The 116,488-nt window shown below is 42.5% G+C and overlaps 3 protein-coding genes across 3 annotated transcripts; all 3 read left to right on the forward strand.

Annotated features, from left to right (window-relative positions):
* The first annotated feature begins 5,671 nt into the window (after positions 1-5,671).
* Positions 5,672-7,857, forward strand: LOC118679622 (butyrophilin subfamily 1 member A1-like). Its single transcript, XM_036356579.1, has 4 exons — positions 5,672-5,824; positions 6,304-6,330; positions 6,891-6,917; positions 7,094-7,857. The coding sequence occupies exons 2-4, from the start codon at positions 6,309-6,311 to the stop codon at positions 7,609-7,611; spliced, it is 567 nt and encodes a 188-aa protein (XP_036212472.1). The 5' UTR covers positions 5,672-5,824; positions 6,304-6,308; the 3' UTR covers positions 7,612-7,857.
* A 15,148-nt stretch (positions 7,858-23,005) lies between these two features.
* On the forward strand, positions 23,006-23,401 carry LOC118679592 (nucleoredoxin-like protein 2). The gene has a single exon (XM_036356517.1). The coding sequence runs from the start codon at positions 23,096-23,098 to the stop codon at positions 23,399-23,401; it is 306 nt and encodes a 101-aa protein (XP_036212410.1). The 5' UTR covers positions 23,006-23,095.
* Positions 23,402-31,229: 7,828 nt separating this feature from the next.
* On the forward strand, positions 31,230-105,268 carry LOC118679478 (butyrophilin subfamily 1 member A1-like). The gene is made up of 14 exons (XM_036356258.1): positions 31,230-31,386; positions 39,192-39,382; positions 65,465-65,569; positions 78,466-78,579; positions 83,145-83,162; positions 87,708-87,728; positions 90,866-90,886; positions 93,690-93,710; positions 94,420-94,440; positions 101,401-101,421; positions 102,718-102,744; positions 103,224-103,250; positions 103,807-103,833; positions 104,010-105,268. The coding sequence occupies exons 2-14, from the start codon at positions 39,280-39,282 to the stop codon at positions 104,531-104,533; spliced, it is 1,050 nt and encodes a 349-aa protein (XP_036212151.1). The 5' UTR covers positions 31,230-31,386; positions 39,192-39,279; the 3' UTR covers positions 104,534-105,268.
* The last annotated feature ends 11,220 nt before the right edge of the window (positions 105,269-116,488 follow it).

Consider the following 116,488-nt stretch of genomic DNA (forward strand, 5'->3'; position numbering starts at 1 on the left):
TGTTTCCATTTGTGTCGTGCTTACTCTTATTCATATTCACTGCACCAGTTCACTTTGCAGTGGCAATTTTCAACAGTTCTTAATTTTCTGTGGTCATTTCCCTTATATTTACAAAAGTTTTCCATTTTCTTTTTCAGAAGAACTTCAGCAACAACTTGGTAACTTTCCACTTTCCTCAGACTGGCATTCCATTAGAGATATATTTCTCTGAAAAGATTCTTTTCTTGTCCATATCTTAGTCTCTAAATCATTACCCACCACCATCTTTGCTCTTTTTTTAAATTTGCTTCCCCCCACCCCCACCCCGCCCACCCCCGCCCATGAATGTTAAATTATCCTATTCATTTGTTTTTTGGTTGTGTTTTTTTTTTTTTTGCTTCCTGGGATTCTCCCACCCCCTGCCTCTATCCTTTCCATTTTCTTTCCTTCACTTGCTCTCTGCCTTGCAGATGCTTCCTATAACTGCATGTCAAGGGGGATGAGCTGAAGATCAGGTTAGGGAGCTTGTGCTTGCTTCCACGCCAGGTATCTTCTGGAAAACTACCTTTTACTTGGGTTCTCCAGCAGGGCCTCTGGATGGGTGTGCCCATTGCTGTGCACACAATACTATGCTAATTCTTAAGGGAAGGAATCAAGCATAAAAGTTTCTGATGTATGATTTCTCTTCTATTGGACTTTTACACACTCTGAACATACAGACTGGTGGCAAGTTGACCTTGAGAATTGCTATTCTACTTCCCTTGACCATATTCTCACATGATCCAAGATGTATAACTACTTTTACCTGATTGTGCCTGGTTATTTGCTCTTTCCAACCATAGTTATTACTGCACTTTCATTTTTATTCAATTGTTTACTAATTCACCAAGTTGCTCTTCCTTTGGGATCTTTATACATATGTTTTTCACTCAAGAAAATTGTCTAAAATCTAAGGTTGGTTTCTAAGATATTCCCACATCACTCTTTAGTACCCTACTCAGGAGTTATTTCAATCTTTCTGCCCCTCGTATGAGATGACATTTTTATGCAATTGTACCAATGATTTCGGTAGAATGGACTTTCCTGAGTTGTTCTCCATTTACAGAAGGGACGTGACTGGCCATGTTGTAGAAATAGTCGTGAGCAGATGTGGGACTTTAGTTTCATCTCTGCACAATGTTTATAAAGCCTCTCTCCTAGAAGGGCGTTTAGATGTCAACTTTTCAGTTAGGATACAGGCACAGTAAAGGTCCAGTGAGAGGCAGAATCCCTGTCAGAGAATCCCAGTCCTTTCTCTCCCCTGCATTCAGCACCCATGTGAATTGATTAAGAAAAGCTCGTTCAGGAATGACCTAACACAGAAGCTCTGGTGCAGTTCCACTGGAAATTAATCCATGGACTAAAGCTTTGTGAACACGGGCACCAGCACCCTGACCTGTATTGTCTAGCACAGCTTTGTCTCAGTGTCCCCTTCCCCAGGGTCTGTGGCCACTTTGTACAGTGTTGCTGCCACAGTGATGAAAGTGACCCATAAATTTCAAGGTAGCCAATGACTAAAGTTAACAAACTGACTAGCAGGAACATAAACTTACAAAAATCAAGAGAGTCTTAACAATTAACTACCAAAGGAATATTTTAAAACTTTGTTATTTCACTAAATTAACTCCACTTTCCCCCTGTTTATTTACTGGACAGTAGTGAGCTCTGAGCCACTATGTGTGAAGGGAGTGTGATGTGTGTGCGTGTGGGTGGTGGGGCATTGTGTATATGTATGTGTTCATGCATGTGTGTGGCCTTGTGTTTGCATATTTTTTACATATGTGTGCGTTCATCTGAAACGTGGTAAAGTTATTATTAAATATGAATTTATTTGTAAATTTTAATTCCCTTTGTGATCCTTTCCCACTCACCTGACATTGGTCTTTCCTTTTCTTTCAGAGGAGGCTCAGAACAAACTAGGTAAGACTTCTGATATCCCTTTACTCTTGGTCTCCATCACTACATCTGCTTTCTTTCCCACTCTGACATTTCCTGCCTTTTTACCTGTGCCTTCCATTGGCCTTTCCTTCTCCTGATGTCTGCTCTCCCCCCGAACCCCCCGCCACCTCCGGATTTTGGGGACTGGACTGCTCCTATTTTGAATTCTGGCCCTTTGGTTTTCCCTACCTTCCATCCCTTCCTGTTCCTCCTTTTTTCATTTTATACAAAATTATTTCCCTGTAAACATTGGCTGCTGTCTTGCCGAGAATTGACAGTTTCATTAAGAAGTTGGTGAGATGAAGGGTGGTAAGCTCATAGACACATGGCTCCTTTTATATTTATTTCTGGAAAATATCCAAACTTAGTACCTCTGTCAGGTATTCCAAGTTAGAGGTCCCTTTTTAATGCAGCTGATAATTCTCCAAATCCTTAAGAGGCCACAGAAGATTCCAAACTTCAAGTTTCTCTGTCCATTGTTTTTCCAAAGTCTCTGATATAATGAAAATGTTATTCATCGGTCAACTGTGAGTTGCCCTTGCATATATAACCCAGGTGTTCTAAGGACATAGAATTAATATAAAAGTACTTTTTGTAATTTTTCAGGATATAAAAAATACTCAACCGTGCCATTTTTTTATTCTTTTGCATTTACATTGACTCAGTTATCAAATGACAAACTGCACTTTTTAAAAACCATTTGTAGCCCTACCTTTGTAGCTCAGTAGCTAGAGTGCTATCCTGATGCACACAGGTTGCAGGTTTGATTCCCGTGGGTTTGATTTCTCTTTGATAATGAAAATTCCAATCATATTTTTGTTTCCTCGGGAATGGTCTCTAAGAATATGTTTCTTATACCACAGCTCTTTCTATCCACTCATCTGCTGATGGGCAGAGGGACTGTTTCCAGAACGTGACTATTGTAAATAATGCTGCTATGAACATAAGGCTGCATATATTCTTACTGATTGGTGTATTGGGATTCTTAGGATATATTCCCAGGAGTGGGGTTACACAATGGAATATTATGGGGCTGAAAAAGAAGGAAATTTTACCTTTTTTGACAGCATGGAGGGACCTGGAGAGTATATGTTAACTGAAATAAGCCAGTCTGAGAAAGACAAATACCAAATGATCTCACTAATATGTGGAGTCTAATGAACAAAATAAACTTCTGAACAAAATGGAACCAGAAGCATGGTGGCCAGTGTCTGAGAGTGTGGGGTGGAGATGACAGAATAAAGAAGGTGAAAGGATTGGCTAAAGAGCATATGTGCCTACCCCGTGGACACAACAATAGTGTGGTGAAGGCCAAGGGAGTGGGAGGTGGCGGTAGGTTGAGGTGGGCAAAGAGGAGGGATGGGGACATCTGCAATAGTGTCAACATTACAAATTATTAATTTAAAAAGAATATATTTATTTAATGTACTGTGCAAGTTCCATATGATCAGTGCAACAGGTACAGTTTTGAACAGATGGGTGTCTTTCCTATACGCGTCCTTGTACCTGTCTCATGTAGGAATTCATGTTTGCATTTCAATCTGAAACAGGTGATAGTCCACAGACAGAGGAATGATTGGTACTGTGCCTCCCAGAAGGTCTGTCCCAGCTCCCTCATGAGTTTATTTCCTCATTTAGTTCCTTTTGCACAAGGCATGGAGGAGGGAACATGTTGCCTCTGATGGATGAGCTGTCGTTTGGTAACTTTTGCTTGCAATTTTCAGAAGCACGCAATTTTTAACTACAGAGTGAGCCATGAAGAGGGTACCAATTTTATTCTCCTTCCTTCCCCATGTTGTGTTTTTATTTGACATGAGTTGTTTATTTTTCCCTTTTACTTTTCAGCAGACAGTGATAAGAGAAAAGGCAGGTACCAATATCACTCAACTCTCTGAACTCCTGAGTTAAAAAGGCAAAGTGTTGACAAAAGTTAATTTTAAAACTGCTTTCTTTTGACAATTAAGTTATTTTGCAATTTTGTTAAACTCAAAGATTTAAAACCTTTCAACTTGCAAAAAGATTTGTGTCCACATATTATAGTCATGCACTTTCTCAATGATTATAACAACTACTAAAAAGACTTCTAGGATTCACAGATTATCTTTTAATTGTACAAAATAGAGCTCACTGAAAGATGCCTTGCTTAATTTAATATACATGGAAAAAAATGGCCAAATTAAAATACCATTTTATATATACTACCGCTAGGAAAATATTTGGAACAAAACTATTTTATTTCATTAAATAAGTGATGTGGTCCAAACCCTGAATGTTCCCAATACCTCAAGCCACCCATAAAGATATATGTACGGGATACAAGTCTAGGTGTGCTCTCTCTAACATTCTAGCAACATTTTCCTTTTATTTAGTCATTTCAGAAAATTCACTTACTTTTTCTTTCCTAAGGAAAAAGCACTGCTAATTTTTCTGTTTCCATTTGTGTCGTGCTTACTCTTTATTCATATTCACTGCACCAGTTCACTTTGCAGTGGCAATTTTCAACAGTTCTTAATTTTCTGTGGTCATTTCCCTTATATTTACAAAAGTTTTCCATTTTCTTTTTCAGAAGAACTTCACCAACAACTTGGTAACTTTTTCAGTCTGGAATTCCCTTGGAGATGTATTTCTCTGAAAAGATTCTTTTCTTATCCATATCTTAGTCTCTAAATCATTAGGGTGATATACTATTATAATTTAGTAATGGAGTTATTCCATTACATAGAAAGCTTCCTTTAACTTGGGTTCCTCCCCCTGCCGCTCACCTCCATGTGCTCTGAGATGGAGAGCTATTGTTTTATGTTGATGTCCCAATTCTTAATGGAAGGTTTCAAACTCCAAAACTACTGAGTGAGATAGTACCTTCTATGCTGGCCTTCTTCACATTTGTCGAGACCAGTGGTTCTCAACATTCTGGCCCTTTAAATACAGTTCCTCATGCCCTAGCCGGTTTGGCTCACTGGATAAAGCGTAGGCCTGGCAACTGAAGGGTCCCAGGTGTGATTCTGGTCAAGAGCATATACCTTCGTCGCGAGCACATCTGCCGTAGAGGCTGTGCAGGAAGCAGCTGATTGATGCTGCTCTCTCATCGATGTTTCTAACTCTCTATTCCTCTCCCTTCCTCTCTGTAAAAAATTAATAAAATATATTTTAAAAATTAAAATTAAAAAAAATACTGTTTCTCATATTGTGACCCAACCATAAAATTATTTTCCTTGCTATTTCATAACTGTAATGTTGCTACTGTTATGAATCATAATGTAAATATCTGATATGCAGGATGGTCTTAGGCGACCCCTGTGAAAGGGTCCTTCTATCGCCAAAGGGGTCACGACCAACAGGTTGAGAACCGCTGGTCTAAACTCATGTCAAATATAATCTTGAGACTTGCTTCTCTTGACCATATTCTCAAGTTACCCATGGTACATAAATATTTTTGCATGATTTTGCCTGGTTATTTTTCTTAGTTATTACTCCTCTTAATTTTTATTTTTATTCACTTAATTATTAATTCAACAAATTATGTTTCCTTCAGAGTTTTTTATACATGTGTTTTTCACTCAATTTAACATAATTGACAATTTATCTCTAAAGTCTAAAGCCATTTTCTAAGATATTCCTATCCCCTTACAAGAATTCTTTAAATCCTCATGTATTTTTAATTTGTAGGAACGTTTTTTTAGATGGAACAAACATTAGAGATTTCTCTCATTATTTTTGAAATGGGCATTACCTGGCCAATATGCAGACACAAACATTGTTGAATGTATGGCTTTAACTGCATCTTCTTAATGAAGTTGAGGAAACCTGTCTCATATTTGTGTGTTTGTATCTTTTATCTCAGCTGAGAGGAAGGCTCAATTTAAGTCGGGTGAGTAACGCTTCTTCTCAGAAAGCTCCATTTGTTTGTCACTCGGGTCCTGCCCTGATAGCAGTAGGAAAGGAGGCAGAAGTACAACCAAGTGTCTATAGTTGGCAGAGGAGCATTTGAAACATCTTCTTTTTAAATGTCAATAAATTCTCTCTGAACTGCAAACCACACATGATTCTGCATGACCTTTCTCCTCTCCTCTTTCTTCCTTCCTGTCTTCATGTTATGCTCCCTCCTTCCACTCCTCCCTGTGGCTCCCACCTTTTGTTGCTTCTATGTTTCCATCTGTCCTACACCTGAATATTATTATCATGCTTGAAAAAAAGGATATGAATGATAATAGAAGACAGAAGGTGGAAGTTCAAAGGATTCAGAAGAAATGGGACAAAGACAGGGAGAAATGGAAAGACAGTGAGAGAAAACAGGGAAGGAACAAAGCCAAGGCTCCCTGTTTTGGTTTTGGTTTTTTTCTTTTGTAGTTTGGATGAAGGCGCCATTGTATGCTGGTGAGTGACATGGACTGTGATGAAAGAAATCTTATTATCAAAGATTTTTTAGATGAATACTGTCTGTTCAATTCTGAAAATCAAAGAACCCCAAAGTATACATTCCATGAAATCAATATATTATTCAATATTTTAACAGATAAGAATGTATTTAAAACATTACATTTTAGCAGATTTTATTTATTAATTTTATCTCACATTGTCTTAATCATAGGTAGAGTGTTCATCATCTGCTAAAAATTTAGGAAACTAAAGCAAAAAAATAAGTTATTTGGTCAGACTCACCATATGCCCTATTTACTGTCAAACATCCTAAATAGATTATAGATATTTATCTTGTAGGAATGTTGTGTTAGGAGCACAAAAGAATGGGTCAGATCTTCAAGTCAGACATAATTAAGGAGATGGTACAAGAGCCTGTAGTATATTACAGAGTATTATCTTTGGTTGTTTTATCTTTAATTAACCCCAGGGAATTTATACTAATAGAATTCTGGACAGAGAGACAGCGTATCTTTCAAATGGTGGGTCCTGATGTTCATTTGTTCTGTTCCTTTCAGATTGGAGAAAAGAGGAGTTCGAAGCTGGTGGGTCTGTGATGGTCCCGGAGGGACCCTGATCCTTGTGGGGTGACCTTGGGGAAAGATGGGTGGAGGTGAGCTGGGTCTATCCAGGGCCAGAGCAGATCTCACAGAATGGGGACCCTCTGGCCCAGGTAACTGAGACCTTCCTTGAAGACATGGCGGTCCACTTGTCTTTGCAGTAAATGTGACTCTGGATGCAGGCACTGCCCATCCTGCCCTCCTGTGTGAAGATGGGGAACGAGTAACCTGGCGAGAGCCTTGTCAAGATCTACCCCACTCCACACAGAGATTCGACTCCCTTCCCTGTGTGCTGGGTCAGCTGGACCTCACGACAGGGAGATCCTTCTGGGAGGTGGAGGTTGGGAACGCACGTTCCTGGGACCTAGGAATTTGTAGGGTTAATGTCACAAGGAAAGGGAAGGTTACTATGTCTCCACAGAATGGTTTCTGGGCCATCAGGCTCTATGAGGGAGCATACTGGGCCCTCACTTCCCCAGAAACCCCTCTTAGTCTAAAACAAAGACTCCTTAAATTGGGGATATTCCTGGATTATGAGGCTGGAGATGTATCTTTCTATAACATGACAGATGGGTCCCACATATTCAGTTTTCCCAAGAACACGTTCTCTGGTGCCCTAAAACCTCTTTTCAGGCTTTGGTCATCTGACTCAGGCTCCCTAACCATCTGCCCAGGTTAAAGAATAAGAAGAACGTCTGATGATTTACAATTGATATTCCTAATTAACTCTCATAAGAAAGTATTACTTTGGGCCCCAATTATGATATAAACTGATTTTGTCCTTCTTCGTACTGGTTCATGTTCAAAATGAAGCTCTGAGACACTGATGATTTCCCTCATATCAATTCCTCCTTCTTCCTTAGTTAGACTCCTCTCATTATTGCCTTGTCCTAGGACAGCCTAAGACAGTGATGGCGAACCTATTACACGCATGTCAAAGGTGACACGTGAACTCATTTTTTTGGTTGATTTTTCTTTGTTAAATGGAATTTTAATATATAAACTAAATATCAAAAATATAAGTCTTTGTTTTACAATGGTCGCAAATATCAAAAAATTTCTATATGTGACACGGCACCAGAGTTAAGTTAGGGTTTTTCGAAATGCTGACACGCCGAGCTCAAAAGGTTCGCTGTCACTGGCCTAATACAAATGTTAGATTTCCTAAACTCCCCTGCTGCATGTGACTGAATAATGGCCCCTGTATTGTAAGGTGAATTATCCTATATGACTCCTGAAATGTGTCCTTAAGGGAAATTGTGGCCTTTTTTCCTTTATTTTTTGTTGGCTATAATGTTTCATCATGGATGGAACTGAAAACACATCTATAACCATGTACAATGACATGGATGACAGAAAAGACAGAATGAGCTTGGGTATTTGACAACATCATTGAAATACTCTATTGCCCAATTCCAGAATTATTTTCTGTGAGAAATAAACTTGTATATCTTTAAGAAGTTTATATGTTGAATAATTGTCTCTAGTGATTGAATCTGACTGACTGATGAATTCTCCCTTGAAGGATGGTAGCAGATGACATCCACAGTTGAATATTCAAGTAAACCCCGAGGTGTAAAGTCCTGCTCCCGCAGTGTGTCAGTCTCACTGGGGCCTCTCACTTTCTCCTGATCCATCAATCACTCCTGACTTCTCTTACTCCCCTTTTCTCTATTGGTGTCATGGTTCATACTGTCAAGTATTCTATTGCTAATAAATGGAAATCTGGAAGTTGTTGTTCTTCTGTCACATCAGCTTGGAAAAACAATATCAATTAATCTAGTTATCTATTTCTCAGGAAGGCAGCTTACCATGCTACAAAGATCTAAACATACAAGATAGTACAGTCACTATCACAGCATGGACACCAGCACTCTGGTACTCCTCACGTGTATCTCCAACCATTTGCAGTTCCTTAGTTTTGTGGTCAATTTTATTAAAAATTTCACTTTCTTTTAAATTCCACCTCTACTGCCCCCTTTTCTCAATATTGCTGTATGTCCACTGTGAATAATAATAATTAAGGAGGAGGAGATGTCCAAAGGAAATTGTCTCAACTTTGTCAGAGGACATTGTCTCAACTTTGTAATAACTAATATAACAAACCTATTTGAGTCAGCATCTCTCCACTACTCCTCCCTGGCCATTACCTTAAGGGAAGCATCCCTCTTCCTTTAGAGGGATCACCATTCCTTCTTCTCTCCATCCATCCTGTACTATCCTCTCTGGTACTAGAATCCATCAGTTACTCCTCTCAGCCTTTATCATAGCTTTCTTTTCCATTGATATTAAAATTTTTTAAATATTTCTCATCTTAAATTCAAAACTATACAATTTTTCATCAGCTCTGTATTCTCTGAGATATGCTCCTAATTCTCTTTTCATAATCAAACTTTTCAAAATAGTTACCTAGTATACACATAGTCTATTTATATTTCCCTGTTTCCCATTCCCTCCTCAGCATACACTATGATACAGGTTGAATTGTACTCCCCCACTGCAAAATTCAAATTCATGGGTTGAAGTCCTACCTCCAGTGTTCAGAATGTGACATTATTTGGAAGTAGGGTCATCACAGATGTAAGTAATTAATGAGAGGTCATACTGGAGTAGGGTGGATCTGTAATCCAATATGACTGGGTCCTTTTAAAAGTGGGAAATCTGGACACTGACATGCACACAGGGAAACATCATGCCAAGATTGGAGTTTCGCTGCTACAAGTCAGGGAATGTCCCTGGTTGCTGACAAACCATCAGCAGTGAGGAGAGGTATGGGACAGAGCCCTTCCTTCTCCATTCAGAGGTGCTGTGGCCCTGCCAGTACCTTGATCTCAAACTTCTAGTCTCCACAACTGTGAGACAATAGACTTCTGTTGTTTAGGCCTCTCTGTTTGGGGGTGTTTGTTACGGCAGCCCTAGCAAACTAATGGACTATTTTTATCCCAATAATTCCACTGAACTTTTCATCCTAATGCCACCATTCTCACGGGGCCTCAGTGGGTGCAATAGCAGAGATGTGGCCCACATGTGTTTGCTGTATATGCCCAGGTGCCCCTGAAGAGACGGCTTGGAGCTCTGGTATGTTGTGGGACCAACTGAGTGCAGCCCTCAGGCACTGACTGTCAGGCATCAGGCAGTCAAGCTACACACCCACAAAGTGCCATCAATTCTTCTAAAACAGTTTTCTATAGTTCAATCAAAATGTTCCCCAAACAAGATTTGAACCCAACATACTATCCAAGCCTCACCTTCCCGTTTTATGGTTAATCTCCCATGGCTTTTATACGCTTAAGAGACAGAATCTGGGGGGTAAGAGATCAACCAAAGGACTTGTAAGCATGCATATAAGCATAACCAATGGACACAAGACACTGGGGGGTAGGGGAGGCCGGGGGAAGGTCAAGGGGAAAAAATAAAGGAGACATATGTGCTACTCTTTGTAATATTTTAAACATTAAAACAAAATAAAAATAAAAAAGAGACAGAATCTAAGGAGAGGAAGTCTCCTTATAAGTCAGCAGGCTTAAAGCAAAAGCCTACATCCTCCAAAGATAATTTCTTTGGAACTCCTATCAAAACCACTCATCCTTCAAGGCTGGCTTTTTGGGTGAACAGGATTCTAACAAGGAGAAATAAATTTCCACCTCCAGAGCAGTACTGCTCCTTCTCTGTTTTGTCATACAAAACCCCTAATTCATGCTCTATCACAAATGCTGTTCACAGTTGTACAGTAATCTCTTGGGATAGAGAGACCTGGACTATATGCTAATGAGAAAGTAACTGTGTGTTCATACTGAACACCAAACCGTATGCAATGCATCCTGGGACTGCAATGCATCACGGGCCCGTTGACACAGCCTCATTGTTTGCACGTCAGAGAGCCACAGGCCCACTTTAGTGCAGTGTCAGCCTGACCCACATTTCCCAAATGACTTGAGAGTCCGATTTACTATAAATATCACCTCATCGCTTGCTTTGGTACAAGAGACCTGGGTTCAGATCCCAGGACACTTTAAAAGACTCAGCCTTGCCCTGGCCAGTGTGGCTCAGTTGATTGAAGCATTGTCCCAGGCACCCAAAGGTGGCAGGTTCAGTTCATGTCAGGGCACATACCCGGGTTTTGGGTTCGATCCCTAGTTGGGGTCAAGGCATATGGAGTTAGAGCAGCCAATCGATGTTTCTCACTCACATGGATATCTTCACTCTTTTTCCCTCTAAAAAAAAAGAGAAAGAGAGAGAGAAAGAAAGTAAGAAAGAGAGAGAGATCATTAAGTCTAGAGGAATGATTGACTATGAAGCAATGAGGGGAGAGGGGGAATTAAAAAATTATATAAGTTGCCTTTGGCCCTCCCCCTGCCATTTATGATTTTATTTTTATTGTATGTTATTTATTTACTAGAGGCCCGGTGCATGAAATTTGTGCAGGGTTGGGAGGGGGGGGATCCCTCAGCCCCTCCTGCACCCTCTGCAATTTGGGACCCCTACACCTTTTTCTTATGTAGCTGACCTCTTCACAATCTGTATCAAGTATTTTCATAGATATCATTTTTTTTTTCTTTTGCAGCAACTTAGAGTGGATGCAATGTGCTTCTCATTCTTGCATCTGAATTTTTTCTTCTTGCTTTGTAATAGCAATGCTTATCCAATTTACATTTGCCCTTCAAGGGCTTATATTTGGTTCAGTTTTTAGTTGGCTCCCTGCTTTTTTTTAAGCAATAAATTTGGGTTGTGATAGTAAACCTCACTTGTAATCAAGCCTGTAGGTCTCCCTATCTGAATATTTCTATAATACCTATCACTTTAGCATACCACAGATTGTGTTCATTTATAGAAAATAACAATGTGTCACCTGATCATTTGATCTTCTAGTAATATTTTATAGCAAGATGTATTATTCTAGTAATTTAACTATTACAAAACTGAGGCACACAGAAATATGCCACATTGAACAATAAAGAATGACTCAAATATCAGAGCATAGTACACTTAAGTCCTCCCTTGTCCTGTGCCTCGGATATCATAGCATATTACCCAGTTCACATGAAACTCAGCTTCCTTTAAATAGGAAGGGGTGCCATACCCATGAAGCAACTACTTCCACACATTTTTTTATTCAATTCACAGCACATACTCTTTGTACTAATTGTTGGAAAATCATCCTAGTAATTGCCTCTGTTCCTCTCTGTATTGTTGCCTTATGTTCTGATGTTATTACTGCACTTTTATCATCCACTCGCTTTAATAAGATTGTGAATTTTTTAAGGGCAGAGATCATGACTTGAGCTTGTGCGTCTCAGTCATGGTGCCTAGATCAGTGATGGCGAACCTATGACACGCATGTCAGAGGTGACATGCAAACTCATTTTTTTTGTTGATTTTTTTTGTTAAATGGCATTTAAATATATAAAATAAATATCAAAATATAAGTCTTTGTTTTACTATGGTTGCAAATATCAAAAAATTTCTATATGTGACATGGCACCAGAGTTAAGTTAAGGTTTTTCAAAATGCTGACACGCTGAGCTCAAAAGGTTCACCATCACTGGCCTAGATAACTACTTAAATGCCATCCAGTCCCAATGACTGTGATGAGAGAGGCCCACCATTGCTGGAGACCTCTGATTTTTATTTTTATTCACTTGTTCTGTGCCTTTACAAAGGGGTTATAGATTTTGCTAAGCCGGTGCCCGGGACCTGGGGCGACTTCACCGCAGGCACTCAGGCTGGCTTTGTCAGAAGAAAAAAAGATAAGAAAGCATGAGAAAAAGCAAAGAGAAGGAAGAAAAAAAAGTTGACTTGTGGAAAAAATAAAAAAAGGAAAACTGGAGTAGGAAAAGAAAAGAGGAAAATTAGATATATGAACAACAGAGACTAGAATCAATAAAGCAGATAGATAAGGGTTTAAAAAAACTGAAAAAATAAAAGAGAAGAGAAAAGAAAATAGAGAAACGTAACAAAAAGGAGACAACAGTGAAGTGGCCTTCATTTCAGCCGAGTGTAATGCCCCGTGGGAGCTCACTTTGGAACCCACTCTTCTGTTGCTTGCCAATTCTGGGCTTCCTGTTAGGAACTTCGGTGCTAACCACTGGTCACACACTGACTTTTGGATTTCAGCAACCTGCTTGAAGCTCCAAGAGATTCCACTGATCTACTGCTTGTGTCTGTCTCCACAGGCCTTGGCTGCAAACAGGAGGGGCCAATTTGCCCTCTAAAGTATATATCCTATCACAATGGGGTCCACAGCTGGGTAGGCAAACTTCCCCTGGTTCCTGGGCTCCGCCTCTGCCAGCCTTTGCCTGCTAGCCAGCTGTGGATCTTAATCACTCAAGTCTGTTTCTGAAAGGGCTTTAGGTAGGAAAGGTGCTGTTTAGCTTTGAGGAATATGGTAGGTGTTTTTCCCTTTCCCAGAGCTATGTCTCAGCAAGTGGCCCAAAATATTACTCTGCCCTGAGCTGGACAGGAATCCTTGGATGGGATCTGCTGGAAACCCAGAGTTTTTCTCGGTTCTCCCACATGGGGAAAATATCAGCCTGGCTCCCAGGATAGTGGGCCAATGGCCTCTCCCCCAATCCAGGCTCTGAGGGCTCCTTGAAACTGTTTGCCTCTGAAAACCTCAACATGCAGGGTGTGCAGGCAGGGCTCCTGAGGGTGAGCTGTATCACCTGGGGCGGGGTATTTTCTCTTCACCTGCCCTCTGGCTGTTGGGAGTAGAAAGCTCTTCTCAGGAAAAATGGCCTTTTCAGCTTGGGGGCCAAGGACCAAATGCTCCTGGCTGCTCCCCGCAATGCTTCCCACCTCAGCCTCTCCCTGAGCACCTGGAGTGCACATCTCCCTCTCTCCCGCACCAAATGAGTAGTTGCAAATGAAATTCCTGGACTCTGTGTTTAGAGAAAAAAACAAGCATAAAATTGTGGCTTTCTCTCCAACTGACTCTGGTCTGTGGCCTCCAGACTTCCTTGCAGCTAGCAGCCCTGCCACCTTTCACGCCTAGGTGTTACAGGGGCTGCCTGTCTTGGCTCTGGTGTTTGGTGCTGTGAAGCCCAGCCAGGGTTCCAGGCCTCTATCTTATGAGGGGACAGACTAATGTAGCCAGCAGTTCCCGCCTCCCTCTCTGCCTGCTGGCCTGTCACCCCTGGTAGCTGGGTCAGCTCCTCTAACCACCTCGCCCTTCCTACCGGTCTCCAGGTGTTTTCTGTCATTCTTTGATATAAGTCTCCTCCTCAGCTGGACATCAGAAATGCCAGGTGAATGTTCTCCAATTTAGTTGTATTTCTACTCTGGCCCTAGGACAGTGGTTCTCAACCTTGGCTGCCCATTAGAATCACCTGGGAATCTTTTTAAAATGCTGATTTCTGGGCCTCATCCTCTGGAAATTCTGTTTCTTTGTTATGGGGTGGGGCAACAACATTAGTAAAAAAGAAACAGAATTTCCGGAGGATGAGGCCCAGAAATCAGCATTTTAAAAAGATTCCCAGGTGATTCTAATGTGCAGCCAACGTTGAGAACCATTGCCCGAGGTGCATGACATGTCTGCCTATTTGGCCATCACTTTGTTTTTTTTGTCAAAGTGTTTTTATTTTAAATATGCGAAAGGAAAAAACTATAATAGAATCATGTCGTTTCATGAAGAGGGCAAACCATGGTAATTTACTATAATTTGGGGCTAATTATTTGTGGATGACACGGAATAGCAGTAATTACCTTAGATTCAAATCACAGTGTCTTCAAGCTGTAGGCAGGGAAAATATAACCTGCACTCCAGTGTATTTCTTTAAAGAGATTTTTAATGGCTGCTCTAGCTATTACATTTATATAAATACTATTTCCTCTAAAATCTGGAACAAGACAAGAATGCCCAGTCCACCACACTCATTCAACATAGTGCTGGAAGTCCTAGTCAGAGCAATATGGCAAGAGAAAGAAATAAAAGGCATCCAAATTGGGAAGAAAGGTGTAAAAGTGTCACTTTTTCCAGATGACATGGTTCTATATATAGAAAACCCCAAAGACTCCACACACACAAAATTAATAAAACAATAAACAAGTACAGTAAAACTGCAGGATACAAAATCTATGCACAAAAATCTATGGCTTTCTTATATACTAACAACAAAACTTCAGAAAAAGAAATGAAAATATTCCTATTGCAATTGCATTTAAAAAAATAAAATACCAAAGGGGAAAAAACATAACAAAGGATGTGAAAGACCTATATACTGAAAACTACAAAGCATTATTAAAAGAGATTTTTAAAGAAACAAGGAAATGGAAAGCTATTCCATGTTCATGGATTGGAATAATCAACATAGTTACAATGATCATATTACCCAAAGCAATACAGACTTAATGCAATCCCTATCAAGATTCCAATGACAGTTTTTAAAGAAAGAGGACAAAAAAATCAACAGATTTATATAGAACCACAAAATACCCTAATAAGCCAAAGCGACTCTGAGAAAAAAAAAAAATGAATGAAGCTGCAGGTATCACACTACCTGACTTTACATTATACTACAGAGCTATGGTAGTTAAAGCAGTATAGTATTGGCAGAAAAACAGACACACAGGTCAATGGAACAGAATTGAGAGCCCACATTAAAAGAAAACACCACGTCAATATGGGCAGTGAATTTTTGGCAAAGAAGCCAAAAACACAAGATAAAAATAATATTCTTCAATAAATGGTGCTAAGAAATTTAGAAAACCACATGCAAAAATATAAAACTGGATTATAGTTTGTCCCCATGTACAAAAAATTATTCAAAGTGGATCAAAGATCTAAATATAAGGTCTGAAACATTAAAATACATAGAAGAAAGCATAGGTTCTAAACTTACAAACTTTGGTCATATAGGACATTTTATGAACTTGATCCCTTTACTTTGGAAGTAAAGGCCAAAATAAATGAATAGATCTATATCAAACTACAAAGCTTCTTCACAGCAAAAGAAACTGACAACTAAACAGAGATAGCTAACAGAATGGGAAATGATATTTGCAAACAATAGCTCCAACAAAGGTTTAATATCCAAAAGATATAAAGAACTCATAAAACTCCACACCAAACAAACAGTCCAATTAAAAAAATGGTCAGAGGGGAGGAAGAAAATGGCGGAGGTATAGATGGATGTGTCCCATGCCTTGTCCTGGAGCAGATAGGGTGAGCAGCTGAAACAGGTAACATACAGCCTGAATAAGCAGAAGGTATTCAGCTGGGAGACAGTTTGCAGCTGGGAAAGGCAAAGGACTCTCGGAGAAAGAAGACGGTTGGAGACTGCGGCTGAAATCTCTACCGGAGCGCCGGCTCAGCAACGGAGACCGCGCCATCTGGAGTGGCTGTTATTGGAAGCCTATACATCCAAAGACCCGGCATCCACGGCATCCAGAGATTGGCTACTAACCCGGAAACACCGGATCTCAAACAGCACGACTATGTGGACTCAGAGGATCCCACTTCTTCTCACGGAAAGGTCAGATTTCGCCTAGATAAAGGTGTGGTTTGCACTTCAGGTTGGAGAGAGGAATGTGTGTGGGAAATCTGCAACCCACAAAGTCTGCGGCCATTGGGGCCAGCGTGATCCTTGAGTGTGGAAGGGGTCCTGGCAGAAGGGAACGCTAAAAATAAGCCCAAAGCTGAACTGGATGCAAAAAGGCAGCAAGGCTGCTGGCAGAAGGGAACACTAAAAATAAGCCCATTAGCTGGACTGGATGCAAAAAGACAGCCTCGGATTTTGCCAGTGTGCTGGCTGCTTAGTGCCAGGGGAGAGAGGATGCGCAGAAGAGACTGCGCACAGAGTTGGAAGGTGGAGGGTTGCAAATTTGCGCAACTTCTCGGGATCTTGTTTTTTCTCTCCCTCTTAAATCTTTGTGTTTGATGATTAAACCCAATACATAGGATTGCCCAATTGGGGTCACTCACAGAGTCTGCAGGGAAAAGTTGTTATTGTGGAACCTGGGAAACACAGCAGGGAGTAATGATTAAAGAACCAGCTCAGGGCAGTTGACTCTCCCAAACCAGTTTTAAATGCAATAGGGAAAATAAACACTAACTACTGGATAGAGAGGACTTATAGCCTTGGAGGTCAATCCAGAAACACTGCCACCCAGGGGCTGAACCATGAACTGACTCTTCTGTAAATACAAATTAAGGCAGTCTGGGAAACAAATACAGCCTGCTTTAAAATCAGGACTGTAGTTTAAAAGACGGAGGAACAGTGTATCACAGGGAAATTCAACACTCTCCTGAATACCTGGCAGGACTAAGGCAAGCCAGACTGACGAGTAGAGTATCTGAAGGACCTTTACTGCTGCACATTTTTATTTTTCTTAATTCTTTTTTCACCTCTTAATTAATAAACTATTTTTTTTCTTTTTTCATCACCTGATTTTACCTTTTTAATAACTACATTTTTATTTTTAACCAGTATTATTACTATTACAATTTTACCATTTTTTAAAGTGTCATTTTATTTTCTCTTTATTTTATTTTGTGATTAGTGTTCTACATTCTATTTTCATCATTCCTTTAGCATCATTTTTCTCTACCTCAACTTTACCTTGAGGCCAAAACTCTTCTTCTCACTTTTCCCCTTTTGTTGTCCTGCTTCTGTTACCCTATTTCTGCTTTAGATTTTTCCTATTCCTTCTTTTTACCCCCTGTCAAAACTTCACCTTACTTATATATCTAATTTCCAATCCCCTACTCTAAATCCATATACACCTCTCTCTTATCTTTCTTCACTATCCAATTTTATTTCTTCTCTGTCATTCTGTTGTTGTTTTCTTGATTGTTGAGTATATTGGGTTTTTTTATGCTTGTTTGTGAGATTGTCTTGCTTTTACTTTTTATTTTTCTGTTGTTGTTTTTTTCTGGTTATTTTTGGGCTTCTGTTTTCTCTTGCCTCGCTTAATATTAGTGGTTGTTTGTAGTTTTCATTCATCTCCGGGGATCTCTTGCTGAAATTTGTTGGGATTAGTGGCTGTTCTATTGGAGTTTTCTCCCCATATAAATAGTCTCTTCCCCTCTTCTATTTCATTCTCTCTCTTTTCTCTCTTACTTTTTTTTCCCCTTTTTCCAATTTCATTTTTGCACTCCTTTTTTTTATTTTTGTCTTTTATCTTTTTTCTTCCTTATCCCCTAAATCTCTTTGCTCAGGTGGTCACCTTTATTTGGGGTTATTAATATCGTGAATACATTTGTGTTCAGTGCCTTGTATGTTGTGCCTTGTTGTGTTGTATTTTATGCCTTTAAATCAATGTAGCAGAGAGAACTACATAACCAACACCTGGAGAAGAGAGATCATGGGTAAACAAAGAACCAGCCTGCATATGAAAGAAAAACAGATATCACCAGAAAAGGAAGTAAATGAAATGGAGGCAAGCAACCTGTCAGAGAAAGATTTCAGAGAAATGGTCATTAGGTGGATGAAAAAAATGGAAGACAAATTCAACAATATGTGTAAGAACCAAGAGGAAATGAAGAAAAACCAAGAAGAAATGGAAAAATGACATCACTGCTATAAAGAACTCAATAGAAAGCATCAACAGTAGACTAGAAGAAGCAGAGGGCCACATCAGTGAGCTAGAAGACAAGGTAAGAAAAAATACGCAAGCAGAGCAGCTTCTGGAAAAAAAGGATTAAAAAGCAGGAGAGCCTAAGAGAACTCTGGGACAATACAAAACAAAACAACATCCACATAATAGGGGTGCCAAAAGGAGAGGAAACTGAGCAAGGAATAGGAAACCTGTTTGAAAAAATAATGAGAGAAAACTTCCCTGATATAGGGAAGAAAAAACTCACACAAATCCAAGAAGCTCACAGAGTCCCAAACAAAATGAACCCCAAAAGACCAACGCCAAGGCACATTATACTTAAATTGGCAAACACCAATGACAAAGCAAGAATCTTAAAAGCGACCAGAGAGAGACAGAAAGTTACCTACAAAGGATCCCCCATCAGACTAGCGACTGATTTCCCAAGAGAAACACATCAGGCAAGAAGGGAATGGAATGAAATATACAAAGTCATGCAAAGGAAGGGTCTGAATCCAAGAATACTGTACCCAGCAAGGCTATCAATCAAAATTGAGGGTCAAATAAGGAGCTTCACAGACATAAAAGGACTATGGGAGTTTATTACCACCAAACCAGCAATGCAAGAAATGCTAAAGGGTCTGCTGTAAAAATAAAAATAGGAAACAAAGAAGGAACACAGGGGTAAAAAATAAAAATGGCGACAAACAAGTATCTATCAATAATAACTTTAAATGTAAATGGATTAAATGCCCCAATCAAAAGACATAGGGTAACTGAGTGGATAAGAAAACATGACCTATAAATATATCTGCTGTCTACAGGAAACCCACCTCAGAAAAAAAGATGCACACAGACTGATGGTAAAGGGATGGAAAAAGGTTTTTCAGTCGAATGGAAACAGAAAAAAAGCCGGGGTAGCAATACTTATATCTGACAAATTAGATCTCAAAGTGAAGGACATAAAAAGAGATAAGGAAGGCCCTTCATAATACTAAAGGGAACAATCAAACAAGAAGAAATAACTCTGGTAAACATATACACAACCAATATAAAAGCACCCAAATACATAAGAAATCTTCTGGAGGATATCAAGGGACAGAGTGACAACAATACAATCATAGTAGGGGACTTTAACACCCCATTATCACCATTGGACAAATCCTCTAAACAAAAACTCAGCAAAGAAACATCAATCCTAAATGACTCACTAGATCAGATGGAATTAATTGCCCTCTTCAGAACATTTCACCCCAAAACCACAGAATATACATTCTTCTCCAGTGCACAAGGGTCATTTTCAAAGATCTACCATATATTGGGTCACAGGCAAAGTCTCTTCAAATTCAAGAAGATTGAAATCATATCAAGCATCTTCTCAGATCACAATGGCATAAAACTGGAAATCAACTACAATAAAAACAATAAAATCAAACAAATGGAGAGTAAATAGCACTCTATTAAACAATGACTGGGTTACCAGAGAAATCAAAGAAGAAATAAAAAACATCATGGCAACAAACAACAGTGAAAACAGAACAATCCAAAACCTATGGGACACAGCAAAAGCAATCTTGAGAGGGAAGTTCATAGCTCTACAAGCCTACTGCAAGAAACAAGAATCAATGACAATAAATCACCTAAACCTACAACTCAAAGAGTTAGAAAGAGAGCAACAAGAAAAGCCCAGTGTAAGCAGAAGGAAGGAAATAATAAATATCAGAGCAGAGATAAATGACATAGAGATAAAAAAAAAAAAAACAATTCAAAAGATCAACAATACCAAGAGCTGTTTCTTTGAAAGGATAAACAAGATTGATGAACTTCTAGCCAGGTTCACCAAGAAACAAAGAGAGAGGACGCAAATAAACAAAATCAGAAATGAAGGAGGAGAAATAACAACGGACCCCACAGAAATACAAAGGATTGTTAGAAAATGCTATGAACAACTCTACTCCAACAAACTAGACAACCTGGAGGAAATGGACATATTCCTAGAAAAATACAACCTTGCAAAACTCAATCAGGAAGAATCTAAAAATCTCAATAGGCCAATAACTATGGAAGAAATAGAAGCAGTCATCAAAAAGCTTCCAGCAAACAAACGCCCAGGCCCAGATGGCTTCACAGGGGAGTTTTACCAAACATTCAAGGAAGAACTAAAACCTATCCTCCTCAGACTATTCCAAAACATTCAAGAGGAAGGAAAACTTCCAAGCTCGTTCTATGAAGCCAGCATCACCCTAATACCAAAACCAGGGAAACACAACACAATAAAAGAGAATTACAGGCCAATATCCATCATGAACATAGATGCCAAAATCCTCAACAAAATCCTAGCAAATCGGATCCAGCAGTACATCAGAAAGATCATACACCATGACCAAGTAGGATATATCCTGGGATGCAAGGATGGTAAATATACACAAATCAATAAACGTGATACATCACATAAACAAATTGAGAGATAAAAACCACATAGTCACATCAATTGATGCAGAAAACGCATTTGACAAAATCCAACACCCATTTTTGATAAAAACTCTCAGCAGGGTAGGAATAGAAGGATCATATCTCAACATGATAAAAGCCATATACAACAAACCCACAGCCAAGATCATAATCAATGGGCAAAAACTAAAACCATTTCCCCTAAGAACAGGAACAAGATAGGGATGCCCCCTCTCACCACTCCTGTTCAACATAGTACTGGAAGTACTAGCCATTGTGATCAGACAGGAAGAAGAAATAAAAGGCATCCAAATTGGAAAAGAAGAAGTAAAACTGTCCTTATTTACAGATGACATGATATTGTACATAGAGAACCCTAAAGACTCCATCAAAAAATTATTAGACTTAATAAATGAATTTGGCAATGTAGCAGGATACAAAATTAATGCTAAGAAATCCATGGCATTTCTTTACACCAATAGTGAACTTACAGAAAGTGAAACTACAGAAGCAATCCCATTTACCATTGCACCAAAAAAATTAAAATACCTAGGAATAAACTTAACTAAGGAGGTAAAAGACTTATATGCCAAAAACTACAGGACACTGAAAAAAGAGATAGAGGAAGACATAAATAGATGGAAGAACATACCGTGTTCATGGATTGGTAGAATCAGCATCATCAAAATGTCCATACTACCCAAAGCAATCTATAGATTCAATGCAATCCCCATTAAATTACGAACAGCATATTTCACAAATCTAGAACGAACATTCCAAAAATTCATCGGGAATAAAAAAAGACCTCGAATAGCTGCAGCAATCCTGAGAAAGAAGAACAAAGTAGGTGGGATCTCAATACCAGATATCAAGCTGTATTACAAAGCCACTGTTCTTAAAACAGCTTGGTACTGACACAAGAACAGACATATAGGTCAATGGAATAGAATAAAGAACCCAGAAATCGATCCAAACCACTAGCCCAATTAATATTCGACAAAGGGAGCAAGAGCATACAATGGAGTCAAGACAGTCTCTTCAACAAATGGTGTTGAGAAAATTGGACAGATACATGCAAGAAGATGAAACTAGACCACCAACTCACAACATACACAAAAATAAACTCAAAATGAATAAAAGACTTAAACATAAGACAGGAAACCATAAAAATACTAGAGGAATCCACAGGCAGCAAAACCGCAAACATATGCTGAAGGAATTTCTTCTCTGATAATGCTCCTAGGGCAATGGAAACTAAAGAGAAAATAAACAAATGGGACTACATCAAAATAAAAAGCTTTTGTGCAGCAAAGGAAACCATCAACAAAACAACAAGAAGACCCACTGCATGGGAAAACATATTTGCCAATGATTCCACCGTTAAGGGTTTAATCTCCAACATTTACAGGGAACTCATGAAACTTAACAATAGGAAGATAAACAATCCAATCAAAAAATGGGCAAGGGACCTAGATAGACACTTTTTGAAAGAGGACATACAGAAGGTCGAAAGACATATGGGAACATGCTCAAAATCACACATTATACGAGAGATGCAAATCAAAACAACAATGTGGTATCATCTCACACCTGTCAGAATGGCTATCATCAACATATCAACAAACAACAAGTGTTGGAGAGGATGTGGAGAAAAAGGAACCCTTCTGCACTGCTGGTGGGAATGCAGCCTGGTGAAGCCACTGTAGAGAACAGTATGGAGCTTTCTCAAAAAACTAAAAATGGAACTCCCATTTGACCCAGTGATCTCACTTCTAAGAATATATCCCAAGAAGCCAGAAACAACAATCAGAAAGGATATATGCACCCCTATGTTCATAGCAGCACAATTCACCATAGCTAAGATTTGGAAACAGCCTAAGTGCCCATCAGCAGATGAGTGGATTAGAAAAATGTGGTACATCGGCTAGGGCTTAGCGGGCCGCTCGCTGCCGGCGGCGCGGCTCGGAGCTGCTGCGGTGGCCGCGGGAGCCGCAGGCGTCTGCATTTCCCCGCCTCCTCCCCCGTGCGGAAGCTGCTGCCCAGTCGCCGGCCGAGGCCGGTGTTGATGCCCGGGAGGGTCTTGCGCCGTCACCGCACGGAGCGGGGAGAAAAGAGGCGACCACCCGCCGCAAGCGACCGTCCCCCTGCGCGCCGCGCCGCCCGCGCCCTCCGCGCCAGCCATGGTGGACGTGCTGGGCGGGCGGCGCCTGCTGGCCCCCGGCGGCGCCTGGGTGGAGGCCGAGGCGGCGCTGCAGAACAAGGTGGTGGCGCTGTACTTCGCGTCGGGCCGCTGCGCGCCCAGCCGCGACTTCACGCCGCTGCTCTGCGACTTCTACGCGGAGCTGGTGGAGCAGGCGCGCCCGCCCGCGCCCCTGGCCGTGGTCCTCGTGTCCACCGACGGCAGCGCCCCGGAGATGGAAGGGTTCCTGCGGCAGCTGCCCGGCGCCTGGCTGGCGCTCCCCTTCCACGACCCCTACCGGCAGTGAGTGTGCCGGGCGGGGTTCGCCGGCGCCCCGCGCCCCCCGCGTCCCCCGCGTCCCCTGCACGCCCCCCGCTCCCCCCGCGCCCCGCCCTCCTGTCCCTGCAGCCAGGAGCCCCGGCCTGGGTCCAAGTCGTTTGGCGCAGGTTCCCAGGGAGGCTGGAGCGGTTCGGGGACCGGGCGGTCGCTCCCGGAGTCCGGACGCTCCGGCTGCAGAGCCTGCCTTTCTCCGAGCTGCGGGGCGCTGCGGGGCGCGGAGCCCCTCCGCACGGGGAGACTGAGTGTGAAGGGAGGGGACTCGGGAAGGCGCTCTGTCCGAACCGGAGCCGACGGGTGGCTGCCCAGGCCAGCGGTGCGGGGCCGGGCTCGGAGCCCGGGAGGGGAGAGCCCGGGTTCATTTTCGCTGCGCGTGGCTGACATGTCCTCGCCGCCAGCGCGGCCCTGCACCAGCTGTGGGACCGGGTGCCGGCACCGCGGAGGCGGCGGTCAGGGTGACACAAACGCCTGCCCTGAAGCATCTCGCGTACTTGTTTAGAGACGTGACGGCGCGGACGCTCAGCTTTGCTGGGTTTCAGAGTTTGTGAATCAACTAGAAATTGGCCGTAGTTCTCCCCTGGCTGCGCACGGGCTCCGCAGAGGGGGTGGGGTCGGGGTGGGGGCTTGCGGGAAGAGGGAGGAGGGGGAGGGAGGACTTGAGGGTGGGTTGGCAGAGGGAACGTGGCTCGGGCCCTCGCGTGGGCATCTTGGCGGTCCCTGTGGTGTAAGCTCCAGGCCTGGGTTAAATCGGCTTCACGGAGGGCATTACCCGGGCCCTCGGCGGACGCACGGGAGGTTTCTGGGCTTTGTTTACAGAGCACCTGTGCATTTCTCTGGGGATTATGGTTTCCCTGCGGCATGAACCCTCCCAAATTAATTGTCCTCAAAGGACATTCCTTCTGGGCAATTAAAAATGGAAGCTACCTTTGCAAGTCCCCTGGAAGTGTGATTCTTTCTCCAACAAAAAAACAAAAAAAAAAGAAAAATGTGGTACATCTACACAATGGAATACTACACTGTGGTAAATAAAGAAGGAACTCTTGCCTTTTGCAACAGCATGGATGGAACTGGAGAACATTATGCTAACTGAAATAAGCCAGTCAGAGAAAGATAAATACCACATGATCTCACTCATTTGTGGAATATAGAGAACAACATAGACTGATGAACAGGGACAGATCCAAAGACAGAGAAACAGCGATCAGATTATTAATCCTCAGAGGGAAAGTAGGGGAGGGTGGGGGTCAGGGGAAGAGATCAACCAACGGACTTGTATGCATGCATATAAACCAAAACAAGGGACATGGACAACAGGGGGATGAGAACATGAGTGGGGGGGAGGATAGGGGTTAATGGGGGGATGAGGACACATTTGTAATACCTTAACTAATAAAGAATTTAAAGATAAAAAAAAAATGGTCAGAGGACCTGAACAGATACCTCTCCCAAGAAGACATGCAAATGACCAATAGCTATATGAAAAGATGTTCAACCTCACTAGTCATTAGGGAAATGCAAATCAGACCTACAATGAGATACCACTTGACACCTGTTAGAATGGCTACTATTAACAAGACAAGTCATAACTAGTTTTGGAATGTTTGTGAAAATAAGGGAACCCACCTTCACTGCTTGTGGGAATATAGACTGGTACAACCACTCTGGAAAACAGTCTGGCAGATCCTCAAAAATTCAACAATAGGCTTACCATATGATATAGCAATCCCCATCCTGGGTATCTGCACAGAAATCTTGGAAACATGTTTTAGCAAAGAAATATGCACCCCATGTTCATTGCAACATTATTCACAGTGGCTAATACATGGAGACAACCAAAGTGTCCTTTGATAGAGGGTTGGATGAAGAAAATGTGGTACACATACACAATGGAATACTACTCAGCCATAGGAAAAGATGAAACATGGGTGGACAACATGGGTGGGCCTTGAGAATATCGTGCTAGTGAAATAAGTCAGGCAGAAAAAGCTAAGCATCATATTATCTCACTAATACCTATACGAATAAAAGAGTAATATGCTAATTAGACCAGGAGACCTTCTGGGAGACCTTCCAGATGTCCTTCTGGACAAAGCCATGGTGGCGGGGCCAAGGCAGAGGTGGTCAGGGGCGATCAGGCCAGGAGGAGAGGGCAGTTGAGGGTCATCAGGTGGCAGGGGAGGACAGTAGGGGCAAACAGACTGGTAGTGGGCACAGTCGTGGGTACACTTGGGGGTGATCAGGGTGGTCGGGGGGCAATTGGGGGTGAGCAGGCTGGCGGGGGCGCAGTTGCGGGCAAGTAGGCCAGCAGGTAGAGTGGTTAGGGGAGCTCAGGGAGGCAGTCAGGGGAGCGGTTAGGAGCCAGTAGTCCCGGACTGTAAGAGGGATGTCCGATTGCTAGTTTAGACCTGATCAGGCCTAATCCAGCAGTGGGACATCCCCTGAGGGGTCCCAGATTGGAGAGTGTGCTGGCTGGACTGAGGGACACTCCCCCCCTGCACGATTTCATGCACTGGGCCACTAGTTGAGATATAAAACTGCAACTCATAGTCACACATAGCAGTGTGGGTTGCCAGAGGGAAGGAGTTGATGGGAGATGATTTGACTTTGTGTTGTGGACACACCATGCAATATACAGATCTTGTATCATAGAAATGTAGACTTGAAACATATGTAATCCTATTAACCAATGTTACCTCAATATATTTCATAATAAAAAGATAGGAAACAAGGAAGAAAAAACCATTCTTCATAATTAACTTGTATTTTAAAGTTGAACGTGTTGGCTAACAGCAGGATAGTACTCATGATCCAACAACTTAAAAAATAACTGAATTGAAAAAGAATCATATATTTAAAGAAGTAAAAAATCTAAGGAAGAAATATTGACTTGATGAACTAGATGAGCTGATTCATTAGCACGATCACACCCCCACCCCCTCTGACTAGGGCAAGGGGCAGGGCCCCAGCGGAGGGATGACCGTGGGAACAGTACAACCACAGAGCAGTGGACAGCTGAATGTGGAACAATGAGTTAGAAACTAGAGGCTCCCAAACTCAAGGTTATATTTTCCCAAGGGGCATTTACTAGCTAACTGTAGGGCAGTGAAGGAGGCTAGCAAGCAAGGGCAGGGAGAAGAGGGGGACAGAGTAAACTTTCTAAAGTTTTCAGGTGCTTGGGGAAAAAATATTCCTGGAAAGAAAGGGCCATCAACAATACATATTTGCCAGCTTTGAAACATGTTTTCCAACATAGCAGTATTTTAAACATGTAAGAAAATGAGTATTTGCACTTTTATGACTGTGGCAATATCAGATTGAGTAGATAGGATTAAAATAACAAACAAAGCTACTCATATTCCCAGCAACAACACTCTGAAATTACAATAAAAATGTTAGTCTATTGTAATTTTTAAAAGTAAAAATAAAATTTTCCTGTTATTAAAATGCTTCCTTGACATAATCATGATCAGTAAGAATGGAAAGTGTGAAATAGCATATGAGTGGAAGACTTGACATTCTCTGAGAACGGGATGACAGCCACAGGAGAACTTGGAGGAGAGACCATGCTTTGCATGTGCCGAATTTGAGCTACAAGTAAGATGACCATGAGGAGACCTGCTGGAGGAAGTTAATATAGCTCTCAAAACCTCAGCAGCAAAGCCTAATACATTCACATAGGTGATCACTGCAGTCAGGAGACTGGATAATATTAACAGTGTAAATCACATGGTGAGAGAAGTAAAGAGCAAGCTTGCAGGCCCAGGTCAAGGGACGTGAGGTGTGGGGAGGAGAGTAAGGACTGGGCTGAAGAGAAAGACCCTGTGATTGGCCCATGGAGACCCACAGAGGCTGAAAAGTGCACTCTTTCTGGGAAATCTAACAAGACAAGAGTGGCATAAACTTAATGACCGTGTATGTCAATCCTGTGGAAGTTCAAGGCTAAAAAATGTGGGAGTGGAACATGAAGGAATTGGCTGAGGCACTTTCAGCAGACGTGGGGGTGGGAGTGAGAATGGATATTAGGTAGGTGAAGAGGCTGGGGGCACCACACTTCCAAAGACACACTGGCTTAAAGGGACGAAAGTTAGGGCAGAATCTAGTAGAGAATAAAGGAAGAAATTTAGTTTGTGCCTCTTCTCAATTATTTGTTAATTGTGCTCTGTTTAAAAATGGGAGCTAACAACACATATGCTTATGTAGAAAGGAGAGCAGAGAGTGAGAGACAGAAGGTACGGGAAAGGTGGCACCTGCAGCGCTTGTGGCTGGGGAAGAACAGAGGTGACATCTGAGCCCAGGATTGAAGCCAGCACAGAGCACGCTTGGTGGAGAAGGCCTGCGAGGCAGAACACCATCACACCTGGGGTTAGCATGCTCACTCGGGCTGCAGTTATGATGACTAATCTGCACACAGAATGTTATATACTGATTATGTCCCAATTTATATAGGTTGTTACCTCTGGAGAGTGATTGCCTCTGGAGACCAAATCCCTAAAACCTGGGAGCGACATCCTGAGAGCAGCGGGTCTGGAGAAGAGGGACATCTCTGAGTGTCTGGGATGATGAAAGAGTGTGAGGAACCGTGGAAATTTTTGTGCAGGTAGACTGTAGAAATTGTTCCAGTTGCGATTTAGCCTCTCATTATGGTCTGGGTTTGTCACCATTTGGCTTTTTTGAGAGGGGAGCTCACATACTGCCATATCCCATGACGTTTGTGTCTAATTGTCACAACCCCAGACTGAGCCCAGAGTCGCCCATTTTCTGTTCAGTTATTAACAAAGGCCAATGTTATACACATCAATGCCAAAATCATCTCCCAACTTTGTGTCGGCTCTCCCCAAATATATGCTCTTCTGTCTTTCTGAAAGTCCCTCAGACCTGCTTATTCATTTGTTAGATTCTTTTCAAGTCTCCTTTTCTCTAATTTTACTTGTGTGCCATTTTCATCTCTGAAATGTACTAATATTTCATCTATATTTTTATAAACCTTAAAAGATTTTCTCAATTTTCAACACTAAAACACGTAAAAAGTGTCTGCAACAAATTGCTCAGCCAATATTTAAAACAATATCTCTGACTACTCAACCCATGGACTAAATATCAAAGGTTAACCAATTTATAACCATATATCTTTACTAAGTTATTGGTTGTGGAAAATTTATTGCTATGATAATTCTTTTCAAGATAATAAAAACATTCACATGAACTTTTTTCACATTATTTAAAGCAATATGTTCAAGAGCAACAATATATCAGGAAGGGAGGGAAAAGTGAGAGAACAGGAGACAGGCTCCTTATTATCCTCAGCAGAGAATTCACGGAGAGCAAATGGAGATGAAAAATTAGCAAACTTTGGGAAATGAAGATGCATGGATTATTATGAATTACTTTGAAAATATAGGTGACAATAGAATGATATAAACAATAAGTATAAGGGGACAAGCAATTCATGTGTTCAACTCCTCATTTGTTCAAAATGCATTTACCAGGTTTTCCCCCTGTCTCACACTGTGTGAACAGTATAAACTCACACATTTCAAACAAGCTTGCCATCAAGGCAGTGCTCTCTGAGAATTACAAGAGACAATTCATGGCTTCCTGATTGGATGTGGATTTAATTCTACTGTTGGAAATAGGTTTTATAAGAAACAGATGTACCCGGAGATCTCAGGGTACATCTCCTGCCCCACTGAGAGGTGTGAGGACTCAACTGCAGGTCTGGCACCAACAGATGGGACCACGGAGTCCACACTGAAGGCAACACAAATGCAAACTCATTGTCTCAAAAGAAAATATAACTCAGCAGGTGCCAACAACTGCAATTCAAGGAAAGCTGCCCAGAGAATTGATGCATCTGAGTGAGGCTCAGGCTCAAATTCGGGAATCTGACGCCATTGTCTTTTCCAGGCAAGGTCAGGATGTACAGTGAAGGAACTCCAGAAATGCCTTTCTCATTACTGACCCTGTTTCAGCCTCCATAAAGGTTCATGGCAGGGAATCCAACCCCCACTCCTTCAGTTAGGAATGGCCAAGGCTCCCACCTGAGCAGCTTCAATTACAGCCGGTTTACTTGGTAGAAATGCCTCGTCCTTTTAATGGTTGTTACTTTTTGGCTTATTTTATTTATTATTTATATTTTTTATATTAGTCATGGAGCTGGCAATTTGGCCGGTAGTAAGACTTATTAGCAATTTTTAGGCTCATGGGCTCAGAGTAGTGGAAAACAGCACCTGGGCATCCTGCTGTCTGTGCAGCTGAAGGCCGTAATTTCCTTCAAGTCCCTGAAATTCCCCACAGCAGTAAAGAAGTTTGGGGAGCAACTTCCCCTTCTGATTTCCTTTTGCATGCAAGATCTTTCAATTCTGTTCTTAATCTTGCCCATTAATGCAAAATAAAAGCCTCCAAACATACAGTTCTGCATTTTTCACCTGCAGAGTATCTGTACCCGTGCTTTCTTTTTTAAAAAAAGATATTTTATTGATTTTTTACAGAGAGGAAGGGAGAGGGATAGAGAGTTAGAAACATCGATGAGAGAAACATTGATCAGCTGCCTCCTGCACACCTCCCGCTGGGGTTGTGCCTGCAACCAAGGTACATGCCCTTGACCAGAATCAAACCTGAGGCCCTTCAGTCTGCAGGCTGACACTCTATCCACTGAGCCAAACCAGTTAGGGTCCCATGTTTTCTTAAATCTGGTGGATGGGAAGAGGGGGTGGGTTTGTAACTTTTCTCCCTAAGTCATCCAAATTTCCAACCTGAGAATGAGGCTCCTGTCAGGTATTCTCAAACATGAAACAAACTTCTTTAAGACCAAAGAAGTGCATGATGCTGGCATCTGTGTAGGGGACCAAGAGAAATGACGGCCAGTTGCGGCCTCAATCAGACACCAAATCCATGGCATCAGGAGATCGATCAGGAGAGCTCTGGTAAACCCAGGTTATTTCCCTAGGATTTAGTTCATCTCCTGTGTCGGAGATAAAACTGAGTGCAAATGACCTCACAGCACATCAGTGTGGGTGTCCCCTGTGCTCTCACCTAGAGCCACCATTAAAGTTCCCGTTCGGCTCTGTGGGCACTCCGTGCACAGCGTGTCCAGGAGAAAGCCCGCTCTCCAAGACTGTGAGTGTCTGCGTTAGGTTTTGCACGGACAGACTGCAAACGTGGGGCTGGAGATGTAAAAGCAAACCTCAGCTCCCCTCAGTACTCTGGCTATATTTTCCATAAACTATAGGACCAATCAGTCTGGATGATAAAACACTGTGGAGTAGCCTGTACACATCCCAAACTCTGAACAAGATAAATACATAAATCTGGGAAGTTGGTATGAGAATGTTTCACTTAAATCTCTACTATATACTGTCATCTTGAAAATGAAAGGAAAAGAAATAGAAGCAGGCAGAAGGGCAGCCATTCTTCAGAGATGTGTGTTTTCATATCAGCAGATAAATAATATGCAGATTGAACACCTGGCTTTACAGTCATGAGAGGTCTTTATTGTTAGGTCGGAGAGGGCCCAGGATGGATACATGCAGACATGACAAGATAATGGACTTCCCTGGAATTTCTCACAGATCAAGGTGCCAGACACAGATACAGGCTTCTTCTCCCTTAATCCACATACCCTCCCCCCACCCCACCCCCCCCCCGGCCCATCCCCTGCAGCAGAATAAACCTTTTCCTTTCCTTTCTTTTCTGATTCACTGGACTCTATTTCTTGCGCCGCCTCCTGAGCCACCTAACCTAACATTTATCACCATCACATGAACGAAGAGGAACAAAGTGCAGTCTAGAGTCCCCTTTCCTGTGCTTCTCTCCACGCTGCTGGTCACGGCACAGGGAGGAAGACAACCAGGTCTGACTGAAGCCTCCACTCCCGGTGCCAAGCTTCAGTGTCCCAGAGAAGAAATATGTCAGATTTAGCCTGAGAAACTGATATTTTTCTATTAATGGTTCATCCAGGTAAGTTTAAGATGAAATTTTTATCATGGGATAAAGAGCAGTGCTGGGGGGTCTGTCTCTGTGTGTGTGTGTGTGTGTGTGTGTGTGTGTGTGTGTGTGTGTGTGTGTTTATGAAGACTCTGGGAAGGGTCAGTAGAAATAACAAAGAATCTAGGAAAATGTCTTAAATTTAGCATCTTTTATGCTCGTGATTTGCCTTTTTTTGCTCTAATTTATTTATCTCCCTAGAAAACCTTAAGAATTCTTTTGAAAAGCTGTAATCCTCTTGTTAGGTCACCAAAGGAGGAAAGCAGGAGGCCAGAATGGTGAGGGATTACAAATTAATTCGATCATCCACACATCAGGTGGCTGAGCCTGGATGGCTCCAGCAGCCAGTGACAGGAGTCAGCAGATTTTAAAGGGTTCTTGGTGGGTGTTTTCTGGGAGGAGACTTCTTTATGCAGACCCAGAGGGGAGGTAATGGAATGTGGTCACAAGTGAAATGTGATGAATGGAAAATGACCTGAAAAGCCAGTTCCTGGGGGAGGGGTATCAATTCAACTGCTCAATCAAAGCCAACATTCCAGCCTTTTTGTTTTATGACTAGGGACCAAGGTCATATCTTCTGTACCTACTTCCTGCTGAGCCAGGACAGCAAGATCACAGGGGATGGACTTTGACAGTGGTGGGCTGGTCGAGGGGGGCAGCAGCATGATTTCCCAAGAGACTGGTTGGTGCCTTCTCAAAGGCACTTCTGCTGAGTGAGTTGGGAGGTAAACGCTGGTCCTGAGGCTGCCACAGAGTCACTGGTCGAGTTTGGCTGCTTTTCTGAGTCTGGAGCTGAAATACAACTGACACCTAGATGTTACCTTAGGAGGGAGATTAGGGGTCTCAGTTGCCTCACTAGTGATATGAAAGGGGAGAATAGGTTACTCTGGGGGTGAGGTTCTTGTTTGCCCAGTTTTGCCCCTTGCTGGGCACCCACAGGGTTTTGCAGGTCCTGAAACAGGATTTGACAATAGGTAGAGCAGTGGCTAAGCTACCAATGGCAGACCCACCCCTGCTGTGATGCCCAGGGTCATTAGGAGAGGGATTATCTGGAGGTTACCCTGGGGATGAGGTCCTTGTTTTCCCAGTTTTGCCCCTTGCTGTTTTTACTTTTAAACCTTAAATTGTTATATTAAAGACTTTTACTTTCTTTCAAACTGAGCAATCATCTTGGTTGCTGCCCAGAAAAACAGGTAGGAGAGAGACATGCTTGTCAATATTGCAATGCATACACCTCAAGTAAAAGTAACTTTCTTTTTACTTACAGTGTCTCATTAGTGGTGAGATTTAATGCTTGAATAATAACTTTTAGTTTATTCTGTAAACAGTAGCGGAAGAGATTTTTAAATTCCTTCTTTTTAAGCTTAAATTTACTTCTAAACAGCATTCTTTTTGGCTACTGCTCATTTGCATATGTATGCAAACTTTACTTTGGACTTTACTAGAATCATTTGCTCATAAAATATTGGCTTCTGCCCTAACCGGTTTGGCTCAGTGGATAGAGCTACGGCCTGTGGACTCGAGGGTCCCAGGTTGAATTCCGGTCAAAGGCATGTACCTTGGTTGTGGGCACATCCCCAGTAGGGAGTGTGCAGGAGGCAGCTGATGGATGTTGCTCTCTCATCAATGTTTCTAACTCTCTATCCCTCTCCCTTCCTCTCTGTAAAAAATAAAAAATATATATATATATTCTAAAAAAAATATTGGCTTCCCATATGAATGAGTTTATATGAGATCTTGATTATATTGTGAAAAGCTAACTTACCAAGTAACTAAAGTATGCTCCTTTATTTAAAAGCAAAGTAAGCAAACCTATACATGTGACCCATGAAGTACAGATGCCACCCCCTCCCCACAAGCCAATCTGAAGAGCAGGCTGGGAGTGGGTCTGAGGCACTATGTGTGCTCCTGTCTTAAAATTCTGCTGCTGCATATTCTGCTTTAGCTTAAGAACTACTCAGCAACCTTGTCCTGCCGAGCTTAGGGGCTGAAGCCTCAGGCTTTCTTGCTCAGAGTAAAATGGCCCTTTTACAATTCTTGTAAATAGTTAACTTTAGAACTAATTTTTTCCTTTCAACATTTCTCTTTTCCTTTTCATTACATACTCAACCTTCACAAATTTCACACTTTCAAATTAGCCTTCAAACCTTCTTTCTATGTCCTTCAAAATTGCATAACCATGCTTCAGACCTTCCATTAAGTACCTTCAGCAATTTGTACAGACCTGCTCTTTCTTTTTTCTTTTCTTTTTTTTAAATTAAATCTTTATTGTTCAGATTATTACATTTGTTTCTCTTTTTCCTCCTATAACTCCCCTCCTCCCAGTTCCCACCCCACCCTCCGCCCTCAATCCCAACCCACTGTCTTCATCCATAGGTGCACGATTTTTGTCCAGTCTCTTCCCGCATCCCCCACACCCCTTTCCCTCCCAAGAATAGTCAGTCCATTCCCTTTCTATGTCCCTGATTCTATTATAATCACCAGTTCATTTTGTTCATCAGATTATTTATTCACTTGATTCTTAGATTCACTTGTTGATAGATGCATATTTGTTGTTCATAATTAGTATCTTTACCTTCTTCTTCCTCTTCTTAAAGGATACCTTTCAGCATTTCATATAATACTGGTTTGGTGGTGATGAACTCCTTTAGTTTTTCCTTATCTGTGAAGCTCGTTATCTGACCTTCAATTCTGAATGATAGCTTTGCTGGATAAAGTAATCTTGGTAGTAGGTTCTTGGTATTCATCACTTTGAATATTTCTTGCCACTCCCTTCTGGCCTGCAAAGTTTCTGTTGAGAAATCAGTTGATAGTCATATGGGTATTCCCTAAAGATTCTGTCTTTGTCTTTTGCTCTTGGCATTTTAATTATGATGTGTCTTGGTGTGGTCCTCTTTGGATTCGTTTTGTTTGGGGTTCTCTGCACTTCCTAGACTTGTAAGTCTATTTCTTTCACCAGGTAGGGGAAGTTTTCTGTCATTATTTCTTCAAATAGGTTTTCAATATCTTGCTCTCTCTCATCTTTTGGCACCCCTATAATTCTGATGTTGGTACGCTTGAAGCTGACCCAGAGGCTCCTTACACTATCTTCGTATTTTTGGATTCTTTTTTCATTTTGCTTTTCCGGTTGGGTGTTTTTTGCTTCTTCGCATTTCAAATCTTTGACTTGATTCTTGCGCTCCTCTGGTCTGCTGTTGGGAGTCTGTATAATATTCGTTATTTCAGTCAGTGTATGCGTAATTTCTAGTTGGTTCTTTATCACAACATCGAGGGTCTCATTAGATTTCTTGGAGATCTCATTAAGTTTATTGGCAGTTTCTAGAAAATTATTGAAAGACCTTAAAAGTGTGGTTTTGAGTTCTATATCCTCCATTTCTGATATTTGTGTCCTGTTTCTTTGTTTCCGCATTTTTTATGCTTTCTTGGTGCACCCCCTAGTGGTCTTTGTGCGCAGTCTTGTTGTAGTTAAGCCTTGATTATCATAGGTAATACTGGGGGGGATTTGACCTCCAGGCCAACTGGCTGTGAGAATCAGCTGTGTCTGCAGTGGGAGAACTTCTGTTCTCAAGGGAGGTGCTAATCTAGCCTTTGCCTGAGGCTATCCGGCAAATGCCTCTGTGCAGGGCTTGGGCGGGGCAGGTCTCAGGGGATCTACAGGGCCAGTGGAGCGAGCAGTTATGGCTGCTCTCAGTCCCTTCCCCAGGGGTTCTGCCTCTCAGAGTCCCAGCAACTGCTGCAAACCTCGGAGAGAAAGCTGCCCTCGAGTTCCGACCGATGCCAGACAGTCCCGCTTCTCCCGTTTGAGTCTGGGTCCTCAGAGACTCGCCCAGATCTGGAGCTCAGAGTCTGAGACTCCCTCCGGATTGAAACAGACAACCACACCCTCAGCTGCCAGTCTGCTCTGCGCACACCTCCGCACCTTAGTATTTGACTTCCGCACTGCGCCTCCTCTGAGTCTCGGTATGCTTTTCTCTTTCCTTCTAGTTGTAGAATTTCCCCTCAGCCAGCCTTCCTGTGGTTCTGGGTGATGTCCGTTCCGTCTTTTAGTTGTATTTTTGAAGTGGTTGTGCGAGGCAGCAAACTCCGGTGTTTAGCCATGCCGCCATCTTGGTTCCTCCTCCCTCTTTCTTTTTTCTTTAAAATGTATTAGAATTCTTCACTCTTAGAAACCTTAATTTTTCAATGATCACCAAAAAGTAAACAGCCAACATTTCTTAGATTGACATTTATCAACACACTTTAAGCACACTCTTACTTTCAAGAAAATATACATTCAATCTACACTAATAAAAGAGAAACATGGTAATTGGCGTACTACCGCTACCCTTTTCATTGGCTAATCAGCGAGATATGCAAATTAACTGTCAGCCAAGATGGTGGCCGGCAGCCAGGCAGATTGAAACTAACATGAGGCTTGCTTGCCTCAGTGACGGAGGAAACCAACGTTCCCCGCCTGCAGTTGCAGGCCTCTGAGCCTGCAGTTTAAGAAACTGTAACAAAACCACTGGACTTCAGCCAGCAGATTTGCAACATTGTAAGCAAAGGCCAGAAACCTACTTTTAGCCTCGGAGGCCTAAGAGCTGGAGCCAAGCCTCAAAGCTAAAGCTGGCCCAGAATAAAAAGAAAAAAAGGAGCAGTTGGGAGCTTCAGTCACCCCCAGCCTGAAAACAGCCCTCAGCCCCTCACCCAGACTGGCCAGGCACCCCAGTGGGGACCCCTACCCTGAAGGGTGTGTGACCAGCTGCAAACAGCCATCATCCCCTCACCCAGGCTGGCCAGGCACCCCAGTGGGGACCCCCACCCTGATCCAGGACACCCTTCAGAGCAAACCAGCTGGCCCCACCCATGCACCAGGCCTCTATCCTATATAGTAAAAGGGTAATATGCTGCCCAGCACCGGGATCAGCGGAGCCATGAGGCCTCCCAGCACCGGGATCAGCGTGACAGGGGACAGTGCCCAAACCCCCTGATCGCCCTGCGGCTCTGTGTGTGGCAGGGGCCGGGGCCACACCTCCCTATCCACCCTGCTCTGTTCGTGACAGGGGAAAGCGCCCCAACCCCCTGATCAGTCCTGCTCTGTGCCTGATACAGGGGAGCTCCCCAACCCCCCCCCCCCCACACACACACACACACACAGGCCCTGCTCTGTGTGTGACTGAGTAGAGCCATAACCTCCCCATCGGCCCTGCCCTGAGTGTGAGAGTGGTGGTGCCCCAACCCCCTGATCGGCCCTGCTCTGTGCGTGACAGGGTACAGAGCCCCAATCCCCCTGATGGGCCCTGCTCTGTGAGTGACAGGGGGTGGCGCCGCAAGCTCCCCATCGACCCTGCCTTGAGTGTGACAGGGGGTGGTGCCCCAACCCCCCAATCGGCCCAACCGTGAGTGTGACTGAGGGTGGCATCACAACCTCCCAATCTCCCTGCTCTGTGCATGACAGGGGGCAGTGCCCCAACTCCCCAATCAGCCCTGCTCTGAGCCAGACCAGGGTCTGCACCTAGGGATTGGGCCTGCCCTCTGCCACCCGGGAGCAGGCCTAAGCCAGCAGGTCGTTATCTCCCGAGGGGTCCCAGACTGCGAGAGGGCACAGACCCGGTGCAAATTTTTGTGCACCGGGCCTCTAGTAAAGTATAAGAGACCTTCTGTAATAAAAACTAAGAGCGGGCGAATTAAAACGTGTCTAGTAATCAATGTTTCAGTGTGCTATTTTAAAATATTTAAATGCTTATCATTTAACCCAGCAATGCCTCAATGACTTTAAGTATTTAGACTTTAAGTGCAGTGGCTAATGGCTGTGAGACTAATCCATCAACTCCCATAATGGAGACTGATGAGTGGACAAGGGTCCCAATAATCTAAGTTGCTCAGTGTGGTGAGAAGTGGACAAGATTTCCAATAAAGACTTTGGAACATTATGAATAGCTCTATGAGGCTGGAGGAAGGCAGGGGGAGGAGGGAGCAGGCCCTGCAGCCTGTTCCCAGGCCTCTAGCCGCTTGGATTCAAAACGGCCGGATTTTTTCCTTAGAGATAGCATGCTAAGGTTTGGGAGATAATAAGCTCAGCTTCTGATAACAGCTAGATGTTAAGAAAGCATGTGCAGTAAAGAAAGTTGTCCTGTGGGAAGGGTGGAATAGGGGAGCTGCAGGGGGGAGGTGAGAAGGTGCTGAAGTCAGAGCAGTTTTCAGAGCATTAAAGAGGAGAGAATGTTGGTTTTGGGATGTAAAGGCTCAGTGAGGGGGTCCCTTCGCCATGTCATGTCATAGAGGAGCTTTGCAAGAAGACTAAAATTGTGAACCTGGAGGCAAGAGAACCCAGTGAGCCTGAGGAAGGAGAAAATTTCTTGTTCATAGAAGGGGACAGTCATGGAGGAGATATGGCATTTACAGTCCAATGAATGGCTCTGACTTGTGGGGTGAGAGAGTGAAACTGAGGTAGGTGACTGTGGTTTGGAACAACTGGGTTTTATGAGGGAATGCATAGTAGCCCTGGCCGGGCACCGAGGTAGAATGAGAAAAGTGTGAATGGGGGTATTGAGTAAGGTGTAGTGTAGAGGTGCGGTGGCTAGTGGCTGTGAGACTAATCCAGAGGAGTGGACAAGGGTCCCAAAGAATTTGGAGAGGGCAGGATAAGTGGGCCCAGTGTCAATTAAAAAGGAGCCACCACAGTCGTTACCTGAGTCTCTGTCCTGGTGATGTAAGTCTGTGGGGGCCCTGTCAGGGCCTAGGCAGCTTCTTCGGTGGCCAGTCCCAGGAGGTCTGGGAGCTCTAAACTGGATCCAGAGGGCAGCCTTGCTGGCCTGGCTGAGGTCTGACCCGGAGAGACCAGACTGCAGTCTGATTTCCAGTGGCCTTCCCTTCCACACCTCTGTCTGGACCCAGGCTGGGGTCCCTATCTTCCTGGAACCCTCCCAGGTTTCCAGCACCAAATGTGTGTTCGCTGAAGGAGGAACACAGGAGACCAGAATGGTGGGGGATTACGAATCTATTCAATCATCCCCACACCAGGTGGCTGAGCCTGGATGGCTCCAGCACCCAGTGACGGGAGTCAGTGGCTTTTAAAGGACTTTTGGCGGGCTTTTTCTGGGTGGAGACTTCTTTATGCATACCCGGTGGGGAGATAATGGAATGTGGTCACCTCAAGTGAAATGTGGTCTCAGCAAAGGGAATGTCCACAGTGAAATGACCTGAAAAGCCAGTTCCCATGGGAGGGGTATCAATTCAATGGCTTGATCAAACCTAACACCTCTCCAATCTGAAATATGAGGCTGTAATCTTAGTCTGATCCTGACAACTTGCCTGGCTCAATTACTATTGGTTCTGGATCCCTTCTTTGTCCTTCTATCATCCCTACATTCCTCAGTTCTCCTTCCATGAGGGACATTTATTTCCTGTTAGATGAGAACACCCTGCACCCCATTCTTGATTTCAATCACTCACTCAAAACCCATGGAAGAATTCATTCAGACAAACCTTCTAAAGATCTGAAATCTTCCCTATTATTTCCAGATTCTTATACCTCCTTCAGGAAGAAAGATGAGGATGAGAGCAGGCCTGGGATCAGACAGGGCTTCTCTCACTGCCATGGGCTGGTGCTGCCAGGTGAGGTCACCTTGCCCAAAGCCCACACCTGAGCCAGGAGAGCAGCTCCTCCTGCCCCAATGCAGTTCTCAATTCCCCATTGCAGACCAAGCCCTGGCAGCATCTTCCCGTGTCCCAGACAGAGGTGGGCATCACTTCTGAGGAAAACTGATCTGGGTGTTTACTCTCCTGTTTTCTTACAGGAAAGAAGAGAAGAAAAACACTATTTTCTTCAAAGTGGGAGTCAGCAAAAAACTTCTCAAGATTCTGTTTTCCACATTTTACATCATAATGACTAAGTTACGCAAGAAAAAGTTAGCTACCCTTCTAATCATGGTGGTCATGCTGACAACTTTGTTTTATCAAGTAACTTCTGAGAATCCCAAAGAAAGAGGTAAGTTTAAAAATGAGTGAAGTGAGTATTGGCCAGGTGACTCAGTTGGTGGGAAATTTCTCTTGGTACACCAAGCTTTTAGGTTTGATCCCTGATCAGGGCACACACAAAATCTACCAATGAATGCATACATGTGTGGAAAGTAAATGGATCTCTCTCTCTCTCTCTCTCTCTCTCTCTCTCTCTCTCTCTCTCTCTCTCTCTTCTCTCTCTCGTAAAATGCTTATTTAAAAAATTGAGTGAAGTGTTAGAGTTGGATATTTTGGGCACTGAACTTGTGAATAGAGCCAAGAACAATTTTAGACCATGTTTTAGTGTGTCTGTAAAGATAGTAATTTCCACAGAAATGATCTTATAATCTCTTTCTTATACCCAGCAATTCACTGCGCACAGCAAATCTGTATTAACTCTGGGAATCAACATTTGTAAGGTATAATCTCCAGAATCTGCAGGATGCCCAAACTCTAATTCAGGAAAAATGATTAAATATATGGAAGATGTTTAGGTTATGGGAAGGAAACCTTTGCAAGATGTAGTGGCTGTTTTGCTTTCAAATACATAATGGACTATCAATTTTTATGAGATGTCTGAATGGATTAATTAGGCAGAGTTAGAACTAATCTGTATGAGCTTTAAACAGTTCAGCTGCGAAAGATCCTTCTTATGATTGTGATGATGAAGAATGATTGTGCCTAAAGTGCATGCACCCACAGGGGGGAATGTTGTCTCACTCACTGGGGCATCCTGCACAGGAAAGATCACATGTGCAAGAAGGTACTGAGGAGAAGCTGTTTTGTCTCTCCCTTAAAGTCCATGAAGAGTTTCTTTTTTATATTTGGTTGCTCCTGTATTGGGTACATATATGTTTACAAGGGTTATATTTTCTTATTGAATCATTCCATTTTCTATTATATAGTGGCCTTTTTTGTCTCTTGTGATGGCCTTCATTTTGAAGTCTATTTTGACTCCTATGAGTATTGTTACACCAGCATTTTTTTTTTCTTTCCATTTACGTGGAATAATTTTTTCCCATTCTTTCACTTTAAGTCTATGTGTATCTTTTGTTCTGAGTTGGGTCTCTTGTAGACAGCATATATATGGGTTATGTTTTCTTATCCATTCAGTCACCCTATGTCTTTTGCCTGGGGCACTTCATCCATTTACATTTAAGGTTATTATTGAAGGGTATTTATTTATTGCCAATTTTATTTTCTTTATGCCTATGATTCTCTCTCTCTTTCTTTCTCTCTCTCTCTCTCTCTCTCTCTCTCTCTCTCTCTCTCTCCTTTTCTTCTCCTTAAAGCAGTCCATTAACATTTCTTGCATTACTGGTTTAGGGATAATGTATTACTTTAACTTCTTTTTCCTAGAAAGTTTTTTTTTATTTCACCTTCAATTTTAAATGATAATTTTACTGGATACAGTAGTCTTGAATTTATTCTCTTCCTTTTCATTACTTTGAGTACTTTATGCCACTCCCTTCTGAAGTGTTTCTATTGAGGAGTCAGCTGACATTCTAATGAAATCTCATTTGTAGGTAATTTTCTTTCTCTCTTGCTGTTTTTAAGACTCTTTCTTTGTCTTTAATATTCTCCATTTAAGTCTGATGTGTCTAGGTGTGGGTCTCTTTGGGTTTACCTTGATTGAGACTCTCTGTGTCTCCAGAACTTGTGTGACATTTTCTGTCACCAGGTTGGGGAAGTTTTCTGTCATTATATCTTCAAACAGGTTCTCTGCTCATTGCTTGCATTCTTTTCCTTCTGGTATTCCTATGACCTGTATGTTGTTACTTTTTATGTTGTCCCAGAGCTCCCTTAGGCTATCTTCCTGCTTTTTTATTATTTTTTCTATTTGCTGCTTTAATTTTGTATTTATTTCTACCTTGTCTTCCAAATTTGATTTGATCTTCTATTTCAGCCAACAAGGACCTGATTCTGCTTATGCCTTTAGATCATCAGTGAGCTTGACATTTTTCTTTATAATATTAAGACTTTTACTCTACTTGTGATGATGTGTTAATCCACATAAAGCAAGTCTCATTTATCAGAGCACATGTCCCTCCTACTTCTGCTATTAGTATGTTTAGGACCTGTTGATTCTGAAGGACCACAGATGCTAAGGGGCTTAATGATTCCTATTGGGCTTCAATTGCCCCTACCACAGCCTTCCAAAACTGGTAGTTTAAGGAGAAACCAAGATGGTGGCATAGGTAAACACCGGAGTTAGCTGCCTCGAAAAACCACTTCAAAATACAACTAAAAGACGGAACGGACATCGCCCAGAACCACAGGAAGACTGGCTGAGGGGAAATTCTTCAACTAGAAGGAAAGAGAACAGCATACGAGACTCAGAGGAGGCACAGTGCGGAAAATATAAAGGTGCGGAGGTACGCCGGAGTGGGCTGGTAGCTGAGGGTGTAGTTGTCGTTTTCAATCGGGAGGGAGTCTCAGATTCTGAGCTCCAGTTCTGGGAGAGTCTCTAGGGACCCAGACTCAAACGGGAGAAGCAGGACTGTCTGGCATTGGTCGGAACACGAGGGCAGCTTTCTCTCCGAGGTTTGCAGCAGTTGCTGGGACTCTGAGAGGCAGAGCCTCTGGGGATGGGACTGAGAGCAGCAATAACTGCTCCCTCCACCCGTTCTGTGGATCCCGTGCAACCCACCTGCCCCGCCCAAGCCCTGCACAGAGCCATTTGCCAGATAGCCTCATGCAAAGGCTAGATTAGCACCTCCCTAGAGGACAGAAGTTTTCCCACTGCAGACACAGCTGATTCTCACAGCCAGTTGGCCTGGAGGTCAAATCCCCCTAGTATTAAATACAACAATCAAGGCTTAACTACAACAAGACTGTGCACAAAGACCACTAGGGGGTGCACCAAGAAAGCATAAAAAATGCGGAGACAAAGAAATAGGACTAAACTGTCAATGGAGGATATTGAGTTCAGAACCACACTTTTAAGGTCTCTCAAGAACTGTCTAGAAGCCGCCAATAAAGTTATTGAGATCCTCAACAAATCTAATGAGACCCTCGATGTTATGATAAAGAACCAACTAGAAATTAAGCATACACTGACTGAAATAACGAATATTATACAGACTCCCAACAGCAGACCAGAGGAGCACAGGAATCAAGGCAAAGATCTGAAATGCGAAGAAGCAAAAAACACCCAACTGGAAAAGCAAAATGAAAAAAGAATCCGAAAATACGAAGATAGTGTAAGGAGCCTCTGGGACAGCTTCAAGAGTACCAACATCAGAATTATAGGGGTGCCAGAAGATGAGAGAGAGCAAGATATTGAAAACCTATTTGAAGAAATAATGACAGAAAACTTCCCCTACCTGGTCAAAGAAATAGACTTACAAGTCCAGGAAGCGCAGAGAACCCCAAACAAAAGGAATCCAAAGAGGACCACACCAAGACACATCATAATTAAAATACCAAGAGCAAAAGACAAAAAGAGAATCTTAAATGCAGCAAGAGAAAGAAACTCAGTTACCTACAAGGGAATAGCCATACGCTTGTCAGCTGATTTCTCAACAGAAACTTTGCAGGCCAGAAGGGAGTGGCAAGAAATATTCAAAGTGATGAATACCAAGAACCTACAACCAAGATTACTTTATCCAGCAAAGCTATCATTCAGAATTGAAGGCCAGATAAAGAGCTTCACAGATAAGGAAAAGCTAAAGGAGTTCATCACCACCAAACCAGTATTATATGAAATGCTGAAAGGTATCCTTTAAGAAGAGGAAGAAGAAAAAGGTAAAGATACTAATTATGAACAACAAATATGCATCTATCAACAAGTGAATCTAAGAATCAAGTGAATAAATAATCTGATGAACAGAATGAACTGGTGATTATAATAGAATCAGGGACATAGAAAGGGAATGGACTCACTATTCTTGGGGGGAAAAGGGGTGTGGGGGATGCGGGAAGAGACTGGACAAAAATCGTGCACCAATGGATGAAGACAGTAGGTTGGGATTGAGGGCGGAGGGTGGGGTGGGAACTGGGAGGAGGGGAGTTATAGGGGGAAAAAAGAGAAACAAATGTAATAATCTGAACAATAAAGATTTCATAAAATTAAAAAAAATAAAAAATAAAAATAAAAAAATAAATAAAAAAAACTGGTAGTTTAAGAGGGTAAGGTTAAGGACAGACCTTTCAAGCAGGGGAATCGCAGCAAACCAAAGTAAACCTGGCATAATGGAATGACCAAGGGCTGGTCTCTGGAGAAGGGGGTTGTCATGGGTGTGTTTGACCCAACCCCAATCTTCAAATCCTGAAGTGAGGCCAGGGGTGTGGGGAGGACACTATCTCTCTCTTTTTCCTTGAAAAAGTTGTTAATGACTGTTCAAGTAAGGATCCCAAATTAGAAAAGCTGCTTGATGATATCATTTCTGTGGTTTTAAGAAATGTCACCCTAACCAGCTTGGCTCAGTGGATAGAGCATCCACCTGTGGACTGAAGGGTCCCAGGTTCAATTCCGGTCAAGGGCATGTACCTACTGGGGGATGTACAGGAGGCAGCTGACCATGTTTCTCTCTCATAGATATTTCTAACTCTCTGTCCCTCTCCCTTCCTCTCTGTAAAAAATTAATAAAATATTTTTTTTTTTAAAAAAAGAAAGAAATGTCACCAATGGGACTGCTGCTACAATGGTACATAAGCCCCACCAATTCCTGGGAAATGTAAGATATAGCCATTCACCAAACAGGAAATAAAATCCAGTTCCTATGAGAGAGGGCTCCCCAAATAGGTCAAAAGGAAAAAAAGTGGAGTAGTTAAACCAGAGGACATGAGGTGGGAGTCGTTAGGGAAAAGGTAATAAACTCCCAGCTAGCTTGGATCATAAGCTGTATTTCCAATAAACTGGGTAGTCTCACAGGCTAGATGTTTGGGAGAGAGACTACATATGGTGCTTCTAAGTATTTTTTATAAAATATTGCTAGGATGGGTTAACAATTGTGATTGATTGCAAAAGTTGGGTATCATCACAGGCCCTGTGATCCCACAAAGTAATGAAGAATAACCTGCTGGACTAGTCAGTTTGTTTCAGATCCTTGACCCACTTATTTGGGTATTCCCATGAGACATTGTGTCTCTCATAGAAATGAATACCTCCCTGAGGCTACCAGAAAAAGCTTCCCCAAACGGTGGCATTTGGCATATCAGATGAGCTAGAGATAATTCAAAGAAAAAAAAATTGTAAAGACTATGGTGTGATTGCAATTCTCCCAGGAAACCCATCCCCATAAGCGTCCTCTTGAATCACATGACTTAAAGCAAATAGAAGTATTGCCCATTATTGCAGATATTGCCCCTACCCTATGTGTGAGTGTGTATTCTTGCTCACTGGTGGACAGCGGGTGACTCTGACATACTGGATGCCTCTTCCCTTCTCTTGGAGTGTGGGAGGCACTTCTCCATTTCAAGCCCTGCCAGGATCCATGTTTGAGCTGTATGTTCCAGGGACAAGGGAAGAGCCACCAATGGGAATTGGTCAGGGTGTGTTTGATTGTACTCTTTGGGACAAACCCAGCAATTAAAATAATTTCCCACCTTGGCCATAAATAATGGAGCTGGGGCCATAGGGTGGAAATATCCATGAGCACTATAGGTTGTGAGGAAAAGAAAAAGCAAAATATTTAAGTGCAATGGAACCATTGTTAGAAGAATTTTAAAGTTGGATCATGGAGTAGTGTGATTCCCCTGCTCCAGGTGTACAAATTAAAAGTACACAATCCCCCAAAATCTATAAGTGTGTAAGTCAGACCAAATCCTGTCTGGAGTGTTAGGGACGTTAATCACCCAGAACAGTGTTTCCTTCTAAAGGCTGTGTTCAATCATTACTTATCTGAAGTCTATGGGGTACGCTGGGGCTCTCCAGAGAGGAGTTTCAGGTCCTCCAGGGGCTCACGGGAATACTGGTGACTGATCTGGTGTCATTGGATGTTCTTCCTGGTCTTCCCCCTCCTCAGCCGTATCTGGTGTCCAAGCTTTCACTCTCGAGTGGTGAATCCAGGAGTCAATCCCACTGACCTTGACTGCAGTGAGTGTAGACAGGATTACTGTATATGGCCCTTCCCAAAGTGGGCTGAGGGTGAATGGAAGAGAAGGGAGAGGCTTTAACAGTACTAAATCTCCAAGGGAAAAGAGAGATTTGCCAATTTCCTTGGTGCAGGCTTCAGCAAGCTGTTGAAAACTCTGCTGAAACCTGGCCAGGACAGGAATATCTAAGGGGGTTTCTCTCAGGTCCTCTTTAGCTGCATAAATCTGAAGTATAATCTTCACAGTCATGACTAATGCCTTCACCGTCTTCTGGGAGGAAAGTGGCTGGATTAAGAATGGGTCAAGTTTTTAACTGGACAGCTGGTCCCTCTGACAAGAGTGCCTGATATTTGAGAAGGCAGCTGTGTGAAAGCCAAAGTCCTCCCTTAAAGGCTAACAGAGTGGCTACATTATGAGGGATATAGACAATTAAATCTCTCCCCAAGGTTAACTTAGTGGCTGCTGGTTCCCAGCAGGGCTACTGCCACTACAGCTTAGATGCAGGATGGCCAGCCCTTAGCTATGATATCTAATTCTTTCTCAGGTATCCCACTGATGGGGCCTGAGTCAAGACCACCAGGGCGATGTCTCCCCTTTCCGTTACATATCGATAGAAATACGGGCTGGTGGGAAGGCTCAGGGCTGAAGCCTGAAGGAGGCCCTGCTTGAGTTGCTTAAAAGCCAATTCAGCTGCTGGCTCCCACTCCAGCAAAGTTAAGTTCCCTTTATGAGCTTCTTTAATCATCCTATATAATAAAAGGACAGGGACCATAAGCGTAACAACCAGAATGACCACTCGACCAGTCACCATGAGGTGCATTGACCATCTCTCGGTACCTCCACTCCCCGGCCCACGAGAGGTGGTGGGCGGGGTGGTGAGTGGTGGTGGGGCAGGACTGGGGACTGGCAAGTGGGCTGAATGACTGACCTCTTGGTCTCTCCCCCTGACCTGCAGGCTCCAATGGATCAGTGATGGTGAACGGGCGACCTGGGGTAGGTGGCAGGACGACCGGGCTGGCTGTCAGGCTGGTCGGACCCACAGGTCATCCCTGGCTGCTCAGGGGCTCAGGCTGGTGGGAAAGTGGGTGCTGGCAGTGTTCAGCCTGGGGACTGGTGAACAGGCAGAAGATGGCCCTGATCACAGGCTTGGCCTAGGGACCCTACCCGCACGATTTTGTGTGCTGGGCCTCTAGTGTGATATAAGGGACTAGTAATCTCCCCATACCCTGGAATCCATAATCTACAAAATCCTGTTATGTATTAAGGTACAGGGAAAGGGGAAGGAATAGGCTTGACCATATCTTCCCCGATGGCCCTACTTCCTTTTGTTAAAACCAAACCCGTATTTGTTAGATGACTGGCTAAGTTGTGCCTTAGGCCTCAGGACTTTATTATTTAATTTTTTAAATCTTTATTGTTGAAAGCACTGAATATGTCACTTTTCCCCCCAATTGACACCCTCAACCTACCCCCACCACCCACCCCAGGCCTTCACCACCCCATTGTCTGTGTGCATGGATTATGCCTATATTCATACAAGGTCTTTGGTTAATTACCTTCCACCCACCCTCCCTCTGAGAGTCCACACTCTGTTCCATGCTTCCATGTCTCTAAATCCACTCCGCTCATCAATTTATTTTATTACTTAGTTCCACATATGAGTGAGATCATGTGATACTTGTCTTTGACTGACTGACTCATTTCACTTAGCATGATACTCTCCAGGTCCCTCCATGCTGTCTCAAAGAGTAAGAGATCCTTCTTTTTTACCACTGTATAGTATTCCATGTTATAAATGTACCACAGCTTTTTTTTTATCCACTAGTCTACTGATGGGCATTTGGGCTGTTTCCAGAATTAGCTAACGTAAATTGTGCTGCTATGAACATAGAAGTGCATACATTCTTTCTGATTGCGGTTTCAGGTTTTTTAGGATATATTCCTAGAAGTGGGGTCACTGGGTCAAATGGCAGTTCCATATTTAGTTTTTTGAGGAAACTCCATACTGTTTTCCATATGGCTGCACCAGTCTGCATTCCCACCAGCAGTGCTCTAGGGTTCCCTTTCTCCACATCCTCATCAGCACTTATCATTTGTTGATTTGTTGATGGTAGCCATTCTGACAGGTATGAGGTGATATCTCATTGTCATTTTAATTTGCATCTCCCTGATGTTTAGTGACTTGGGCCATTTTTTCACATGTCTCTGGACCATTGACATGTCCACTCTGGAGAAGTGTCTATTCAGGTCCTTTGCCCATTTTTTAATTGGATTGCTTCTTTTCCTTTTGTTAATTTGAATTAGTTTCTTATATGTTTTGGATATTAATGCTTTATCAGATCTGTCATTGCCAAGTATGTCCTCCCATGCAGTGGGCTCCCTTTCATTTTATTGATGGTTTCTTTTGTTGTACAAAAGCTTTTTATTTTTGTATGCTCCCGTATGTTTATTTTCTCAGTTTCCTTAGCCCTGGGAGATGTATCTGTGAACATATTGCTGTGAGAGATGTCTGAGATTTTTCTGCCTATGGTTTCTTCTAGGATTTTTATGGTTTCCCAACTTACATTTAAATATTTTATCCATTTTGAGTTTATTCTTGTGTATGGTGTAAGTTGGTGGTCTAGTTTCATTTTTTTCTTTTTGCATGTATGCGTCCAATATTCACAGCACCATTTATTGAAGAAATTGTCTTGACTCCATTGTATGTTCTTGCCACCTTTGTGAAATATTAATTTAGCCTAATGGCTTGGATCAATATCTGGGTTCTCTGTTCTGTTCCATTACTATATATGTCTGCCCTTGTGTTTTGAGTACAGTGGCTTTGCAATATAAGTTGATTCCTCCAACTTTGTTCTTACTCAAGATTGCAGCAGCCCCTCAGAGTCTTATTTGGTTCCATATAAATTTTTGGAGTATTTGTTATAGATGTGAGAAATATGCTGTTGGTATTTAAATAAGGATTGCATTGAATTTGTAGATTTATTTGGTTAGTATGTACATTTTAATGATACTGATTCTACCAATCAATAAACACAGTATATTCTTTATTTTTCCTTTTTAAAATTCTTTATAGTTACAGTATTAAATATGTCTCCTTTTCCCCATCCCCATTGACCTATCCACAGCTGTTCCTACTCTCCACCACATGCCCTCACCCCCCTATTGTCTATGCCCATGGGTTATGCTTATATACATGCATGCAAGTCCTTTGGTTAATCTCATACTGCCTCCTTTCCCCTGCTTTCCCTCTGAAGTTGGATGATCTGTTTGATGTTTCTATGTCTCTGGATCTATTTTGCTCATCAGTTTATGTTGTTCATTATATTCTTCAAATGAATGAGATCATGTGATATTTATCTTTCTCCAACTGGCTTATTTTGCTTAGCATAATGTTCTCCTGGTCCATCTCTGCTGTTGCAAATGGTAAGAGCTCCTCCTTCTTTACAAGAGTGTGATATTCCATTGTGTAGATGTAGCACAGTTTTCTAATACACTCATCACCTGATGGGCACTTAGGCTGTTTCCAAATCTTAGCTATTGTAAACTGAACTACTATGAACATAGGGGTGTATGTATACTTTCTGATTGGTGCTTCTGTTTTCTTGGGATATATTCCTAGAGGTGGGATCACTGGGTCAAATGGAAGTTCCATTTTTAACTTGTTGAGGAAACTCCATACTGTTCTCCACAGTGGCTGCACCAGTGTGCATTCCCACCAGCAGTGCACGAGGGTTCCTTTTTCTCCACATCCTCACCAGCACTTGTTGTTTGTCAATTTGTTGATGATAGTCATTCATTTCAATTTGCATCTCTCAGATGATTAGTGACTTTGAGCATGTTTTCATATGTCTCTTGGCTTTCTGAATGTCCTCTTTCAAAACATGTCTATTTAGGTCCTTTGCCCATTCTTTGATTCAACTGTTTATCTTCCTTTTGTTAAATTGTATGAGTTCCCTGTGAATTTTGGAGATTAAACCCTTATCAGAGATAATATTGGCAAATATTTTCTCCCATGCAGTAGGCTTTCTTGTCGTTTTGTTGATGGTTTCTTTTGCTGTGCGTAAGCTTTTTATTTTGATGCAGTCCCACTTGTGTATTTTCTCCTAAGTTTCCATTGCCCTAGGATTTATGGTATATTGTTAAAGATATAGCTACGACATATGTCTGATATTTTGCTGCCTATGCACTCTTCTAAGATTTTTATGGTTTCCCATCTTACATTTAAGTCCTTTATCCACTTTGAGTTTATTTTTGTGTGTGGTGTAAGTTGTTTCATTTTTTTGCATGTATCTGTCCAATTTTACAACACCATATGTTTAACAGATTGTTTTGACTCCATTGTATGGTCTTGCCTCCTTTGTCAAATATTAATTGAGCATAATGACTTAGGCCAGTCTCTGAGTTCTCTGTTCTGTTCCATTTGTCAATATGTCTGTTCATGTGCAAGTACCAGGCAGTTTTGAGAACAGTGGCTTTGTAATTTGGCTGGATATCTGGTATTGTGATCCCTGCAACTTTGTTCTTCTTTCTCAGAATTGCTGCAGCTATTCGGGGTCTTTGTTTATTTCATATGAATGTTTGGAAAGTTTGTTTTAATTCTGTGAAATATGCCATTGGTATTTTAATAGGGACTGCATTGAATCTATAGATTGCTTTGGGTAGTATGGGCATTTTAATGGTATTGATTTTACCAAGCCATAAACATGGTATATTCTCCTGTTTGGTTATGTCTTCCTCTATCTCTTTTTTCAACATCCTATAGGTTTTGGAGTACAGGACTTTTACTTCCTTAGTGAAGTTTATTCCTAGGTATTTTAATTTTTTTGGTGCAATGGTAAATGGGATTGTTTTTCAGTTATTCTTTCTGTGAGTTCATTATCTATACTAATAAAAGGGTAATATGCTAACTAGACCAGATGTCTCTAGACATCCTTCCAGACGTCCTTCTGGACAAAGCCATGGTGGTTAAGGCCGAGGCAGAGGCAGTTAGGGACAATCATTCTAGCAGGGGAGAGCAGTTAGGGATGATCACGCAGTCAGGGGAGCAGTTAGGGGCATCAGGCAGGCAAGCAGAGTGATTAGGGTCAATCAGACAGGCAGGCAGGTGAGTGGTTAGGAGCCAGTGATACCAGATTGAGAGAGGGATGTCCGACTGTTGGATGTCCCTGTGGGATCGGGCCTAACCTGGCAGTCGGACACCCCCTGAGGGGTCCCGGATTGGAGAGGGTGCAGGCCAGGCTGAGGGACACCCCCCTCTGCACAAATTTCGTGCACCAGGCCTATAGTTGGTGTATAAAAAGGCCATAGATTTCTGGCTGTTAATCTCATATCCTGTTACATTGCTGAACACATTTATTAAGTCTGAAAGTTTTTTGGTAGAGTCTTTAGGGTTTTCTATGTACACTAGCATATCATCTGCAAATAATGACAGTTTATTTCTTTTTCAATATGGATGCCTTTTATTTCTTCCTTTTGTCTGATCGCTATGGCTAGCACTTCCAGTACTCTGCTCAACAGGAGCAGTGAAATGGGTCTTCCTGTCTTGTTCTTGTTCTTGTTCTTAGGGGAAATGGTTTTAGTTTTGCCCATTGAGTATGATGTTGGCTGTAGGCTTTTATTATGTTGAGGTATGATCTCTCTATTCCTACTTTGCTGAGAGTTTTTATAAAAAAAATGGTGTTAGATTTTGTCAAATGCTTTTCTACATCAATTGAAATGATTATGTGATTTTTGTCTCTCAATTTGTTTATGTGATGTATAATGTTTATTGATTTGCAGATATTTTACCAGCCTTGAATCCCCAGAATAAATCCCAGTTGGTCATGAAGTATGATCTGTCTAATGCAGCCATGGGCAAACTACCGCCCGCGGGCCGGATCCGGCCCGTTTGAAATGAATAAAACTAAAAAAAAAAAAAAAAAAGACTGTACCCTTTTATGTAATGATGTTTACTTTGAATTTATATTAGTTCACACAAACACTCCATCCATGCTTTTGTTCCGGCCCTCTGGTCCAGTTTAAGAACCCATTGTGGCCCTCAAGTCAAAAAGTTTGCCCAACCCTGGTCTAATGCAATACTAAATCTAATTTGCTAGAATTTTGTTGGGGATTTTAGCATCTATGTTCATCAGGGATATTGGCCTGTAATTCTCTTTGTTTGTAGCAACTCTATCTGGTTTTGTGATTAGTGTACTACTGGCTTCATAGAAAGAGCTTGGAAGTGTGCCTTCCTCTTGAATTTTATAGACTAGTATGAGAAGGGTATTTTTTAGTTCTTCTTTAAATGTTTAGTAAACCTCCCCTGTGAAACCATCCCCACCAGGGCTTTAGTTTGCTGGAAGTTTTTTGATTTCTGCTCCATTTCATCAGTAGTTACCAGCCTATTCAGGTTTCCTATTCTTCCTGATTGAGTTTTGGAAAATTATATACTTCTAGGAATATGTCCATTTCCTCTAGGTTGTCCAGTTTGTTAGAATAGAGTTGTTCATAGTATTTTTTACAATCCTTTTTATGTCTGTGGAGTCAGTTGTTAGTTAACCTCTTTCATCACTGATTTTGTTTATTTGGGTCCTCTCTCTTTGTTTACTGGTGAGACTGGCTGGAGGTTCATCAATCTTCTTTATCCCTTCAAAGAAGCAGCTCTTGGTTTTATTGATCCTTTTATTATTTCTTTTGTCTCTATGTCATTTATTTCCACTCTGATCTTTATTATTTCCTTCTGCTTTCTCTGGGCTTCTCTTCTTGCTCTCTTTCTTATTCTTCAAGTTGTAGGGTTACATAATTATTACCATTTTTTTCTTGTTTTTTGAAGTAGGCCTATAGATCTATGAACTTCCCTCTCAGAACTGCTTTCACAGTATTCTATAGATTTTGGATTCTTGAGTTTTCATTGTCATTTGTTTCTAGGATACTTTTTATTTCTTCTTTGATCTCTTTGATAACCCAGTCTTTGTTTAATAGCATACTATTTAGCCTCTAAGTGTTTGATTTTTTCATTGTTTTTATTGTAGTTGATCTCTAATTTTATGGCATTGTGATCTGAGATGTTTGAGATGATGTCAATCTTCTTGAATTTGAAGAGACTTTGTCTGTGTCCCAATATGTGGTCTATATTTGAAAATGTCTCATATGCACCTGAGAAGAATATATATTGTGTAGCTTGGGGGTGTTCTGAAGCTGTCAATTAATTCCATGTGATCTAGTGAGTCATTTGGGATTGGTGTGTTTTTGTTGTTGTTGTTGTTGATTTTTTGTTTAGAGGATTTATTCAGTGGTGTAATGGGGTATTAGAGACCCCTACTATGACGTTATTGCTGTCAATCTCTCTCTTGATATTTTCCTGAAGTTTTTTATTTTTTAATGTATTTGGGTGCTCCTGCATTGGGTGCATATATGTTTACCAGAGTAATATTCTCCTGTTGTATCAATTTCCTTAGTATTATGAAGTGGCCTTCCTTATCTCTTGTTATGACCTTCAATTTGAGGTCTATTTTGTAATATATAAGTATTGCTGCCCCAGCTTTTTTTTTTCATTTTCATTTGCCTGAAAAATATTTTTTCCATCCCTTCACTTCAGTCTCTGTGAGTCCCATGTTCTGAGGTGAGTCTCTTCTAGACAGAATATATATAGGTCATGTTTTCTTATCCATTCAGCCACCCAATGTCTTTTGATTGGAGCATTTAATCCATTTACATTTAAGGTTATTATTGATAGGTACTTGTTTGTAGCCATTTTTATTCTTTATGCCTGTGTTCCTTCTTCCCTTTCTATTTCTTCTTTTTACAACAGTCCCTTTAGCATTTCTGACATTGCTGGCTTGGTGGTAATAAACTCCCTTAGCACTTTTTTGTCTGTGAGGCTCCTAATTTCACCTTCAATTTTGATTGATAGCCTTGCTGGAGAGAGTATTCTTGGATTCAGTCTCTTGCTTTGCATCACTTTGTATACTTCGTTCCCTTCCCTTCTGGCCTGATGTGTTTCTGTTGAGAAATCAGTTGATTGTCTAATGGGAGATCTCTTGCAAGTAGCTTTCTGCCTCTCTCTCTGGCAGCCTTTAAGATTCTTACTTTGTCATTGACATTTGCCCATTTAATCATGATGTGTGTTGGTGTCAGTCTTCTTGGGTTCATCTTATTTGAGACTCTCTGTACCTTTTGGACTTGTGTGACTTTTTTCTTCCCAAAGTCAAAGAAGTTTTCTGTCATTGTTTCTTCAAACAGATTTTTTTTCTTTGGTCAGCTTCCTCTACTTCTAGCACCCCTCTTATGCAGATGTTGTTTTGTTTTGTGTTGTACCAAAGCTCCCTTAGGCTCTCCTCCTCCTTTTTAAATTTTTTCCAGTTGCTGATCTACTTGGGTGTTTTTCACTACCTTGTCTTCTAACTCACTGATGCAGTCAGCTTCTTCTAGTCTACTGTTGAAACTTCCCATTGTGTTCTTTATTGCTGCTGTGTCATTCTTCATTTCTTCTTGATTCTTCTTCATTACTTCTTGGTTATTACACAGATTGTTGATTTTGCCTTTCATCATTTTTAGCATTTTTCTAACAATTTTTCTCAATTCTTTCTCTGACAAATTGCTTGCCTCTGTTTTGTTTATTTCCTTTTCTGGTGATTCCTCCTTTTCTTTTGAATCGGGGTTGTTTTTTTGTCTCCCCATTTTTGCTGTTCCTTTGTGATTGTTTCTTTGTATTAGATCAAACTGCTATATCACCCTGATTTTTTGAGTTTGTCTTATATACTAGATGTGTTATGGGACCCAGTGGTGCAATCTCTCAAGTCTTCTGTTCTGGGTATTCTAGGCATGACCTACTTGGGATATTTGGGTTATCTTGGTGTAGTTGGGTCTTGAGTGGTATTACATGGAGTGTCCTCTCAGGGTATCTGGTTATGTGGCTCGCGCTCTACCATGTTTACTGAACAGCACAAAATACAACTTGACAAGGCACGACACAAAGGGAACAAAACACAAATGTACCCATGACATTAATAACACTAATAAAAGTGACCACCAGAGAAAAGAGAATTAGGAGAGAGAAAAGAAATAAAAGATAAGAGAGAAAAGAAAAAAAAGAAATATATATGAGGAGAAAACACCACAAAATAAACAAATAATCCAATAAATGCAAACAATAAACATCCAGAAAAATGGGGGGACAGAATCTGTAGAGGCAGAGCTTATATACAGAAATTAATTTTAAGGAATTAAATGAATTGGGGAATGACCATGGTTCAGTATGAGGAGGTGAAAAGAGAGTGAGTGCATAAGAAAAGGAAAATAAATAAATCAATCAAAAAATTTTTTAATTTATCTATTTATTTATTCATTCATTTTTGGAAAAGGAAAAGAAAGGAGAGAGCAGATAGGCTTGAGTTTAGTGAGTGAAACTAAACAATTAGGAGAAGAAGAGAGCAAGAGAGGACAGGGAAAACAAACACGTAAAAAATTGACTAGCAAAGAAAGAGAAAAGTGAAGAGTGTATGGACTTGGAACAGGGAAGAGGAAATTAGGTATACAAGTAAGTCAACAATGACTACAATAATAATAAAATGTCACTAAAGCAGATAAAGAAGATAAATTTTAAGAAGAGAAAAACTAAAGCATGGACAGGAGAAGAGAAAACAGGATGAGGAAGAAAAGTGTGAGGGAAAAAGAAAAAATAAGATAAAATAAAATAACTACATAAAAATAGAATAAAGAAAAATTGTACATAGAATAAAAGATTTAACAAATACAGGAAAATAATTTTATATAAACATTGATGTGTTGTTCGCTTCAGCTGAGTTTTGATGCACTAAGGCAGTGGCCAGCAAACTCATTGCACAACAGAGCCAAATATCAGCAGTACAACGATTGAAATTTCTTTTGAGAGCCAAATTTTTTAAACTTAAACTATATAGGTAGGTACATTGTTATTAACTTAATTAGGGTAATCCTAAACTGGCCTTTTGCTAAAAACATCCTCAATCTGATTGAGGTATGTTCGCTGAGGTCGACTCCTTCCAACTCTCCCATCCACACTCATCTGGACTGGCTCACTCAACTGATGCATCTCATGCATGAATTGCAAGCGCCTCCCCGCCCCCCCCCCCCCTTCCCCGCTGCCTATCCCGCAGCCTGCCTGTGCTGCCTCTCCCGTCACCAGACCAACCAACAACCCCCACTTCCGAAGGACTTCTTCGGAGGACTTCTTCAAAATAGACTCGCCCAGGCTGAAAACTGACTTCTGCACATGAGCCACGAAGTTTCAATCACACTGTACGTGCGCACCTGCACGTGGTATTTTGTGGAAGAGCCACACTCAAGGAACCGCATTGTGGCTCTCAAGCCACGGTTTGCCGACCACTGCCCTAAGGTGATTGGTTTAAGGCACCACTCTTCTGTTCTGTCTTCTACTTCTTAGTTTCCTGTTAAATAGTCAGCACTGTGTTGAAGTTCCAAGGGATCCACTGCTCCTCTGTTTGTGTCTATCTCCACAGCTTTGCCTGCAAGCAGTCAGGGTCAATCTGCTAGCTTTGCCTGTCTGCCTACTGTCAATCTTAATCACTCAAACTTCTGTTTCTGACAGGGCTTTAGATGGAGGTGGTATTGTACTGCTTCCCAGGACTGAAAGGCCCCCTTCACCCCAGTCCCTGTGGGCTCTTTGTGGCTTTTCAGAGTCTTTGTTTCCTTTGTAAAGCTCCCCTGTAGGCTGGTGTGGCTATATTAGCTGCCTGGAGGCTGCTGGGAGGGGCTGGCCCTTCAGGAGAATAATGGCTGCTTAAGTTTGGAGGGTCAGGAAGGTCTCAGTGTCGGATTCCTGGTCACCTCTCCCTGTCCTGCTGTCCTCCAACGCCTCTCCCTAGACTCCCCAAATCTGCACCTCTACAGGGACTACAGCCTCGGATGAGTGTTTATAATTGAAAGGTCCTATGAACTGAGTTTAGCGAATTAAAGCAAAGACAAAACAGAGGCAAAACAACCACATAACTGCAAGTTACTCTGCCCCTGGCACCGGCACCGCATCAGACTGCCTTTGAGGGCACAGCCCCTTGCAGCTATGAACTTAGATCTCGATTCCCCAGCCATGAGCAGCCCTGTGGAATTCCTGTCCACAGTCAGATGTTATGTCTGTTCCCAAGAGTTGCAGACTTGGTACAGTGCAGCTTCCTTCTGACCCTCTCAGCCTAGTAGTCGCACTTCTCTTTCCAGCACAGATCCTATCCTACTGATCTCCAGGCATCCTCTGCCCTTCCAGATGTGAATTGTCTCGACAGCTGTGTCTAATTTGCCAATTCCAGGTGGATGTTATTCAATTCTATCTCCTACAGGCCAAAGCACAGGCAGGGCACATTCGGCAGCCATTTTTTCTGTCATCAAGATTCCATTAAACATTCAAGCACAGTATATTCTTCCACTTGTTTATGCCTCCCTCCTTCTCTTTTTTTTCAAAGTCCTGTAGTTTTCCATGTAGAGTTCTTTTATCTCCTTGGTTAATCTTATTCCTGAGTATCTTATTTTTTGTTGGTATGTCAACAGTAAATGGGATTGTTTATTAGTTTCTTTTCTGAGACTTCATTATGGTTGTATAAAAATGCCATAGATTTCTGGGTGTTAATTTTGTATCCTGCTACATTTTTGAATTCATTTATTAAATCTAGTAGTTTTTTTTCCATGGTGTCTTTAGGGTTTTCTATGCACAATATCATGTCATCTGTGAATAATTTGAGTTTTACTTTCTCATTTGCAATTTGGATACCTTTTGTTTTCTTCTTCTCTATGGCTAGTACTTCCAGACTTATCTATACTAATAAAAGAGTAATATGCTTATTAGACTGGACATCTTCCAAAGATCCTTCCAGGCAAAACCACGGTGGCAGGTGCCAAGCAGAGGCAGTTAGGGGCGATCAGGACAGCAGGGGGGAGCACTTAGTGGGCGATCAGGCCAGCAGGGGGGAGCAATTAGGGGCGATCAGGCCGGCAGGGGGGAGCAGTTAGGGGCGATCAGGCCAGTAGGGGAGCAGTTAGTGAGCAATCAGGCTGTCAGACAGAGGCAGTTAGGGGCAATCAGGTCAGCAGGCAGAAGTGGTTAGGGGCAATCAGGCCAGCAGGAGAGAAGTTAGGAACATCAGGCCAGAAGGCAGAAGTGGTTAGGGGCGATAAAGCAGGCAGGCAAGTGAGTGATTGGGAGCCAGCTTCCCTGGATTGCGAGAGGGATGTCTGACTGCCAGTTTAGGCTCAATCCTGCCGGGGTCCCGGATTAGGGTGAAGGCTGGCATGAAGTACCCTCCCATGAACAAATTTTGTGCACCAGACTTCTAGTCCTATATAATAAAAGCATAGCATGCACATTGTCCCCTCCACCAGATTTCTTCTAGTTCTTCCTGGGGGAGGGAGGGAGTCCCTATTGCTGGCAGGTGGCTGGGGGAAGGCAGGGAGTGCCTGGCCAGCAGCCAGAAGCTGCTAGGGACCCTACCAGTGCACACACTGGGCCTCTAGTATTAAATAAGAGTGGTGATATTCCTGTCTGCTTCCTGTTCTTAGGTGAAATTGTTTTGTTTTGCTCCATTGAGTATGTTCACTGTAGATTTGTCATATATGGCTTTTATTAATTTGAGGTAAGATTCCTCTAGCCCCAGTGTGCCAAGTGTTTTTATCAAAAATGGGTGTTGAATTTTGTCAAATGCTTTTTCTGCATCTATTGATATGATTATGTTATTTTTATCTCTCAATTAGTTTAGGTGATGTGTCATGTTTATTGATTTGCAAATATGATACCAGCCTTGAATCGCCAGAATAAATCCTACTTGGTCATGCTAAATCATCTTTTAAATATACTGCTGGATCCAATTTGCTAGAATTTTATTGAGGATTTTATAATCTACTAGGGGCCCGGTGCACGAAATTCGTGCACTGGGTGGGGGGCGGGGAGTGTCCCTCAGCCCAGCCTGCCCCCTCTCACATACTGGGAGCCCTCAGGCGTTGACCCCCATCACCCTCCAATTGCAGGATCGGCCCCTTGCCCAGGCCTGACGCCTATGACAGAGGCGTCAGGCCTGGGCAGGGGACCCTCATTTCCCCCCATCACTGGTTCTGCCCCCAGCCCAGTCCTGATGCCTCTGGCCCAGGCATCAGGCCTGGGCAGGGACCCCCAGACCCCTCCGATTGCTGACTCTGCCCCTTGCCCAGGCCTGATGCCTCAGCCAGAGGCGTAGACCCCCATCATCCTCCGATCGCCTGATCGGCCCCTTGCCCAGGCCTGACGCCTCCGCCAGAGGTGTCAGGCTTAGACAGGGGACCCCCATCTCCCCCTGATCACTGGCTCTGACCCCCGCCCAGGCCAGAGGCCTCTGGCCCAGGAATCATGCCTGGGCAGGGGACCCCCATCTCCCTCTGATCGCTTGCTCCAACCCTGCCCAAGCCTGACGCCTCTGACCCAGGCTTCAGCCCTGGGCAAGGGGACCATCATATCCCCCCAATCCCCGGCTCCGCCCCCCGCCCAGGCTGATGCCTCTGCCAGAGGAGTTGATCCTCATCACCCTCCGATCACCAATCACCGTATCGGCCCCTTGACCAGGCCTGAGGCCTCCGGCAGAGGTGTCAGGCCTGGGCAGGGGACCCCCAGCTCCCCGCGGTTTCAGGCTCCGCCCCTGCCCAGGCCTAACGCCTCTGGCCTAGGCGTCCTGCCCGGGCAGCGGGGACCTGCAGTGGCAGCGGCCCCGCGATCGTGGGCTTCGCTTTAGGCCCAGGCAAGGGACCCCTAGCTCCTGGGACTGCCAGCTTCGACCGTGCCCAGCTCCCATCGCTGGCTCCACCCCTACTTCCTGCTATCACTGGCCAGGGCGGAAAAGGCGCCTGATTCTCCGATCATGGCTGGGGGGCAGGGCAAAGGCGGCCCCAGAGCCACCTTTGCCCTGCCCCCTAGCTCTTAGCTCCCCCCTGGGTTTCCGATCACTGTCAGTGGCAGGGGGCTTCTTCCTGCTTTCCCTTTCGCCTCCCTGCATTGTGCCTACATATGCAAATTAACCGCCATCTTGTTGGCAGTTAACTGCCAATCTTAGTTGGCAGTTAACTGCCAATCTTAATTGGCAGTTAATTTGCATATAGCCCTGATTAGCCAATGAAAAGGGTAGCGCCGTACGCCAATTACCATTTTTCTCTTTTATTAGTGTAGATGTCCATCAGCATACTGGCCTGCAATGCTCTTTCTTTGTAGTGTCTTTATCTGGTTTTGGGATTAGGGTCATTTTGGTTTCATAGAAAGAGCTTAGAAGTGTTCCTTTCTCTTGCATTTTTTGGAATAGTGTGAGGAGGGTAGGTTTTAGTTCTTCTTTGAATGTTTGGTAAAACTCCCCTGTGAAGCTGTCCAGACCAGAGGTTTGTTTGCTAGAAGTTTTGTGATTACTTCTTCAATTTCCTTCATAGTTATCAGCCTTTTCAGATATTTTAATTCTTCCTGATTGAGTTTTGGAAGACTGCATTTTTTTAGGAATATGTACATTCTTACTAGGTTTTCCAGTTTATTCGAATAGAGTTGTTCATAGTATTTTTTTACAAGTATTTTGTATGTCTGGAGGTCTGTTGTTACTTTGCCTCTTTGTTTTCTGATTTTGTTAATTTGGTTCCTCCCTCTTTGCTTCTTGATGAGTTTGGCTAAAGGTTCATCAATCTTGTTTATCCTTTCAAAGAACCATCTCTTGGTTCTATCATTCTTTTCTATTATATTTTTGGTCTCCACGTCATTTATTTCTGCTCTGATCTTTATTATTTCCTTTATTCTTTTTGCTCTGGGCTTTTTTGTTGCTCTCTTTCTAATACTTTTAGTTGTAGATTTTGATAATTTACTAGCAGTTTTGCATGCTTTTTGAGATAGGCCTGTAATGCTATGAGCTTACCTCTCAGAACTACTTTCACAGTTTCCCATAGATTTTGGATTGTTGTGTTTTCATTGTCATTTGTTTCCAGGATGTTTTGTATTTCTTCTTTGATCTCTTTGGTAACCCAATCATGGTTTAATTACATGGTATTTAATCTGCAAGTGCTTGATATTTTTTTATTATAGTTGATTTCTAATATTATGCCATTGTGATCTGAGAATATCTTGATATGAGTTCAATCTTCTTGAATTTGAAGAGACTTTGCCAGTGTCCCAATATGTGGTCTCTCTTTGAAAATGTCCCATGTGCACTTTAGAAGAATGTATATTTCGTACTTGTGGGGTGAAATGTTCTGAAGATATCAATTAATTCCATGTGATCTAGTGAATCATTTAGGATTGCTGGAGGTTTTTTTGTTGATTTTATCTATAGGGGATTTATCAAGTGATATCAATGTGGTATCCAAGTCTCCTACTATGATTTTATTGCTGTTGATATCTCCTTTGATATCTTCCAGAATTTATTTATGTACTTGGGTGCTCCTGTAAAAGTTCATATATGTTTACCAGAGTTATATCCTTTTATTGTATCCATTTTTTTAGTATTATGAAGTGGCCTTCCTTATCTCTTGTTATGGCCTTCAATTTGAGATCTATTTTGTAATATATAAGTATTGCTACCCCAGTTTTTTTTCATTTCCATTTCCCTAAAAATATTTTTTTCATCCCTTCACTTTCAGTCTGTGTGAGTCCCTTGTTCTGAGGTAAGTCTCTTGTAGACAGCATACATATGGGTCATGTTTTTTTATCCATTCAGCCACCCAATGTCTTTTGATTGGCACATTTAATCCATTTACATTTAAGCTTATTATTGATAGATACTTGTTTGTAGCCATTTTTATTCTTTATGCCTGTGTTCCTTCTTCCCTTTCTATTTCTTCTTTTTACAACAGTCCCTTTAGCATTTCTGGCATTGCTGGCTTGGTAGTGATAAACTCTCTTCGCCTTTTTTGTCTATGAAGCTCCTGATTTTCCCTTCAATATTGAATGGTAGCCTTGCTGGATAGAGTATTCTTTTTTTTAATATATTTTATTGATTTTTTACAGAGAGGAAGGGAGAGGGATAGAGAGTTAGAAATATCAATGAGAAAAACACTGATCAGCTGCCTCCTGCACCACTCCCCACTGGGGATGTGCCCACAACCAAGGTACATGCTGTTGACCGGAATCAAACCTGGGACCCTTGAGTCTGCAGGCCAACCAACACTCTTTCCACTGAGCTAAACTGGTTAGGGCAAGTATCCTTGTATTCAGACCTTTGTTTTGTATCACCTTGTATACTTCATTATCTTCCCTTCTGGCCTGATCTTTTTCTGTTGAGAAATCATTTGATAATCTAATGAGAGATCCCTTGTAGGTAACTCTCTGTCTCTCTCTTGCAGTTTTTAAGATTCTCTCTTTGTCATTAACATTTAACATTGTATTTATGAAGTGACTTAGTGTGGGCCTTTTTGGGTTCATCATGTTTGGGACTCTCTCTGCTTGTGTGAGATTTTTGTTCCCCAAATCAGGGAAATTTTCTGTCATTATTTCTTCAAGTAGGTTTTCTAATTCTTGTTTCTCTTCTTGTCTTTCTGGCATCCCTATTATACATATGTTACTTCATTTCTTCTTGTCCCAAAGCTCCCTTAAGCTCTCCTCCTGCTTTTTAATTTTTTCTCCAATTTCTGTTTAGATTTGGTGTTTTTCTGCCCTGTCTTCTAACTAACTACTAATTGGTTCCGTGACGGAGCTCGTAACTCAAATTACTAGTATGTCAAATCACTGTGACGGTCACTGCGCCAACTAGCGGTGGGGTATCTGAAGCTGGCTCGTACATAACCCGAATTTTAGCCCACAACTCAAAACAAAAAAATCGGCCGAGAGATGGATCGTATCTCGAAAAAACTCATTAGTCGGACACTCGTAAGTCAAGGCCCCACTATATTTCGTTCCTTTGCTTCCTCTAGTCTACTGTTGAAAACTTCCATTATTTTTTTTTTATTGTCACTATGTCATTCTTCATTTCCTCTTTATTCTTACACTAGAAGCCATATGAATGAAATTCGTGCAGGAGTCTCGGCGTACGCAGCCTCTGCGGCTTGCCTCGCCCCTCACAGCCCCGGCTTTGTCCAGAAGGTCATCCAGAAGGATGTCCAGAAGGTCATTCAGCTGTCTCGTCTATTTAGCATATTACACTTTTATTCTTATAGATAAGTTATTGACTTTCTCATCCACCCAGTTGGGAACTGTATGACCCTTACTCTGAATTATTTTTCTGACATATTGCATGCCTCTGTTTTATTTCCTTCCTCTTCTGTTGATTCTTCCTTCTCTTTCCTTGGGGTTTTGTTTCTTTGTCTCCCTATTTTTGCTGCCTCTTTCTGGCCCTGGGCACTCTGCTTGTGGTTTGAGAGGTTGAAGACCCTATCAAGGCAATGGTTCAGAAATCATGATCCCAGAGGCTTGGCCTACCTTGAGTTTCACACCTTTATTTTCTTTGCTTTGAGTTGTATCCCCTTCTCCCTCAGCTGCCTGGTCCCTCAGTTGTCTGCTTCAGATCCTCGGGGTGGTGGGAAAGCATGCACAGTTCCTTTAATGTGTGACTCCCTGTGAGGACCCAGAGCCCTCTGGCATGCAATGTTCTGTGAAGCCCCAGAACCCATGGCCAGGTGGCACCCTAGGTTCCTCTGCCAGTGCACTTGCTGCACAGACCTTGGGCCCCTGACTCGGCACACTGGCTTTCTCCGGGCTGCCCCTGCAGCACTTTCTTGTTGCCCGGAGTGGGTCGCATGCTGGGTTGCTCTAGGTAGCCACTCAGGACCATCTCAGAGACCAGGGTAAGGGGGTGCGGGTTGCTCTGGCTTGCAGCATCAGAGCTCTACTGTGGCTGGGGATGGGCCACACGCTGGGTTACTGCAGGTTGCCCCAGCAGCCAGTCCCTTGGCTCAGGTGGAGTGGTCACAGGTTGCTCTGAGTCTCAGAGTCCTGGTTTTCTTGTAGCCCAGATTGAGGCACATGCTGGGTTGCTCCAGTTTGCCCTTCCCAGTGTGGACCGAGGGCAAGTTTCTCTGGGTCACACAGTCTGTGCTTTCCTGTAGTCCAGAGTGAGGTGCTCACTGGGTTGCTTTGTGTTGAACAGTCTGTGCTGGCCTGTGGCCCAGAGTGGGTCATGCACTGGGTTGTTCTGGGTCATACCAACAGGGCTGTTTCAGGGGCTAGGGTGGAGCAGGTGCCAGTTGCTCTGGGTTGCAGAGTCTGTGCTCTCCTGTAGCCCATTGTAGAACATACTCTGGGTTGCTCCGGGTCTCCCGGGCATCAGGTCCTGGGGTTTAGGGTGGAGCATATACGGGGTGGCTCCAGGTCAGGGTAGCAGTATGGTTCCTGGGCCCAGGGCAGGGGTGGGGCACAGGGTTCCCCCTGGCTTGCACTCACTGAGGGATACTGGAGACAGATTCTAGGATGCTGGGTCCCGGCAGGCTGATGAGGAGGCCTGGTGCAGGAGATTTCTCTGGCCAGCACTCCCTGCAGACATCTGGGAGCCTGCTGAGAGGCACTGTGCCACTCAATGCCAGGGCATGGTGGTGGTTCCATGTGGGTTATGTCTGGCAAGCGGCATTCTCCAGGTGTCCTCGGCCCTTCCTTATTGAAAATTGTCTCCTTAGCTGTGTCTAATTTGTTAATTCGGGGTGAATGTTCTCCAATTTTGTCTATGTTTTCTTTAGACCTACAATTTCTGGATTGACATTTGGGTCTACAAATGTAATTAAATTTGTATACAGTTCAAGGTATAGATCACAGCTTTTATTTTTATATGGATATCCATATTTATCTATCTACTGTCTTTTTACCTTTGATGACAGTCAATTGTTTATATGTGCTTAGGTAAGTTTAACTGCCACACTGTCTTTACTACTGTATCTTTATAATAAATCTTTAGTTGCAATAGTAATGCTCTCTCCTTTGTTCTTCGTTCTCCTTTTTGTTTTGGTTATTCAAAGTCTTGAATTTTCATGTGAATTTTAGAGTAATGTCAATTTCAACAACATAAAAGTATGCTGGGAATTCAATTGATATGTTGAATCTGTAGATCAATTTGGAGAGATTTGATGTTCTAACAAATTGAGTATTCTAATCTATAAATATCCATTTATTTAGGTATAATCATCAAGGTATTTGTCTTTTTTTATTATTTTCAGCTAGTTTTCATGCTGAGGTAGTTTTTTCACATGCATGTGCTATTCAACACTTGCTAGAGGAGTCAGGGTGGTCCCTTTGCAGAGCTTTGGAGTCATTTCTTTGTGCAGCTCTCTTCTCTTCTATCAATGCCTTGGTCAACTAGGCCCTCAATTCTTTCCCCTCAATTCAGGGAGTCACCAAGTCTCTGCCTATGTTCATCCCTTTGTCTCTCCCACTCATTCTATTGGGTTTATCATAATTTATTTCATATTGCTTTTTACATCTTACCTTTTTTCCAGACTATACTTATGCAGTTTGGATGGAAATATTATTCAGAGAATAATCAGTGTCGATTTTAGATTTTATCTCAATATTTTCTTATCTCTAGTGATAAGACATATAGATGAAGTAAATATAGTTAGCGTTATTAGATCTTCACTGGAATCAGAAATCTTGAACCAATTTTAAAACCGTTTCCACCAACCAATGTTTTAAATAACATTTTAAGGCATATTTTGTGGAGTTGTGGCACTATTACTGTACATATACAGTACTTTCTTTTAAAAATAAAGGAGTTCTAAGTGTGATTTTAGAAAATAAATTCAAACTGTGAACAAATTTTATGTTATGTTAATGTGAACAGTTCTTTCCAACTACATTGGCAAGGTCCCTTATATGTGTAAAAGAATCCAAGAGTGACAAGCAGCTTTGAAGTGTGTCATCAATGAGTTTTCTCAAATAAAGTGCTAAGAAGGAAATGTTGAAATAATCTTGGAAACTGATATTTAAAAATCAATATTTATGCCAACTAAACATGACTATTAAATGTTTTGACTGGCTGGATTGCCAAAGGAAGTAGACCTGTTAGTACAGTCTGTCACTAAATGTTCTGAGAGTAGCTTTCAAAGTATATAGGAGCGTGATCTTTCTTCTTTTTTTTTTTTTTTTGCCCTTGACCAGAATCGAACCAGGGACCCTTCAGTCCTGAGGACAATGCCCTATCCACTAAGGCAAACCAGTCAGGGCATGATCTGTCTTGTGAGGCTAGAGGAAAAGAGGCCTTGGGTAAGTAAGTAACATCCAGTGACAAGGTATAGATAGGTAAGTAGTGTTTGCTTAAAGGAAATCCTAATATCATTTAGTGTAAATGGAAACCCTTGGAAAAAGAGTTTGATGGTATTTATTAACTTTCTGTAAAATAAAGAGCCAGAAAAGAGAATGGCAAAAATAGGTTAATTCAGAAAACAATATATGAATTGAATGAAAATGAGCTCAAAGGTTGAACCTCACATGGGACATGTGAGGCTTTTCCTCCCCTCCTTCCTTATTGCTTTCCTATTCCCTTTGGGCTTCTTCTCCTTCTGATAGGCGGAATTTTTGGATGGGACCCCTGATTCTGTGTCTGCAGGATTGAAGAATGAATCCACGGACAGAAGGTGGTATAGCAAAGGTGGAGATTTATTGAAGAACAAGTAGACTACTGTTATGCCCAGATTTCAAGATCCCCAAAAGACCATCAGGGAGCCAGCCGAGTCCAATGCAAAAGCAGAGCGTCTTTATTCAAACTAGTTTGTGCCCCCCTCCCTCGCCCCCCCCCCCTCGTGTCAGCTTCGCTGAAGCAGGGGCAAGCAAATGGCCAAGAGAGCGCCCGAACCCCAGGGGAAGAGGGGGTTTAATAGGGGGGTTGGAGCAAGGGGGTAAGGGGAGGAGAGATGGCTGTGGGCCCTGCGGATTGGCTGGGCGTAAGTCAGTGTCTCCGGAGTAAGATGGAGGGCTTAGCCCTCGTTCTTTCAACCCCCACGTGGGGAGGGGGAAAGAGTCCCACTGAGTTCCTTTTCCCTGCAACCTTATAAAGGCTACAGATCCCAGTGAGCTCAAAGGTTGAACCTCACATGGGACATGTGAGGCTTTTCCTCCCCTCCTTCCTTATTGCTTTCCTATTCCCTTTGGGCTTTCTTCTCCTTCTGAATGAAGGGCTTCCTTCCCTTTATTTTGTAAATATAGACCTTTTGCTATTCCCAGCTCCCCCATTTTTATCTCCATTTTTTCTTATCTCTGGTGAAAAGAGATAGAGATAAAGTAAATATAGTTTGTGTTATTTCATCTTCACTGGAATCAGAAATCTTGAACCAATTTTAAAACCGTTTCAACCAACCAATGTTTTAAATAACATTTTAAGGCATATTTTGTGGAGTTGTAGCATTATTGCTGTACATATACAGAACTTTCTTTTAAAAACAAAGGAGTTCTAAGTGTGATTTTAGAAAATAAATTCAAACTGTGAACAAATTTTATGTTATGTTAATGTGAACAGTTCTTCCCAACTACATTGGAAAGGTCAGTTATATGTTTAAAAGAATCCAAGAGTGACAAGCAGCTTTGAAGTGTGTCATCAATGAGTTTTCTCAAATAAAGTGTTAAGAAGGAAATGTTGAAATAATCTGGGAAACTGATATTTAAAAATCAATATTCCAACTAAACATGAAAATTAAATGTTTTGACTGGCTGGATTGCCAAAGGAAGTAGATCTGTTAGTACAGTCTGTCACTAAATTTTCTGGGAGTAGCTTTCAAGGTATATAGCAGCGTGATCTCTCTCTCTCTCTCTCTCTCTCTCTCTCTCTCTCTCTCTCTCTCTCTCTCTCTTTTTTTTTTTTTTTTTTGCCCTTGACCAGAATCGAACCAGGGACCCTTCAGTCCTGAGGACAATGCCCTATCCACTAAGGCAAACCAGTCAGGGCATGATCTGTCTTCTGAGGCTAGAGGAAAAGAGGCCTTGGGTAAGTAAGTAACATCCAGTGACAAGGTATAGATAGGTAAGTAGTGTTTGCTTAAAGGAAATCCTAATATCATTTGGTGTAAATGGAAACCTTGGAAAAAGAGTTTGATGGTATTTATTAACTTTCTGTAAAATAAAGAGCCAGAAAAGAGAATGGCAAAAATAGGTTAATTCAGAAAAAAATATATGAATTGAATGAAAATGAGCTCAAAGGTTGAACCTCACATGGGACATGTGAGGCTTTTCCTCCCCTCCTTCCTTACTGCTTTCCTATTCCCTTTGGGCTTTCTTCTTCTCTTTCTGAATGAAGGGCTACCTTCCCTTTATTTTGTAAATATAGACCTTTTGCTGTTCCCAGAGAAATGGAGGTTTACATCTTAGTGAACTGGAATTTTTGGATGGGACCCCTGATTCTGTGTCTGCAGGAATTGAAGAATGAATCCACGGACAGAAGTGCTATAGCAAAGGTGGAGATTTATTGAAGAACAAGTAGACTCCCACATGAGGAAGGGGAAAAAGTCCCACTGAGTTCCTTTTCCCTGCAACCTTATAATGGACGCAGATCCCGGTGCCTTTATACCCCTCTGCTTGGTCACTATTTCCTATCTGCCTCTGTTTGCTAGGACTGACTGACTGGAATTTTTGGATGGGACCCCTGATTCTTTGTCTGCAGGAGTTGTAGAATCAGTCCACGGATAGAAGGTGGTGTAGTGTTATGCCCAGAGTTCGGGGTCCCCAATAATCAACCACCAGTGAGCCTTCTCCGCTGCAAAAGCAAAGAATCTTTATTCAAACCCGTGTTTGGCTCCCAGCCTCTTTCTGACTCAGCAGTGAGGAGAGAGAGAGAGAGAGAGAGAGAGAGAGAGAGAGAGCACCCCGGGAGAACAAAGGTTATATAGGGCTAGTCATTTGGGTGGACTTAGGTAAGTGATGGGAGTTACAGAGTTTGGTCACTCTGGTCAGTGTTTTTCAGCAGGGTCTTATAGCACAAAAGTCAGGAAGTGACCAGCACATTCTGAGGCTTGAGCCTTCCCCCACTATAGCCTATTAGGACCTTAACTGCATTCCTCGAGCTTCATTGTTCCACTCAGGTGCTGGTTGGGGGAGTTAGGACAGTACTGGTATTCTTGTGGTCACTCTCAGAAAAGGAAGGGGGCTTAGGCTGAGGGCCCAGCCCTACAAGACAAGATGGAGGAGAGTTCTTTGTCCTTTCATTCCCCCCTTGTCTTGGAACTCACAGCTCAATCATGAGACGGACCACATTTCTACCTCATTTTCCAATGCTAGAGGCTAGTATTGGGCTTGTAAGACCATTAATTGAACTACTCCTATGCGTTCCTTGACAAATTGGACTAGTTTGTTAATAATACAAGGGCCGAAAGTTAGCAACATTCGGAGGATCACAAGCGGTCCGACGAGGGCGGAAATAAGAGTAGTTAACCATGGGGACCAGTTAAACAATGATTCATACCAAGACTGAGATTGCTCTCTCTCTAGCTTTCACTTCGGTAGTCCTTCCCTAATGAGGGCCATGGATTCTTTAACAACTCCTGAATGGTCAACATAAAAGCAACATTCCTCCCCTAAGGCTGCACATAAACCCCCCTACTGCAAGAATAGTAAGTCCAATCCCCTTCTGTTTTGGAGCACCACTTCAGACAAGGAAGTGAGGGATTCTTGCAGATGGGTGATGGATTTTTCAATTCTTTCTATGTCTAAGTCAATGGCTGCTTTTAGGGCTCCATAGTTTTTGTCTTGTATGACAAGCGAGGATATTCCTGTTCCTGCTCCTGCTAGTCTTAGCCCCAAGAGGGCTGCCATAGTTAAGGTAGTAGCAGGCTCCCTTTTACTTTGGGGGTTAATGGTGTCTAATTTGTTAAGTACTTCTCCTTCTGAGTGGTATATTAACTTGGGGATTAACTGCACAAGCATGCAGAAGCCCTCCTTTTGGGATTTAAGGACTGAGGAGTGGATGCAAGGAGCGAGGCCACTGGAACAGGCCCACCATGCATTCTCAGGGGATAAGAGGTATGCTGCCACCCCAGGGGTAGCCAGAGTTTTACCGTGATGTGACTGTTCAGAGGGTACGTTGCCTATGTAAGTTCCTTGCCCTATTACCACCTGGAGGGTTAGCCTTGCAGCAGTTTGCTGCCACCTGCAGGAACTGGCAGTCGAGGCTGTTGTATAATTGCCTTTCATCGCGATGCCCTCATAATACGGTGGCCTGACATCTAAACAGAGCCAACAAGTCTTGGTTAGTTCAGGCCTCGAGGTGTTCAACACATAATATGCTCCAATGACCATGTTCCAAAGGGGGTCTACCTCAGATGGTAAGGTATGTCCTAGGGCCTGGTTCCCGTCGTAGGTGTAAGTGGGGTGAGGGGCTGTGATGCTGGGTCCAGGTTCCTTCGGGCGTGGGCACTCGGGGCGTGGTAGGCTGAGGTCGGGGAGCCAGTATTTGGTTGGGCCCTACTCCCAAAGGGGTGTGATGGTGGAGGGGAGTGTTTTGGACCCGGAGGGTGAATAACATTGCAGGGTAATCAGTAGCGTACACCATTCCAAATTCTCTGCACTGATAGATTCGGAGTCCCCAAGTCTTCCTGGTGTCCCATCCGGTAGCCTTTCTCCCCTCTTCCGTGAAGGAAATGCACACGGGGTTGCAGTAGACCCGGCCAAAACAAGGACAAGGTGGAGCAGCTGGTCATCCAACGGTGATCAGGTCACCCTTCTTTGGGGCCTCTCACCAAATGTGTCCAGTTGAGACGCATGACCAGGAAGCACAGAAATAGCCTCCAGTGCCTCCGCAAGGGCCAGGGCTGAGTTCGCGAGGGCTCAGGGCAAACGTAGAAATTGAGTGTCCTTTATGATTTTGAGTCAGTAGGTAGGTTGCCTATCTTAGCAGATTTACAGGCTACATAGGTTGTTAGTTTGGGAAGGAGAGTCAGGAGGTCAACCCACAACTCGGGGAACCAAGTATCTTTGGGATGGATTTGAGAAGCCTGACTGAGAACCACCCCTGATTTGGTGTCTATAATTTGCCAGGTAACATTATAGGGAGTGTGTGGGCTCCCGGTGGCAGGAGTGATCATGAGCAAGGTTACCAGCATCAGGGAGGTCGAGCGCGCCTAGCTTGAGCTTGAGCGGGTTGCGCTGATTGTGCTCGATGTTCCATTGTGCCACGAAGTCCTCCAGGATTGCAGAGGGGTCGGCTGGGTGAGAGTGGGTGTGGTGGATCCAAGTCGCAACACCATCTACCTTGAGAGTGGTGGGTGTAGTCAGCACAATGACGTAGGGGCCCTTCCAACATGGCTCAAGGGTCTCCCGGCAGTGTCTCTTGAACACCCAGTCTCCTGGCTTGTACTGATGAGGCGTAGGGGTTGGGCCAGCCTCGTAGACAGTGCGGAGGCATGGCCAAATGTCCTCATGCGCCCTCTGCAGTCCTCTTAAGAGAAAGGATATCTCCTGATTTTCAAACTAAGCAAGAAGCTCAGCTTTGAGGTTAGGAATGATGGGGGGGGGGGGGGGGGGGATCTGCCAAACATGATCTCGTAAGGGGTAAGACCCAGGGTGTAAGGAGAGTTCCTCACCCGGTAAAGGGCATATGGAAGGAGAGCCACCCAGTCCCCGCCAGTCTCCATGGTTAATTTGGTAAGGGTCTCTTTTAGAGTTCTATTCATTCTTTCTACTTGCCCTGAACTCTGGGGCCTATAAGCACAATGTAATTTCCAATCTGCCCCTATGACCTTGGCTATTGCCTGTGTTACCTGTGAGATAAAGGCTGGTCCGTTGTCGGATCCTATCATAGCAGGAAAACCATACCTGGGTAAGATGTCTTCCAGTAGTTTCTTGGCCACCGTCTGGGCTGTTTCATGCTTGGTTGGGTACGCCTCTACCCAGCCAGAGAAGGTGTCTATGAACACTAAAAGATATTTATAACCATACTTCCCTGGTTTGACTTCAGTGAAGTCGACCTCCCATTGTGCTCCTGGTTTGATGCCTCTGAGACTGGTTCCTCGTTCGCCTGACCCGGCTCTCGCGTTTGTGAGTTGGCAGGTCTTGCAGGAGGTCACAATTTGATTTATTTTGGAGTCTTGTTGGTGAATCTTAATTCTAGCATGCTAAATTAAGTCCTTTAATTCCCAGGCTCCCAAGTGGGAGGACCGGTGCATGCGTTCTAACACTGTGACCCCAAGCCAGTCCGGTAGTATGAGTTCCCTGTTCGGTGTGTACCACCATCCTTTTATCTCCTGCACACGGGAAGCTTCCTGATCTGCTGCAGCTCTTTCTGAGAGTACCCAGGCTGTCTGGTAAAACTGGGTCCCCAGAGTCTGGTAGTTATAAGGCCATGGTGGGGACTGAGGTGAAGGCCGCTGCCTTGGCTGCCTGATCAGCCTTTTGGTTACCTCTTGCCACTGGGTCATCTGCCTTCTGGTGCCCTTGGCAGTGGATAATGGCTAGCTTAGCGGGGAGCCACAAGGCCGCAAGCAGGTCGAGAATTTCCTGCTTATTCTTTATTGTCTGTCCCTCTACTGTCAACAGCCCTCTCTCCTGATAGATCACCCCGTGAACATGAGCTGTAGCAAATGTATAATGGCTGTCTGTGTAAACGTTAAGCCGTTTCCCAGCTCCCATGTCAGTGCCTTAGTGAGTGCAATGAGTTCTGCTCACTGAGCTGATGTCCCAGGGGGCAGAGACTCCGCCCACACGGTGTCCGTGTCGGTGACCACTGCTGCACCCACGTACCTGCATCCATCCCACACGAAGCTGCTTCCATCTGTGAACCAGGTGGCCTCTGCATCAGGGAGGGGCCGATCGGTCAAGTCCTTCCGAAGTCCATGTACCTGCTCTAGGATTCCCGCACAGTCATGTAGTGGGGCATCTAGGTCGGGGTCAGGCAGCAGGGTAGCGGGGTTGAGGGCCACACTGGGATGGAACCCTACTCTAGGAGGGTTGAGTAGCAAGCTTTGATAGTGGGTCATACGTGCATTGCTCATCCATCTATCAGGAGGCTGTTTTAGGACCCCCTCAATGGTATGCGGGGTCATAATCCAGATTCCCTGTCCCAGGGTCAATTTGTCGGCATCCTTGACTAAGAGTGCGGTTGCCGCAATAATTCTTAGGCACGGCAGCCAGCCGGTGGCTACTGGATCTAGCTTTTTAGATAAGTACGCTACTGGGCGGCTCCAGGGGCCGAAATCCTGAGTTAAGACCCCTTTTGCTATTCCCTTGCATTCGTATACAAAGAGGTGAAAGGGCTTTGTAATGTCTGGCAGCCCCAGGGCTGGAGCAGCTGAAAGGGCTTTCTTAATCTGATTAAAGGCAGTTTCTTCTGTTTCAGTCCATTCAAATGCTTTCCCCTCCTGAGTAGCTTCATATAGGGGCCTGGCGATCTCAGCAAAACTTGGTATCCAGAGGCAGCAGTAGCCAGCCAATCCTAAGAATTCCCTTACTTCCTTCTGGGAGGTGGGGGTAGGGATTTTCAGGACTGTCTCCTTTCTAGTGTCAGACAACCGCTGCTGTCTGCCCTCCAGGATATATCCCAGGTAACTCACCCTCTCTCTGCATATTTGAGCTTTCTTCGCAGAGGCCCGGTACCCTAAAGTCCCCAAGGTGGCCAACAGATCTCTGGTTCCCTGCTCACAGTCCTCGGCAGTGTCGGCAGCAATCAGGATGACATCTACATACTGGAGGAGGGTGAGACTGGGGTGCTCTCTCCTGTACTCACTGAGGTCCTCGTGTAGTGCCTCGTCGAAGATGGTAGGCGAATTCTTGAACCCTTGGAGCAATCACGTCCAGGTTAATTGTCCACTGTAGCCTTCCTCTGTGTTGTGCCATTTGAAGGCAAACAGGGGTTGGCTTTGAGCACTAGCGGCAGGCTGAAAAAGGCATCCTTCAAGTCTAATACAGTATACCAGACTCTAGAGGGTGCCAAAGAGCTTAGGAGAGTATATGGGTTAGGAACGGTTGGGTGTATATCCATGACTCTTTTATTTTACTTCCCGGAGGTCCTGGACCGGTCAATAGTCATTTATGTGGGGCTTTCTGACTGGCAGGAGTGGGGTGTTCCAGGCAGATTGTCATGGAAACAGTACCCCTAGGCTTCGCAGTCTCCGGATGTGAGGCTGGATTCCCTTCCAGGCCTCCTGGGACATAGGGTACTGTTTGACTCTTATCGGGCCTTCTCCTGGTTTTAGCTCTACCAGGGTTGGGGCCCTGTGAGCAGCCAGTACTACTCCCCCCGTCTCTGCCCAGGCTGTGGGGAATTCTTGTAGTCATCTGTGCATATTGTTCTCTACTGGGGGCGCCCCCTTGTGGTGGTGATATTCATCCTCCAGTCTCAGAGTCAGAACCTGGATGGGGTGCCCTTTACCATCGGTGACCTGGGGCCCCACTTGTCTGAAAGTTATTTGGGCTCCAATCTTGGTTAGCAAGTCCCATCCTAATAGGGGGTAGGGGCATTCTGGTATTACCATGAAGGAATGGGATACCCAGCCCGTTCCTAGATCTACTGTTCTTCGGGTAGTCCATGAATACTGGCTCATGCCGGTTGCCCCTTGCACCCAGGACTTTTTGCTGGCTAGCTTCCCTTGAGGTGTGTGGAGGACTGAATGTTGTGCTCCAGTGTCAACAAGGAAGTCAACAGGGGTCCCCTCCACTCTAAGAGTTACCCTGGGCTCAGGGAGGGGGTCCGAACCCCGACTCCCCTAATCACTCAGTCCTTCCAGCTCCAAGACCTCCACCTGGTCCATCTTGTTTTCCTTTTTACCAGCCTTCTTTGGGCATTCTCGGACCCAGTGTCCTGTCTCTTTGCAGTAAGCACACTGGTTCCGTTGCAGCTTCTTTTTCCGGCCCCGGGCGGCCCCCTTACCTCCTTCTTGATCATCGGCAAGTTGGCGAAAGCGGTGGGTCTGCTCCTCAGGGGACTCTGTGGTGGTGGCTAGCAGAATCTTGGCCAGGTTTCAGATCTGCTTGTCACTGGCAGCCACCATGGCGCCGGCCTGCCTATCCTCAGGGGACTCCCGGTTATTATACACATTCTCGGCTACTTCCAGCAAGTCCCGAAGACTCTTTTCCCCTAATCTATCTATTTTCTGCAGTTTCTTTCTGATGTCTGCAGCTGACTGGTTTATAAAACTCATGACTACAGCCGCCTTATTCTCAGGGGCTTCTGGATCCATGGGGGTATAAGTGCAGTATGCCTCCATGATCCGTTCTAAAAAGGCAGCTGGAGACTTGTCCCTTTCCTGCTGTACGTTCCCTACCTTGAGGCTTTCTAGCAGTCATGCGGAGACCCCCCCATTAGAGTCTGGCAGTAGACTCGAAGCCTCTCCTTACCTTCTGCCGTGTTGAAGTCCCAGACAGGCCTAGTTAAGGGAAAAGAGACATCTATCTGGGACTGGTTGGTGGTTGGGTTCCCGTCCATGCCGGGAACCACCTTCCGGGCCTCATTGAGGATTCTTTCTCTCTCCTCCGTTGTGAACAGGACCTGCAAGAGCTGCTGGCAATCGTCCCATGTGGGCTGGTGGGTGAAAAGAACAGAGTCTAACAAGTCAATAAGCCCCGCTGGCTTCTCGGAGAACTTAGGGTTCTGTGCCTTCCAGTTGTAAAGGTCACTAGTGGTGAAAGGCCAGTAGTGATGGGGCTGATTGCCATCCGCATCCGGGGGGCCAGCAGCTCGTAAGGGCAAGGTCTTGATAGTGGAGTCAGGGGCTGTGACAGACAGCTCCCACTGAGCTTTTTGCCTGGTGAGAGGCTGGCCTCCTACCGGAACCGTGGCTGCTCCCGGAACTCCATCCCCAGCCGCTCCCAGAACTGCATCAGCTTCCCATGGCGGGGCAGGATTGAATCACTCTGGCATCCTGGGGAGTTGATATGTGAGAGGAAAAATTAACTCTTCTCTAGTTCCCTCCTGCAAAACCGGGTAGAGGGGAGCCAGAGCTGACGGCGGGGTGGCTTCCTTCTCCTCCTTCTTTTCTGCTTCCTACAAGGTAAGAATGGGCTCCGTCTCCAGAGGGCGAGGAGCCAGGAAAGGCTTGAGCCAGGAGGGAGGGTCCTCCATGAGGTCCTGCCAAGTAATAATGTAAGGGAGTTGATCAGTATGGCCCCCCTTTGGCTGAGAAATGATTTCTCTGCCCCGGCAAATGGTGGGGAGGTCGAGAGTCCCCTCCGGCAGCCACCTGGCATTGAGAGCCGGCCACTCGCTGGAGCAGAAAGTTTGCCATCGGCCCTTCCTCACTTCTACACTAAGGTTGTTAGCCCTTTCCTTAACCTCTTTAAAATGATCAACCATAATGCTTAAAGGAGTAGTCTGAGTCTGTCCCATAACGTCCGTCCAGTGAGTCCACAAAAGTAGACAGAAAGACACAGAAATCAAACAAACAAAGACACCCAAGAACAGCCTTCCGACCCCGCGGAAGCAAAACTGAAAACTGGACGATGGCTGTGCGCCAACCAGCGGGAGCGACCCGCCTCGTCCCAGAGGTTTGAGGGGAACCCACTCCCCTCGTCAGGGGTTTTTACTCCCCTCCAGATGGAGGATAAGAGCGTCCTCCGACTCCCCCTGCCCGAGGTCTTCCAGTGCGTCCACCTAGACCGTTTAGGGCACTTCAGATTTCAGAAGCGAGTTCGCACAGAACAGAACAGACAACACAGACACTTACCGCAGTCAGACTCTCTCCAGATCGAGGTCCGTCGTGGGTTTTGGGGATCCCGGGTGAGCCCCCAAATGTTATGCCCAGAGTTCAGGGTCCCCAATAATCAACCACCAGGGAGCCTTTTCCGATGCAAAAGCAAAGAGTCTTTATTCAAACCTGGGTTTGGCTCCCAGCCTCTTTCCGACGCAGCGGTGAGACGAGAGAGAGAGCCCCGGGAGAACAAAGGTTATATAGGGCTAGTCATTTGGGTGGGGTTAGGTAAGTGATGTGAGTTACAGAGATTGGTCACTCCGGTCAGTGTTTTTCAGCAGGGTCTTATAGCACAAAGGTCAGAAAGTGACCAGCACATTCTGAGGCTTGAGCCGTCCTCCACTATAGCCTTATTAGGACCTTAACTGCATTCCTGGAGCTTCATTGGTCCACTCAGGTGGTAGTTGGGGGAGTTAGGACAGTACTGGTATTCTTGTGGTCACTCTCAGAAAAGGGAGGGGGCTTAGGCTGAGGGCCCAGCCCCACAAGACAAGATGGAGGAGAGTTCTTTGTCCTTTCAATAGCAAAGGTGGAGATTTATTGAAGAACAAGTAGACTCCCACGTGGGGAGGGGGAAAGAGTCCCACTGAGTTCCTTTTCCCTGCAACCTTTTAAAGGCTGCAGATCCCAGTGCCTTGATACCCCTCTGCTTGGTCACTATTTCCTATCTGCCTCTGTTTGTTTGAACTGACTGACTGTGGGGCTCCTAGGCAGTTTATCTGCCTCTGTTTTGGGACTTCCCAGAGAGGAAGTAAAACTCAGACTGCAATAAGAGTCCAAGTTTAGGGGCAGAAGAGCTCAGTAACTTCTGAGCTCAAAGGTTGAACCTCACATGGGACATGTGAGGCTTTTCCTCCCCTCCTTTCTTATTGCTTTCCTATTCCCTTTGGGTCATCTTCTCCTTCGGAATGAAGGGCTTCCTTCCCTTTATTTTGTAAATATAGACCTTCTGCTGTTCCCAGCTCCCTCATTCTATGCAAATGTACCTGTTGCAACTTTTCAGCCCCCCTATGCTAAGGAAATCTGCCTTCTGTGCTCTGCAGCCAGTGTTACTTCCCTGGTCCTCTTAATTTCTAAAATTTCCTAAAACCTGTCTTTTTCACCCCCCAAAATTCCTGTTTCATTAATTTGCAATTATGCAGTACATAGATAAGTGAGATAAGTGTCCCAGGAAGAAGGGGCATTTGTCCAAGGAATCCCTTGAGATAAACTTTAACTGTGCAGTTATCTGGACATTAAAGTAGTTGCCAGCAAAAAGACTCCTTTGAGCTGGCAGGGCCAAGAGTTGGCCTTTTCCTCTAACCTTATATTAGTATAATTATGGCTACTGGAGGCATTATGTCACACAAATAATTACAGTTGCAATTCACAGGCAATTTATTCTCCTTTTAACATTGCAGTGGGCACAAAGCTTATCAGCACACAGCACACTGTTATTCACAAAATTCCTGGCGCTGTGGGTACAAGCTTAGGGGGACCCCAAAATGTGGCTTTCCTCTCATGGCAATTTCTGCTGCATATTACTACAACAGTAGGAAATTAAGAAGTAGAAAATGTAAGAAGTTAAAATGTAGAATGAGAGGTAATTCGAATTCTAATGGGAATACTGATGTAGAATGACACAGTTTTCCATTCCACATTTAGCATAGCCTTGACTCTGTCCCATTAAAGATCTCTGCAAGTTCCCTTTCCTAGTTCAGTTCTCTATGGTTAAACTAAATTAATCAAGCATTTACTGGCCATTATTGTGTGGCTGCACCTGACCTTTTAAGGAAGAAAATTTCTGGAGACTCAACCGTATCTTCTAACTTTGAGTGAAACTTTCTGAGCACAGAAAGTGCATCGATATTTATAAATGGCTAAGTGAACAGATGACCAGATGACCGGCTGACTGGATTGTAGCTATGACACGCACTGACCATCAGGGGGCAGACGCTCAATGCAGGAGCTGCCCAGAGAAAGCAACTTTGCAGAGTGCCCTCTTGCACTCTGGGACCTCTCGGGGGATGTTGGATGGACTGTCAGTTTCGGCCCGATCCGCACAGGCCAGGCCGTGGGACCCCACTGGTGTACGAATCCGTGCACTGGGCCTCTAGTGTTTTGATAAGTTCCCCATAGCAATTAGTGTAATGTTGTGAAAGAAGTTGATGTTCAAACACATGATTCTGCTGGTTTGAGAAGGAAAACAGGGGGGCAACTTTGGGTGCTTACAGCCTAGTTCAGTATCTAGTTAAAGAGTAATTTTACTTCCCCATTTTGACTGACTTTGGATCAAAGTCCCTGAACTAGCAGTGCTGGGTAATAAAGGACCTTTCCTGATCACTCTGCTGACGGTTGTAGTTCTCTTGGGCCATTTGCCACAACAGTCTGACCAAAGACACAATTCTCAATCCGACGCATATGGGAGCAGAAAACAACAAGGGGCTCTTCTGGGGTGAAAGAAGACTGAGGATGAAAACTGAGTCTAACTGCATGTATACATTTCTTTTTGTTTTTCAGAAACTTGCACAAAGAACAATCAAATTATCATTATTGTCCTTGTAATCATCTTGATTGTCCTTGTCATCATCGTAATAATTTTATTATGTATATATTCACGTCCCAATAAAAAAGGTAAGATGTGAAAAATGGAAGGCAATAAATTATGCCAAAGCCAATAGAATGAGTGGGACAGTGACAATGGGATGTTAGGTGTTTAGGAAAAATAATGAAGATCAAAATAATAATAGAAGGTTTTTCTTCTGTAGCATATTCCAACTGAATACACACTAAGTCTATACATGACCATCTTTTGAAGTTAAAAGAATATTTTTGTTGTAAAATGGTTACTACTAAAAAATAGAAACCAGGAAGCTGCAAGAATTTTATGCAAATTTTATCTTAAAGTCAAATTTCCACCTGGTCCTCAATGATCTCAGCCTCTACAGCTGAATAACTGGATTCTTATCTGAAGTTTGAAGGGATGTCACTTAAATTACAAAAGACTTTGATGTCTGTCTTACTAGCAGAATCCCTCCCTTACTATCCTTGACAAAGCAAGTTGCCATTTTGAGGAAAACCCCATGGCAAGGATCCCATGGCAGCCTCAGTCCAACAGCCAGCTGGGAATTGAGGCCCTCAATCAAATGGCCATCCTGTTCACATTCTGCCTGTGGCCATATCAATGAGCTTGGAAACAGATCCTTCCCTAACCAAATCCCCGTGGTGGGCAGCACCTGATTGCAGCCTCCTGAAAAACCCTGAGGTACAGGACACAGTAAAGTGATACCATATTCCTCACCCACAGAAGCCATTGGATAATAAAGGTGTGTTCTTTTAGGCTGCTGAATTTGTGTCACTTGTTATTTAGAAATAGAACTAATACAAGCTTTATTAATAATTATCCTTGGAAAACAGGCATAATTATGGAATAGATCAAGCAGAATAAGACATAGAAACATCCTAAATAAAATTATGCAGTGAAACTAATGATGTTTTTTAAATGAAAATATTTGTCTGTTAAGTTTAATTCACCTACTCTTTTAAAATATGTTTTATTGGTCTTTTTAAGTTTTAAAGTTTGCAGTTGACTCTCAAAATAACGACAGTATTATTCAGTCTGCAACAAAGTTAAACAGACAAATTATTTATTTTCTTAATTTCATTTTTCAATTACAGTTTGTATTCAACATTGTTTTGTGTTAATTTCAGGTGTACCATATAGTAGTTAGAAAATCGTCTACTTTGCAAAGTGTTCCCCACGATATTTCAAGTTCCCACCTGGATCCGCAGTTATTACAGTACTGTCCACTATGTGTTTAACATCCCAGGGACTGTTTTGGAGCTACCAATTTGTACTTCTAAAGCCCATCACTTTCATCACCTAACCCCAAACTCCTAACCCCTCTGGCATCCATTAATCAGTTCTCTGTATCTATAAATCTGTTTGTATTTTGTTTGTTCATTTTGTTCTTTAGATTCCACATATAAGTGAAATCATAGGGTATTTGTCTTTCTCTGACTTATTCCACTTAGCATAACACCCGCTAAATCCATCCACGCTCTTGCAAAATGTAAAATGTTATTCTATTTTATGACCAAGTAATATTCTATTATATATATGTATCACAGTTTCAGAGAGGAAGAGAGAGGGAGAGAGAGAGAGAAAGAAACATCAGTAATGAGAGAGAATCATTGATTGGCTGCCTCCTGCATGCCCCACACTGTAGATCAAGCTCACAACCCAGGAATGTGCCCTGATCATAAATCAAACCGTGGCCTCTTGGTTCATAGGTCGACGCTCAACCATTGAGCCACTTGGGCCATGCTCTACCACAGCTTTTTTATCCACTCATCTATTGAGGGGCACTTGGGCTGCCTCAATATATTGGCAATTGTAAATAATGCAATGAACGTAGGGGTGCATACATTCTTTCAAATTAGTGTTTTGGGTTTCTTCAGATATATACCCAGGAGAGGAATCTCGGGTTTTAGGTAGTTCCATTTTTAATTTTTGAGGACTCTCCATACTGTTGATTATAATTCCTGCACTAATCTGCATTCCCACCAACAGTGTTCAAGGTTCCTTTTTCTCCATACCCTTGCAAACACTTGTTGTTTGTTGATTTATTGATGATAACCTGACAGGTGTGAGGTGGTATCTCATTATGTTTTTAATTTGCATTTCTCTGAGATTAGTGACATTGAGCACCTTTTCATATGTTTATTGGCCAGCTGTATGTCCTCTTTGGAGAAGTGACTATTCAGGCCTTATGCCCACCTTTTAATTGGGCCATTTGATTTTTCTGGTGTTGAGTTATATGAATACTTTATAAACTTTGAATATTAATCCCTTATGGATGTATCATTGGTGAATATCTTCCACCATTCAGTAAGTTGTCTTTTCATTTTGTTGATGGTTTCTATTGCTGTACAAAACCTTTTTAGTTTGATGTAGTCCCATTTGATTATTATTTCTTTTGGTACCACATGGCCCAGCAATCCCACATCTGGTCATTTGTCTGAAAAAGAAAAACAAACACTATATTCACTGCAGCACTATTTATAAAAGTAGCCAAAACCGGTTTGGCTCAGTGAATAGAGCACTGGTCTGCGGACTGAAGGGTCCCAGGTTCAGTTCCAGTCAAGGGCATGTACCTTGGTTGTGGGCACATCCCTAGTAGGGGGTGTGCAGGAGGCAGCTGATCAATGTTTGTAGCTCTCTATCTCTTGTTAGGGTCCAGCCCCAGCAGGTCCAGGGGTTCCCAAAGGTGTGGACAGAGTCGGCGAGGAAGGAATGACATGAGACAGCATTCAGGTGATCATCATGGCCAGGTTCCTCCTAGCCAGGTTCCTCTCTTTACTGTCCTCTTACATCTGTATTTATCCTATTTGATCTTAATCCCATCCATTCCATTCCAAAGGCTAGGGCGTTTCTTATCTCCATTCCAAGGTTACTCTGGTGTTCTATTAAGCTACAAGGAAGTAACTGAAGGAGGTTATTCTAAGTAAAGATTATGTAGTTTAAGCGTGATTGTTCATAGTTAAAGTGATTAACTACCCCTCTGGCACTTAGTTAAGGGGTTTACTGATAAAAAATCCTCACCTGGGGAGACAACCTTTCTTGGAGAGGTGACCTTGGTTAAAACACATAGCACTTAAGAAGGGGAGCAAACATATTAAGAACAGTATGCCATATACGCCAGGGCCCTTGAAACATCCCTGCAGCAACTGCGTCAAGCAGCCAGGGTGGATTGGCTTCCATCAATCTCTCTCCCTTCCTCTCTGTAAAAAATCAATAATATATATATATATATATATATATATATATATATATATATATACATATATATATATATATATATTTAAAAGTAGCCAAAACAGGGAAGCAACCTAAATGTTCATCAACAGATAATTGGATAAAGATGTGATATCTATACTAATAATAGCCTAGGTGGTCATCAAGCCCTCAGTTGTCACAAGATGGCCATAACAAGATGGCTGCATGCGCGGTGGAGGCAGGGCCCAGCAGCCGCTCTGCCCAGTGAGGCCTGGGGGTCCCGCAGCTCCTGGTGGTGTGGAGGAGGCTGGTCCCTGAGTCTCTGCCACCTCGCACAGAGGAAGTGGACCCTGGCGGAGGAGGCGGGTCGTGGTAGGGGAGGGCAGTTGTGGGTGATCAGGCCAGCAGGGGAGCAGCTAGGGGGCAATCAGGCTGGCAGGGAGAAGCAGTTAGGGGCAATCAGGCAGGTGGGCAGGAGGGCAGTTATGAGCCAGCGGTCCTGGATTGTGAGAGTTATGTCCGACTGCCGGCCTGGTTCCCAGATTGGAGAGGGTACAGGCCCAGCTGAGGGACACGCCCCCCCCCCAATTTCGTGCACTGGGCCTCTAATATATAATATATACATATATATATAATTACTTAGCTATAAAATAAATAAATCTTACCATTTGCAATACCATAGATGGATCTAGAATGTATTATGCTAAATGAAGTAAGTCAGAGAAAGACAAAAATCATGGATTTTACTTCTATATGGACTCTAAAAACAAAATATCCAAAAAAACCAAAACAGACACAAACTCATATAGAGAACAAATTGATGATTGCCAGATAGGAAGAGCATTGGAGAGCTGGGTGAAAAAATGGAGGGATTACAAAGCACAATTTGGGAGTTACAAAATATTCATGGAGAATACTGTGGTTATTATGCATGCTGTCAGGTGGGCACTAGACTGATCAAGGAGTAAGTTAGTTAGATGTCTAGTCACCATGCTGTACAGCGGAAACTAATAGAATATTGTATGTCGATTATATTTGAAATATTTTAATTAAATAAATAAACAAATATAGCCAATGACCATACTAAAGCTAACCAACTGAACAATGAGAACATAAATACTGTCAAAAGGGTTTTATAAATTAACCAACAAAACTAATATTCCCAAATGTTACAATATCTCAACAAATTAACTCCATGTCCCCCTTTTAATTTATTGTAGAATATGTCAGCACAATAATGAGCTATGAGCCAGTATCTGCATGTTTGTGTATGGGGGCAGGGGGGCAGGGGCGTCTGTGAATAAGTGTGTTCATCTGAAACCTGGTGAAATTATGATTAAATATGAATTCATTAGTAAATTTGAATTCTCTTTGTGATTCTTTCCCATGCACCTGACACTGATCTCTTTTTTTATTTCAGAGGCTTGGAGCAAATTAGGTAAAATTTTTGATATTCCTTTACTCTTTTTTTTTTAATGATGGCATTTTTTTTTCTTTATTGATTAAGGTATTACATATGTGTCCTTATCCCCCCATTGCGACTCCACCTCCCCACTCATGCCCTCACCACCCTGGTGTCTGTGTCCATTGGTTAGGCTTAAATGCATGCATATAAGTCCTTTGGTTGATCTCTCCCCTTACTCCCACCCTCCGCTACCTTCCCTCTGAAGTATAATGGTCTGATTGATGCTTCTCTGTCTCTGGATCTACTTTTGTTTATCAGTTTATGTTGTTCATTATATTTCGCAAATGAGTGAGATCATTTGACCCAGTGACCCCACTTCTAGGAATATATTCTAAGAAACTACAAACACCAATCAGAAAGGATATATGCACCCCCATTTTCATAGCAGCAAAAATTTACCATAGATAAGATTTGGAAACAGCCTAAGTACCCAGCGGCAGATGAGTGGATTAAAGAGCTGGGGTAAAAAAAGGAAAACCTCTACTCTTGGTCTCCTTCACAACATCTGCTTTCTCTCCCCCTCTGACATTTCCTGCCTTTTAACTCTGTGCCTTCCATTGGCCTTTCCTTCTCCTGATGTCTGCTCTTCCCATCCTGATTTTGGGACTGAACTTCTCCTATTTTGAATTCTGGCCCTTTCAGTTTCCCTACCTTCCATCCCTTCCTGTTCCTCCTTTTTTCATTTTACACAAATTATTTCCCTGTAAACATTGGCTGCTTCTGTCTTGCCGAGAATTGCCAGTTTCATTAAGAAGTTGGTCAGATGAAGGGTGGTAACCTCATAGACACATGGCTCCTGCTATATTTATTTCTGGAAAATATCCAAACTTAGTACCTCTGTCAGGTATTCCAAGTTAGAGGGCCCATTATTATGCAGCTGATACTTCTCCAAATCCTTAAGAGACCACAGAAGATTCCAAACTTGCAGAGTCAAGTTTCTCAGCCTATTGTCTTTTCAAAGCCTCTGTTGTAATTAAAACTAAAGACAAAGTGCATGAATTCATGCATCAGTGGGGTCCCTTGGCCTGGCCTGTGGGATCATGCTGAAACTGGCTCTCTGAAGGGTCCCAGATTGCAAGAGGGAGCAAGCCCAGCTGAGGGACCCCACCAGTGCATGATTGTGGCCCAGGAGGGACTCGGTAGGTTGGCTAGCTGGGGACAGACTGCAGGAGGGCACCAGGGTGGGTCTGGCCCATTTCGCTCAGTCCTGATAGGCCAGACCCCAGCAGCATGCTAACCTACCAGTTGGAGCATCTACCCCCTGGTGGTCAGTGCATGTCATAGTGACTGGTTGACCGGTTGACTGTATGCCCCTGGTGGTTGGTGCACGTCATAGCAAGCAGTTGAGCAGCCTTAGCATATCATTAGTATATTATGCTTTGATTGGTTTAATGGCCGATGGGACCACATGACACAGCATATTAGACTTGTATTATATAGGATGTTATTCATCAGACAAATGTGAATTGCCCTTGAATATATAAACCAGGTGTTCCAAGGTTCTCTATTCATATATAAATATTTTACAGAGATTTTCCTGACATTCAAAAATATTCAACCATGCCATTTTTTTATTCTTTTGCATTTACATTGATTCAGTTATCAAATGACAAACTGCACTTTTTAAAAACCATTTGCAGCCCTAGCTGGGTAGCTCAGTAGCTACAGTGCCTTCCTCATGCGCCCAGGTTGCCGGTTTGATTCCTGGTCAGGGCACATATTAAGCATCAGCTAAAGCTTAATATCCCTCTTTTATAATGAAAATTTCAATCATATTTTTGCTTCCTTGGGAATGGTCTCTAAGAATATATTTTTTTTACCACAACTTCTCTATCCACTCATCTGCTGATGGGCAGATAAGCTGTTTCCAGAAATTGGCTCTTATAAATAACTAGAGGCCCAGTGCACAAAAATTTGTGCACTCAGGGGGGAGAGGGGGTCCCTCAGCCCGGCCTGTGCCCTCTAGCAGTCTGGGACCCCTCTGGAGATAACGCCCTGCTGGCTTAGGCCTGCTCCCGGGTGGCGGAGGGCAGGCCCAATCCCTAGGTGCAGATCCTGGTCGGGCTCAGAGCAGGGCTGATTGGGGAGTTGGGGTGCCGCCCCCTGTCACACTCAAGGCAGGGTCGATGGAGAGTTTGTGGCGCCACCCCCTGTCACGCACAGAGCAGGGCCAATCAGGGGGTTGGAGAGCTCCCCCTGTCACGCACAGAGTAGGTCCCATCAGGGGGTTGGAGAGCTCCCCCCATCACGCACAGAGCAGGGCCCATCAGCTGGTTGAGGAGCTCCCCCCGTCACTCACAGAGTAGGGCCGATAGGGGAGTTGGGTCACCGCTCCCTGTCACCCACAGAGCAGGGCCGATCAGGGGGTTGGGGTGCTGCCACTGTCACACTCAGGGCAGGGCTGATGGGGAGGTTATGGCTCTACCCCATCACACACAGAGCAGGGCCCGTGGGGTGGGGGTTGGAGCACCGCCCTCTATCACCCACAGAGCAGGGCCGATCAGGGGGTTGGGGCATCGCCACTCTCACACTCAGGGCAGGGCCGATGGGGAGGTTATGGCTCTACCCTGTCACACACAGAGCAGGGCCGATCAGGGGTTGGGGCACTGCATCCTGTCACACACAGAGCCACAGGGCGATCATGGGGTTGGGGAGCTCCCCCTATCAGGCACAAAGCAGGGCTGATCAGGGGGTTGGGGCGCCTTCCCCTGTCACAAACAGAGCAGGGCGGATAGGGAGGTTGTGGCCCCACCCCCTGTCACACACAGAGCCGCAGGGCAATCAGGGGGTTTGGGCGCTGCCCCCTGTCACACTGATCCCGGTGCCGGGAGGCCTCTTGGCTCCGCTGATCCTGGTGCTGGGAGGCATATTACCCTTTTACTATATAGGATAGAGGCCTGGTGCATGGGTGGGTGCCGGCTGGTTTGCCCTGAAGGGTGTCCTGGATCAGGGTGGGAGTCCCCACTGGGGTGCCTGGCCAGCCTGGGTGAGGGGATGATGGCTGTTTGCAGCTGGTCACACACCCTTCAGGGTGGGGGTCCCCACTGGGGTGCCTGGCCAGTCTGGGTGAGGGGCTGAGGGCTGTTTTCAGGCTGGCGGGTGACTGAGCTCCCAACCGCTCCTTTTTTTCTTTTTCTTTTTATTCTGGGCCAGCTTTAGCTTTGAGGCTTGGCTCCAGCTCTTAGGCCTCCACTACTGAAAGCAGGTTTCTGGCCTTTGTTTACCTTCTGTATTTGAAACAATGTTGTGATCCTGCTGGTTGAAGCCCGACAGACTAAAGCAGTTTTCTGGGGTTTTGTTTAGCTTCTATATTTGTAACATAGTTGCTTAGAGTTGCAGCTCAGAGGCCTGCAGTGGCAGGCGGGGAACGTTGGAGTCCTCCATCACTGAAGCAAGCAAGCCTCATGTTCACTTTAAGCTGCCTGGCTGCCGGCCACCATCTTGGCTGGCAGTTAATTTGCATATTTCCCTGATTAGCCAATGGGAAAGGTAGCGGTCGTATGCTAATTACCATGTTTCTCTTTTATTAGATAGGGTGCTGCTATGAACATAAGGGGACATGTATTCTTTCTGATTGGTGCTTCTGGATTCTTAGGATATATGCCTAGGAGTGGAATTACACAATAGAATACTATGGGGCTGTAAAAAGAACGAACTCTTACCCTTTGTGACAGCATGGAGGGACCTGGAGAGTATAATGCTAATAGAAATAAGCCAATAACAGAAAAACAAATACCATATGATCTCATTAATATGTGGAGTCTAATGAACAAAATAAACTGATGAACAAAATGGAACCAGAAGCATGGATTCATAGCACAGTTAGGCCAGTGCCTGAGGGGGGTTGGGTATGACAGGATAAAGAATGTGAAAGGATTAGCTAAAGAGCTTATATTCATACCCCATGGACACAAACCGTGGTTTGGTACAGGCCAAGAGGGTTAAGTGGGGGAAGGTTGAGGTGGGCAAAGAGGGGGAATGGAGACATCTGCAATAGTGTTAATATTAAATTTTTTAATTTAAAATGAATATATTTATTTAATGTACAGTGTAAGTTTCATATGACTATTCACCAGTGCAAAAGGTTCAGTTCTGGGAAAATGGGTGCCTTTCCTGTATGCTTCCTTGTACCTGTCTCATGTAGAAATTCATGTTTGCATTTCATTCTGAAACAGGTGATAGTCCACATACAGAGGAACAATTGGTACCGTGCCTCCCAGAAGGCTACCGTCCTAGCTCCCTCATGGGTTTATTTCCTCATTTAGTTCCTTTTGCGCAAGGCATGAAGGAGGGAACATGTTGCCTCTGATAGGTGAGATGTCCTTTGGAAACTTAAGGTTGCAATTTTCACAAGCATGCAATTTTTAATTTGAATTCCAGAGTGAATTGCTTAAGGGGTACCAATTTTGTTCAACTCAGGAGTGAACTGTGAAGAGGGTACCAATTCTATTCTCCTCCCTTCCCCATGTTGTGTTTTCATTTGACATGAGTTGTTTATTTCTCCCTTTTTCTTTTCAGCGGAGAATGAGCTCAGAAAAGGCAAGTACCATTATCACTCAATTCTTTGAACTCCTGAGTTAAATGCTAAAAACTGCAAAGTGTTTACAAAAGCTAATATTAAAATTTCTATTGACATTTAAGCTATGTTATAATTTTGTGAAACTCAAAGTTTTAAAACCATTAGACTTGCAAAAAGATTTGTGTCCACACATTATAGTCATGCACTTTCTCAATTATAACAAAAATTACTAAAAAGACTTTTCTAAGATTTATAGATTATCTTTTATTTTTTTTAAATATATTTTATTGATTTTTCACAGAGAGGAAGGGAGAAGGATAGAGAGTTAGGAACATCGATGAGAGAGGAACTTCGATCAGTTGCCTCCTGCACATCTACTGGGGATGTGCCCACAACCAAGGTACATGCCCTTGGCTGGAATCAAACCTGGGATCCTTCAGTCCACAGGCCAACACTCTATCCACTGAGCCAAACCGGTCAGGGCTATAGATTATCTTTTAATTGTACGAAATAAACTTCACTGAAAGATACCTTGCTTAATTTAATATACTGGAAAAATTGGAAAAATTAAAATACCAATTTATATATACTCCTGCTAAGAAAACATTTGGAACAAAATTATTTTATTTCATTAAGTAAGTGATGTGGTCCAAACCTTGAATGTCCCAAGTGCCTCAAGCCACTCATAAAGAAATATGTGTGGGGTACAATTCTAGGAGTGCTCTCTACCACTTCAGCAACATTTTCCATTTAGTCATTTGAGAAAATTCACTTGTTTATCTCTCTTTTCTAAGGACAAATAAGTGATAATTTTTCTGTTTCCATTTGTTCCCTGCTTACCCTTTATTCATATTCACTGTACCAGTTCACTTTGCAGTGGCAGTTTTTAACGGATCTTAATTTTCTGGGTTCATTTCCCTTATATTTACAAAAGTTTTCCATTTTCTTTTTCTGAAGAACTTCAGCAACAACTTGGTAACTTTCCTCAGACTGGCATTCCATTAGAGATGTGTTTCTCTGACAAGATTCTTTTCTTGTCTATATCTTAGTCTCTAAATCATTACCCACCACCATCTTTGCTCTTTTATTTTAGTTTTTCATGAATGTTAAATTATCCTATCCATTTCCTTTTCGCTTCTTGGGATTCTCCCATACTCTGCCTCTACCCTTTCCATCCCTTTTCTTCACTCGCTACCTCTACCTTGCAGATGCTTCCTATAACTGCATGTCAAGGCGGGTGAGCTGAAGATCAGGTTAGGGAGCACGTGCTAGCTGCCATTTGGGATCTCTTCTGTAAACTGCCTTTTACTTGGGTTCTCCAGCAGGGCCTCTGGATGGCATGCCTATTGCTGTGCACACAATGATATGCTAATTGTTAAGGGTCGAAATCAGACTTCAAAGTTTCTGATGTTTGTTTCTTCTTTTATTGGACTTTTAAACACTCTGAACATACATACTGCTGGCAAGTTTACCTTGAGACTTGCTATTGTATTTTTCTTGGCCATATTCTCACATGATCCATCATCTGTATATATAAAAGGCTAAGTGACCGACTGCCTGACCGACCAACCGGCTGGTACATATAACCTTCACTGGCAATTTAAAAATAAATGTTGGTTTGCACACTTCTATTATAGAGAAAGAGCAAATAATGATATCAAAATATTTTGTATTTTAATTTTATAATACTATATTATATATACTACCAGCGGCCTGGAAGATACCGTGAAAATTCATTCAAGTGTAGGCCATCCTTCCCCCAGCTGTCAGCACCAGTTTCCCCCTGGCAACCCGGGACCCGGCCTTTCCTCCAGCTGCTGGAAGATACCAGGGACCCAGGCAATTCCGCTCTGGCCCCGGCTTTGTTCAGAAGGACATCTGATCTAATTAACATACTACCCTTTTATTATTATAGATTTTGACATCTAATTTTTTGCAGTAATGTAATTACCACACAAATCTTTCTTATACTTAATTTTGTTTCAATTTGCATGAGTCCGTGTACCTGGCCACTAGTATATAAATATTTTTACATGGTTGTGCCTGGTTATTTGCTCTTTCCAACCACAGTTATTACTCCACTTTCATTTTCATTCAATTGTTTATTAATTCACCAAATTCCTCTTCCTTTGGGATCTTTATACATATGTTTTTCACTCAAGTAAAATCTCTAAGATCTAAGGTTAGTTTCTAAGATATTCCCACACCACTCTTTAGTATCCCACTCAGGAGTTATTTCAATCTTTCTGCCTCTACATATCACGTAACGTTTTTATACAATTGTACTGATGATTTCAGCAGAATGGACTTTCCCGAGTTGTTCTCTATTTACAGAAGGGACATGACTGGCCATGTTGTAGAAAGTCATTAGCAGATGTGAGTCTTTAGTTGCCTCTCTTCACAATGTTTATAAAACCTCTCTCCTACAAGTGTGTTCACATGTCGTTTCTCAGTTAGGAGACAGGCACAGTTAAGGTCCAGTGAGAGACAGAATCCCTGTCAAAGAATCCCAGTACTTTCTCTCTCTGGCATTCAGCTCCCATGTGAATTGATTAAGATAAGCTCATCCATGAAGGTCCTAGAACAAAAGCTCAAGTGCAATACCATTGGAAATTAATGGTTGGCCTAAAACATTATGAACTAGGGCACCAGCACACTGACCCTGTATTGCCTAGTGCACCTTTGTCTCAGTGTCCCCATCTCCAGTGTTTGTGGGCACTTTCTACAGTGTAGCTGCCACAGTGATGAAATTGACCCATATATTTAAAGGTAGCCAATGACTAAAGTTAACAAACTGACTAGCAGGAACATAAACTTTCAAAAATCATGAGTATCTTAACAATTAACTACCAATACGAATATTTAAAAAAAAATTATTTCACGAAATTAACTCCATTTTCCTCCTGTTTATTTACTGTAAAATATCTCTGGACACTAGTGAGCCCTGAGCCACTGTGTGTGAAGGGAGCGTGATGTGTGTGCATGGGTATGTGTTCATGCATGTGCGTGGCCTTGTTTATGCATATTTTTTCACATATGTGTGTGTTCATCTGAAACCTGGTAAAGTTATTATTAAATAAGAATTTATTTGTAAATGTTAATTCCCTTTGTGATCCTTTCCCACTCACCTGACTTTGGTCTTTCCTTTTTCTTTCAGACAAGGCTCAGAACAAACTAGGTAAGACTTCCGATATCCCTTTACTCTTGTTCTCCTTCACAACATCTCTCCCTCTCTGGCATTTCCTGCCTTTTAACTCTGTGCCTTCCATTGGCCTTTCCTTCTCCTGATTTCTGCTCTTCCCACCCTGATTTTGGAGACTGAACTTCTCCTATTTTGAATTCTGGCCCTTTCAGTTTCCCTACCCTTCATTCCTTCCTATTCCTCCTTTTTTCATTTTATACAAAATTATTTCCCTGTAAACATTGGCTGCTCTGTCTTGCCGAGAATTGCCAGTTTCATTAAGAAGTTGGTGAGATGACGAAACCGGTTTGGCTCAGTGGATAGAGTGTCGGCCTGCGGACTGAAGGGTCCCAGGTTCGATTCCGGTCAAGGGCATGTACCTGGGTTGCGGGCATATCCCCAGTAGGAGATGTGCAGGAGGCAGCTGATCGATGTTTCTCTCTCATCGATGTTTCTAACTCTCTATCTCTCTCCCTTCCTCTCTGTAAAAAATCAATAAAATATATTAAAAAAAAAAAAAAAAGAAGTTCGTGAGATGAAGGGTGGTAACCTCATAGACACATGGTGCCGGAAGCCAGTCCATCCTTGCTGCTTGACACAGTCGCTGCAGGATAGAAACATCTGCACAGCATATGTTTCAAGGGACCTGGCGTATATAGCATACTGTTCTTAATATGTTTGCTCCCCTTAGTGCTGTGTGTTTTAACCAAGGTCACCTCTCCGAGAAAGCTTGTTTCCCCAGGTAGGGATTTTTCCCTGAAGTCAGGGAGGGGATGAAACTCCTTAACTAAGTGCCAGGCGGGTAGTTAATCACTTTAACTACAAACAATAAGGGTAGGTGGTAACCTCATAGACACATGGCTCCTTTTATATTTATTTCTGGAAAATATCCAAACTTAGTACCTCTGTCAGAAATTCCAAGTTAGAGGGCCCATTATTATGCAGCTGATACTTCTCCAAATCCTTAAGAGACCACAGAAGATTCCAAACTTCAAGTTTCTCCGTCCATTGTCTTTCCAAAGTCTCTGATATAATGAAAATGTTATTCACCGGTCAAGTGTGAGTTGCCCTTGAATATATAACCCAGGTGTTCTAAGGACATAAGTTAAAATAGAGGTATTTTTTGTAATTTTTCTGGATACAAAAAATATCCAACCATGCCATTTTTTTATTCTTTTGCATTTACATTGACTCAGTTATCAAATGACAAACTTCACTTTTTAAAAACCATTTGCAGCCCTACCTTTGTAGCTCAGTAGCTAGAGTGCTATCCTGATGCGCCCAGGTTTCGGGTTTGATTCCTGCGGGTTTGATTTCTCTTTGATAATGAAAATTCCAATCATATTTTTGTTTCCTTGGGAATGGTCTCTAAGAATATGTTTCTTATACCACAGCTCTTTCTATCCACTCATCTGCTGATGGGCAGAGGGACTGTTTCCAGAACGTGGCTATTGTAAATAATGCTGCAATGAACATAGGGGTGCATATATTCTTTATGATTGGTGCTTCGGGATTCTTAGGCTATATTCCCACAAGTGGGGTTACATAATGGAATATTACGGGGCTGAAAAAGAAGGAATTTTTACCTTTTGTGACAGCATGGAGGGATCTGGAGAGTATATGTTAACTGAAATAAGCCAGTCAGAGAAAGACAAATACCAAATGATCTCACTAATATGTGAAGTCTAATGAACAAAATAAACTTATGAACAAAATGGAACCAGAAGCATGGTGGCCAGTGTCTGAGGGTGGGGGGTGGAAGTGATGGAATAAAGAAGGTGAAAGGAATGGCTAAAGAGCATATGTGCCTACCCCGTGGACACAATAGTGTGGTGAAGGCCAAGGGAGTGGGAGGTGGCAGTATGTTGAGGTGGGCAAAGAGGGGGGGATGGGGACGTCTGCAATAGTGTCAACATTACAAATTTTTAATTTAAAAAGAATATGTTTATTTAATGTACAGTGCAACTTCCATATGACCAGTGCAACAGGTACAGTTTTGAAGAGATGGGTGTCTTTCCTGTACGAGTCCTCGTACCTGTCTCATGTAGAAATTCAAGTTTGCATTTCAGTCTGAAACAGGTGATAGTCCACAGACAGAGGAACAATGGGTACTGTGCCTCCAAGAAGGTCTGTCCCAGCTCCCTCGTGGGTATATTTCCTCGTTTAGTTCCTTTTGCACAAGGCATGGAGGAGGGAACATGTTGCCTCTGATGGGTGAGCTGTCCTTTGGAAACTTTTGTGTGGGAAACTGATATAGGGTTAAGCCTCGGACTGACCTACTGGCAAAGTCACAAACAAGTCCTAGCTTAGAGGGCACAATCCTCTTAGCTTAATTAGGCTTGACCTTATAACACTCCTTAGATCTTATCTGGGAAGCTAAGGGGCTGAGGAAGTGCAGGAAGTATAACCATGGTGTAAACAAGTGAAACTCACAAGAAAAGTGTAACTTTGGTAACCACTGCCTTGTTTACTGCTCACTATAAAAAGCTTGGTGAGGCCTGAGCACAGTGGAAGTCCTTCCCCTTGAGTTGGACTTGCTGCCTGGTCCCCCAATATTCCCAAATTATCTAGTGTCTTTTCTTTTTCATTTGTTGTGCGGCTCCTCTTCCAGACCCGAACCCTGAACCACGCAGGACGTGGAGGGAAACACTAACGACACTTTTGGTTGCAATTTTCACAAGCATGCAATTTTTAACTACAGAGTGAACTGTGAAGAGGGTACCAATGTTATTCTCCTCCCTTCCCCATGTTGTGTTTTTCATTTGACATGAGTCACTTATTTCTCCCTTTTACTTTTCAGCAGGCAGTGACAAGAAAATAGGCAAGTACCAATATCACTCAGTTCTTTGAACTCCTGAGGTAAATGCTAAAAATGGCAAAGTGTTTACAAAAGCTAATTTTAAAATTTCTATCTTTTGACAATTAAGTTGTTGCAATTTCGTGAAACTCAAAGATTTAAAACCGGTAGACTTGCAAAAAGATTTCTGTCCACACATTATAGTCATGCACTTTCTCAATGATTATAACAACTACTAAAAAGACTTTTCTAGGATTTATAGATTATCTTTCAATTGTACAAAATAGATTTCACTGAAAGATGCCTTGCTTAATTTAATATAATAGAAAATTTGGCAAAATTAAAATACCAGTTTATATATACTATTGCTATGAAAATATTTAGAAAAAAATTATTTTATTTCATTAAATAAGTGATGTGGTCCAATCCTTGAATGTCCCAAGTGCCTCAAGCCATCCATAAAGATAAATGTATGGGATAAAATTATAGGTGTGCTCTCTCTACCACTTCAGCAACACTTTCCTTTTATTTATTCTTTTGAGAAAATTCACTTATTTTTCTCCCTTTCCTAAGGACAAATAAGTGATAATTTTTCTCTTTCCATTTGTTCCCTGCTTACGCTTTATTCATATTCACTGTACCAGTTCACTTTGCAGTGGCAATTTTTAACGGATCTTAATTTTCTGTGTTCATTTCCCTTATATTTACAAAAGTTTTCCATTTTCTTTTTCAGAAGAACTTCAGCAACAACTTGGTAACTTTCCTCTGACTGGCATTCCATTAGAGATATATTTCTCTGAAAAGAATCTTTTCTTGTCCATATCTTAGTGTCTAAATCATTACCCACCACCATCTTTGCTCTTTTTTTTTAATTTTTTCATGACTTATAAATTATCCTATCCATTTCTTTTATTTAGTTAAATCTTTATTGTTCAGATTATTACAGTTGTTTCTCTTTTTTTCCCCCATAGCTCCCCTCCACCCGGTTCCCACCCCACCCTCTGCCCTTACCCCTCCCTCCCCCACTGTTTTCATCCATAGGTGTATGATTTTTGTCCAGTCTCTTCCCGCACCACCCATACCCCTTTCCCTCCTGAGAATTGTCAGTCCACTCCCTTTCTATGCCCCTGATTCTATTATATTCACCAATTTATTCTGTTCATCAGATTATTTATTCACTTGAATTTTAGTTTCACTTGTTGATAGATGTGTATTTGTTGTTCATAATTTGTATCTTTACCTTTTTCTTCTTCATCCTCTTCTTAAAGGATACCTTTCAGCATTTCATATAATACTGGTTTGGTGGTGATGAACTTCTTTAGCTTTTCCTTATCTGTGAAGCTCTTTATCTGACCTTCAATTCTGAATGATAGCTTTGCTGGGTAAAGTAATCTTGGTTGTAAGTTCTTGCTATTCATCACTTTGAATATTTCTTGCCACTCCCTTCTGGCCTGCATAGTTTCTGTTTTGAAATCAGCTGACAGTTGTATGGGTACTCCCTTGTAGCTTTTTCTCACTGACTTTTTTCTTTTGCTGCTTTTAAGATTCTCTCTTTGTCTTTTGCTCTTGGCATTTTAATTATGATGTGTCTTGGTGTGGTCCTCTTTGGATTTCTTTTGTTTGGGGTTCTCTGTGCTTCCTGGACTATTTCTTTCATGAGGTAGGGGAAGTTTTCTGTCATTATTTCTTCAAATAGGTTTTCAATATCTTGCTCTCTCTCATCTTCTGGCACCCCCATAATTCGGATGTTGGTACGCTTGAAGTTGTCCCAGAGGCTCCTTACACAATCTTCATATTTTTGGATTCGTTTTTCTTTTTGTTTTTCCGGTTGGGTGTTTTTTGCTTCTTCATATTTCAAATCTTTGACTTGATTCTTGCGATCCTTTAGTCTGTTGTTGGAACTCTGTATAATATTCTTTATTTCAGTCAGTGTATGCTTAATTTCTAGTTGGTCTTTTTTCATAACCTTGAGGGTCTCACTAAGTTTATCGGTGGTTTCTAGAGAATTCTTGAAAAACCTTAAAAGTGTGGTTATGAACTCTATATCCAGTACTTTGCTTTCATTCATTTCTGTCATTTGTGACCTGTTTCTTTGTCTCCTCATTTTTTATGCTTCCCTGTGTTGATAGAGTGGCTTTTTGTGCTGGGTATCCTATAGGGCCCAGTGGCTCAGCCTCCCCAATTACCTGAGGTGGACACTCTTGGGACACCCCTTTGTGGGCTTTGTGCACAGTCTTGTTTTAGTTAAGCCTTGATTGTTGTAGGTAACACTGGGAGGGATTGACCTCCAGGCCAATTGGCTGTGAGAATCAGCTGTGTCTACCGTGGGAGAACTTCTGTGCTGGAGACACCCTTCTGGGGCAGGACTTGCTTCAGTGGGGCTTTGGTGCTAACTGAGTCTGCCCCCTGAGTGTGTCCCTTATGGATCTGAGGAGTTGTAATCTAGATGGTCCCACTCTGACCACTGGGTACACTGGCTCTTGGATCTCTAAGGAGGTGCTAATTTAGCCTTTGCCTGAGGCTACTCAGCAGGAGCTATGGAGAGATCTGCAGATTCCTCTTCTTTGTTTTGGGTTTGGAGTTGCCCAGATGAGGCCCAGCTGTGAAGAAACGCAAGCTGCTGTGGGGCCTTGGCCTTCTTTTGGAAGTTCTGGATTTCTCTGACCCAGCTGCAGTTTGTTAGGTAATTTTCAGATTGCAAAGGGCCAGGCCTTTCATATGCAAAAGCCTCTGCGCATAGCTTGGATGGTTCTGGGTCTCTGGGAATCAACAGGGCTGGGAAAACAGCTATGGCTGCTCCTCAGTCCTACCCTAAGAGGCCCGCGTCTCAGTGTCCCAGTAATTGATAATCGCTGCAACCACCTCTAAGAGAAAGCCGCCCTCGAGTTCTGCCCGCTGCCAGACAGCCCAGTTTCTTCCCGTATGAGTCTGGAACCCCAGAGACTTGCCAGGAACTGGAGTTCAGAGCAGTTGGGAGCTTGAGACTCCCTCCCAATTGAAAAAGACAACCGTGTCCTCAGTTGCCAGCCCTTTCCACATGTGCCTCCATACCTCTGCACTTTACTTCCACATCTCCTCTGAGTCTTGGTGTGCTTTTCTCTTTCCTTCTAGTTGTAGAATTTCCATTCTGCCAGCCTTCCTGTTCTGGATGGTGTCCATTTTGTCTTTTAGTGGTATTTTTGAAGTGGTTGTGCGAGGCAGCAATTTTTGGTGTTTACCTATGCCGCCATCTTGGTTTTTCCCTCCTCCATTTCGTTTTTTTCCTTCCTGGGATTCTCCCATCCTCTGCCTCTACCCTTTCCATTCCCTTTCCTTCACTTGCTATCTCTACCTTGCAGATGCTTCCTATAACTGCATTTCAAGGCTGGTGAGCTGAAGATCAGGTGAAGGAGCATGTGCTTGCTTCCATTCGAGATATCTTCCAGAAAACTGCCATTTACTTAGGTTTTCCAGCAGGGCCTCTGGATAGGCATGCCCATTGCTGTGACCACAATAATATGCTAATTGTTAAGGGAAGGAATAGGGCTTCAAAGTTTCTGATGTATGTTTTTCCTTCTATTGGACTTTTAAACACTCTGAACACACTGCTGGCAAGTTTACCTTGAGACTTGCTATTCTACTTCCCTTGACCATATTCTCATATGGTCCCCTCATATGTAAATATTTTTACCTAATTGTGCCTGTTATTTGCTCTTTCCAACCATAGTTGTTACTCCACTTTCATTTTTATTCAATTGTTTATTAATTCACCAAATTCCTCTTCCTTTGGGATCTTCATACATATGTTTTTCACTCAAGTAAAATCTCTAAAATCTAAGGTTGGTTTATAAGATAGTCCCACACCACTCTTTAGTACCCCACTCAGGAGTTATTTAAATCTTTCTGTCCCTGTATATCAGATGACATTTTTATACAATTGATTTTGGTAGAATGGACTTTCCTGAGTTGTTCTCTATTTACAGAAGGGACGTGACTGGCCATGTTGTAGAAACAGGCATTAACAGATGTGGGGCTTTAGTTGCCTCTCTTCGTAATGTTTATAAAACCTCTCTCCTACAAATGTGTTTAAATGTCGACTTCTTAGTTAGGTGACAGCACAGTTAAGGTCCAGTGAGAGGCAGAATCCCTGTCATAGAATCCCAGTCCTTTCTCTCTCCTGTATTCAGCTCCCATGTGAATTGATTAAGAAATGCTTCAGTCAGGAATGACCTAACAGAGAAACACAAGTGCAGTACCATTGGAAATTAATCGATTGACTAAAGCTTTGTGAACACGGGCACCAGCACCCTGACCCTGTATTGTCTAGTGCAGCTTTGTCTCAGTGTCCCCTTCCCAAGGGTTTGTGGCCACTTTGCACAGTGTTGCTGCCACAGTGATGAAAGTGACCCATATATTTAAAGGTAGCCAATGACTAAAGTTAACAAACTGAGTAGCAGGAACATAAACTTTCAAAAATCAAGAGTATCTTAAAAATTAACTACCAATTCGAATATTTTAAAATTTTGTTATTTCATGAAATTAACTCCATTTTCCTCCTGTTTATTTACTGGAGAATATCTCTCGACAGTAGTGAGCTCTGAGCCACTGTGTGTGTGTGTGTGTGTGTGGGTTGGTGGTGGCACAGTGTGTATATTTGTGTATACATGCATGTGTGTGGCCTTCTGTGTGCTTATTTCTTTACATATGTGTGTGTTCATCTGAAACCTGGTAAAATTATTATTAAATATGAATTTATTAGTAAATTTGAATTCCCTTTGTGATCCTTTCCCTTGCCCCTGACATTGGTCTTTCCTCTTTCTTTCTGAGGAGGCTCAGAACAAACTAGGTAAAACTTCTGATATCCCTTTACTCTTGATCTCCTTCTAAACATCTGTTTTCTCTCCCTGTCTGACATTTCCTGCCTTTAAATTCTGTGCCTTCCATTGGCCTTCCTTCTCCTGATGTCCGCTCTTCCCTCCCTGATTTAGGGGTCTGAACTTCTCCTGTTTTGAATTCTGGCCCTTTCAGTTTCCCTACCTTCCATCCCTTCCTGTTCCTCCTTTTCTCATTTTATACAAAACTAGAGGCCCGGTGCATGAAAATCGTGCACTCAGGGAAGTAAGGGTTCCTCACCCCGGCCTTCGCCCTAATCACAGTCGAGGACCACTCGGTGGATGTCCACCTGCCAGCTTAGGCCTGTTTTTCTAAGGGTGTAGGCCTAAACCAGTAGTGTGCCATCCCTCTCACAGTTCAGGGCTCTCACATTTGGGGCTCTCACAGTCTGGAACCCCTCGCTAATTACCACTCCCCTGCAATGGAGGCAGGAGAGTGTCCCGCCACCACCACTGTGCTCACCAGCTGTGAGCTCTACTTTTGGCTGAGCAGCGCTCCCTTGTGGTAGCACACTGACCACCAGGGGGCAGCTCCTGCATTGAGCGTCTGCCTCCTGGTGGTCAATGTGTGTCATAGCCACTGGTTATTCTGCCATTTGGTCAATTTGCATATTAGGGTTTTATTATATAGGATTATTTCCCTGTAAACATTGGCTGTTTCTCTCTTGCCAAGTATTACCAGTTTCATTAAGAGGTTGGTGAGATGAAGGGTGTTAAGCTCATGGACACATGGCTCCTACTGTATTTATTTCTGGAAAGCATCCAAATTTAGTACCTCTGTCAGGTATTCCAATTTGGAGGGCCCATTATTATAAAGCTGGTACTTCTCCAAATCCTTAAGAGACCACAGAAGATTCCAAACTTGCAGAGTTGAGGTTCTCTACCCATTGACTTTTCAAAGCCTCTGTTTTAATTAACTAGAGGCCAGTGCATGATTAAATCATGAGCGTGTAGGGTCCCCTAAGCCTAGCCTGCCATCAGGGCCATGTCCGCTGCCACGCAATGCCTTACATGCTCCATGGACAGTGCTGGTGCCCCGCTATGCTCTGCTGATGCTTCTGGTGCCTGGTGAGTGGGTGGGGGGAGGGCTTGAGAGGTGCTCCATGCACCCCATGGTGACCGGTTGTTTGGTCGTTTTGGTCATGACACCTCTTGGCCTTTTATTATTATATTTCATATCATTTATTAATCAAGTGTGAACTGGAGCATCACTCTTATATACTCCCCTTGAAAATGTGATCGTGGCCCAGGTATTCCAAGGTATCTAAATATTTTGCAAAATTTTTTGGCTTTAAATTTATCCAACCATGTCAATTTTGTTCTTTTGCATTTTTATTGACACAGTTATCAAATTACAGACTGCATTTTAAGAATAATTACATACCTTAAGACATGTTAAAAAGCAATATAACTCTCATTGAGATTTTTTATGTTAAGGGCACAAGACACAATGACCTTGGATTTTTAAAAAAAAACATAACAATCATTAATTGTTTAATATCCTCCTTTTCCAATGACAATTTCAATTGTAATTTTTTATTTCCTTAATAATAGTCTTTCATATATATCTCTTTAATGTACATAGGAGATTTTATACGATTAGTGCATCAGAAACAGTGTTGCCTTTACTCATCATCACTGTTTAAGCACCTGTCTCATATATGAATACATGTTTGCTTTTTAATTTAAAAAAATATGAAGGCCCAATGAAAGAGAAATGATTGATGGTGTTCACCTCAGAACAGGTTCTGTCCACCTCCTCTCAAATTTTAATTTCTTAATTTAAAGAAATAAATTAAGGGGTGTATTTTCACAAGGGGTATATCTGTATAAATAAAAGGCTAATATGCAACTTGTCCCTTTCGGAGTTCGACTGATCAGGAGTTCGACTGCTCGCTATGATGTGCGCTGACCACCAGGGAGCAGCGTGGAACAAAGGAAAGCCCTCGTCGGCAGCCAGCAGCCAGCACCCAGGGGAAGGAAGGCCCTGGCTGGCAGCCAGAAGGCCCTGATTGGCCCTGATCACTAGCCAGGCCTAGGGACCCTACCTGTGCATGAATTTTGTGCACCAGGCCTCTAGTTTGTTTATCAGAAAAATTATGTGTTGGGAAATTTTCTACTTATATGTAAGTTAATGGGCCAAATGTTTATACCTTCTGCAGTAGATAATAAAATCAGAGAGTACACGTTTTTAAAGCTAATTTTGAAAGTCCGATCAACTGAAAACTAAATTAAATTTGATTGCAATTCAGTTAAATATAAAGAATTAGAAATCATCAGACTTACAAAATGATTTTACCGAAAATGATTTGTATTAACTTTCTCAATGGTGGTTATATCGTCTAAAAATATTTTTTCAGGACTTCTATATATAATTTAATTACCATTAATTATACCAGCAATGTTTTCAATAAAGACATCTTGTTTAACACGACATAGAAAGATTTGCACAATTAAAACTCAATTTCAATACACTATTATGAAAATAACAGTTGTTACATTATTTTGTTAAATCCATATTTTGGTTTAAACCTTGAATTACTTATATCCTTAAAAATTTCCATAAAGAAAATACTTATGTAATAAAATCCTATTTATCTGTCTGTCACATTTTTACCATCTTTCTTTTATTCAGTCAATTATGAAAATTCATTCTCCTTTCATTTTTCTAAGATAAATATGTGCTTTTTTTATTACCTAGTTTTTGTTTTTGCTTGTTTGTTTTTTCTGATTACATTCATCCTGCTAAATTTCTGTACACCAAAAAATGTTAACTCATTTTTGTTTTCTGTATTGGTTTTCTCAACATTTACATGAGTGTTTTTTTCCATTTTACTTTTCAGAAAAACTTCAGAAGGAACTTGGTAACTTTTTTCTGACATTCTTTTTATTGATGTATTCCTTAGAAATATCATTCTCTTTTCCCCCTTTCCTTCCCTTTGATATATTCTTGGGCTTCTACCTTCTGAATATACACCATAATGTTATTATAAGATTGGTGATATGCTATTATAATTTGGTAATGCAGTTATTCCATTACATAGAAAGCTTCCTTTAACTTGGGTTCCCCCACTCCCCCATGTGCTCTGAGATGGAGAGCTATTGTTTTATGTGTGATGTTCTCCTAGTTCTTAATGGAAGGGTTCAAACTCCAAAACTACTGAGTGAGAGAGTTCCTTCTATGCTGGCATTCTTCACATTTGTCTAGACTAGTGGTTCTCAACCTTCTGGCCCTTTAAATATCGTTCCTCATGCACTAGCTGTTTTGGCTAACTGGATAGAGTGTCAGCCTGGGGACTGAAGGGTCCCAGGTTTGATTCTGGTCAAGGGCATATACCTTGGTTGCGGGCACATCCCCAGTAGAGGCTGTGCAGGAAGCAGCTGATCTATGCTTCTCTCTCGTTGATGTTTCTAACTCTCTATGCCTCTCCTTTCCTCTCTGTAAAAAATCAATAAAATATATTTAAAAAATAAAAACTAAAAAACAATAAATACAGTTTCTCATGTTGTGACCCAACCATAAAATTATTGTCCTTGCTACTTCATAGCTGTAATGTTGCTACTGTTATGAATCGTAATGTAAATATCTGATATGCAGGATGGTCTTAGGTGACCCCTGTGAAAGGGTCGTTCTACGACAAAGGGGTCATGACCCACAGGTTGAGAACCGCTGGTCTAGACTCATGTCAAATATAATGTTAAGACTTGCTTCTCTTGACCATATTCTCAAGTTACCTATGGTACATAAATAGTTTTGCATGATTTTGCCTGGTTATTTTTCTTGGTTATTACTCCTCTTAATTTTTATTTTTATTCACTTAATTATTAATTCAACAAATTACGTTTCCTTCAGGGTTTTTTATACATGTGTTTTTCACTCAATTTAACTTAATTGACAATTTATCTCTAAAGTGTAAAGCCAGTTTCTAAGATATTCCTATCCCCTTATAAGAATTATTTAAGTCCTCATGTATTCTTAATTTGTAGAGACGTTTTCAGATGGAACAAACGTTAGAGATTTCTTTCATTATTTTTGTAATGGGCATTACCTGGCCAATATGTAGACACAAACATTGTTGAATGTATGGCTTTAACTGCATCTTCTTAATGAAGTTGAGGAAACCTGTCTCATATTTGTGTGTTTGTATCTTTTATCTCAGCTGAGAGGAAGGCTCAATTTAAGTCGGGTGAGTAACGCTTCTTCTCAGAAAGCTCCATTCGTTTGTCACTCGGGTCCTGCCCTGATAGCAGTAGGAGAGTAGGCAGAAGTACAACCAAGTGTCTATAGTTGACAGAGCAGCATTTGAAACATCTTCTTTTTAAATGTAAATGAATTCTCTCTGAACAGCAAACCGCATGTGATCCTGCATGACCTTTCTCCTCTCCTCTTTCTTCCTTCCTGTCTTCATGTTATGCTCCCTCCTTCCACTCCTCCCTGTGGCTCCCACCTTTTGTTGCTTCTGTGTTTCCATCTTTCCTATACCTGAACACTATTATCATGCTTGAAAAAAATAGATTTGGATGTAATAGAAGACAGAAGGACCAAGTTCAAAGGATTCAGAAGAAATGGGACAAAGACGGGGAGAAATGGAAAGATAAAGAGAGAAAACAGGAAAGGAACAAAGCTAAGGCTTCCTGTTTTGTTTTTGTTTTTTTTCTTTTGCAGTTTGGATGAAGGCGCCATTATATGCTGGTGAGTGACATGGACTGTGATGAAAAAATCTTATCAAAGATTTTTTAGATGAATTTTGTGTGTGCAATTCTGAAAATCAAAGAGCCCCAAAGTATACATTCCATGAATTCAATAGATTATTCAATATTTTAACAGATAAGAATGTGTTTAAAACATTACATTTTAGTAGATTTTATTTATTAATTTCATCTCATATTGTCTTAAGTACAGGTACAGTGTTCATCATCTGCTAAAAATTTAGGAAACTAAAGCAAAAAATAAGTTATTTGGTCAGACTCACCATATCCCCTATTTACTCTCAAACATCCTAAATAGATTATAGATATTCATCCTGTAGGAATGTTGGGTGAGGAGCGCATAAGAATGGGTCAGATCTTCAAGTCAGACATAATTTAGCAGATGGTACAAGAGCCTCTAGTATATTACAGAGTATTATCTTTGGCTTCTATTATCTTGAATTAATCCCAGGGAATTTATACTCATAGAATTCTGGACAGACAGGCAGCTTATCTTTCAAATGTTGGGTCCTGGTGTTCATTTGTTCTGTTCCTTTCAGATTGGAGAAAAGAAGAGTTTGAAGCTGGTGGGTCTGTGATGGTCCCGGAGGGACCCTGATCCTTGTGGGGTGACCTTGGGGAAAGATGGGTGGAGGTGAGCTGGGGCTACCCAGGGCCAGAGCAGATCTCACAGAATGGGGACCCTCTGGCCCAGGTAACTGAGACCTTCCTTGAAAACATGGTGGTCCACTTGTCTTTGCAGTACATGTGACTCTGGATGCAGGCACTGCCCATCCTGCCCTCCTGTGTGAAGATGGGAAACGAGTAACCTGGCGAGAGCCTTGTCAAGATCTACCCCACTCCACACAGAGATTCGACTCCCTTCCCTGCGTGCTGGGTCAGCTGGACCTCAGGATAGGGAGATCCTTCTGGGAGGTGGAGGTTGGGAATGCACATTCCTGGGACCTGGGAATTTGTAGGGATAATGTCACGAGGAAAGGGAGGGTTACTATGTCTCCACAGAATGGTTTCTGGGCCATCAGGCTCTATGAGGGGGCGTACTGGGCCCTCACTTCCCCAGAAACCCCTCTTAGTCTAAAACAAAGACTCTGTAAATTGGGGATATTCCTGGATTATGAGGCTGGAGATGTATCTTTCTATAACATGACAGATGGGTCCCACATATTCAGCTTTCCCAAGAACACATTCTATGGTGCCCTAAAACCTCTTTTCAGGCTTTGGTCGTCTGACTCAGGCTCCCTAACCATCTGCCGGGTTAAAGAATAAGAAGAACGTCTGATGTTTTAATTGATATTCCTAATTAACTCTCGTAAGAAAGTATTACTTTGGGCCCCAATGATGACACAAACTGATTTTGTCCTTCTTCTTACTGGTTCATGTTCAAAATGAAGCTCTGAGACACTGATGATTTCCCTCATATCAATTCCTCCTTCTCCCTTAGTTAGACTCCTCTCATTATTGCCTTGTCCTAGGATAGCCTAATACAAATGTTAGATTTCCTAACCTCCCCTGCTGCATGTGACCACATGATGGCCCCGGATTGTAAGGTGAATTATCCTATATGACTCCTGAAATGTGTCCTTAAGGGAAATTGTGTCCTTCTGTCCTTTATTTTTTGCTGGCTATAATGTTTCATCATGGATGGAACTCAAAACACATCTATGACCATGTAAAATGACATGGATGATAGAAAAGACAGAATGAGCTTGGGTATTTGACAACATCATTGAAATACTCTATTGCCCAATTCCAGAATTATTTTCTGTGAGAAATAAACTTGTATATCTTTAAGATGTTTATATGTTGAATATTTGTCTCTAGTGATTGAATCTGACTGACTGATGAATTCTCCCTTGAAGGATTGTAGCAGATGACATCCACAGTTGAATATTCAGGTGAACCCTGAGGTGTAAAGTCCTGCTCCCCCAGTGTGTCAGTCTCATTGGGGCCTCTCACTTTCTCCTGACCCGTCAGCACTCCTGACTTCACTCACTACCCTTTTCTCTATCGGTGTCATGGTTCATACTGTCAAGTATTCTATTGCTAATAAATGGAAATCTGGGTGTTGTTGTTCTTCTGTCACATCAGCTTGGCAAAACTTAATATAGATTAACCTAGTTATCTATTTCTCAGACAGGCAGCTTACCACGCTACAAAGATCTACACATACAAGAAGATTGCACAGTCACTATCACAGCATGGACACCAGCACTCTGGTACTCCTCACATGCATCTCCAGCCATTTTCATTTCCTTAGTTTTGTGGTCAATTTTATTAAAAACTTCACTTCCTTTTAAATTCCACCTCTACTGCCCCCTTTTCTAAGTATTGCTGTATGTCCATGGTGAATAATAATAATTAAGGAGGAGGAGGAGGAGATGTCAAGAGGCAATTGTCTCAACTTTGTAATAACTAATTTAACAAACCTATTTGAGTCAGCATCTCTCAACTACTCCTCCCTCAGCATTACCTTAAGGCAGTCGTCAGCAAATGCGGCTCATGAGCCACACGCGGCTCTTTGGCCCCTTGAGTGTGGCTCCTCCACAAAATACCACATGCGGGCGCACATGTACAGTGCAATTGAAACTTCGTGACTCATGCACAGAAGTCAGTATTTTGTGGAAGAGCCACACTCTAGGGACCAAAGAGCCGCATGTGGCTAGCAAGCCGCAGTTTGTCAACCACTGCCTTAAGGGAAGTATCCCTCTTCCTTTACAGGGATCACCACTCCTTCTTCTCTCCATCCATCCTGTACTATCCTCTCTGGTACTAAAATCCATCAGTTATTCCTCTCAGCTTTTATCATAGCTTTCTTTCCCATTAGTATTAAAATTTTTTAAATATTTCTCATCTTAGTTTAAAAACTATACAATTTTTCTTCAACTCTGTATTCTCCTAAATATGCTCCTAATTCTCTTTTATAATCAAACTTTTCCAAAATCTACACTAATAAAAGAGAAACGTACAAATTGGTGTCACTCTGCTACGCCCACCAGACAATCGGATGAGTATGCAAATTAACCCAGCAAAGATGGCAGTTAATTTGCATAGGCAGGCGAGGAGCTAAGACTGAAGGCTGAAGAGGCTTGGTTTCTCCACTGCAGCTGGAGTGAAGGCCTGGGTCCCGGGTACTGTAGGAAAACCGGTGCCTGCAGCCAGGGGAAGGGAAGGCCTATTGCACGAATCTCTTTGTGCAACGGGCCTCTAGTAGTTATATAAACAGTCTATATCTTTTCTGTTTCCCATTTCCTCCTCAGCATACACTATGATATAGGTTGAATTGCACTCCCCCACTCCAAAATTCAAAATTCATGGGTTGAATTCCTTACCTCCAGTGTTAAGAATGTGACGTTATATTTGAAAGTAGGGTCATCACAGATATAATTCATTAAGGAGAGGTCATACTGGATTAGGGTGGATCCATAATCCAATATGACTGAGCCCTTTTAAAAGGGGGAACTCTGGACACTGACACGCACACAGGGAGAACATCACGCCAAGATTGGAGTTTCGCTGCCACAAGTCAAGTAATGTCCCTGGTTGCTGACAAACCATCAGCAGTGAGGAGAGAGGTATGGGACAGAGCCCTTCCTAGTCCATTCAGAGGTGCTGTGGCCCTGCCGGTGCCTTGATCTCAAACTTCTATTCTCCACAACTGTGAGACAATAGACTTCTGTTGTTTAGGCTGCTCTGTTTGGGGTTGTTTGTTAGGCAGCCCTAGCAAACTAATGGACTATTTTTATCCCAATAATTCCACTGAACTTTTCATACTAATGCCGCCATTCTCACAGGGCCTTAGTGGGTGCAATAGCAGAGAGGTGACCCATATGTGTCTGCTGTATATGCCCACGTGCCCCTGAAGAGACGGCTTGGAGCTCTGGTATGTTGTGGGACCAACCGAGTGCAGCCCTCAGGCACTGAGTGCCAGGTATCAGGCAGTCTAGCTACACACCCACAAAGTGCCATCAATTCTTCTAAAACAGTTTTCTGCAGTTCAATCAAAACGTTGCAAAAACAAGATTTGAACCCAACATACTATCCAAGCCTCATCTTCCCATTTTATGGTTAATCTCTCATAGATTTTATATGCTTAAGAGACAGAATCTAAAGAGAGGAAGTCCCCTTATAAATCAGCAGGCTTAAAGCAAAAGCCTACACCCTCCAAAGATAATTTCGTTGAACTTCTATCAAAACCACTCTCATCCTTCAAGGCTGCCTTTTTGGGCGAACAGGATTCTAACAAGGAGAAATAAAGTTCCACCTCCAGAGCAGTACTGCTCCTTCTCTGTTTTGTCAAACAAAACCCCTAATTAATGTTTTATCACAAATGCTGTTCACAGTTCTACAGTAATCTCTTGCGATAGAGAGACCTGGACTATATGCTAATGACAAAGTAACTGTGTGTTCATACTGAACACCAAACCATATGCAATGCATCCTGGGACTGGCATCACGGGCACTGTGACACAGCCTCATTGTTTGCACGTCAGAGAGCCACAGGTCCACTTTAGTGCAGTGTCAGCCTGACCCACATTTCCCAAATGACATAAGATTCTGATTTACTATAAATATCACCTCATTGCTTACTTTGGTAGAAGGGACCTGGGTTGAGATCACAGCCTTGCCCTGGCCAGTGTGGATCAGTTGATTGAAACATCGTCCCATGCACCCAAAGGTGGTAGGTTCAATGCATGTCAGGGAACATACCCAGGTTGTGGGTTCAATCCCTAGTTGTGGTCGAGGCATATGGGGTCAGGCAACAGCCAATCGATGTTTTCACTCACGTGGATATCTTCACTCTTTCTTCCTCTAAAAAAAAGAAACAGAGGGAGAGAGAGAGATCATTAAGTCTAGAGAAATGATTGACTATGAAGCAATAAGGGGAAAGGGGGAATTAAAAAATTATATAAGTTGCCTTTGGCCCTCCCCCTTCCATTGATGATTTTGTTTTTTATTGTATTTTATTTATTTATTCTTTTATTTATTTAAATTCTTTATTATTTAAAGTATTACATATGTCTCCTTTTTCCCCCATTAACCTCTCCCAACCTGCCTCCACCCCTGAGTACAAGCCCTCACTCCCCTAATGTCTGTGTTCATTGGTTATGCTTATATGCATGCATACAAGTCCTTTGGTTAAACTCATACCACCATCCCCTGCCTTCCTCTGAGGTTTGATGGTCTATTCCAGTGGTCCTCAACCTTCCTAATGCCACGACCCTTTAATACAGTTCCTCATGTTGTGTAGACCCCCAACCATAAAATTATTTTCGTTGCTACTTCATAACTGTAATCTTGCTACTGTTATGAATCGTAATATAAATATCTGATATGCAGGATATATTTTCATTGTTACAAGTTGAACATAATAAAAGTATAGTGATTAATCACAAAAAAATATGTAATTATATATGTGTTTTCCGATGGTCTTAGGCAACCCCTGTGAAAGGATCGTTCAACCCCCAAAGAGGTCGCGGCCCACAGGTTGGCGACCCACAGGTTGAGAACCGCTGGTCTATTCGATGCTTCTATGTCGCTGGATCTATTTTTTGTTCATCAGTTTATGTTGTTCATTACATTCCACAAATGAGTGAGATCATGTGATACTTGTGTAGATGTACCACCGTTTTTTAATTCACTCATCTGCTGATGGGCACTTAGGCTGTTTCCAAATCTTAGCTATTATAAATTTTGCTGCTATGGACTCTCATAGCCAGTTAGCCTGGAGGTCAAATCACCCCTGTATTGCCGACATCAATCAAGGCTTAAAGGCAACAAGACTGCGGACAAAGACCACTAGGGGGTGCACCAAGAAAGCATAAAAAATGCGGAGACAAAGAAACAGGACAAAACTGTCAATGGAGGATATTGAGTTCAGAACCACACTTTTAAGGTCTCTTAAGAACTGTCTAGAAGCTGCCGATAAACTTAGTAAGGCCCTCGAAAAGACTGGTGAGACCGCTGATAAATGTAGTGAGATCCTCAAGAAATCTAATGAGACCCTCGATGTTGTGATAAAGAACCAACTAGAAATTAAGCATACACTGACTGAAATAAAGAATATTATACAGACACCCAACAGCAGACCAGAGGAGCGCAAGAATCAAGTCAAAGATTCGAAATGCGAAGAAGCAAAAAACACCCAACTGGAAAAGCAAAATGAAAAAAGAATCCAAAAATATGAAGATAGTGTAAGGAGCCTCTGGGACAGCTTCAAGCGCACCAACATCAGAATTATAGGGGTGCCAGAGGATGAGAGAGAGCAAGATATTGAAAACCTATTTAAAGAAATAATGACAGAAAATTTCCCCCACCTGGTGAAAGAAATAGACCTACAGGTCCAGGAAGCGCAGAGAACCCCAAACAAAAGGAATCCAAAGAGGACCACACCAAGACACATCATAATTAAAATGCCAAGAGCAAAAGACAAAGAGAGAATCTTAAAAGCAGCAAGAGAAAGAAACCCAGTTACCTACAAGGGAATACCCATACGACTGTCAGCTGATTTCTCAACAGAAACTTTGCAGGCCAGAAGGGAATGGCAAGAAATATTCAAAGTGATGAATACCAAGAACCTACAACCAAGATTACTTTATCCAGCAAAGCTATCATTCAGAACGGAAGGTCAGATAAAGAGCTTCACAGATAAGGAAAAGCTAAAGGAGTTCATCACCACCAAACCAGTATTATATGAAATGCTGAAAGGTATCCTTTAAGAAGAGGAAGAAGAAAAAAAAAAGGTAAAGATACAAATTATGAACAACAAACATGCATCTATCAACAAGTGAATCTAAGAATCAAGTGAACAAATAATCTGGTGATCATAATAGAATCAGGGACATAGAAAGGGAATGGACTGACTATTCTTGGGGGGGAAAGGGGTGTGGGAGATGCGGGAAGAGACTGGACAAAAATCGTGCACCTATGGAAGAGGACAGTGGGTGGGGAGTGAGGGCGGAGGGTGGGGCGGGAGCTGGGAGGAGGGGAGTTATGGGGGGAAAAAAAAGAGGAACAAATGTAATAATCTGAACAATAAAGATTTAATTAAAAAAAATAAAAAAAAAGAATAATGAGGTTTAAAAAAAAATAAAATAAAATAAAATAAAATTTTTGATGAAAATTAAAAAAAAAAAAATTTTGCTGCTATGAACTAGGGGTGCATATATCCTTTCTGATTGGTGTTTCTGATTTCTTGGGATAAATTCCTAGAAGTGGGATTACTCGGTCAAATGAGAGTTCTATTTTTAATTCTTTTATATATTTTTTCCTTGTTGATTAAGGTATTACATATGTGTCCTTATCCCTCCATTGCCCCCCACCAAGAACAGACATATAGATCAATGGAATAAAATAGAGAACCCAGAAATCCACCCAAACCACTATGCTCAAATAATATTTGACAAAGGAGGCAAGAACATACAATGGAGTCAAGACAGTCTCTTCAACATATAGTGTTGGAAAAATTGGACACATACATGCAAAAAAATGAAACTAGACCCCCAACTTACACCATACACAAAAATAAACTCAAAATGGATAAAGGACTTAAATGTAAGACAGGAAACCATAAAAATTTTAGAGGAATCCACAGGCAGCAAAATCTCAGATATGTTGAAGCAATTTCTTCACCGTTTTTGATTTTTTGAAGAAATTCCATACTATTTTCACCAGTCTGCATTCCCACCAGCAGTGCAGGAGGGTTTTTTCCCCCCCGCCCCCACATCTTGGCCAGCATTTGTCTTTTGTTGATTTCTTGATGATAGCCATTCTGACAGTTTTGAGATGATACCTCATTGTCATTTTGATTTGCATTTCTCAGATGATTAGTGACTTTGAGCATTTTTTAATATGCCTCTTTGCCTTCCATATGTCCACTTTCAAAAAGTGTTCATTTAGGTCTTTTGCCCATTTTTTTATTAGATTGCTTATCTTCCTTTTGTTAAGTTGTATGAGTTCCCTATAAATTTTGGAGATTAAACCTTTATTGCGTGTAACAGTGGCAAATATGTTCTCAGATGCAGTGGGCTCTCTTGTTGTTTTGTTGATGGCTCCTTTTGCTGTGCAGAAGCTTTAGTCCTACTTGTGTATTTTCTCCTTAGTTTCCATTATCCTAGGAGATGTGTCGGTAAACGTATTACTATGAAAGGTGTCTGATATTTTGCTGCCTATAGATTTTTCTAAGATTTTTATGGTTTCCCATCTTATGTTTAAGTCCTTTATCCATTTTGAGTTTATTTCTGTGTATTGTGTAAGTTAGTGGTCTAATTTTCTTTTATTTTTTTTATTTGCATGTATCTGTCCAATTTTCCAGCACCATTTATTGAAAAGATTGTCTTGACTCAATTGTATGCTCTTGTCTCCTTTGTCAAATATTAATTGAGAATAATGGCTTGGGCTGATTTCTGGGTTTTCTGTTCTGTTCGATGGGTCTATATGTCTATTCTTGTGCCAGTACCAGGCAGTTTGGAGAACAGTGGCTTTGTAACATAGCTTGATATCTGGTATTGTGATCCCTCCAACTTTGTTCTTTCTCAAGATTGCTGTGGCTATTCGGAGTCTTTTTTTATAGCATATAAATTTTTGGAGAGTTTGTTCTAGGTCTGTGAAAGATGCTGTTAGTATTTTAATGGGGATTGCATTGAATCTACAGATTACTTTGAGTAATATGGAGATTTTAATGATGTTGATTCTATCAACCCCTGAATGCAATATATTCTTCCACTCGTTTATATTTTCCTCTATCTCTTTTTACAATGTCCTGTAGTTTTTAGAGTACAGGTCTTTTACCTCCTTACTTAAATTTATTCCTAGGTATCTTAATTTTTGTGTTACAGTGGTAAATGAGATTGTTTTTTTAGTTTCTCTTTCTGAGAGTTCATTATTGGTGTATAAAAATGCCATAGATTTTGGGGTGTTAATTTTGTATCCTGCTACTTGGCTGAATTTGTTTATTAAATTTAGTAGTTTTTGATGGAGTCTTTAGTGTTTTCTATGTACAAAATCATGTCATCTGTGAAAAATGACAGTTTTACTCCTTCTTTTCCAATTTAGATGCCTTTTATTTCTTCTTCTTATCTGAACACTATGGCTAGCACTTCCAATACAATATTGAACAGGAGTGGTGAAAGTGGGCATCCATGTCCTGTTGATGTTCTTAAGGGAAATGGTTTTAGTATTTGCCTATTGAGTATAATGTTGGCTGTAGATTTTTCATATACAGCTTTTATTAATTTGAGGTGTGATCCCTCTATTCCCACTCTGCTAAGAGTTTGTTTTTGTTTTTTTATCAAAAAACGGGGTTGGATTCTGTCAAAAGCTTTTTCTGCATCAATTTATGATCGTGTGGCTTTTGTCTTTTAATTTAGTTGTGTAATGCATCATGTTTATTGATTAGCAGATATTGTACCAGCCTTCCATCCCCAGAATAAATTCCACTTGGCCATGGTATATGATCTTTTTAATGTATTGCTGGATGGTATTTGCTAATATTTTGTTGAGGATGTTAGTATGTATGTTCATCAGGGATCCTGGCCTGTAATTATCTTTCTTTGTAGTGCCTTTATCTGGTTTTGGGATTAGGGTAATGCTGGCTTCATAGAAAGAGTTTGGAAGTGTTCCTTCCTCTTGAATTTTTTGGAATAGTCTGAGGAGGATAGGTTTTAGTTCTTCTTTGAATGTTTGGTAAAATTCCCCTGTAAAGCCATATGGACCAGGACTTTTGTTTGCTGGAAGTTTTATTATAATTATAATTATAATAATAATAATTATTATTATTATTGGCTCAATTTCATCAGGAGTTATCAGACTATTCAGGTTTTCTGATTCTCCTGATTCAGTTTTGGAAGATTTCATTTTTCTAGAAATCTGTCCATTTCATCTAGGTTGTCCAGTTTGTTGGAACAGAGCTGTTTGTAGTATTTTTTTTATATAATCCTTTGTATTTCTGTTGGGTTGGTTGTTACTTCACCTCTTTCATTTCTGATTTTGTTTATTTGGATCCTCTCTCTTTGTTTCTTCGTGAACTTGGCTATGGGTTCACCAATCTTATTTATCTTTTCAAAGAACCAGCTCTAGGTTCTATTGATCTTTAGAATTGTTTTGGGGTCTCTATGTCATTTATGTCCTCTCTGGTCTTTAATATTTCCTTCCTTCTACTTACTCTGAGATTTTCTTGTTGCTTTCTTTCTAGTTTTTTAAAGTGTAGGGTTAGATAACTTATTTCCAGTTTTTCTTGTTTTTTCAGGTAGGCCTGTAGTGCTATGAACTTCCCCTCATGACTGCTTTCACTGTGCCCATATATTTTGAATTGTTCTGTTTTCATTGTCATTTTTTCCAGGTTTTTTTTTAAATCTCTTCTCTGATCTCTTTGATAACCAGTTTATTATTTGATAGCATGCTATTCAGCCTCCAAGTGTTTGATTGTTTTTTTATTATTTTTATTGTAGTTGACTTCTAATTTTATGCCATTGTGATCTGAGAAGATGCTTGATATGATTTTAATCTTCTTAAATTAATAGAGACTTAGCCTGTGTCCTAATATGTGGTCTATCTTTAAAAATGTCCCATATGCATTTGAGAAGGATGTATATTCTGTAGCTTTGCCTTGAAATGTTCTGAAGTGAACTGCATCCAGCACTGCCATGGGTGAACCTGAGGAGAGGTGATGAAGGATTAAAGAAGACAGACAAGAGAACATAGTTGGGGCCAGGTGGATCACTGTGCCTAGATGAGGAAACAGTGACCTGGCCTGTAAGCAGGATCTTTATTTTATAGTCAGATTGTTATGCCCAGATTTCAAGATCCCCAACAGACCACACGAGGGAGCCAGCCGTGTCCGATGCAAAAGCAAAGAGGTCTTTATTACCACAGACCCAGGTCTGGCTCCCAGCCTCGCAATGGCGAGACAAGAGACCCCACTGGGAAAAAAATGGGGTTTTAATAGGGGGGTGGAGTGAGGGGAGGGGAGATGACTGTGGGCCCTGCCGATTGGCTAGGTGCAAGTCGGGTCTTGTTACACAGGATGTGGTCATCTCCATGGTGCACACGTCCCCTGATTGTCATTGGTTGGTTTAAAAGGATTCCGGGGGTGGCCAGCAGGGGCCTGGGCTTCTGGGAAGAAGGTACTTTCCTGAGCACATGGCTGCTGCCCCAACATGGAGGATAAGGGGCAAGAGGGAGGGCATAGCCCTCGCCCTTTCAAGATCACACAAAGCAAAACAAGGGCAAGATGTTTTACAATGTTCTTGCCAGTTTCAAATCTGCTTCTTTCCTGTTGTTGCCAGTCTCTGCTTTGTTTTGGCAGCACTTGCTGCACCTCCCACAGCCCACATCCCTTAGCTACCTAGGACTGCAGGGTCAGACTGTTATGGGTTGGCTCAACAAGATAGACCACCGACTCAGAATTTAAATTTAAGAGCCTTTATTAAGCTGGCCAGCTGACCACCGCGCCTATCTCCCCCTCTGAGAGATTCGGAGCATGTGGCAGAGATCAAGGGTGGAGTATGATCCTTTATAGCATAACAGTGTTACCTTAGAATTTCACAGAAAGTTCATAAGCACAAAGGGGGGGTAAACAGTCACACCTGGCTGGAGTGTATCATAATACATTGTTTTTCTAAGACAATTTAGCAATTTTTCTTCCATGGTTCCTAACCCTGACACAATCCTCCATACGTCAGTCCCCCCTCCCAGCACATTCAATTTCTCATGTCCCATTTCCTCCCCTTAGCACATTCTGTAACATTCTGTAATCCTTCCATGCCACAGTCCCTCACCCTAGCACAAGACTATAAAGTCAAGCTTATAACCATAGCCTTTGGCTATAACTGTGCTGAGAGGGCTTTGCTTTCCAAGTTGGGACTTGTATGTGGCTTTGTCACAAGTCAGTCCTAGGCTTGATCCTGTCCAAACACGGTAGCCGCTCTCCACACTGAAGATGTCATTTAGTTCCATCTGGCATAGTGAGTCATTTAGGATTGCTATTTCTTAGTTGATTTTTTTCTAGAAAATGTATCAAGTGATGTCAATGGGGTATTAAAGTCCTCTACTATGATTGTATTGCTGTCTATATCTCCCTGGATATCTTCCGGAAGCTGTTTAATGTATTTGGATGCTCCTGTATTGGGAGCATATATGTTTATCAGATTTATATCCTCTTGTTGAATTGATCCCTTTAGTATAATAAAATGGCCTTCCTTATCTCTTATTATGGCCTTCACTTTGAGGCCAATTCTGTTAGAAATAAGTATTGCTACTCCAGCTTTTTTCTTTCTTTCTTTCATTTGCCTGAAATACTTTTCCCATCCCTTCAATTTTCAGTCTGTGTGAGTTCTTTTTTAAAAATATATATATTGTATTGATTTTTTTACAGAGAGGAAGGGAGTGAGATAGAGAGTTAGAAACATCAATCAGCTGCCTCCTGCACACCTCTTACTGGGGATGTGCCTGCAACCAAGGTACATGCCCTTGACCGGAATCGAACCTGGGACCTTTTAGTCCACAAGCCAACACTCTATCCACTGAGCCAAACTGGTTAGGGCTGTGTGAGTTCTTTGTTTTGAGGTGGATATCTTGTGGACAGCTTATATATGGGTCATGTTTTCTTATTCATTCAGCTACCCTACATCTTTTGATTAGAGCATTTAATCCATTTATATTTAAGGTTATTATTGATAGGTATTCTTTGTAGTCATTTTTATTCTTTATGCCTGTGCTCTTTCTTCCCTTTCTATTTTGCCTTTTTACAGCAGACCCTTTAGCATTTCTTGCATTGCTGGCTTGGTGGTCATAAACTCCCTTACCCTTTTTATGTCTGCAAAACTCCTGATTTCCCCTTTAATTTTGAATAACAGTCTTTCTGGGTACAGTATTCTTGGATTCAGTCCCTTGCTTTGCATCACTTTGTATACTTCCTTCCATTCCCTTCTGGCCTGATTTGTTTCTGTTGAGAAATCAGTTGATAGTCTAATGGGAGGTCCCTTGTAAGTAACTTTCTGCCTCTTTTTGTCAGCCTTTAAGATTTTTACTTTGTCATTACACTTGCCAATTTAATTATGATGTGTGTTGGTGTTGGTCTTCTTGGATACATCTTATTTGGGACTCTCTGTACTTTTTGGACTTGTGTGACTTTTTTTCTTCCCAAAGTCAGGGAAGTTGTCTGTAATTATTTCTTCAAAGAGGTGTGTGTGTTTTTTTTTTCCATTATTTTAAATTTTATTGGGG

The sequence above is a fragment of the Myotis myotis genome, unplaced genomic scaffold (assembly GCF_014108235.1).
Source record: "Myotis myotis isolate mMyoMyo1 unplaced genomic scaffold, mMyoMyo1.p scaffold_m19_p_26, whole genome shotgun sequence".
Classification (NCBI taxonomy): domain Eukaryota; kingdom Metazoa; phylum Chordata; class Mammalia; order Chiroptera; family Vespertilionidae; genus Myotis; species Myotis myotis.

Excerpts from the sequence above, each read along its gene's own strand:
- LOC118679478 (XM_036356258.1), top strand. The coding sequence starts at position 39,280 with ATGACTAAGTTACGCAAGAAAAAGTTAGCTACCCTTCTAATCATGGTG. Across the intron at positions 39,383-65,464 it reads TGAGAATCCCAAAGAAAGAG|AATCGAACCAGGGACCCTTC; the intron begins GTAAGTTTAAAA and ends GCCCTTGACCAG. Across the intron at positions 103,251-103,806 it reads GAAGGCGCCATTATATGCTG|ATTGGAGAAAAGAAGAGTTT; the intron begins GTGAGTGACATG and ends TGTTCCTTTCAG.
- LOC118679622 (XM_036356579.1), top strand. The coding sequence starts at position 6,309 with ATGAAGGCGCCATTGTATGCTG. Across the intron at positions 6,331-6,890 it reads GAAGGCGCCATTGTATGCTG|ATTGGAGAAAAGAGGAGTTC; the intron begins GTGAGTGACATG and ends TGTTCCTTTCAG. Across the intron at positions 6,918-7,093 it reads AAAAGAGGAGTTCGAAGCTG|TAAATGTGACTCTGGATGCA; the intron begins GTGGGTCTGTGA and ends TTGTCTTTGCAG.
- LOC118679592 (XM_036356517.1), top strand. The coding sequence starts at position 23,096 with ATGGTGGACGTGCTGGGCGGGCGGCGCCTGCTGGCCCCCGGCGGCGCC.